The sequence below is a fragment of the Engystomops pustulosus genome, chromosome 3, assembly GCF_040894005.1.
Source record: "Engystomops pustulosus chromosome 3, aEngPut4.maternal, whole genome shotgun sequence".
Lineage (NCBI taxonomy): Eukaryota > Metazoa > Chordata > Amphibia > Anura > Leptodactylidae > Engystomops > Engystomops pustulosus.
Genome location: NC_092413.1, coordinates 153,342,596 through 153,486,774, shown reverse-complemented (window position 1 = coordinate 153,486,774; position 144,179 = coordinate 153,342,596). Strand labels below are relative to the sequence as shown.

The 144,179-nt window shown below is 39.4% G+C and overlaps 2 protein-coding genes and 1 long non-coding RNA gene across 4 annotated transcripts; 2 read left to right on the top strand and 1 right to left on the bottom strand.

Moving 5' to 3' along the window:
- Nucleotides 1-27,311: 27,311 nt before the first annotated feature.
- On the bottom strand, nucleotides 27,312-43,121 carry LOC140122128 (uncharacterized). Its single transcript, XR_011854254.1, has 5 exons — nucleotides 43,020-43,121; nucleotides 38,661-38,781; nucleotides 35,491-35,674; nucleotides 28,394-28,555; nucleotides 27,312-27,442 (listed from the first exon to the last, which is right to left on the bottom strand). It is a non-coding gene; the product is annotated as an uncharacterized lncRNA (long non-coding RNA).
- LOC140122126 (probable cation-transporting ATPase 13A4) lies at nucleotides 37,888-76,233 on the top strand. Its single transcript, XM_072142620.1, has 30 exons — nucleotides 37,888-38,016; nucleotides 40,188-40,361; nucleotides 40,548-40,694; nucleotides 40,944-41,014; nucleotides 41,108-41,188; nucleotides 41,574-41,643; nucleotides 44,951-45,085; nucleotides 45,466-45,538; nucleotides 46,209-46,340; nucleotides 46,629-46,799; nucleotides 47,414-47,571; nucleotides 48,701-48,889; nucleotides 49,301-49,362; nucleotides 50,630-50,780; nucleotides 52,835-52,915; nucleotides 56,300-56,456; nucleotides 57,297-57,411; nucleotides 57,639-57,763; nucleotides 58,411-58,574; nucleotides 58,687-58,812; nucleotides 59,158-59,237; nucleotides 60,357-60,399; nucleotides 60,886-60,995; nucleotides 61,634-61,730; nucleotides 65,864-65,936; nucleotides 69,118-69,289; nucleotides 70,626-70,828; nucleotides 70,953-71,041; nucleotides 71,898-71,978; nucleotides 74,816-76,233. The coding sequence occupies exons 1-30, from the start codon at nucleotides 37,954-37,956 to the stop codon at nucleotides 75,017-75,019; spliced, it is 3,597 nt and encodes a 1,198-aa protein (XP_071998721.1). The 5' UTR covers nucleotides 37,888-37,953; the 3' UTR covers nucleotides 75,020-76,233.
- Nucleotides 76,234-78,347: 2,114 nt separating this feature from the next.
- On the top strand, nucleotides 78,348-142,582 carry LOC140122127 (probable cation-transporting ATPase 13A4). 2 transcript variants are annotated; one of them, XM_072142621.1, is made up of 30 exons: nucleotides 78,348-78,500; nucleotides 81,171-81,344; nucleotides 82,266-82,394; nucleotides 85,686-85,756; nucleotides 92,282-92,362; nucleotides 94,790-94,859; nucleotides 97,791-97,925; nucleotides 101,977-102,049; nucleotides 102,647-102,778; nucleotides 109,118-109,288; nucleotides 110,736-110,893; nucleotides 112,578-112,766; nucleotides 114,026-114,087; nucleotides 115,966-116,116; nucleotides 117,648-117,737; nucleotides 118,559-118,715; nucleotides 121,099-121,216; nucleotides 121,387-121,511; nucleotides 122,132-122,289; nucleotides 123,409-123,522; nucleotides 125,017-125,096; nucleotides 128,235-128,277; nucleotides 130,790-130,899; nucleotides 132,401-132,497; nucleotides 132,904-132,976; nucleotides 134,027-134,198; nucleotides 136,157-136,341; nucleotides 137,475-137,563; nucleotides 139,730-139,810; nucleotides 141,824-142,582. In XM_072142621.1, exons 1-30 carry the CDS (start codon nucleotides 78,438-78,440, stop codon nucleotides 142,043-142,045), a joined length of 3,573 nt encoding a protein of 1,190 aa, XP_071998722.1. In that variant the 5' UTR covers nucleotides 78,348-78,437; the 3' UTR covers nucleotides 142,046-142,582. The 2 variants fall into 2 exon arrangements, with proteins under 2 accessions (XP_071998722.1, XP_071998723.1); XM_072142622.1 differs by lacking the exons at nucleotides 78,348-78,500; nucleotides 81,171-81,344; nucleotides 82,266-82,394; ... (1 more) ...; nucleotides 92,282-92,362; nucleotides 94,790-94,859 and adding an exon at nucleotides 96,784-96,939.
- Nucleotides 142,583-144,179: the final 1,597 nt, after the last annotated feature.

The following is a 144,179-nucleotide window of genomic DNA, read 5'->3' as shown; positions in this document are numbered from 1 at the left end:
CAGGAGGAGAGATCCCGCCAGCAGCAGGAGGAGGCCAGAGCTAATCGGCAACAGCAGCAGGAAGAGTCCCTGGCTAATCAGCAGCTGCAGCAAGCCATGATCCAGCAGCAGGAGGAGAGGCACCGCCAGCAGCAAGCCATGTTTCAGCTGCAGGAGGAGAGGTCCCGCCAGCAGCAGGAAGAATCCCGAGCCATGTTCCAGCTGTTGATGGAGAAGTTTTCTGGCATGATGGCAGCACCGCAGGCGACGACTGCTGAGGGGTCCCGTACTGGTCTGCAGGGGTACCCGGTGGTCCAGCATTCCGCACGGGCTGCGGTACAGAAGGCTTTGCAAAAAATGGCAACGACCGACGACGTGGAGGCTTATCTCACGGTGTTCGAACGAATAGCTGAGCGGGAGGAGTTACCGGCTGAGCAGTGGGCAGATGTCCTGGCACCGTTCCTGACCGGCGAGTCGCAGAAGGCTTACTACGACCTAAGTGAGACGGAGGCCCGTAAGTACCCCCAGCTAAAGGCGGAGATTCTGGCTCGTCTTGGGGTCACCGTTCAAGTCCGCTCCAGCCGGGTCCACCAGTGGGCTTACTCAGAAAAGTTACCCCCACGCTCCCAAATGCATGACCTGATCCATCTGGTCCGGAAGTGGCTGCAACCAGAGGACTGCACCCCCGCACAGATGGTAGAGAGAGTGGTCCTCGACAAATTCACCCGTTCTCTGCCCTCTCGGCTCCAGCGGTGGGTTGGGCAGGCCGGCCCCACAAAAGCTGAGGATCTTGTGTCCCTTGTAGAGAGGTATCGGGCTACGGAGGACCTTCTACTTACCTCTCCCTCACGAAGCAGTGCCAGTGACAGGGTCACCAAACCAGCCGGTAAGACTGCTACTGCGGAAAAGGGGAGACATGTCAGGTTGGGAGGGGGTTCATTGGGGGGCGTGGATACCCAGAAACCCAGTGAGGCTTGTGACAGAGGTCATGGCCGTATCCAGTGCTGGCGGTGTCATGAAATGGGCCATATTGCTGCCAACTGTCCACTGTCAGTGGAGCCAATGGACTGCAGCCAGGCCCGGCGAGTGTCGCTGTTTGCCCGACCGGTTCTGTCGGCGGAGTCAGTCACGGATGCAGAACCCCAAAAGTGCATGGTCACAATCGGTGGTCACACAGTGGAAGCCTTGCTAGACTCCGGGAGTCTGGTCACCCTGGTGCGGGGAACTTTGGTTGACCCTGGACTGTACAGCGGGCGGAAAGTGGGAGTGTTATGTATACATGGGGACACTCGCGAATATCCCACTGCCGTCATCAACCTACATACCCCTTGCGGTTCTGTTACCCATGAAGTGGGGGTGGTGGGGACCCTTTTCCATGAGGCTATTATCGGCAGAGACTTACCCGTGTTTTGGGACCTCTGGAGCCGAAGACCCACCTCAGGAACTGTTGCAGACAATGGACATCAGGTGTGTCCGGCCTTGGCCCCCGAACCCTTTGAGGCCGATGTACACACACCAGCAGTGGGGGTGACCCCATGTGATGAATTTTCTCCCCTAGAGGTCCTTGCTGGTGAGGTCGAGGGCCACGAGGAGGTGGCCGACGTGCTGGACCTTGAGATTTCCCGGGACAATTTTGGGGCTGCACAGCTACAGGACCCTACCCTGGTTAAAGCACGAGAGAATGTCAAGGTGATGAATGGGGTACTCCAAATACCAGGGGCTGATAAAATATACCCCCGAATGGTGATTATTGGGGAACTGTTGTACAGGGTCGACCAGATACGGGGTGAGGAGGTTGAGCAACTTGTAGTACCCCAATCTCACCGTAGGTTGGTGCTAGAGTTGGCACACAAACATGTGCTGGGAGGGCACTTAGGTGCTGAGAAGACCCGAGAGAGGATCCTGCAGCGGTTTTTCTGGCCCGGGGTTTGGGAGGAGGTAACCCGGTATTGTAGCTCCTGCCCTGAGTGTCAACTTACTGCCCCGGTGTCCCACTTCAGGAGTCCTTTGGTTCCGCTTCCGATCATAGAAGTGCCCTTTGAACGGATTGCAATGGATCTGGTGGGCCCCATAGTCAAATCCTCCAGGGGGCACCAATACATCCTAGTTATCCTGGACTACGCTACGCGGTATCCCGAGGCGATTCCACTAAGGAACACCTCCTCCAAAACTATTGCTAGGGAGCTGTTCCAGGTGTTCTCACGCACAGGCCTCCCCAAGGAAATCTTGACTGACCAAGGTACCCCATTCATGTCTAGGGTAATGAAGGAGATGTGCAAGTTACTACGGGTAAAACAGCTCCGCACCTCTGTGTATCATCCTCAGACAGATGGTCTGGTCGAGAGGTTTAATAAGACCTTGAAGGGGATGCTTAAGAGGGTGGTCAGCAAAGATGGGAAGGACTGGGACTGTTTGTTGCCCTATTTGATGTTTGCCATACGTGAAGTTCCCCAGTCCTCCACGGGTTTCTCACCCTTTGAGCTGTTATATGGCCGTTCCCCACGTGGGCTTTTGGATGTAGCCAAGGAGACCTGGGAACAGGAGAGGACCCCCCACCGTAGTGTGATAGAACACGTCTCCCTTATGCAGGACCGCATAGCGGCGGTAATGCCCCTTGTAAGGGAACACATGACAAGGGCACAAGAGGCCCAGTCTAGGGTCTACAATAGGACAGCCAGACTCAGGACCTTTAACCCAGGTGACAGAGTGCTAGTTCTAGTGCCCACCGTGGAGAGCAAATTCTTGGCCAAATGGCAAGGGCCATATGAGGTCATGGAGAGAGTGGGGAAGGTAACCTACAGGGTATCTCAGCCGGGGAGGAGGAAACCCGAACAGGTATACCACGTGAACCTCCTAAAGCCATGGAGGGAAAGAGAGTCCCTGATGGCCATGGGAGTAGAGAAGGCGTCTGTCTCCAAGAAGGGGACACCGGAGGTAGGTGTACCCGTTGCCAAGGTGCCTGAAGTACGGATCTCGGAGTCCCTCTCCAGGGCCCAGATTCAGGAAGCGAAGGAGTTTGTGCTCCGAAATATGGATGTGTTCTCTAAGTTACCGGGACGTACTTCAGTCATCAAGCATGACATCATAACCGAACCCCACATCCGGGTACACCAAAAACCTTATCGGGTCCCTGAAGCGCGCCGGCTTGCCATAGCCGAAGAAGTCAGGCAGATGTTAGACCTGGGGGTTATCGAGGAGTCTAAAAGTGACTGGTCGAGTCCTATTGTGTTGATTCCTAAACCGGATGGTTCCCTACGGTTCTGCAATGATTTTAGGAAGTTGAACGAGGTGTCCAAGTTTGATTCCTATCCCATGCCCAGGGTGGACGAGTTGATAGAACGACTTGGACAGGCTAGGTTCTTCTCCACCCTTGACCTGACGAAAGGGTATTGGCAGGTACCCCTGACTGACAGGGCTAAAGAGAAGACCGCTTTTGTTACCCCTGATGGGCTTTTTCAGTACGTGGTACTCCCCTTTGGGCTACATGGGGCTCCCGCCACCTTCCAGAGGTTAATGGATCTCGTGCTAAAACCTCACCGGAGTTATGCCTCGGCCTACTTGGATGACATTATAGTCTATAGTAACGACTGGGAGAGTCATCTGGCCAAAGTACAAACAGTGGTAGACTCCCTGAGGGCGGCAGGGCTGACAGCGAACCCCCAAAAGTGTGCACTGGGACTGGAAGAGGCCCGTTACCTGGGGTACCGTATTGGGCGAGGGGTCATCAAACCCCAAGTAAACAAAGTAGAGGCGATCCAGCAGTGGCCACGACCTTTGACCAAGAAGCAAGTGAGGGCTTTTTTGGGCATAGTGGGCTATTATCGCCGATTTATCCCCGACTTTGCGACAATAGCGGCACCTCTGACTGACCTGACTAAGGGTAGCAGGGCGGTGATGGTAAAGTGGAGTGAAGAGGCTGAGGGGGCGTTTCAGCGACTTAAGACGGTTTTGTGTGAGGGACCGGTACTGATCACCCCTAACTTCACCAAGACCTTTATTGTGCAGACTGACGCTTCTGACGTGGGCTTGGGGGCTGTCCTGTCCCAAGTAGTGGAGGGTGAGGAGCATCCTGTAACGTTCCTGAGCCGCAAGCTCACACCTCCTGAAAAGAACTATAGTATAGTTGAGAGGGAGTGCTTGGCGATCAAATGGGCTCTGGAATCCCTGAGGTATTATTTGGTAGGGCGGCAGTTTACACTGGTGACCGATCACTCTCCCCTAACCTGGATGAGTCAGGCCAAGGAGAGGAACGCCAGGGTCACAAGGTGGTTCCTAATGCTCCAGAATTTTAAATTCACGGTGGAACATCGAGCAGGGAAATTGCATGGGAATGCCGATGCCCTGTCTCGTACCCACTGTCTAATGGCCAAAAGTGTTCGCCCCCACAGGGTCAAACAGAGGGGGAGGGTATGTGAGACACTGAAGGGGTTAACTGTGGATGGGCGGTATGTTTCCCCTAGGTTTTGCTTCTATGCAAGGCCTTAGTGCTGAGGTGGGTTTGTCCAGCACCTTGGACACAGGTGATGGGAGCAGCCTAATTAGCCTGGATAAAAGGACTCAGCAGAGCTGAGTGGGTTGTCTCTCTGTGGAAGGAGGCTGAGAGGACACAGCTCTGACCTGTGTGTCTGGAGCAGCCACGTGATTTTTTTGTTTAGCGTGAGTTAGTGGACTCATTGTATAGTTAGCACCCGGACGGGTAGGTTTTCTTTTGTTTATTTAAATACCTGTATGTAAAGGCTGGTTTTATTTTGCTGCAATAAACGCAGGCGAGACCTGTTTGGACTGTATCCTGGTGTCCCTGTCTTGAAACTGCATCCTAGCACCCCGCTCCCACGGTCTCTACTGGGCCAAATCCCCACAAGGTATAGAATATGTGAGTATATATGATTGCAATATGTATATTTATGAGGGAAGGGGGACCCCATTCAGAAGTGTGCTATGGGTCCCTGCCTCTCCTAGTTGCGGCCCGTGCCGTAAAAACTAAGCCCACAAGAAGATGGCACAAATGTTTTTTTTTTTTTGTAGATTTCACAGCATTTAGAAATTGTTTCCAGCTCCCCAGTGCACGGCATGGAATATAAAATACTGACACTAGGAAGTACAATTTGTTACATAGAAATAAGCTCTCATACAGCCCTATGCAATGAAAAAATAAAGAAGTTCAGAAATTTTGTAGGTGGGTAGTGAAAAACAGAAATGAAAAATAGCAAAGTCCATCGACGGCAAGGGGTTAATGAATTAAGCACATAATTTCTCTATGGAGAAGAGATCAAGACTATCATAGAAAATTAGTCTTGAAAATTGACTTATATTTTCTTTGAAACGTAAACATACGATGAGGAGCATATTCATATCTTACTGTAGCCTGGTTGGAACACCATGAATCTGCCGAGTCTCAAGGAAGATTTTTTTTTCTCTTTGTCATGACCAGGTTCTTTAATTTAAAAATCTTATTTGCATAAAAGAAGTGACTTTACAAATTACACAATCTTTGTACTTCAATTTCTGACGCACAGACTCGCCAGGGTATGACAGTATGACATGTTCCTTAAAAGTTGTGGTACACCTGGCAGCAGTTACACTCAAATGCAAATCATTTTCTATTGACTGGATGCCCTGTTGTGCAAGAGCTGTCAGCAGCAGTTTACTTCTAGTATGTGTGTATCCACAGCCTGATTTGACCTTCAGTCTCCGTCTATTGAGCCATTCTTTTCAATGTTGTCAATGTTATATTACACCCGCCAGAGGGCAGTGTTCTCATGTGTCTCTATTTTCTAATTTATGTTTCATTCTTTTGTTTTAAAAATTATATATTTTTTTTATAAATACTGTGGGGCACATTTACTAAGGGCTGTGCGCCAGTTTTCTGTTGGACTTTGCAGGTTCTTTTAGGTGCAAACTGCTTGCTGAGGTATTTAAAGAAAACCTACCACTGCTCACCACCCTGTAGGCCAGTGGTGGTGAACCTATGGCACGGGTGCCAGAGGTGGCACACAGAGCCCTATCTGTGGGCACCCAGACCATCACCAGAGGACTCCAGGTATCTTCCTGCAGTCCCAGACAGCCCAGGACTTGATGTGCACAGAGATATTTTAAAGTGACAGTGCTACCTGGGACTACTGGAGGAGTGGAAAGGTGTGGACAGATCTGGATTATCATTGTAGCTGTGACAGAGCAGGGAGTGTAAATCACTAATTACATTTCTGTGTTGGCACTTTGCGATAAACAAGTGGGTCTTGGTTGTAGTTTGGGCACTTGGTCTCTAAAAGGTTTGCCATCACTGCTGTAGGCTCTTTAATCTGCAGGCAGATACTTTATTAGGCACATCAATCTTTTGTTTAACTAAAGAAACAGTTTACTCACATATGCAAATTAGCCCTGCGGTGCTACCCCTACATCATCAGCTGCCTTTCGATGCCTTCTGAATGTTATTTATTCACGCCTCTGCCTTGCTACCCACCCTCCTTCAGGTGCGGAGAGCCGTGAGATCACTGAGCTCTCGGCACTTATCGTGGATGCACAGAGCCTAGCTGCAAAGTCAGAAAGCATTGTGTTGCACGCCTTATGTTAAAGATGCACCTAAAAAAAAAGTTGGTACACTGTCGGGGCAGTGCAGGGAGCGCACACCCTGCATTATAGACAGCCAAACATTTTGCATTACTCTCAGTTAATGTGTCCCATTATTTTATGATTACACTGTTTATAGATATAGTATTTTTGAGTACCTACAGATTAATATATATGTTTAATTAATATAACTTTGATGAGGTAGCAAAATACAAATTTTTATAAAAAATTATAATTATGTCTATACTTTTATTCTTCATTCAAGAACTTTGCATCTCTGGTAGGTTCATGGTGCAGGAGGAGCTAATCAATTTATATGGCAGGAAGAGGGACACAGCCTCCTTCCTTCTAAAATCAACTCCATGCTAATAAGACAGGGGGCTTCAGGTGTGTTAACAGAGTCCTTCCATGCTGCTTGGACAGTCTTAATCTGACCCTCTGCTCCAGCTCAGCACTCAACCTCCCACTGCATGGTATAATCTCACAGTTTTTACACACCGTGGGAGAGGGGAAGTGCTCCTTGCACAGTCTAAAGCCTGTGAATCTGCAGCGTGGAGGATCTCTGCGAACCTCCCCAGTAAACTTTCAGGCTCATTACCATAAATTTAAAAGTTGATATTAGAAGGAAGAGGGCCATGGATAACAAATATAAGAAGATTGCCGCAGTCACAGTGCCTGGGTCCATGAGTGTCCTAGGTTTATCATGCTTTTTGGGTGATAAAATTCAGGTCCTCATTAACTTTAACGGGGTATGTGTTGAGGTCAACGTATGACTAAAATATGGGTCCTCAAACGCATTTTGTAGCAAAATTTGGATAAACCTGCCAAATGCAAATTTTATTTGCAACATCAAAAAAGGCATGCAAAAATGAGGACCACACATCAAAATACGCATGCAAAAATAGAACAACAGTACGATGTGCAATGGTCCCAATCGGGCCCGGCCCCAGCACCCGGCTAACCTGGGCCAGTGCCAAGGCCCCAGGGTAATGGAGGGGCCCACTCGGGCTCCGGGCCAATTGTACCATTTGGCCAGTGGCTCGGATCTCCCCGGGTCAGCAGGACATCAGCCCCACTGCCCAGGAGATTCCTTCCCTCTCTCATCACGATCTGTATCCTCGGGACAAAGATCGTGATGAGAACATTTGCACTCACTGCTTTCCACGGAGTCTGAAGGAGCTTTGATGATGTCATGGTCACATGACCTGCTGTGGAAAGCAGTGAACACACGGAGAGAGCTGCAACTGGGAGGTGAGGGGGGAGACATGACAGGGGCCAGGGAAGGGGGAGAACATGGGGGGCTGTGTGAGGGCATTACTTACTGGGGGGCTGTGTGGGCACATTACTTACTGTGCAGCTGTGTTGGCACATAACTTACTGGGTGGGCTGTGTGAGGACATTACTTACTGGGGGGCTGTGTGGGCACATTACTTACTGGGGGGCTGTGTGAGGACATTACTTACTGGGGGGCTGTTTGGGCACATTACTTACTGGGGGGGCTGTGTGGGCACATTACTTACTGGGGGGCGGTGTGGGGACATTACTTACTGGGTGGGGGGTGTGGGCACATTACTTACAGGGGATGTGTGAGGACATTACTTACTGGGGGGCTGTGTGGGCACATTACTTACTGGGGGCTGTGAGGAGGAAATTACTTACTGGGGGCTGTGTGGGAACATTACTTACTGGGGGGCTGTGTGGGCACATAATTACTGGGGGGCTGTGTGGGCACATAATTACTGGGGGTTGTGTGGGCACATTACTTACTGGGGGCTGTGTAGGGCACATTACTTACTGGAGGGGCAGTGTGTATACAAGGGGCGGGGGGGCAGTGTGTATACAGGAGGAGTGGGGCAGTGTTCATACATGGGAGGGGGGAGGGGTGGCAGTGTGTATACAGGGGGAGGGGTGGCAGTGTGTATACAGGGGGAGGGGGTGGCAGTGTGTATACAGGAGGAGGGGGGCAGTGTGTATACAGGAGGAGGAGGGCAGTGTGTATACAGGAGGAGGAGGGCAGTGTGTATACAGGAGGATGGGGGCAGTGTGTATACAGGAGGGGGGGCAGTGTGTATACAGGGGCAGGGGGCAGTGTGTATACAGGGGGAGGGGGGGCAGTGTGTCCACGTGGGGGAAGGGGGGACAGTGTGACTACTGGCAGGCGGCCCATAAGGGGGCCCACTAAAACCTGGAGGCGGCCCTGATCCCAATCAAGAAAAAAATACCACAATAAATATTATGTTATTTTTTCTTGATTGGGACCATTGCACATCACACTGTTGTTCTACTTTTGCTAAATCATCTATATATCAGACAGAACCAGATCTATTCACGAATAAACCCTATGGGAGGCACTAAAACAAGTATAACCCATTCAAACTCCGCAGTCAGCTTAGCTAAAGGAGAGCCTTGCTTAACTTTAGTGACCTGTGCTTCACGACACCTATCATTTCCTTCATCTAAAAAACTGTTGAAGTTCCCAAAATCATAAGTGAAAAATCCTTTTATTCCAGGATAAACCTATATATAAATAGATATACATAAATATATAGAAAGAATGAGGACTATACATGAATCCCAATATACAACATACAACTTCCAGGTCACCCACCATAATAATATATCTACCCTCTGTGTCCGGTTTAATTATCTTTTTCTTACATAAAATATGTAGGAAACTACTAATACCTTGCAAGTAATTTGAGTAGGTAGAGTAAACCAGAAACGTGCATTACTTCCTACTCAAAAACCCAATATTCTATCTACACAAATGGGTTGCAACCAAGCAAACAATCGCAAGCAATCTCTTACATACAGTACATATGTCAAAATAGCATATGGTTTCAGTTTTTCATTAAGTTCTCTAATGTTGCATGGAATTATCTTAGTCATACATCAAAAGAAAAAATATAGATAAAGTTACTACAAATCTTAGGTTATTTGCACCCTTGCTGCCCCCCTCTACCCCTCTCCTATGGCATGACAACAATAACTGGTTAGCATACCACCCTACCTCAGCTTCCACATCTCTAAATTGTGAAGTTTTTCCTCTCCCAAAACCCAGCCATGACTAGATGTCTTAAAAAACCCCAAATACTAATTTACTAACTCCCATTTCAATGTGACATAAAATAAGTCAAATTTTTAAAAACCACTCATAGCTTTGCAGAATTAATTATAATGGCAAACTGAATATTTGCATTTTTAAGTCTTCTTTTGACAAAAAAGTTTTCTCTTTCCTTTTGGGTAGCAATTGAATAATCTGGTTATACCAAGACTCTAAAGACATTTTTTTCAACCTTCTGTTCTGCTTTAAAATGTTTTATAACACCTTCCCTATTTTTGTAACACATTACTTTCAAAATCACTGTCCATGGTGATCTACCAGCTCATGAAATCTAGCTAGCAATTTGATTGGCTCACACTACACAAAAAATATTAGACAATTTCTTTTTAACAGACAGTAACCAATTTTACATGTAAGATACACAGTCACTGTCTTCTTCACCTTCAGGTATATCAATAAATCTAAGGTTTGAATGGGAATCTCTTTCTTTAATATGTTAGTTTTTGCCTTTATTGATCTTTGTCAGATACTACCATTTTCATCCCTTTTTGGGCTTTATTCAAGCTGTCGTCCGAAGTACTAATGCGTTTTCAGGAATCCTCATCTCTATCTCTTACTTTGGTCAAATCATCTCTTATAAAGGTGATAATCGGCTTTTATGCGACACAAATGGGGGGCGGGTCGTCGGACGATCTGACGGATTTGGACAAACCGCGGGATTTAACTTAAAAATTGTGCCGCAAGCCAAGCACTTACATAAGCCAAGAAGAAGAAGGTGAACTCTGCCGGACCTGAGTGGGGAAGCGACAAATGCAGGGTATCGGGCACGCGATCTTCATGATCGGGATCGCACAGGGACCGGGTAAGTAAATGTGCCCCACTATCTCCAAATGTCACTATGAATAAGAGAGTAATAATTCACTCAATATAAGATAACCATCAATCTCCAGAAGTCAAGTAATACTGCGTTCACCAAAAATTTAGATACCATAATTAACAACACTATCTTGGTAAAGTAAATAATTGCAAAGTAAAGTAAATTAAATAATCTCGAGGAATAAGATAGTTTACAGTTTCTTAAAAGAAAAAAATAACCATGATAACTTTACAGAATAATTGGCAACAATTCAGCTATAAATTAGATAACACTATTAACTTTAAAGATGAAACCAGCGGCACTTTATCCTAAAATTCAATCATGGCAGTCTTTTCCATATATTAAACATCAGTGCTTTCTCCGGTAATATAAGCATTTTTTTCCAGAGATCCAAAACATTAATAGACCACTTAATTGAAAACAGTTTATGAACATCAATTTCACACAAAAAGGTTGAATATCAATACTTTCATCAAACACTAATGATCAGGTTTCCACCGGGAATTAACAATGGTTCCCCCAGCATTACAACAAAGTTTAAATAACAACACTTTCACCAAAGATGAATCAGCATCACTTTCTGCAAGGTTTATACAGCAACACCTTTGTCAAGGGTTAAATAATGAAATTAATGAGACACTTCTGGAGAATGCCAACCCTTTATAGGGAAGATAGCAACCCAAGAGATAAAATAGCAGCACACCACCAGAGGTTCAGTAGCAGCACATCACCAGAGGTTAGCAGTTCTTCACCAAAAGTTAAATAGCAGCACTTCGCCCGAAGTTGGATTTCAGCACTTTGCCAGAGGTTAGATAGCAGAACTTTGCCAGAGGTTAAATAGCAGCACTTTGTAAGAGGTTAGTTAACAAGACTTAGTCAGAGGTTAGATAGCAGCACTTCACCAAAGGTTAAAAAGGCAGCACTTCTCCAAGAATTAAATAATAACACTACGCCAGAGGTTGAAAGTGGGTGTTTTGCCGAAACGAAAATAACAGCACTTCATCAGCAGTTAAAAAGGAGAATTTTGTTAAAGATTGAATAGAAGCACTTCACCCCAGGTTAAATAATAGTGCTTCATCAACAATTAGTTTGCAACACTTCAGCAAGGTCAAATACCATCAATCCATCAGTGGTTTAATATAAGCACTGCAACTAGGGTTAAATAGCTACTCTTCACCAGGGATGAAATTATAGCTCTTCAACAAGAGTTATATAGCAGCACTTCATTAATTTGATCAACATTACCTAGCAGGGTTTAAATAGCAGCACTATAGTTAGAAATATCAGCATTCTCATCATGTATAGTAACCAGGGATCCAACAAAATATTAATACACGTCACTCCAAATTCGAGATTGTGGGAATGGCAGGTGCACAAGTAGGGTACCAGCCCTTCTTCAACAATCAATAATATTAACTTAGTGCTCCAATTTTAGATACAAAGCAATTATTTTTTATTGAAACATTGATAAGCAATCCACATGTCTTCCATTTTGACGTTTGGGTCATAAGGCCTTCATCAGAAACAGATTGCTGGAGGGTAGAGAGAGAAAAGGAAATAGGCCCGTGGCCATGGATAACAGCATTGGGTAGCCGTGGTACAAAATAATCGTTTAAGAGATCAGCGCTGAAAATTGAATACATGTGCATTGCTTATCAATGTTTAAATAAAAAATAATTGCTTTTTATCTAAAATTGGAGCACAAAGTTAATAATATTGATTGTTGAAGAAGGGCTGGTACCCTACTTGTGCACCTGCCATTCCCATAATCTCGAATTTGGAGTGACGTGTATTAATATTTTGTTGGATCCCTGGTTTACGATATCATCATGGCCCGTGGCCATGGATAACAGCATTGTGTAGCCGTGGTACAAAATAATCGCTAAAGAGATCAGTACTGAAAATGAAATACATGTGGATTGCTTATCAATGTTTAAATAAAGAATAATTGCTTTGAATCTGAAATTGGAGTGGCGAGTTAATATTATTGATTTTAAACCATTTATATATTTCTTCTAAGGAGTGGGGTGCTGATTTTTTAAATATTTTTGTAACATTTTTACATTTTCTTTCCCTGCTCCCATAGGACTTGAACATGTATTCAGCTGATCACTTGTACTGCAGATTGTGTATAACATTTTCCACATTATACATCAGGAGTTAATAAATATAGATGATGAGGAAAACTGGGCATAACTGGAGGAATACATAAAAAGAGGAATGGGCCCTGATCTATGTTTTTGGTTCTAGTCTCCCACCAGAACTGTGCCCAAAGTAGGTTGTAGAAAACTGAAGAGTTCCAGGGAGAGGAAGATTTTTATGGTTTCTGCACCAGAGAACTGGCAGAGAAGCCATAATATATCTGGGCCAGTGTATCTATATCTGACACTAGTCATACATATTTGCTTGGACAATTGAGGGTATGGGGATTACAGCTCTTTATATTTTGCAGTAACTCTGCTTTTTGAAAAACCCAACATCCCTGAAAATTTCCATTATATCGGTCTTTGGTAACATGTTGGGTGAGAATTTCCTGGTAGTTGGATAACCACGGAACACAATACAATAGGAATATTCTTTCTGTATAACTGTTGACAAAGAAGGCCCATAAAAAAATTCTTTAATAGATTGTCTTAATATCCTGTATGAAAGCCATTTCTTGGAGTGTGTAGATTTTGGCTGCTGACAACTTTTGGTGAAAATTCAAGCACACAGCAATTAATTTGAAAGACAATAATTTGATTTAGTCTGTTTCAATATGCATGTTGCATAATATCCGCAAAACAAGTATGTCTTACAAAAATATATATATACTAGCTGTAGCCCCCCGGCGGTGCCTGGGATAGTAAATACCTGCTCTTCGCTATAACAAAATAGAACTGGTTAAAAAAAAATATTTTGAACATACATTTTATCTTAATCTATCTATCTATCTTTATATATTTATTTATCTATCCATAAAAAAGAAAAACAGGTGTCACTCAAAATTGAATAAGTAAAATAACCAAAACTTCATATGGTACACATAATTAATCTTTAGTCATAACATCAGTCATCAGTATTTAAAAACACCCCATTAAAAGAGATACACATAAAAAACCAACAGACAGTGTGATAATATCTGGACTGGGAGTTATCATAAATGAAATCTGTAACAAGGTCCTGGTAACACATCATATATATCACAGCAGCAATTAATCATTTTAGGGGAACAAAAGGTTAAATACACATAGACTAGTCTAATACTCTAAATCACCCCAAGTTATTTTGAGCCAGCTATGACACAACCACAATACCAACCAGAGGCCATACTCCACAAGTCCAGTACCACACTGTCTGAACACACCCAGAGTGGGGTGACCATTGGTAGACCAAAATGTAGTGGTTTTTATTCCAAGGTGCTAAGTTTTAGCTTCATCCGAAGGCTTTCTCAAGCAAATAGTGAGGTGCACAAGGAACATACTTATAGGAAGTGACCAATACAGATAAATTCATCAATGAGTAGAGATAAGTGTTACATAGTCAGAATTTGCAGTTGAAAATATTTATACAAATTCATAATAGTGAAGATAACAGTAACGTGAATTAATTGATCCTTATATATAACGATCCGTTGCCATGACGGCTTCGGGTCTCACGAAGGCCCGAAGCTGTCTCGTTTCAACCCATTCAGAAGTAAAATCCCCATATACTGCCATATTGCATATATGGTAGGATCGATCAGACAACCTAGAGTTAAAGTACCCTAGGGAGTCTGAAAAATAGTAAAAGTAAAAATAAAAAAAAGTTTAAAAAAAAAATTATAATAAAAAAACCCTAAAAATTAAAATCAACCCCCTTTCCCTAGAACTGATATAAATATTAATAAACAGTAAAAATCATAAACACATTAGGTATCGCCGCCTCTGAAAATGCCCGATCTATCAAAATATAATAGCGGTTTTTCACTGTGTTTAACCCTGTAACGGAAAATAGCCATTTTAAAAAATATAAAAAAATTTATAAAAAGTGATCAAAAGGTCGTGCAGTCCTAAAAATTATAGCAATGAAAACGCCATCAAAAGTCGCAAAAAATGACACCACCCACAGCTCCATACACGAAAGTATGAAAAAGTTATTGGCGCCAGAAGATCCCCCAAAAAATTTTTGTACATGAGGTTTTAATTTTTTTAAATGTATGAAACCATTATAAAACCTATACAAATTTGGTATCCACGTAATTGTAGCGACCCAAAGAATAAAGTTTGGGTGCGCACAGTGAAAGCTGTAAAATCCAAGCCCACAAGAAACCTGCACCATGCAGAGGTACCACAAGTGCCAGCAGTTCATAACAGAACTCCTAGAAGATATATTTACTGTTAGTTCTTTTTATTTAATCTCGGAAGAACTTGTCTGGATTTTAATTGTTTGGTGATATCTGTATCTCCGGTGTCTTTTACCTCCTCTCCTTCTCCTTTTGAGTTGGAACTTGCTGATCGAAAAAATAACCCCGGGTTGATACTTGATCCTCAGAGAGTAAAAATCACTCTTGTTCCATTGCCAATTGTAAACCTTGCCTAAACAATAATCTTTCATGTCTCTAATGCACTTTTCCTTTTTACTTCTTGCAACTCAAGGTGCAGTTTATCCATTTGTGTTTTCATCAGAGAGAAACATTTATCAAAGTCTACTGAAACTGTTCATTCATAAAGGACATCTGTTTTTAATTATAAAAAGCTTTGAAAAATCTTGCAAATAAGTCTGAGGCAGCGGCAGCAGCGGCAGGCTAGAGAGTGTCATGGCGACATACCCTAAATGGACTCCCTAAATGATTTTCTATGTGAATAAAAGGTTGACGGTATATTTAGTCGATAACACAGCATGGTGGCGACGTTTGATAAGGGGACGACATGTGGAGGCAGCCATGGAGACGACTTCTATGATTAAGAGTGACAGTATGGGGAATCCATATTGCACTTCTATGAATGAAACTTCCGGTCTCCAGCATGGTGGCGACAGATGCGCCGAGTTCCATTATGTATCTGGTGAATCACCCGAAAATTCTGCCTGACACAGCTCGTTTGATAAGGGGATGATGTGCTGTATATCATCTCGCTCTCCAGCGTCTGGGGTATAGAGAGTTGAAAGTTGCGCATGGAGACATTGGTGGACGCTGTGGAGGATCGTGGAGGTGAAATGGACAGGAAACAGCAGAGGCAGCATGCATGGATGCCTCTGAGGCTGCCTAATCTTGGGATGGAGCTGGCGGTCCGCTGCCAGGCGAGCTTTCGCCTGTCCAAGCCCCTGTCTCTCTGCTCCTCCCCACCCAAAATGGGCCTGGGGGCCAGAAGCGTTTACTTTGAAAAAATTATAATTTTCAAAGCAGGCGGGGTCGTTTGAATATTTCATCTAGGAATAATGGAATAGCATAGCGGTTCTATTTTTAATTGTTTTTTCGGAAATGGTTCCATGATTAAGAGCGACAGTATGGGGCATCCATATTGCGCTGCTATGATTGCAACTTCATGTCTCCAGCATGGCGGCGACAGATGCGCCGAGTTCCATTATGTATCTGGTGAAACACCCGAAAATTCTGCCTGACACAGCTCGTTTGATAAGGGGACGATGTATGGAGGCAGTGAACTAGTAGTAGATTAAAGTTGCTGCAGTTAAAACTATGTTAGTTGGATCTTGGGATGGAGCTGGCGCTCCGCTGCCAGGCGAGCTTTCGCCTATCCAAGCCCCTGTCTCTCGGCTACTCCCCAAACAGCACTTCTAAGAACCTTTTGTATAAGATCAAGTGTAGTAGTGTTCTTATAAGTTTGGGATATGGCGGGTGAGGGGAATGTAAACAGATGCGCAATAAGCGCTGAAATAATAACGGTAAATGATAAAAGTTTGCCAGTATATTTTGTGGATTACACAGCAGGGTGGCGACAAAGTTAACAAGTTTGATGTGGAAGCCAGGAAAACAACCCAAAATTCTGCCTGACACAGCTCGTTTGCTAAGGGGACGATGTATGGAGGCAGCTATATGGACGACTCTGGGAGGCAGCTATGGAGATGATGTGTGGAGGTAGCAATAGAGACAACGTGTGGAGGCAGCTATAAAGACGACGTGTGGAGGCTGCTATGAAGACAATTAAATTTGGATAGTGCCTGTATGTGGCAGTCCAAAAAAGTTTTCAAACCAGAGGAGCAGGTAGGTGGTCCTCCAGAAAAATTAAATAGATTGAGTGCCTGTATGTGGCACTCCCAAAAATTGTTTAAAACAGAGGACTGGTGGCCCTGCAGAAAAATTAAATACATAGAGTACTATAGCTAGAGCCAGTTGGCCCTGGCAAAAAATAGCCAGTTTCCTCTGCTTTAGTGTACAAAGAGGAGGAGAAGGAGGAAAATGAGGAGGAGGAGTGCATACATCAATCATTCAGGTTGAGCTTCTTTCACCTGGTGGAGAATGGAAATCCTGAGAAATCCAGGCTTTATTCATCTTGATAAGCGTCAGGCTGTCAATCGACAGGCATGTACGCTTATCGGTGATGATGCCACCAGCTGCACTGAAAACCCGCTCAGACAACACGCTAGCGGCAGGGCAGGCAAGAACCTCCAAGGCGTACATCGGCAGTTCGTGCCACATGTCCAGCTTTGAAACCCAGTAGTTGTAGGGAGCTGTGTGATCATTTAGGACGATGGTATGGTCAGCTACGTACTCCCTCACCATCTTTCTGTAAAGATCAGCCCTACTCTGCCGAGACTGGGGACAGGTGACAGTGTCTTGCTGGGGTGACATAAAACTGGCAAAGGCCTTGTAAAGCGTACCCCTGCCAGTGCTGGACAAGCTGCCTGCTTGCCTACTCTCCCTCGCTAGCGCTGTCAGAAGGGAAATACTGTTTCAGCTTGTGCACCAGGGCCTGCTGGTATTCATGCATTCTTCCATTCCTTTCCTCTCCAGGGATGAGAGTGTAAAGATTTTGCTTGTACCGTGGGTCCAGGAGAGTGAATACCCAGTAATCGGTGCTGGAATAAATTCTTTGAACGTGAGGGTCGCGGCATGAAGTCTGCCATATGCGCCAGAGTTCCAACGCGCAACAATTCACTCCCCTCACTGTCCTGACTGTCCATTTCCTCCTCCTCCAACTCCTCTTCTTCTGCCCATACACACTGAACAGTGAAGGACTGAGCAATGCTCCCCTCTTCTGTCTCGCCAACATTCTCCTCCTCTTCCTCCTCATCCTCCTCCACCTCCTCCGATATGCGCTGAGAAACAGACCTGAGGATGCTTTGGCTATCAACAAGGAAATCTTCTTCCCCCATCTTAGTGACGAGCGCAAAGCTTCTGACTTCATGCTGACCAGAGAGTTTTACAACAGGCCAAGCAGCGGGATGGTGAGGCTGATGATGGCGGCATCGCCACTGACCATCTGTGTTGACTCCTCAAAGTTACTCAGCACCTGACAGATGTCAGACATCCACTGCAAATTCCTCACAATATGGTACTAGCTGCACTACTAGTGCCAGCAAGGCCAGCCACAAGCAAATCAACAAAAAAAAAATATATATAACACTATTGTAGGCCTAAGAAAGTCGGTTGGGTTCTTGTATGCCTAGTTTCTAACCTACACTGACAGCACACAACAACTGGATTTTAAGTCACTTTAAGTTTTGAAAAGAAAAAAAAAATCGTCAGACTGTGCCTAATTCAATCAAACACCTAATAAATTGTCCCACTTAGGTGTTTGAGATGGATATGTGTGTCACTAAGAGCTAAATATAACGTTCGCAACTCTCCATGCAAATTCCTCACAATATGGTACTAGCTGCACTACTAGTGCCAGCAAGCCCAGCCACAAGCAAACAACAACAAAAAAAATATATATAACGCTATTCTAGCCCTAACAAGGGCTGTTGGGTTCTTGTAGACTTACTCCTGCCTTACAGTAAGCTAATATAACACCCTAACGCTATCCCTGCAGCAGCAGCAACTCTCTCCCTAACGGTATCCAGACAGAGAATGATCCGAGCAGCTCGGGCAGGGGCTAGTCTATTCCAGGGTCACCTGATCAGGCCAGCCAACCACTGCTATCGACATGTAAGGGTACCACGTCATGCTGGGTGGAGTGCAGAGTCTCCTGGCTTGTGATTGGCTCTATTTCTGGCCGCCAAAAATCAAATCGGCGGGAGATGCCATTTTCTCGAGCTAGCAAAGTATTCGTCCGAGCAACGAGCAGTTGCTCGTATTTTTTTTATTTAAAAAAACTTAAGGAGTTAAGTAGTACCACTGTGGAATTTTCTTATTTATATATATTGGCACCTTTAGTAAACACACTGTGAAAACAGAGTCAACTTTGGTTGTTTGGCATGGATAATAATTAGAGATGAGCGAACACACTCGTCCGAGCTTGATGAATCAAGCTCGGACGAGTGTGTTCGCTCATCTCTAATTATCTCTAAAGTTGACTCTTTTTTTTTTTTTAAAGATTCGTGTTTTCATAGTGTGTTTACTAAAGGTGCCAATATATATAAATAAGAAAATTCCACAGTGGTACTACTTAACTCCTTAAGTTTTTTTAAATAAAAAAAATTATTCAGAGGTGGCATTAGGGAACTCATATTTGGACTAGGAGGATAGGACCCCAGTACCTCTGGATTAGATGTCCCCATGTCTTTTGTTAGGGCAACATTTTCCCTGTGAATTCCACAAGTCTGCTTCTAAAAGAAGGACTCAAAAAATATTCTGTTCCAAAAGGAGGGTTAGAACACTATAATACTATTACGAGACCTGCGAGTACTCCAGAGTGACAACATTTTAGTTGTTCCCTAGTATATTCTACCAGCTTATATGCAACACATCCATAACAACCCTGGAAATATCAGCCAGTATCGGAAGCAGCACCTCAGCGGGGTCCATGGCTGGATCTTACTGCCAGGGTTCAGGGTCAGTGGACTCTCTGGACCACTGTGGGAGATGCTACTAGCAGACACCTGGGACCGGAATCCAATGGCACCTGGTCTTCACCAGAGCCTGCACAAAGCTGGATGGACTTGCTGCGGCAGGGTGCCACCAGGTCATTCCACAGGTGTGACTAGCCCACGATGGCAGCCAAGGTCATGGTAGAGATACAGCAGGCAGTCTCGTAATAGGATACAGGCATGTAGTCAGGGCATGCAGCAGAGATGCAAAGGTCAAGGTTCAAGTCCGAGGCCAGCAACAGGAGATCAGCAGAAACGGGATGAAGGAATGGGATAAGAACAAACGGAGGGCAAAAGAAGCTTTCTCTTCTCACTATAGTTCAAAGATCCGTCAGGGAATCTTGGGAACAGCCGGCCTCTAAGGAAAGCTGAAAGTGCCAGCAGCAATAAGCGGTGAGCTGGCCTTATAAATCCTAGAAAGCCGGTGCGCACGCACCCTAGGGAGCCGGGACGCACACATGGGTCAGGCCGGATGGGAGCAGGAGCGTGGAGAGGTGTAGTTTGGAGCTAGGGCTGGGGCCGCACCACGGAGAGCGGCACAGGTGTGCCCGCAATCCGTGACATGGATCGTGGGGGATCCTGTGACATTAGGTCAAATTGATCACTATACATCTTGATTATTTCCTTGAGGGGTGTAGTTTGCAAACTAGGGTCATCTGTTGGTATTATTTTTTTTTAGGTTTTCTATTTCCCCTCCAAGCCTCTGGATTTATTAGCTCATTTATTAGCACATATAGTACCTTCCGGTACTATATCTGATGCTTTATCATTCCAGAGCCCTGTTGTATTTTCTAGCTAGTGTTTAGTATTACTTGTCTTTCTCATGCTAGGAAACATGGCTTCCTAATCAGAGACCTTGCATCTCATAGTGGCACAAACTAGGTGTCACATAACAGGCACCAAACTTTCCAGAAATAATTGGAATTTCCATATAGGGCATCCATTGCACACAATATTTGGAAACCACCTGTATGTTCAAATTGCTCACTATACCACTTTTATTACACTACGCCACATATTACACCTTGCTAAATACGCCAAGGGGTGTGTGTTCAAAAATTTGGGTAACTTTTCGGGTTCTCCTCCATTTTATACCACTAGGGTTTTCCAATTACTTCCTGACACAGGTAAAGGATTTCTGTCAAATTTGGCTTCTTAAAGGCAAACATCCCTCTTTCCGTCTACTAAGCTCCCATACAACATTTTATATGCACATGTGGGGTACTTCTACACATATTTTACAATAACTTTACACATTTTTGGGAGTTATATTTTTCTTCTTTTAGGGCAAATTGGATCATACACCTGTAGGGGCTAATACACATATTACATCTTGCTAAATTCTCTAAGGGGTTTACCTTCCAAATTGGTGTCAATTGTTGGGGTTCTTGTTGTTGGGGTAATTTAACTTTCATTTATTTTTCACCCTCATGAAACGCTTAAAGGGTTAACAAACTTCTCAAAGGTTGTTTGAATATTTTCAGGGGTGCCGTTTCTATCATATAGGCATTATAAAGTCTCATTTAAGTAAATTGGTCCCTTCAAAAATGATGATTTGATGATTTTTGTGAAAATTTGAAAATTCACACCTAAAGTTATAAGCCTCCTAACATCCTAAAAAAAGGAAAGGCTGTTTGACATGATGGCAACTTAAAATATACATATGTACAATGTTAGTTATCAAGTTATTTTGGGGATATGACCAATTTTACAAAAAGTAGAAAATTTGGAATTTGGAAAACATTATTTTTTTAATCTTCATCAAATTTAATTTTTTTTCATAAACTTATACTAAACATATTGCTTAAATTTCTCAACCAAAATGAAGTACAATGAGTCACAAAAAAACTATCTCAAAATCACCTGAGTATATTAAAGCGTTCCAAAGTTATGTCCAGTTATAGTGATTCATGTCAGATTTTTTAAAAAGGGCCGTGTCAGGAAGGTGCAAAATGGCCAAGTCGTTAAGGGGTTAAATATTGAATGTAGGAGCCATCATACAAAGAACAAAGAATGCTCTGCAAAAGCCTATAAATACATTCTGTAACAGATTGTCCTAATATCCTGTATGAAAGCCATTTGTGGGAGTGTGTAGATTTTGGCTGCTGACAAGACAACTTTTGTTGAAGATTCAAGCACACAGCAATTAATTTGAAATACAATAAATTGATTTAATATGTTTAATATGTTTCAATATTCATGTTGCATAATATCCACAAAACAAGTACTTCTTACTATATATATATATATATATATATATATATATATATATATATATATATATATATATATTAATATTACTAGCTGTAGCCCCCGGCGGTGCCTGGGATAATAATTTACTGCTCTTAACTATAACAAAATAGAATGGGTAAAAAATATATATTTGTCTATAAAGATCAACTATCTCTATATAGTATTTATACATCTTTATCTATCTATGTCTCTTGTAGATGGTAGTTAATAAGTGTATTTTGTGAAGTGCAGAGTGAAAACTCTCATAACCTGGTCTATGACATTCCCTGAGTTCTGCTGTAGAGATGAGCGAGCACTAAAATGCTCGGGTACTCGTTATTCGAGACGAACTTTTCCCGATGCTCGAGTGCTCGTCTCGAATAACGAGCCCCATTGAAGGTAGCTGGTCCTCAAGAAAAATTACATAGATTGAGTGCCTGTATGTGGCAGTCCAAAAAAGTTTTCAAACCAGAGGAGCAGGTAGCTGGTCCTCCAGAAAAATTACATAGATTGAGTGCCTGTATGTGGCAGTCCAAAAAAGTTTTCAAACCAGAGGAGCAGGTAGCTGGTCCTCCAAAAAGATTAAATAAATTGAGTGCCTGTATGTGGCAGTCCAAAAAAGTTTTCAAACCAGAGGAGCAGGTAGCTGGTCCTCCAGAAAAATTACATAGATTGAGTGCCTGTATGTGGCACTCCCAAAAATTGTTTAAAACAGAGGACAGGGTAGTTGGCCCTCCAGAAAAATTAAATACATAGAGTACTATAGCCAGAGCCAGTTGGCCCTGGCAAAAAAGGCCCCAGGGTCAGACTCGGTCCCAGCCTCCACCAAGTTAACCCAATGTGCCGTCAGCGATATATAGTGGCCCTGCCCGGCAGCACTCGTCCACGTATCCGTGGTCAGGTGGACCTTGTCAGAAACGGCGTTGGTCAGGGCACGGAGGATGTTCTCTGACACGTGCTTGTGCAGGGCTGGGACGGCACATCGGGAAAAGTAGTGGCGGCTGGGGACCGAATACCGAGGGGCGGCCGCCGCCATGAGGTTTCGAAAGGCCTCAGTCTCTTCCAGCCTATAGGGCAGCATCTCCAGGCTAAGCAACTTGGAGATGTGGACGTTGAGGGCTTGGGCGTGTGGGTGGGTGGGTTGCGCTATACCTCCTTTTGCGCTCCAGCGTCTGGGGTATGGAGAGCTGAACGCTGGTGGATGCTGTGGAGGATCGTGGAGGCGAAGATGGATTTTTTCGCACAGGAGGTGTTTGGGCCGGGGTCCTGGGCAGGGGGCTGACTAGCAGATGACACAGGGGAAGGAGCAGTGGTGTGCCCGGCCGGAGGTGAACGGGCTTGGTGCCATTGAGTGGGGTGTTTAGCATTCAGATGCCTGCGCATACTGGTGGTAGTTAAGCTAGTAGTGGTGGAACCCCTGCTGATCCTGGTTTGGCAAAGGTTGCACACCACAGTCCGTCGGTCATCCGGTGTTTCTTTAAAGAACCTCCAGACTTCTGAAAATCTAGCTTGACTACGGGCAACATTTGGCGCTGATGCACCAGCTCTGGCCCTGCCTCTCCGTCTGGCCCCACCACTGCCTCTTCCAACCTGTTCTGCTATAGGACTCGCCTCCGTCTCAGAAGCACTGTGTTCACCCGGCTTGGGTCTGTCACCTCATCATCCTCCGATCCCTCAGTCTGCTCCCCCCTCGGACTTCCTGCCCTGACAACAACTTCACCACTGTCTGACAACCGTGTCTCCTCATCGTCCGACACCTCTTTACACACTTCTTCCACTACGTGAATAATGTCATCATCACCCACAGACTGCGACTGGTGGAAAACCTGGGCATCGGAAAATAGCTCAGCAGCAGCAGGACAAGTGGTTTGTGACTGTGGGAAGGGTCCAGAAAACAGTTCCTCAGAGTATGCCGGTTCAAATGCCAAATTTTGGTGGGAGGGGGCATACTGGGGGGAAGGAGGCTGAGGTGGAGGAGCTGGAGGAGTGCCGATTTCGGTGACATGGGTGGACTGCGTGGAAGACTGACTGGTGGACAAATGGCTAGAAGCATTGTCCGCAATCCACGACATCACCTCTTCGCACTGTTCTGGCCTCAACAGTGCTCTACCACGAGTCCCAGTAACTTGAGACATGATGAACCTAGGGAGTGTACCTCTGCGGCGTTCCCCTGCTCCCCCATCAGCAGGTGGTGTCTCACCCCACCCAGGACCACGGCCTCTGACCCCTGCAGTAGTTGGACGCCCACGTCCACGCCCTCGTCCTCTCTAAACATTTTCCAAATTAAAGTGTAAACTTGAAAAAAAAACAAATTTTGTGTTTATTTTTTTTTAGTTTTTTATTTTTTTTAACAAAACGATGCTATACTATTGCTATGGCTAGTTTCTAAACTACACTGACAGCACACAACTGGATTTTGTGCTTTGCAAGATGGGTTTGAGCTATAAAATGAAATAAAGGTAAAAAAAATAAAAAATCAGCAGACTCTGCCTAATTCTACTCAAACCCCTAATAAATTGTCCCACTTCAGTGTTTGAGGTGGATATGCGTGTCACTAAGAGCTAAACACAACGGTCGCAGGTCTCCCAGCAAATTCCTCACAGTATGGTACTAGCTGCACTACTAGTGCCAGCAAGCCCAGCCACAAGCAAACAAAAAAAAAGGAAAATATAACGCTATTGTAGGCCTAAGTAAGCCGTTGGGGTTCTCCTATGGCTATTTTGTAGCCTACAATGAGAGCACACTGCTTTGCAAGAGGAGTTTGAGCTATAAAATGAAATACAGCTAAAAAAAAAAAAAAATCAGCAGACTCTGCCTAATTCTACTCAAACCCCTAATAAATTGTCCCACTTCGGTGTTTGAGGTGGATATGCGTGTCACTAAGAGCTAAACACAACGGTCGCAGGTCTCCCAGCAAATTCCTCACAGTATGGTACTAGCTGCACTACTAATGCCAGCAAGCCCAGCCACAAGCAAACCAAAAAAAGGAAAATATAACGCTATTGTAGGCCTAAGTAAACCGTTGGGGTTCTCCTATGGCTATTTTGTAGCCTACAATGAGAGCACACTGCTTTGCAAGATGAGTTTGAGCTATAAAATGAATACAGCTAAAAAAAAAAAAAATCAGCAGACTGCCTAATTCTACTCAAACCCCTAATAAATTGTCCCACTTTGGTGTTTGAGGTGGATATGCGTGTCACTAAGAGCTAAACACAACGGTAGCAAGTCCCCCTGCAAATTCCTCACAATATGGTACTAGCTGCACTACTAGTGCCAGCAAGCCCAGCCACAAGCAAATAAAAAAAAAAAAATGTATAACGTTATTGTAGCCCTAAGAAGGGCTGTTGGGTTCTTGTAGAATCACTCCTGCCTAACACTATTCTAATAGAACACCCTAACACTTTCCCAGCTCTCTCCCTAGCGGCATCCAGACACAGAATGATCCGAGCAGCGCAGGCAGGGGCTAGTCTATTCCAGGGTCACCTGATCTGGCCAGCCAACCACTGCTATCGACGTGTAAGGGTACCACGTCATGCTGGGTGGAGTGCAGAGTCTCTTGGCTTGTGATTGGCTCTGTTTCTGGCCGCCAAAAAGCAAAACGGCGGGAGATGCCATTTTCTCGAGCGGGCAAAGTATTCGTCCGAGCAACGAGCAGTTTCGAGTATGCTAATGCTCGAACGAGCATCAAGCTCGGACGAGTATGTTCGCTCATCTCTATTCTGCTGTGCAAAATTTGGTCATTGTAAACGTGATGGTGGAGATTCTTTTAGCGGACATACCTTTGTGACAAAGTGTGTGGAGAAGTGGTAGATGGGGTATATAGTTAATCAAAGACACTAGGTGTCTTTAAAGAAACCAGGATTTGTATTGCCTATCTTTGACGATGTCTCTGCATTATACTACTATGGGTATTATGTTTCTCGTGGAGATAAGTGAGCTGTGGGATAGGTTTTTTTTAAATTTAAGGGATAGGAAGGCTACTTCCAGGCCCGAAAGTACATAGCAGGGTATACGTTTGGATTTTTACTGCAACCTGGATGTTTAAATATGCACCAATAAAGAAATTCAAAGTTTTCCACGAGCTGGACTTGGAATTTGTTTATTCAGCCCTTGCAGTGGGGTGGACCGTGTTTGAGTGGAAGCAATTCAGGAAGATGGTGAGCTGGAAGACATTTTTATTCATTATAATTAGAGATCATCGCCTCCGGCAAAGCTGGGATCGTCGCTCCCCGTGAAGTCATTGGGGAATGGTGATCCGTCGCCATGACAGCCTCGGGTCTTCCTCTGTTTAACCCCTACATTACAATGTGCAATCAGCACATTGGGGCAAATTTACTTTCCTGGTCCTGTCGCGATCCCCCATTCGGACGGTCCAACGAAGATGAAGTCCGGCATGATTCACATAGCTCGTGCGCCCGAGTTCCTGCATCCGTTACTTCCTCGCCGAAGTTCACCGGAGTTCACAGTTCACCCTCTTCTTCCCGGTACTTGTAAGTGCGTGTCTTGCGACGCAATTCGAAATGTTAAATCTCACTCGTAGTCCGAATCCGTCGGGTTGTCTAACGGCCTGCCCCCTGATTTGTGTCATGTACAAGCCGGCGCCGATGTGGCAAAACTGCAGTATGGCAGTATATGATAGAATTGATCAGACAACCAAGGGTTAAAGTACCCTGGGGAGTCTGAAAAATAGTAAAAATAAAAATTAAAAAAAGTAAAAAAAATGATAATAAAAAACCCTAAAAATTCAAATCACCTTCCTTTCCCTAGAACTGAATATAAATAAACTGTAAAAATCATAAACACATTAGCTATCACCACGTCTGAAAATGTCTGATTTATCAAAATATAATAACGGTTTTTCAACTCCGTAACAGAAAATAGCGCCCAAAGACGAAAATACCACTTTTTTGCCTTTTTGTAAAACATAACAAATTTAATAGAAAGTGATCAAAAGGTCATACAGTCTTTAAAATGATAGCAATGAAACGCCACAATGGTGACTGCTCTATAAGTAATGGCACATTGTGTATTTGTGCTTTATGGTATTCCTTTGGATAATTCTACGACAGATCCTGCCATGGAACAGGACAGCCTACTCCATGCCCCTCCACCTGCACTAAGGATGGACGGGGTGTAAGGTGAAAAATAGTCACACAAAGTTTTTTTGTCTGTCAGTATACTTCTGACATACAAAGCCTCAGGCTATCAAAATAATCATCAGCCCACATTTACATTATTTACTAAGTAATAGCAACACCATTATTTTATGTTCACTTACATCCCCTTTATAGATGAATTGAGTAAGGCTACACATCGGTGTCCGGGAGAGGAGGAATGGGTGAGTGGTGCCCCTCTCCTTAGCAATTTATGGCGCACCGCGCCATATTATGGGGAGGGATAGGACGTGTCCTATCTTTTCCACGGCTACGGCACCATACCGGTCCCATACAGCAACATGTGACCTTTGCCGTGTATGGGGGACGTATATAAGGCGTATATACGTTGGTCATATATGTCCCCCTTAAGAATCATATATAAATTATATTTTCTTTTTACAAACATAACTAGAGTCTCAAAAGGATACAAAAAAAGGAATCTTTTATTCTTTCATTCATTTTGATTGGAACACATGAATAGTCTTCCCTGGAACAGTTGTTGTCATATACCAAATATGCCTCAGGCAGTTCCTGTGCAATTAACATCAGAAACAGTAATTATTTTTCACAGGATAGAATTTATTGTTATGAAAGTAGTGTTTAGCTCCTCTTCTTTTTCTACAACGAGAAAAACAAATTACAATGGCTATGGTTTTTCTTCTGTTAAAGGAAACCTACCATTTGCTTTTATGCATTATGAACTAAAAATACCTTGAGAATGCTGCAGCTACGCTGGTGCAGAAACATATCTTGTTTAATCCCTGAATTTAGTGGTTTTGGTGAAAAACAATTATAAAAATTATAATAATGAGGCTATGACGCTCCTTTGGCTGACTTGACACTTCTCCTCTTACCATATTTGTGCACTGCTTCAGAGAATGATGTGTTGTCCCTGACAGGCAGAAGTAATCAATCTCTGCACCATCTCTCAGCTGCTGTTTATGAGTCATCCTGCTCAGTTTGATTAGTCCTGTCTGGACGGTTCAGAAAGTTTGGTGTGTCATGTATTTATGTAGGCATCGGCTTTCCCAAGGTCCTGAATTTTATCATTGTTTTTTTAGCAAAACCACTTGGATCTGGGATTAAACAAGATATTTTTCTGCATCAGTGTAGCTACAGCCTTCTCAAGGTATGTTTGGTTAATAATGCATGAAATCAAATGGTACATTTCTAATAAATTTGTGCAGGTATAAAAATGTGGTAAATTGCCATGTGTGGGAATATTGGAAATTGCCCAGCACAGCCCAGCTAAATAACTTGCAAACTAGGTACAAGTCCTTCCATTATGTCCACGCGACACAGTTGTGTTGCGGTTGCTTTTTGTCCAACCCTTTTTAATACTGTGCACTGGTAGTGTGTGTTCGTAGTTTGCAACATATTTATAACTGATAACAGACTTAATTCTGTGGCAACAGCATGAAGCCAAGTGCACAAAACAATTGGTGCAACAGTTTGAGACATCCTGGAAACAGATTTGATTACCTTTGAGTTTGCATCACTATTAAAGGGGTTGACCAACTTCCCAAGAAAATATTCATTTTTTTTTCCCCTTAAACTAAAGCCACTTACCTGGTGATTCCAACAGTTCACTAGAATGAGTGAGCGGGCGCTATCTTAGATGCCTCCCTACACATTCCATGCACATCTCACAGTTATAGAGTTGCCATGACCAATCTCTGTGCATGCGCAGCGCTTCAGAGCTGTCCCTCTTCTAACATAGTGGAGAGGCAGCTGTGAACACACAGCAGAGGATGGGCTTCATAACGGGAGCACCAACAGGATGGGAGGAAGTCATGTGCTCCTTCTGTCTATTGACTCGGCAGGACAGACACGAGGCAGAAGTCAAAAGAAGATGTAGAAGTGGAGGTCTGGAAAGCACAGCAGAAGAAGGACAACGCTAAATAATTCATAATAAAGGAAAGTTAGAAAAATGTTGATAATCCTTCCCCCCAGCAATGACTAATTTTTATATTAAAACCCCTTTTAATAATGTGGTGCAACTTGCACAAAGCAAGTGCATAGAAAATTAATGCTAAGTGCCCCAGGTTTAATATATTTCACTTGCTGTTAGATTGTTTTAAGATTTATTATCTTGCCACAGAATACATTGCAAAATACTGGATGAGTAATAAAGGTCCTTGAGTAAATCAATGGACACATTATCCGATTCTCTTTATTGAAAACGGAAGTATTCTCAACCTGTTTAAACTATTTGCATTATTTGATTTTCTTTTAGATTTTTGATTGGAAGGAACGGATGTGTGGGTTGATATTTGATTATGAGACAATAAAGTTGTCTTTATTAATGTCAGATGAACCCTTTGTCATTTCCTATTGGGGAAAATCTATATACAAAGAGAGCTTTTGCCAGATTTAAACCATCCATGAACTGTAGGTAGGTTATTAATGTGTTATATAATGTATGGTCGCCAAATCATGTTAAATGTTTCAGGTAAATACTGTACTGGTATGTGGATGACCTTCTGCAGTTTGTCCTGTATGTGTTAGAAGTAAATTGTTTTCATATACAACAAAACTCTTAGTTTTTCTAGAAAACAAAGAAAATGGTCAGCGGACATTGCAAATTTTCTTTAAAATATTATTTTCTTTATTTAGTCCACATTAGTAACAGCAAAATAGAGCAGAATTTCCATGTAGACTCACTTTCTACATGGGAAGTCTACATGGAAGTTTATGGACAGTTATAGCAACATTCAGCTTGTATAAGGAGAGTGTATTGTACTGTGGAGTAGACAGCTGGAGTTGAGCGATTGAGCATTTGATCAGACAATACATCTAATGTAAAATCTACAAAAAGGAAACACAAAGGGTCCATGGATCGCATTTCCATTGAACTTCCAACGTTTTCGGGAATTGCACAGCTAGGACAGGTATTTAGCAGGGGATTTTGGTGGAGAGATCGTATTTTGGCACAGCGGCACTGGCTTTCTTGCGACAGAAAAAAATCTGGTGGAGGCCCCCACTGAATATAGCATACATACACATCTTCCTGCTCACTATCTACTATTCCCCAAGTAATACATATACATACAGCCACCAACCCCCCAGTAATACATATACATACATCCACCAACCCCCCAGTAGTACCTATACATACAGGTGACAACCCCCCCCAGTAATACATATACATACAGCCGCCAACTCCCCAGTAAAACATATACATACAGTCGCCAATTCCCCAGTAATACATCTATATTCAGCCGCCAACCACTGAGTAATACATCTATATATCTACCTCAACCCCTACCAGACATGAAGTCCCATGTACCATACACCTCAGCCCGCATCAGGCAAACAGTCCCATGTAACATATATCTTATACCACTGCAACCCTTACCAGACATATAGTTCCCTGTAACATACACCTCATGCCATCTCAACCCCTACCAGACATACAGCCCCATGTAAGATGCCCCTTCAACCCCTAACAGGTATTCAGTCCCATGTTACATACTCTTCAACCCACACCAGACACACAGTCCAATGTAACATGCAGTACCATGTAACATACACTTCATGCCACCTTAACCCCTACCAGATCTGCAGTCCCATGTAACATTTACATCATTCTACCTCAACCCCTACCAAACATGCAGTCCCATGTAACATACACCTCATGCCAACTCACCCCTACCAGACATGCAGTCCCATGTAACATACAACTCATGCCATGTCACCCCTACCAGACATGCTGTCCCATGTTACATACACCTTATGCCACCTCAACCCCTACCAGACATGCATTCAAATGTAACATACACCTCATGTCATGTCACCCCTACCAAGCAAGTAATCCCATGAAACATACACCTCATGCCATGTCATCCCTACTAGGCATGCAATCTCATGTAACATATTTTTCCTGTGCACAGTTGTCCATTAGTCAGTACATATTTGTAATCTTGTAACTACATTTTTCTATAATAAAACTTATTAATTTTTGATTATCTTTGTTGTGGAACCCCTTTTCTTTTGGTTTGAGTATATACATACAGTAGTGCATTATAATACAGGTGGTTTGGGAAGTAGCCCGTACCCCAAGCCTTCGAGGCGGCCCATGGCTACCCAAAGCATCCTCACAATTTTATACTGAGAAGGACCTTCAGTCATGAAATCCTTGTAAATCTGTTCCTGCTCTCAATACACATGTACACAAGAGCCATTTCAGGAACTTTGAAGGTCCTCCAAAGGTCCTAAAACAGCAGATTAAGAGCAGGCAGAAGAGACACATCCTCCATTCCCCAAGAAGCCTGATTTTAGTACCATATGTAGGAAGTGAACTGTGGTATAGTAGCTTAATGTTATTAATTGTGCATTAAACTATTACATATGCCATAACCTTAAAGTTCACCTGATGTTTCTAGCTCTTTTTGCTTGACTTTGTTTTACTGATTTGCCTTTTGCCTCACTATGATAAGTACTTTGGGGGACATTTATCAGGAGGCACACTCCATGCGACTATTTTTATACTGTCTTCAGGATCACTATTGCCTTTCAGATTTAATAAAGTGTTGTTGTCTCTCTGTTGCCTTACACGACTTTGCACCAACTTACAGCTGATAATTCTGACAATTACTGTTTCTATTTGTAAAGAAATGACCTGCGCAACTTTTTGATGGTAAAAAGCCGCCGGTTTAGCAATGATAAATGTCCACCTTTGTGTCAATTCAACTTCATTATCAGACTCACATGCCAACTGTTTATCAATGCTCCTTTGTTCAGGTAAATCTTAACAGGTTAAACTTCTTATAGGGAAGAGAAGTAGTTTCCGGTCTTGTAGTTTGTATTATGGGGATGTTTTATAGGTGAAACAAATAATCTTGGTTTTTAGTTTTGCTTCTGCTGATTTAAAACAATTTTGTAAGGTAACTATTGTAGGATTTCTATGTTATCTTAACTCTTTAGTGTCATTTGTGCCTCAATGACCAAGACCTATTTTTAAAAAAATGTCATATGTCATTTGATCTAAAAATTGCTGATTTTAATTTTCGCCAACAACAAAGAGTTAATAAAATTGTATCAATTAGTTATAGATGCCTCAAAATTAGGTACCAGACAAGTGCATCTCATGTGGCAAAAAATAAGCCCCTATATATCCACATTAAAAAAAGAAATAAATTATAGCCTGTGCATTGTGACAATGCCAATCTGTTCTGAACAGTGTTACTTCCATTCTATGCCCGGCCGTGTGCCCCTACAGCAGGTTACCACCACATATGAGGTATCGGCATACTCAATTGGGTATCAATTTGCAGAGGCCTTGAGATACCAGGATAGTGGAAACTACCAACAAATGACCCCATCTGGAAACTTAAACCCTCAAAAATTTTATCAAGGGTTATAAGGCATCTTTATATCTACAGAGGTTTCAATAGTTTATTTTCCAGGTGAAGAGATCATATCAAATCTGAGAAGCACACAATGTACCATATCTTGCATTATTTGCAACCTATAGGTTGGGGAGGGTCTTTCTTTGGTAATTTTTTTTCTCTGAGTGCTTGGTTACTTTAGGTTTACAGGTTGCATGTTACAAACTGTAAAACCTATTATTTTCCATCAGTACAGTCTAATGGGGCTATATTTGGAGATACCGTACATGTTTTATCAACAACATTTCATGGTGTCTTTGGATTTTAGATTACATTTTGTTAAGTTTCTCATGGGGGATCCAAAAGTATTATGTTAGTTTTATTCTATGGGTAAATGTGATTGAAACCATGTGATGCCCCATTTACATACTGTTTATGTTTGTTTAATTTGGAAAAACTTAATTTTTTGCACCACCATTTTTATTTTTGTGTCTAAGAAGCTGTGTGGTGGCTTGTTTTTTGGCGGGATGAATTGTACTTTTTATTGTTCTTATTTTTAGCACATCACTTTTTAATCTGGTTTTAGAGTTATAAGATAGACAAAGTTTAGATTTTTTTTACCTTTTTCACTAAATGGGATCAATAATGGCTCATTTCATTACATGGGTTGTTATGGACGTGGAAATAGCTAATAAGGATTTGTACTGATTTTAACTCTTGTTTTACATTGTATGTTGTTTTATATGTATACGGAACATTTAGCATATTTTAATTAATGTTACCTTTCATTGTTTTTTTAATCTTTAGTTTTAACAACTTTTTTAATTGTCTTATGGGACTTGAACAAGTGATCTTCGAATGTATTGGAGCGCATTAGTAATGTCCAAACTGTTAGATCCTCCAGGAGTGAATGGGGTGAATACTGCACTTCCTATGCAATTCCTAATAGAAACTGTGCCAGGTAATTAGGACATGAAAAGGCAACACATTGGCTGCAATGACTGAAAGAGAACCTGTCAGGTTGATTTGGAACACTAATCCACTAATCCTACAGGTTTTTTGACAATTTGTAGATCACAGTATGCCCTGTTGAGATCTGAAGAAATCGGCATTGTATACAGTTACCATTCTAATACTTTGAACGCTGCTTCAATTACAAGAAGGTATAACTTCCATATTGTTTTTACTTCTATGCTAGCCAGAATTGTGAATGCATCAGACCTTTGAATGGTGAAATGGGATATTGATATTTTAAGGCTTGTGTAGACTAAAGGATAATGAGGACTGGTCTCTGGTACTGTAGATGGCTGTAAATATTGTTGTTACACTACAAGTCTTTTTAATGTATGTCAATCTATATGGATATAAACTAGTATAAATGCATACGATTTTTAAAAAGCTATGATAGAAATATAATAATAATTGTTAGGCTGTTAATAATCTATAGGTGTAATTAGAGAAATTACCAAACAGTACAATGAATTTTTGTTATAATATATTGACCGTTTTAAATAGGTGAGTTTTGTCAATATAATGTATATAATGTATATATTCATATATATTCATGGGGACTTTTGCAACTGCATAAGGACGAAAAGTTTGTAATGTACTGTACAATCATTTTATGAACCAGTTTATAGAAGACTGACTGGAACTGGTACACTGAAATTCTAACACTGCCTCCTTCTTTGTAAAAGACCTTGGTAACATTGACTACAACATTACTTTTCGTTGTCTAAACTTTTTAAAACAAACACAAGCCGAAAATACAATTTATGATCAGCTCTCCGGAATATACAGTACGCAGAAAAATATACCACAGTGAGAAAGATTGACATTGGGTAATAATACTCCAGAATTTACCAACAGTATAAGAAAACAACTGGACTTCACATCCACATGCTATAATCTATTGGTATGAGGCTACAATGAGATCAATAAATTGGATATTATTAGTCTATATTTTTAATCAAATTGCATGACATCACAAACCACCTCATTGCAACATAAGGCTAATGTTTGTGCACCATTTTTAAAAACCCTTCACAACAAGATGGATTAACTAAGAGGTTCCGCCATCTCAGCATTTCTAGTTAATCTACTCCAGGTCGGGCATGGTATAGGTTTCACCTATATCTCACTTATATCTGTGCCAGCATTCTTGTGCAAGCTATAGTAAATTTAGTGGGAAAGTGGAACCCCGCCCAGTTTCCCACCATGCCTACTTTGCACAAAACTGTCATGCAGGCTGCAAAACAAGAACAAAGTCACCATTTTTTGGCTGTGCATCAGGAATTGGGACTTTTTAAAATCCTTGTCCACCAGTTTTCATGATAAATTTAGTAGAAAATTTAGTAGAAATTTAGTAGAAAATGTCTTCAATTAATCTTTGAAAATTTTTATGATGATGTTGCATATTAAGACTCTATATTATCAGGGACAAAGCTGCAAATGTCACATAAAAATGCTATCTGCCTAATGCTAAATAAAATCAGTTGCAAAATAAGGAAATAAAGAAAAATACTGAGCACGCAAAGTACCTAAGATGGGAACAACAGATTATATACATACTTGGAATAGAAGATACACTTACACAATGATTTCTGTTAATTCAGCTCACAAGTTACTGTGTTCTGTTTTTTTAGTTACGCTAAATTGTGTAAATGCTGTGGAATTTCTAGTTTGCTGACAATAGTGTTTTTCTTTTAAAGTAAAATAACACGCAACAATTGACATTTTCGACCGAAATGTCTAAAAATTACATTTGTGTAAATATCGCATTGTGGTTTCGGAGCCCAGCACTAGCACAAGTTGTGCACAAATAGATGCTATGTAAAAGTTCTTGTTCAAAAATTACAAATTCTATCATTTTAATGGAAATATATATATATTATATCAGACACCCACACTGATGGAGGGATAAGCCTTTACCCACACTGTGCAGAAATAGTACAGCATCTGTTAGTAAAGCGTCAAATAATTTCGAACCACAGACCATACCAATACAAATGTACTACAATTGATTGATAACATGTACATGTGGGACCTACTGATTAGTAGTCAACAAACTGTGTTTCAATTTATCCAATAATACATTTTTTTATACAAACAAAAGTTTAATGTGTAATGTTATTAGGTTTATGCTAAAATTCAATAAATAACAGATATAAATCTATTCCTAATAAAATAAACAATGTCTCATTGTTCATACTAAATTTAGTTATATCAAATAACAAATATAAGTTATAACAAATATAGTATGAATAATGATATGTCTTTTATATAATTATAACTATAAAGAGATAGAAATAAAAATATATAGATTTTTTATCTGACCGGAGCTCCAGATGTTCACAGAGGTTTTCACTCCAAACGTTCACAATAATTGTTCTCGTTTGTCCTCCGTTCTGCTCACAGCACAAATCCACAGATTTCCAGATAAGAGTAGCCCACTGTTCAGACCCACGCGGATGCAGCTTTCGTTCCTCCTATTGTTACCACCGTTCACCACAGCGGACCACTAGAAGAAACACGCACTCCAATCGTGTAGAATGTCTCCATAAAATGTTTTAATAAAATTAAATACTACTGACAAACGTTTAGTAAAAATGCGCATATCTATAGAAAGGATACCAGCCTCACACGACCACCCGACCCTGGGTTTCGTTAAAGCTAAGAGTGCAGCACTACACCAAATAATTACTGTATAACTTGTTTTAAATAATTTCCTACTTGTTGATTTATATCATTAAAATTTTATCATTAATATTGTAGATCAATCAGACTTATTTTGAATTCCTTGTAACATGCTTTGCAATACATAAGAGTGGAACTCATAAACCTTTTGGCACTGTTCCATGATAATTTTTTGCAGGAAGAAGTTGTCAGAAATAATGGAATACGTCCACATTCACAGATTGCACTGTAAATAAAGAAAAGATCATTAAGCTGTCAAGACACATAAAGTGTTGCACGCCCTTAGCTTATCAATGACCTCCACCTTCTTTCCTAAGCTAACCCACTGGTGGAAACTGGTTGACATTCCCTATGTGTTCAGGGTATGTGTTCTGAACAGATGACAACAAACAGAGAAACAGACAGACATAAGTGAAGTCAGGATAACTGGGCCAAAACAAAGACAGTGGCAAGGTACAGAATTGTTTTAGAGAATAGTCAGGAATGTAGCAAGGGTCTAAATACACAGCAATATAGCAATAGAAGAAGTAGAAAAACAAGTGTCTAAAAGCCAGTATAACCATTGAGGTTATGCAATGAGGGGTAGGTATATATGAAGTTTCCAGACTCTGCCCTGGCCACTGTTCCACCTGGCCGCTCACCCACCGAGACACACACAAACACAACTTCAAAAGGATTCTATAAAGCTGAAGCAATGAAGGTAAAACTGAAGTAACCACAGATGACTGAATGTAAGTAAGTGCAATTTAAATTAAAATAACTCATAACATTCTCTAAAATATAAGAAAAAAGTAAAAAAATTTAAAATAATTAAACTGTCCTGTCAAGTTATTTTAGGGAAAATACTAACACTACAGGGTCCTCATGATCTATTTGTAATAACACCTCACCCAAAATTACCATTCGTAATTCAGGCCTCTTAATTAATGTAAAAAATCCATTTTATTATGTCCCTAAACAACCTTTTAGCTTTCCTTACTCGTCTCTATGGAATCAATCTGATTTATATTGCAGGAAGTATGACTTGTGTTTGATAGTATATTTATATTACAATTTGTAGGATTGGTGGATACTTAAACTACTTGTCCCTTATTCCAAATATCACACAGATTAAATAGTGCAATTTTTTCCAGGATGGAGTAAGGAAAACTACCTCAAATCTACCTTAAAGGTAGCTCCCTTAACTTAAAGCATGACCAAAAGCCAAACCAGTATATCTACTCCAAATTGAACAGACTTCTAAATGTAGGATTGGCTATATGAGAGGTTATGGACACAAGGTCAGATTCCCAAAATCCCTAGTGGAGCATGCATGGCCTTTAATTTTACGACTCCCCATACGGTTAACTCTTTCTTCCCTGACCTGCGGCCATGACCTCTCATGCAGCCAAACCAGTTCCCTACACTGTCCTGAAGAGATGCAAACACATCAAAACAATGCTATCTACAGTTGGATATCAGTTCCTTTCTGAAAAAATATGCTGGTTAGGTAATTATATCACCGGGCTTCTGACGTTAAGAGGTCTTCAATGTAGCTTTAAGGAATAGTTCTCCTAACTCCAAACTAGAAAACAATTTGCATATTTAATTCCCTGGATTCCCATACATGGAATTTAAGTCTCCATAAATGACTTAATGGCAAACTTTCAGACTAAGCAGTAATTAGAGTGCCCTCATGCATTTTTTTATGGGTCAGGGACTGGGCAATGGGGAAATGTTTATTCAGTCATTTTGATTGCTGGGTATGGGATAGATACAAAAATTGATGTTTTTTCTTATAATAAGAAATGTGTAATAAAAGGAGATATTATTTTTTATTTTCTTTCATATGTTTATTTTAAAAAACACTAAATTTCAAGTGACGTCAAGTTGATTTAGACAAATAAGGAAATGCCTGTGAAGCGTGCAACAATTTATTACTCCACATATGAAGCAATTTGTAAATCGTAAGCACCGGTAACATAATGACAGGGGCGTGTTCTTAGGATGGAGAATACATAAGGCACATTGTCAATGAATGGTTGGTACAGGGAAAGCCTGAAAACTGGTGTAGAATAGTCACCTGCAGAGACTGTGCAGCACATCTACTATACTAACAATTTAATGGAGAACAATGGTAGTAAAAAACATCAATCAATTCTTAATCAAGGAGAAGAAAATGAGATGGTGAGATTTCTTGATTGTCTTGTAATCTAATATAAGGTTATTCTATTTGTTATCAGTTTATTATGTGCCAATATAGTCCTATAAGGTGTAAATGTATGTGTAACACTTTTCACAGTTATTATGGTAAAAGTATAAAGTAAGTTTAGTATGATTTATACTGATGCTAAGAAAAGTATTGGAATTATATGAAGCATAAACACTGCAACCATAATCATGCTATAACATATTCATGGAAATGTGTGAACTGGTCTCAATATACTTTTCCATTAAGTTGATTGTTTTATATAATCTCCAAAAACAGTTTTTTTTTATTAAAGATGACAAGCTACATAATTCACACAAAACTGTGTTCTCCAATCTGAAAATTACCCCCAATCATTTGTTAAATTAAAGTTTAAGAATATTTGCACCTTTTTCACTCATGCAGAATTCAGTAATAGAAGACCTATGGTTGAATCAGAATTGGCATCTCAATTTGTTTAATTACCACCACATCATGTTTATCTCATATCATAGACATTACTGACAGGTATAACACTTCACTTTCAGCATTGGTATATTCACAATTCTCTGTATTACAAAAACTCTAGAACTAAATAATCAAATAATCACTTTATGAATGAATAAACCATAATGCTATTTACCACTTGTTGCATCAATCATCATTCATTGCTTGACTCTAGTGGTTATAAATCCTTTCTTAGTCATGTGATGGATATGCAGGCGTTATAGTCACAAACCATGAAACTGTGAGAAAAATAAATTCTGTAAAAAAATTAGAGACTGAGAGAAATATTGCCAAGCAAAATAAAAGTAATAAATTATTTATTAAGTATATAAATGACAACAATATTACCCTTATCAAGCCCCCAGTAAGTCACATGCCACCTTTTCTTGGTCCTCCATTATCTCTTTAACCTAAAAATTATTTCAATGAAACCCCTAAGGGTAATGGCTGGTTACATGTATGAATTAAAATTGTTTTGCTGGAGGCTAGAAAACAGAGACAGCAACAAAGAAGCTGAAGAGGTTGGTACATTAGTGTATTCATGAAGGTATATACTCGTGTATAATTCAACCCAAGTATAAGCCGAGGCCCCTTATTCTGCTACAAATAACTGGGAAAACTTTTTGAATTGAGTATAAGTCTGTATAGGTCACTGCCTCTCCAGTAATGAAATGCCCTATGCAGCCAGTCCCTCTTCCCAGTAATGAAATGCCCCATACAGCCAACCTCCCCTACTGATGACATGCCCCATGCAGCCAGCCCCCCAGTTATGAACCACCCCATGCATCCAGACCCCTCACACTGATGATGAAATGCCCCATACATGCCCCATGCAGCTAGCCCCACAGTTATGAAGCACCCCATGCATCCAGACCCCTCACACTGATGATGAAATGCTACATGCAGCCAGCCCCCCAGTTATGAAGCACCCCATGCAGCCAGACCCCCCCACACTGATGAGGAAATCCCCCATGCAGCCACTAACTAATTGGAGTGCTAGTGAACTACTTCTTTGTTTGAATGCCTGTAACCTCTATATATTTCTATATACATTATTAGCAATCAATGTCATGCACTTATACTTAGGGATTCCTTGTTTTAAAAAGAGGGCTCAATTGGTGTAATTTGTTTAGCCATGATTTCCACTCTAATGAACTGGTATTCTGCCATTGCTGCTGGGAGTATACAGCCTTAGGCTACATGCACACAAACGTATGCTCCTCCCGGGCTAACCATACTGGCCATATTTGCAATTGTCCATGCAGTCTGCTGTCTTTGGGCATTCAATAAACTGGTAATATTAAACTGATTCTTTATGCATTGATTTACTAGTTACACGTAAATGATGCTATGTAAACAAGCTACATTTTCTGGTTTCTTATCTGGAGTGTCTCCATTCCCCCCACCTGCCTTTATGATTTGGTCCTGTAGTGTTTTGTTATGACCCATTATGGGATTTGTAAAGGGAATCCCTTGTGTATGCAAAAAATCTCCTATAGAAAATATGTTTGAAATTGAGTAGTCATCTCAATAGGAGTTATATCTAAGACCGCATTTTGAACATCTATAAGTCTAAGTATAAAGTAACCAAACATGTCAGGAGTGCAGTCATGTCTTTTTCAATGAATTACAGTTAATATGTGGCACAATTTTTTTTTTAAAGGAAGTATTTGGTTACAAAGAACAACCATACAGAAGATTTCTCTGTGTTCTTGGATACATTGTTACCCTTGGCCTTCTGTGGTTAATTTTCTTTTGGAAGCCTGAATGGCATGTATGGGCACATTGTATTCCATTCAGTTTGGACGACGCTGACACTATATTGCTGAAAACAACAGTGAGTATAAGCATGAACTGTTCAAATAAGAAGTGGGATTTATATCAATTTACAACATTTTATGTTGAATATATTACACAAATAAAAAGGGCATTTAAAATAAATACTAAAAATTGATCAATAGAAATATATAGCTAGAAGAATATCATTGTGAATTTTCAATATAATTTTTTTTATATAATCAAGGATGAATTTGGGCAATATTTTAGAAAGAAAGTGACATGGATTCAACTTCAGAACCTCAATGTTTCACTCAATACAACATCAGCACAGCCACTGATTGCTGACGGCAAGTCTATCATTAACAAGGCAATACGAAAGACAGATCTGAAGGTGATTTCAATTCAATTAGTGTATGAAATAATGTAACCATCAATTTATAATGTAGATGTAGAGTAATATTGTACCTGTTATATTGTATATGGCCAATTTCTTACTTGGAGTTGCATTGAGAAAATAAATTAACCATAATGTGTTTTATATATGTAAACAATAAGTATGATGAAACAATTAAAATATTATAGAAGAAATAATACATTTCCCCAAATTAGTTCTTAAAAGATTCCTTTTTGACATTCACAGGTGAAACTGATCAAAGTTCAAAAAATCTGCTATGTTTGGGATGAAGAGGAGCAACAGTTCCGCAGAGCAGGGTAAGTATAGAGACTCTTTCTACTAAACAAAATTGCACACTGAACAATCTTACAACTCATCTCAATGTGTTCCATCTTGTATTTGTGCTGTAGGGTTCTTGAGGACAACTTTACATGTTATGACATTCATAGCAAATTTGCTTCTGGGTTAACAAGTGGAGAGCAGAGCATCAGGTAACTTCAGGTGTTACCATCAGTCATGTGCAAAAATCTACTCTTAAAGAAAATGGCTGGTTTGGAGAGTTATGGGGAACTAAAAATGTGTGTAAGGATATCTATATTGGCTAAGAGTTGTATAACACAGTGTGTTGTACATTTTGGGATAAGTAGTATGTGTCGAACATTAACAGAGTATAATAACATATTAATTATTGATAAGTAACTGAAGACCCAATGTAGGTGCATAGTCCTTTATTTTTCTGTTAAAATAAATATTTTAGAGTAAATATTTCCGTGGCTCTAGAATTGTGCTTTGTGTTCTACCAAATGATATTAATTAATTAACCAATCTTTTCAATATCGACATTGCATTATAAATTATATTGTTCTTTCTCTTTAGACGCTCTATTTGTGGACCCAATGCCATTGAAGTTGATATCGAACCAATTTGGAAACTGCTGTTCAAAGAGGTATTATGTTTAAAATTTGTTTTGATCAACATTTTCAGAAAAAAAACACCATTGTGAACAGTGAAAGTAACAAAAATCTGTATTTTCTTAGTAAATAACAAGAAGTAAAATACATAGAAAAATCTTAAAATGAAAAGAAAAAATGTGAATAAGAAAAGCAAAATATAAAATTTTATTCTAAAGGGAAAGAAGTTCTATTCTAGAGCAGTTTACTGTATACGATTACCACACAGAATCATGGCTGTAAAAGGGTCTGCCAACAGTATCTCACATATACCTCTGTTCTATCTTGGCTCTAAATTGTAACAACCCATTATTTGTTTGGCAAAGTATGATAAAATATAAATTGTAACAATGAAACCATTTACAAAACAAAAGGGTGATTCAGCTCATGGGACAGTGATGGCAAACCTTTTAGAGACCGAGTGCCCAAACTACGAAAAAGACCCGCTTATTTATCGCAAAGTGCCAACAGAGAAATTTCATTTTTGATTTATACTCCCTTTTCTGTCACAGTTTTCATTAATACCAGCATTCTGAGGACACCAATAAAGCAGAAAATAGTCCCAGATAGCTTTGTCACTTTATAATAGCTCTGTGCACAGCAAGTCCTGGGCTGTCTGGGACTGCAGGAAGATACCTGGAGTCATCTCTGGTGATGGCCTGAGTGCCCACAGAAAGGGCTCCGAGTGCCACCTCTGGCACCAGTGCCATAGGTTAGCCATCACTGTCATACAGGGACATTTACTATTTTATCAAATTTACACCTGTTTAAAAATGTGTATTTACAGTTATTTCCCTTACAAAATTAGGATTCCGATCTTTCTGTAGGTTCACTAAAGTGTATCAGCACCATGGACAAGAGTCGTGCTCAGTGTGTTAATAGTATACAGAACAAATGGTTTATCATTCCTGTCACATTGGCCCACATTTATCAAAACTAGTGTAGTCTGTACTATGTGCAGTTTGCCTGTGGAGTGTGCAGAGCGCAACAAATTCAACCAAACTGGAGCTCATGGTGTTCATTAATCTGGCGCCTCCTGCACTGCTCTGAAAGTGTGTACAATTTTTTTTTGCTGCACTTTGTGGCGCAAACTCTGACTAAGCACTAACTTGCCCCTTTAGGTGCACATTTTCTTGTCTTGTCGGACACAGAGCAGCAGCAACACAAAAGTGGTGCAGAGACATTATAAATACACATGCAAGCAGTTTGCACATTCTTTCTAGTCCGAAGTCAGACAGAAAACAGGCACAAACACTTTATAAATGTGGGTAATAGTGTAAAATATTGGATCTATTGATACATTTTATAGAGATTTTTTACAAAACGTAATCAAACCATGGCATATAAATCAAAAGAAAGAAGCGACACTCACCGATGTGTAGATCCTTTTATTTCACAAAGGTGCAGTACAGGGATAGAGTGGGGCCTGGCCATGGCAGCGCTGAAACATGTGAATACAACCAAACTTCAGCCTACATATAGAAATAACAAAAAAAAAATAAACTATTTGTGACATGACTTAGGGTATTTCATAATCCTAAGGTAAACAATAGGGGAAATCTCAACACATATTTCACAACAGTTACAACATTTGCGTCCCTTGTGCTTTCTGAAAATGGGGCTTGTTAGCAAATTATAGGAAGGAATATGGCCTGATCGATTTATTATAATGTATACCATAAAGTGACATACAATATAGCTAAAATGTACTCCAGATTCTTTAGGCAAAGGATATGTGTCTTTTTCATTATGAGGCTTTATGATAATGCATCTTCTCTCTAATGAAAAAAATATCAAGATTGACATAAAAACTGATAGCCTTCATAAATTTCCTGTGTTAAACTAAAACATTTATATTATTTTATTTTAACTTTGTAATGGCCAATTGCGGGTGTTAACAAGCAGACCTGTATAAAAAGCCCAGCAAGTTTGCTGGTAGCATTAAAGGGATAACACTAGCAATTGGTGACAACACCGTTAGTGAGTGTTCAGATTCAGGCCTGGGTACCCAAACCCAGACTTTTGGTCCAGGTTTCGCTGAACCCGTCAGACTCAAATTCCCTTGAGTCCGCTCATGACTACTTATGCCCCATTTACATATGAAAAATAACTTTAGAACTTCACTTTGCCACATCTATCAGAAAAATGAAAGGTTTGATATTAAATGTGATAGTAAGATACATCTCCAGAAAGAGCCAACAGAAATGGCCTCAAAAGGTTCTCTTTAAAGGATATGGATAATAATCTGACTAATAGATGGAGTGACAGGTTGTGCATGCATCCTGCTACTTCACTCATTTTTGGAAATTGCAGAGCACTGCATTTTGATGTATGCCACTCTCATTCAGTCTCTATGAGAGTCAAGGAAATAACCAGGCACTTTGCTTGCCAACTTCCTGCATTTTAATAGACAATAGATGGAGCAGCAGGATGGTACAGTTGGATCCTTACTAGTCCATATTGTTCTTCTCATACTATTGTGAAGAACACCATTCTGCACTCATGTCTTCTGATAAGTTAGCAGATGTCCGTCACATCTGCAATGTGTTCTTCAGTGAAGAACACATTGCAGATGTTTCCATACATCTGCTAACTTATCAGAAGACATTAGAGCAGAAAGGTGTTCTTCACAATAGTATGTGAAGAGCAATATGTGTGAAGAACACATTGCAGATGTTTAACATGGGTCATTCTCCTTTTTGAAGTTCCACAAATATTCAATTGAATAAAAAAAAAATGAAGAAACAGGACTGACTTCCTTATTTCTCAATTTCTCAATGACACATTTTATTGGTCCCCTTGAAAAATGCTCGAGTCTCCCATTGACTTCAATGGGGTTCGTTATTCGAAACGAGCACTGGAGCATCGGGAAAAAGGTCGACTCGAGTAGCGAGCACTCGAGCATTTTAGTGCTCACTCATCTCTAATCCTTATCAATCAGATTGTTATCCACTATCTACAGGATTGGGGACAAGAATAAACTTGGCTTAACTCCTTTAATGAATAAAGTTTCAGAGCAATTCATAAAAGCTATCTTTAAGTGTACAGAACATGATAGCTAAAACAATCATAGCACATAAGAATAGAAATATATAATGAAAATATTAAAATTTAACATCACCATGAATGAGCCGTGTGTACAATTCTCACTGTACTGTACACCCAATGCTTCATGAATCATGACAGTATTAAAATGATGTGATTCCACTATTTCTTTGATTGAAATTACATATAATTTTTTCAAATAATAGGCACAGCTAATGGATAATTCACTAATTGTTTCATTGTCTTCATTTTTTTCAGGTCTTAAATCCTTTCTATGCCTTTGAAATGTGTAGTCTGGCCCTTTGGTTGGCTGTAGGCTTTATAGAATATTCTATAGCTGTTATCATTATGACTCTCATATCAATCATTTTTACAGTGCATGATCTTAGAAAGGTAAATATGAATTATAAATCCTGTTCAAATATTCTAGACCTTCTGAATACACTGATCTAGGAAATTATACTGTATATGCATGACTTGCATGTGATGTATCAATGCTCTGGTTAGCAAAATTTACTATTACCTGCACCTCCATCTACTATTACTTTGCAGTTTACAGTTGAAACATACACCAGATCAGACTTGGTATAGTTTTTAATTCCAGCTAAATAAGTTATATACAGTACTGGAATTACTAAGAGGTCAGAAACTTAAGTAATTCTGGCAGGTCAAGCACCTGGTTTTAATAAATCGGCCCCAATGTTGTTTGATGTACTCTTATAATTGTAAAACAAGACTTCTGTATAACTGATATACATGTATTTTCTACAAAGGAGTCTGTAAAACTTCACAATCTGGTGGAGTCCAACAACAGTATCAAGGTGACCATACGTCAGAAAAATGGAGGTATGCTAATTTATAAACATGGTAGAATTTTATAGTTAATCTATATAGTCAATCTGTAGATCATACATACATGAAAAACAATACATTCAAGCACATTCATAAAGATGATCAGCAAACATGTTCTTTTTTACTTTTCCACTGGGCAGGACATGTGTATGAAAAGAGAACAGCTTTTTAATAGAAAATGAAATTGTACCTAATAGTTGTTATGTGACTTGCATCCTGTCAAGCATTTTGCTACTAGGTTACAATATTGTTTACAATTGGTTTAAAATAAATTGGAGTCCTTAAAGCGGTTGTTCACTTTAACTAATGTGTAATGATCCAATTGGAGTAATGTGCATTGAAAGCCCTCAAAGTGTTTCTTCTCAGCTAATTTCTAGATTATTAAATTTTATTGGTGAACGGGCAAGTTTGAACATAGAAGAAGCAATGTTAAAAAGGATATTTCATATTGGGATGCTGTTAGTTTATCAGTACTCAAAAGGATACTCCATATTGTTTTTAGTGGTGCAAATGTTGGTGACAGGTTCCCTTTAAATATTTAGCAAATCATACCATGTCTGAGAAATTTAATGCACATAACATTAACACAGGCTCCAAAGCATTTAAATTGCCCTCATGATAAATTTCCTTCATTATTATTAATCATAATGTAACTTTTTTGCAGAGTGTAAAGAAGTAGAATCCCGTTGCCTAGTACCAGGTGATGCAATTGTCCTGACGGGGAAGAAGCTTTTTCTACCATGTGATGCCATACTCATCAGTGGAGGATGTATTGTGAATGAAAGCATGCTTACAGGTACCATACATATCGAGCAAGCCCAATTATGAAGGATACATTTACTAACTAATAAATTAAAAACTGTAGAACTGGATTGATTTTCCTAAATCAATGATAATGTTTTGCATTGAGGATCATTGTTGACTTGGAATTGTTTTTTTTATTTCTATTTCACATGGGTAGTTTATATTATTTCAAAATATGTATTACTTCTATTCACAATTTATTACGGGTAGATAAAAGAAAAACAACATGAATTACAAATTTCATGTTTACATTCTTTTTCTGAATATTTTTATATAACAGGTGAAAGCATCCCTGTTTCTAAGACCCCCCTGCCACACAATGATCATACTATGCCATGGAAAGTGCACAGTGGAGAAGATTTTAAAAGGCATCTGCTATTTTGTGGGACAGAAGTGATTCAGACCAAGTCCACAGGCCAGGGGCTAGTAAAGGCAGTTGTACTTCGAACTGGTGAGTAAAGCGTTATTATGCACTATAGATATTTCCAAATTACGAGTAATATCTAGTACCAAACGATAGACGGTCCCCTACTTAAGTACCCCCAACTTACAGACAACCCCTAGTTATAAATGGACCTCTGGTAATTGGTAATTTACTGTACTTTAGCCCCAGGCTACAATAAACAGCTATAACAGTTATCAATGGTGTCTGTAATTAAACTTTATTGTTAATCCTGGTTTTTATGACAACCAAACAATTTTAAAATCCAATTGTCACAGAGGCCAAACAACATATGTCTGGAGTTACAATTATAAAATGTACAGTTCCGACTTACATACAAATTCAACTTAAGAACAAACCTACAGAACCAATCATGTACGTAACCCGGGGACTGCCTGTACTGTTACCAACCATCAGCTCAGTTTATGTTTGAAGTATTCAAACAAATTGTCATACTTGAATTTACAATGTTACACTTTGCATTTACTGAACATCACTTCATTTTAAAATAAAAAAGTATATTATAAATAAATTATATATACAGTTACATTTAACCAACTTTATCTTTTGTACATTGCTGGTGTAAGAACTACAGTATTTTTATGACATTTTCTCATTCACAGGATTTAACACTGCTAAAGGTGATCTGGTTAGATCCATCCTGTATCCAAAGCCCATGAATTTTAAACTATACAGAGATGCTTTCAGGTTTCTTCTGGTTCTAGGAACTGTAGCCATCATTGGAACAATCTACACAGTGGCAGTTTTTGTTCTTCAAGGGGTAACATAAACAGTTTTCACCAAATTCCATTATTGATTGTAAAGTATAGATTTATTGGAACATATATTTAATCTAACAATTTGTTGTACTGACAGAAAATGACATAAGAATGAATATTTTATTAAAAATTTATTGAGACTGGAGTATTAATTCCCCGCACCAGAATGATTACTAAATCCGGAGGTGTGTGCAGCCGCCGATTAAATCTGTCACCAGGTCACACCTAGCAGAGAGCTGTGGTCTGTGCCGGTTTTATGGTGGAGAATATAGTGATACGCTAGGCCAGAGTATCCATAGCCGTATCCATATAACGAGCATTCCAACAATCAAATTTATAAATTATTTTCTGAAACCAGACAATTTATGGACACCTTTGCATAATATTGCTTTAATTATTTAAATGAATGTGCATTTATGTGTAAACTTTCGAATACACACTAAAGATCAAAATTAGAGAAGAATGTATGATTACATCATCATTTTTTCAGAAATACCTGTAATTTATTCTACATGAAACAATATTTGAAGGATTTTTTTAGAAAGGGTACACAATAGCGGTAGAACAGTATATTACAAACTAACCAATATAAATCAACATAAAATAAAACCTTTATTTTGCAAAGATCTAGAAAACTGCAAAGAACTTTGCATTATACAAACAACAACATTTATTTGATGAAGCAGGACAACCTACTTTGGACATTTGGGTAAAGTTTCAATGGGGCACATTCACTAAAAACAGTGCAACCTGCGCTAAATGTAGGTTGACTGTGTGGTAGGCAGAGTGAACCAAATTCAATTTTTTTTGGTGCACCTTTCACATAGGGCTTGCAACACACTTCTGTTGGACTTTGGATGTTAAATATGGTTCATAGTCCAACCAAGCATCAGAACGCCCCCTGATTTGTGTTGCATGTAGCACAGCGCAGCTGCGTCACAAAAGGGTCATCTGTGACACAAATGTGATGCAGACACTTATTAAATACTTGTTCAAGCAGTTTACACCTACAAAGTCCGACAGAAAACCTGCACAGGGGCCTTAGTAAATTTTACATAATAACATTTTTATTGTATCTTCTACGCCTTTCATATGTCTTCTTATAAATTTTTGGATTTTCTTTTACTGTAGGAATCACCCACTGAAGTTTTGATTAAAGCCTTGATCATTATCACTACGGCTGTTCCTCCAGCCTTGTCAGCAGCCCTATCTACAGGGATCATGTATGCACAGCGCAGGCTTAAAAGCAAAGGAATTTTCTGTATTAGTCCTCAAAGAATAAATGTGTGTGGCAGGTTGAACATTGTCTGCTTCGATAAGGTGAGAAAATATTTATAACTTATTAATAATTTTTTTTACCAAGTTCCATAGGTAATTTTAGTTATACAATTTTCCAATATACTTTCTGCATGAACTTGTCATCATTTTCTAGATCTCTGCTTGCTGTCATTCAGTGGGAATTTTTATTGTTTACTTCCAGTGGAAAGAATGGGATGTCACACAGCTCTAATTATTCTCTGTGACACTTACAAGCTGGATGTGGACAGGCCTTTATTCACATGAAGTAAACAATGAAGCTTCCCACTAAATAACAGCAAGCAGAGATCTATGAAAGCACAGATAATTGCAGAAAGTCTATGAGAAAAATGTATCATATTATTTGACAAATCTGCACAACTCCTTTAAGCGAATACAACTTTTAGGTTAACATTTGTATATTCTTTATCACAGACTGGGACGTTGACTGAAGATGGATTAGATCTATGGGGTGTACTTCCTTCTCACGGAAACTGGTATGCTTCATCACCAAAATGCAATGTTGATAACCAGTTTTGTATAATAGCACGCCTAAAATATACAGTTACAAAACAAGCAGCCCCGTGCTCTGCATTCTCGTGGAATTGTCTTGTGGCATTGGGTTTTTTGATGTGCCTTCTAATTAAATATTTGTCATTTCTATAGGAAAAAAATAAGAGTCTGCCTGCTCAAATGCAATAAAATACTATGTTTTAGTGTCACCTTTTGTTAAAAAGTGCTTCATTTTTATGATACAGTAAAAATATTATAGAAAAGGAAATACATATATATTCAGAGATTTTCTAATTAGTTTCGCCGATTGTATATTCCTGCTGAAAAGGCTTATGGCAAACATTACAAGGTGCACCAATTTGTAATTTTGAACATAGTGCTTTTGACACTATTAAACCACTACCCCAGCAACAGATATCCTTAGCTTTGTCCAAGCCATGGCAGCTGGTTATCGGTATGACTTTATAGACATCATAGATTGACCCGCTGCTTTAAAAATGGATAAATAAATGTTTGTATCTAGATGCAATGATTCTTATTATATTCTCAAAGTCACTTTGGACATATGTTACCATAAAAGGAAACTCCCCACAAATTTAGGAGTTTGACATATTTTCCAGGTGTAGCCTCTCTTTGTTATTAATTGTGTAAGTAGTTAAAAGAAATAGAGAATTTAGGTCTCATATTAAGTAAACAGATTTACATCTTCCTCTTGGATCCAGCTTAGGCCGACTGCAGAAGAATCCTACAGACCAAACATAGTTCAGCGGATGGGAATGCTTGTAGCAAAGAGAAATGTGATACAAGAGTTCCCTGCCTGCCAGCCAAAAATCTGCTCCAGCACTGTATCAGTTGGGGGGGATGTGTTACAGTTGTTACCCCGATTCTGGATACTGCACTTGTATATGGCATCATACGGTGCACAACCATATGCAGCGCGCATGCAACATGTATTTTAAACGTTCCATAAACTTCTTTGGGGCATATGGAATGGAAATGAAAATAGGGGATATTTTTATATGGCTCGACTACAGTACGGTGGACAATACGGCCATGTAAATGGATGGCCATATTGCCCATTGAAATGAATGGGACCGCATGTTACCCATATATATAGCCGTTTTCATATGTTCAAGTAAATGCAGCCTGTAGAAAAATGTGTAGCTTGTTACCATTAAAATTGAAATAGTTTTTGTATATACAGTACATATTATGTGATTTTCAGAAAAATTAACTAAAAATATTTTTTAGTTTCCAGGAGGTGCACAGCTTCACATCTGATAACATTTTGCCCTGGGGGCCACTACTCGGGTCTTTGACCAGTTGCCACTCATTAGTGGCTATTGATGGTACAATCCAAGGAGATCCATTGGATTTGAAGATGTTTGAAGCTACACACTGGGTAAGGTTCATAATATTATTAAAATTTTAAATATGATCTATTTGCCCACTTTAAAGGACACCTGTCATCAGGTCTATGTCACTTGTCCTGTCACCTCTACCTGTTGGAGCAGCTCACAAGGATCCCATCCCAGCCTTTATCTAGTTATTTCATACATTATTCATTGTAAAATCATCTATTTTTTATCATGTAAATGAGGCTGGTCACATGGTCAGAGGCAGTGATGTCACCCCTGTTCCCCCTCCCCTCTCCTCCCCCTGCTCATGTCTGTGTGTAATGTATAGTAAAGCATTGCTAGTGTGTGTATGTCATCTGCTGACATGCTGCATCCTCCTAATATACAGGTGAGAGACACAGACATCAGCTACACATGAATCTGACATGTTCTGCTGTAACATGGCTGCCTGGAGCTGCTGTATCTCTCCTATACACACAGACATGCACACACAGGCTGCAGGGGGCGTGGCCACCAGCACCAGGAAACACATCATTATACAGCCTCACATCCTTATACAGGCTGTCAGTTATGCACTGGGGGTGTGGCTGTGCCTCCCACTCATGAATAGAGTGGACAGCTTGAATATGCTAATGCTTCATTGGACATTTCACAGGTCAGCTTTAGGACCTCATTGCTTAAAGGGGTATTCCGGGAATATGAATGTCTGACACAAAAACCCATGATGCTATAAATAAATAAATACAACAATACTCAATGTCATTAGTAACAAAACGGAGCTTAAATAATTTGATTTTATGATTTACAAAATTTATGGCCTCTCAAAGTAGGTGGAGTTATCACTAAGATGGCCGCCACTGGAAACTACAAGTTCCATGATCCTTTAGTTCTCAGTAACTCCTCCTCTCTCTTATGCTCTGCTCCCAGTGATGATATAACAAACTTTCTTGCTCTGTTACCATAGTAATGATGTGTAACTGCCATCACCACAACACTGGCCATACTGAATGCACTGCAACCAACCGACTACAGCCAAACGTAGTGGTGATCACATGACCTGCCCAGGCAGGTACACGACATGTGATGTGGACATGTGACCAGCAGCCATCTTCTGTCCTACAACGGACCGCGCGGAGGAAATTAACGGACTGATTAAAGGGCCAGTAGCATTTTAATTCTTCATTACAGTCTATGTCACCAGCATTTTCTGCTAAGGGGAGCAAAATTTAAAATAACAACTAATTACACATTAGCTTATATTTTGAGTGCCCACTTGTATATGAATTATGCTGATTCCTGGAATACCCCTTTAAGTTTACAGGCATGTAGAGGGACAATAAAGGGATAGAGACAATGCTCTCTAATGGTAGTTTATGAAAATATATTTTGCATGACGGGTTCTCTTTAATGCATCGTTGTGATCTTTGCATTAAAGGTGAAAGGGTAAGGTCGACAAAACGTGAGAATATAAATGAGTTTACATTCAGTACATCAGGATTAGATAATCATATTTTGCATCAAAATATAATATGCATGTAACATCTGTGTCAGCATTATTCTGTGGTTTACAACTGAGGAGACCCTAATTGTTGTTTGCCTGTGTGAACACACACTTCGCTTGCTGGCTGAATTTGAGTTGATTGTCCTGCAAAGATTAATTGTTGTGATTGACAGAGCTCTGTTCCAATCATCTGGAGCAGTCTCTTATAAGTGTTTGGTTCACATTCAGTCCAATGTTGGTTTTAGTTTATACAACCCGTTCCCTTGTTTGTGAGAGAGATGCTGTTTGGTTTATTCTGTTATTTTGATCTAGGCTATTATTCAGACTACACTACTTCTTCTTCTGCTATTTGCTAATTGTCAGTAATCTTTACTGTCAGACGGTTTGTTGACAATTATTCCATGTTTGGGTTGACTGTGTTGTTTCATGTTGCACTTTGGAGTAGGGAGGGAGCGTCCTCTAGTTGTCTCCCCCTTACTTAGGGGTTCTGGACAATAGGAAGGGACAGCTGGGAATTGGGTTTCCAGGCCCTGTGTTGCAATGCTATTCTGTTTTTTGTATGTTTTATATGTCACATTATATTTCATCTCCTCCCAGGAAATGGCACAGCTTGTTACAGAAAATCATGAAATTTCATCTTCCAGCCTGATTGTTAAGCCAAAAATAGAAAGAAGTGTGGTGAGATTCGAATTCCTAGCTATTTGTGATAGTTCAATATGAAATATTTTGAGCAATGACAACACCTCTGTCATGTAATAACAGTTGAAATACAATATACACTGAGATGCGTAAATTTAGGATAGACACCATTAAAACATTGATAGTTGATAGTAGGTACATTGATAAAACATTGATAGTTGATAGTAGGTATTTTGAGTCAGTTCAATTTACATTGCAGCTTTATTAATGATCACCCCTTACAATATGTTTGGTCATGGGACCAACTTTTGTGGGCACTGCATCCTTACTTCATTAGACATTAGTCCGTCTTTAAAGGACAAGACAATACAAAGTCTCACCATCCAGGTTTACCATTGTAATAAAATAGCCACATACAGTAAATGCTAGCCGCTTTTTGCATCTGTAAACCTTTAGGGTTTAAACGCCAACAAAGTATGTTTAGAGAAGTGTGGAAGTACAGTGTTAGCCAAATATAATGATTGTCTAATGTTGAATACTTGTATATAATACAACAGAATTTAAAGGGGTTGTCAACATTCAGCAAATATTTGATATGTTTTGTGTAGGGAAAAGTTATACATATATATAACTTACCGTATATACTCGAGTATAAGCCGACCCGAGTATAAGCCGAGACCCCTAATTTTACCACCAAAAACTGGGAAAAACTACTGACACGAGTATAAGCCGAGGGTGGGAAATGCATTGGTCAAACCCCCCCAGTAGTATACAGCCTGCCAGCCCCCAGTAGTATACAGCCTGCCAGCCCCCAGTAGTATACAGCCTGCCAGCCCCCATGTAGTATACAGCAGCCCCTAGTAGTATACAGCAGCCCTAGTAGTATACAGCAGCCCCTAGTAGTATACAGCAGCCCACAGTAGTATACAGCAGCCCCTAGTAGTATACAGCAGCCCACAGTAGTATACAGCAGCCCACAGTAGTATACAGCAGCCCACAGTAGTATACAGAAGCCCACAGTAGTATACAGAAGCCCACAGTAGTATACAGAAGCCCCTAGTAGTATACAGCCAGGCTTCCCCCACGGCCCTTAAAAAAATAAACTTATATACTCACCCTCCGATGTCAGCGCGGCTCCCCCCGATGTCGGTGTGACTTACCGATGTCCCCGATGTCAGTGCATCCCGTCTTCTTTCTTCTCCGCGGCTCCTCTTCTCTCTTCCGGCATGGACGCGGCCATCTCTTCTTCTAGCAGGCGCATACTATGAGGCGGCCGCTGCTGACGTCATAGTATGCGCGGCCACTAAGAAGACATGGCCGCGTCCATGACGGAAGATAGAAGAAAGAAGAAGAGCCGCGGAGAAGAAAGAAGACGGGACGCGCTGACATCGGGGACATCGGTAAGTCGCGCTGACATCGGGGAGCCGCGCTGACATCGGAGGGTGAGTATTTAAGTTTATTTTTTTTAAGTGGGTAATTTTTTTTTTATAGACTCGTGTATAAGCCGAGGGGACGTTTTTCAGCACATTTTTTGTGCTGAAAAACTCGGCTTATACACGAGTATATACGGTACATATATATACATATATATATATATATATATATATATATATATATATATATATAGTCATACATTTTCCGATATACTTTCTGTATCAATTCCTCACTGTTTTCTATATTCTATATCTCTGCTTGCTGTCCTGCTGTAAAAGCTTCTACTTTTACTTTCAGTGGATAGAAATCTGTCCATGTGATGTGATGGACATGCAGGTACATGAGCTGTTATTATCACACAGTTCCTATTACTCTCTCTGATAATAATGGTTCATGCACATGCACCTCCATCACAACACATTGACTGATTTCTATCCACTGGAAGTAAAAAAAGAGCGTCCTATAGCAGGACAACAAGCAGAGATCTAGAAAACTGTGAGGAAGTTATACAGAAAGTATATTGGAAAATTGTGTAACTTTTCCCTACACAAACCATATCAAATAAGTTCTGAAAGTGGACAACCCCTTTAAGTAATGATACCTTTATATATTATTTTACTTATTGGGAGCTACATCTATAATCCTGCCTGTACTCCCTGAAAGATTCTAAATATAATTTTTCTGGTAGGCCAATAAAAGTATTCAACATCAGTTCCCTCAACAAACAAAGCTTTACAAAGACTCTAGGATTCCATGTTTGTCAGTACTGATTTCTACTGCTCTAACACACCATAATCAGCTGTTGAGATCAAACAGAACTTTATCTTGCCAGATGATTGTAATCATATGGATTATGTTTATGAAACAAACTTTCAAATCCCATATACAGGCGGTTCCCTTACTTAAGGACACCCGACTTACAGATGACCCCTAGTTAAAGACAGACCCCACTGGGGCAAAAAAAAAAAATGTCTGGATCTACAATTATAAAATATACAGTTTCGACATACAAATTCAACTTAAGAACAAACATATGGACTGCCTGTATGTTGCCTTAGTTGATAAGGTGAAACATTGCCTGTATTTGAAATGCACTTTTCATCAAGGTCTGCTGGTTCACCCTGTATATATTTTGAATGTTAATTTGTTTGGTTGAAACCCCTAAAGACCCACCATTATTTATTTAAGTGCTGCTCAGAATGCTGCTTTATATTCTACCTGGGTGGTGGGCAACTTTAAAATCTTAGATGGGAACCCCCATTTTTTACTGCAGATTTGGAATCCCCAGGAAAAATTACATTGATTCAATCTATGATTCAAGTCATTTTCATTGATAGATGGCACAATGATGTGGATGTAGTTTTTTTTGTTCTCTTCAGGGTGGTGGTTTAATCCCTTAGTGACACGGCCTGAAAAGGCTCCAGTGAACAGGCATTTTTATAGAATTTTCGTACTTGGTGGTTTAAGGGCCATAACTTCTTTTTTTGTATGCGAAATTAAAAATCTTTGAGGCGTTTTCTTTGTGACACATAGAGCTAGTTAAAATGTAATAAAAGGTTAAACATTCTTTTGCATTTTTAGTTTAATTTGGGGTTAAAGGTGGAAAAAAGCCTTTTTTTGTAATTTATTGTACCCATTTTTAAAATTTTTCATTATCTCATAAAATTATTATGTTTAAGTCATTTTGATATACAATATTTATAGTCTCAGGGCAGACTAGGGCGATGGCATTTAAGATTTTAAAGTTGCCCCCACCGCCATTGGGTTGGGCGTAGGAGGCCGAATTTGGTTTTATTGGATAGCTTTTTGAAAAATATGTGACAGTTATATCTCATACTTTTTGAAAGTTTCACTGTAATGTGTATATATAATTGGCATTGAAACAGGACTGAAGAAATATTTTCCAAATATATAATCACAATATCTATAAATGGATGTATATTACGTAAGATATAAAAAAATGTAACACCTTTTATCATCACCCTTTAGGGCCCAGCGGAGGGAATCGCCATTGTCCATCAGTTTCCATTTTCTTCCAGTCTACAAAGAATGTCTGTAGTCACTCAAGAAGTTGGTCAGGATAAATGTGTTGCATTTATGAAAGGAGCTCCTGAGATGGTTATAAAGTTTTGCAAAGAGGACAGCAGTAAGATCCTTACTATTCAATCTATTTATAAATCTGTATCAAACTATATGTTCACTATATGCTATAATATATGTAAGCAGTGTTTGGAACAGTAGTACAGGCGTTTCTTTTGGTGGCACACGGAATCTTATATTTCCTTCCTGATAAAGCAAGAGAGCATCCAGCATCTGCCATAGTAAAAATGTGAGAAATTTATCAAATTATTATCAAATCCATTACCTGCAATATGGATGGTACCTACAGATTTGATATGGATTTAGCTCTAGCATATAGTTATTCTATGTTCAGGTTTTCTTTTCCTCTAATGGGAAATGGACACTAATAGTGTTTGATTCTGTCCTGTGGCATCTTCCCTCAATTATAGTGTTATTGGAAACTCGTATTAATGTAGATGGCTCAATAAAAAGGAGATGGATATCAGTTAAATTTAAAGCATTTCCCTTTTCCATTATATATAGTGGGGTTTTATTCCATCGGAGGCTGATCTTTAAGCTGCTAGATAGACTGAAGTTATAGGAAGATCTGTCTTTTTACATGATTCTATTGAGGGCCATAAGTAAGGGTTGCTCTAAATTAGTATTTTTCCTCCATATTCTATATCTCATTAAGTTATATGTTAATCATTGCTGGAAAATTGCAGGACAGTCAGTTATTAATAGTAGGTGATTTTAACCCATATCTAAATATGGTCTCAAGTATTATAAAGACAAACTCACAGGGTTCCTCTCCATTGTTTTTTGCAAGAATTTTTTTCCATAAAATGGCTGCAGGAATATGTAGAGAGGTGTATATATGTATGTATTTGTTAAACTAAAAACTCTATTTCTTTTTTTTATATAGTCCCAAAAGGCTTTTCCCAAGAACTTCAGTTTTATACGATGAAAGGCTTTCGTGTTATTGCACTTGCCTACAAAACCTTAGATGAGAATATTGCAGCAAGTGGCAATTTCATAAGGTATAGTATACCAAAGTGTCATTTACTGTGAACATGCTAAGAAATGCCATATTACCATTCATGATAGTGATGTATATTGAGATGTGTAACTATTTTCCTGAATTATCATAACTTAATTTGTACATAAATATGCTAAGCTGTTAAATATTGGGTATCTTTACGTAACAAAGAAATTACTAAAATTGTGTTGACTTACTAAAGGATAATTAAGTGATTAAAATTTGCAGGGAGGATATTGAATCCAATCTGGAATTCCTTGGCTTGCTCATCTTAGAAAACCGACTAAAACCTGAAACAAAACCTGTTTTGCAAGAGCTAAGCGCTGCCAACATCAGGACAGTCATGATCACAGGTAATTCACAAGCCTTTTCTGAGTGTCAGGATCCTGGGAACATTCTTTGCAAATGTTATGTAGAAAACATACAAGAAAATGTGCAAAATTATCAAAAATCGAAGTTTGTAGGAACTATAGATATATGATGCAAATAAATATATTGTATAATACATATAAATAAATTATACATATATGATGTGTTCCTGAGTATTTTAACTCAATTAAATATCAATATTATTCACCATGCACATATGATGGGTGCACTTGATGCGCATGATTAAGCTCCTCGGAGCGAAACGCGTAGGTTTTTTGCCCTGGTGATCCCATGTACATCTGTACACCTTGCCGTGAAATGTATTTTTAGAAGATTGGAATAAAGAAATAAAGAAATTTTATTGGATACCTCCTGAAGCGCTGGTCCAATTGTTCTGCACTGTGCTCAACTATTTCGCCATTCCCATATTGTATTGGCGTACCCCCATTCTCCAAATTGCTAGGGGCTCTGTTCTCATTATCAGTGGATGTCCCAGATGTCGGACACTCACTAATGAATTTGTTATCCCCTTCCCTGTGTTGAAACAACCTAATTAATTGAAAATTATTCTAAATTAGCAAATAATTCATATTCTCTTGACATGGGTCACAGTCTAGTTTTACTTTAAAAGGGGACAACTTGCAAACAGCCATAACAGTTTCAAGAACATCCGGATTAATTCCATTGAACAGCAACGTTATTCTTGTTGAAGCTGAAGAGCCACTTGGTCAGAGCTCTGCAAAGATTACCTGGCATCCAGTCGATGGACTTGATCAAAGTTTCGAGGATACAACAGTAAGATGTTTGTCTTAGTCAGTGCATTTTCTTTCTTATTTAAGTTTATTTCACACAGTTTGATATTTAAAAATTTGGAGTGTGTCAATGATATCATGTCCGCATGTTACAGGAGTCAGTCAAAATTGAAATGGATGGGAGAACAATTCTAGAGGAAGCCCAGGGCAACTATCACTTTGCCATGAGTGGAAAAACCTACCAAGTTGTACTGCATCATTTTCAGAGCTTACTACCAAAGGTATGGTTGCTTCAGATAAAAGCTAGCTTTTGTTTAAATTCTGTACAAAGACTGTCTTCATGTGTTGAAGAAATCCTGATCCCTAAATAGCACATATAGCATTATATAGAAAAAAATCAAGGAGCTGTAATAATTCATGTAATATAAAGAAGCATTGCAAAGCAATGGACAGGGTGAGAGAGCACAAATAAGTTGATGCATATCATTATAAGGGGTCATTGCAATGATCCTTTTTAGTAATATTTATTACAATGCTTATCTTTGCATTTGCAATTTGCTTGTCTTATTGAGTTATTCAAATTTTGTTGAAAGTACAGTAACTTTTGTACATTTTTTTTGCTGCAGCTTTTAGTAAATGGAGCCATTTTTGCTAGAATGTCACCAGGACAGAAATCCAGCTTGATCGAAGAATTCCAAAAACTGGAGTATGTTTCCTTTAGTTTCAAATAAAACTGTATTGTACATGTAAAGCTTAGACTTCTAATTGTAACACATAATGTATTAACTCTAGAAGATATATAGTGAGCCATGGTAGAGTGTTACATTTTGCTTACTACCGTATTTTCCGGAATATAAGGCGCATATAAAAACCTAAGATTTCCTTAGAAATCCAAAGTGCGCCTTATAGTCCGGTGCGCCTTATGTATGGAGGAGGGCAGCGGACCCTACTTACATAGGTCCCCGCTACCAGAGACAGCAGATCTCCAGCGGGAACTGCAGTGGGGTCTGCAGTTCCCACTGGAGATCTGCTGTCTCCGGTAGCGGGGATGTATGTAAGTAGGGTCCACTGCCTTTCTCCACCTGAAAGGACCCCCTTCCCCATCTCTCGGGGAGACCGCTCACCTGTTGCTGGGTCTGTGGAAAGTCGCTGGTTGCGACCTCTCGCTCGGTTTTCAAACCACGTCCCTGGACCTCCTCCACGCCCCCGGACCCTGCGCCTTATAGTCCGATGCGCCTTATATATGGAATTATTCCATATATAAGGCCTTTATTAGTAATGCGCCTTATAGTCCTGTATGCCTTATCACCAGGAATATACGGTAATTATGTTTATGAATGTGATATAGTGACATGAATGTTTTATTATAGCTATTATATTATAGGTTTATTATTATTATTATTCGTGAAATATCAGCCTACTTTGCCCTGTAGATAATTTACACCTTAACCTATTTGATAAAATATAAATGCAGGGCAATTAAACCCTCTTTGTAAAATGCAATTTAGTCAATTTAGCAATTCTCTCCTTTGTGTGAGAAAGAAAAGTAGATCATATATTCTATCTGACTATATGGAATTTGATCACTAAGACTATTATAAGAGGGTAGTCACCCTGTCTTGCTAATGAACCAGAAAGAGCAGAAATTCAAAGCACCTACCAGAGCTCCTAATGAGGGAATTTTGACTCCTGTTTGAAAATGTTTCTGAAAGTATTAAACACAGATGTTCCCTAATGTAACAGAACACGAAAGGCGATCATCCAAACTTTGAACATAAAGATATGTTGTGTTGGTATCCACTAATTAAATTTTTCACTTCATTAGTTACTATGTCTGCATGTGTGGAGATGGCGCCAATGACTGCGGGGTGAGTAAAAAGCACTTTTATATTTTGTTCTTTATTGTTAGTATTGTTAGTAGGACAATCAACAGCGAGAAAAAACAAAAATGACACATTAAGGCCCACAAATGTTTTTGGCGGCCGTATGCTAGCCATACAGATGGCAGCTATCAGTGCATTGTGCACTGCATGGTACGGCGTGCCACAGCCAGAAAAAACATAGAGCATGCTCTATCTTTTGCTGTATGTATGGCATGACGGCACTGCTCCCTATGGAAGGAAAGAGGTGAGGATTTCTCCCTCCTTCCATTCTAGAGCCAGCCATATGCTACTCCCTGGTTCCGGCCCAGGGGAGCATACATTTTTGTGAACGGGGCCTAAGTTTATGTGAAGTGCATTTCTTGTTTAGCTTATGAAAGAATGTAGAAAAAAAATCTATATTGAGCAGGTAACAAAATGGGCAAACATTTTCAAAAAGTCTTAAATCAGAATTTTGGTATACTTTCTTTCCAGGCACTTAAAGTGGCCCATGCTGGAATATCACTTTCTGAGCAAGAAGCATCTGTTGCCTCTCCATTTACATCACATACTCCTAACATAGGATGCATCCCGCAGCTGATAAAGTAGGTCAAGTATGTTGCATGTTTTTAAAACGTGGCAGCTGAATAAGAAACAGAACTGTAGGTTACTATCCTAACTTTGAGAACTATACTTAGGTTCATAGTTAAATGACTGCCAACAAAAAATTGTTCTCTATTGATTTCTATGGCTTTTGGAAAACAAGGAAGCATGTTTTCATATACAAGGTTACAATGCCTACATCTGTATATGTACATGTTTGTGTATTGCTGGTATACCAATGCTATTGTAGAGGTGTCTGTCTATTATACAAGGAGCTGAGTCCTGAAGCTGCCATTATATAGCCCTCCACCATAAATACAGCTTTTAGTTGGGGGTGTGAAGGGAAAACACATTACTGTGCCCTAATTTTTTAAGACCCTGGCTAGGAATGGGTCATGCTGAAAGGTACTTATTTGAGAAAAAATTCCTTAATTTCATTGTTTTATGGGAAGCACATGGATGGAATATATATATTGATATAGTTATACTAGTTATACTAGTCAATTCTCTTCAACCGACACTGAATCAATGAATCAACAGAGCTTATATATTTCATGATAGACTACCTTTTTTTTACTCACAATGACTAATGATATATATTAGTAATGATTTACTGACCCATCCATTTTTTTTTGTTTAGGGAAGGAAGGGCGGCACTGGTCACATCTTTCTGTGTTTTCAAATACATGACACTTTATGCCATGATCCAGTTTGTTTGCCTTCTACTCCTATATTGGGTAAATTCACTTATCAATTAAAAATAGCCAATTTTAAAGTATAAAAACTGCTGTCAAACTCTGCACTAAGCAATTCTCTAATTTACTCTAAGTAGCTATCTGCAGGTATTTGGCTGCTAGCAGAGGTTTAACCTTGCCCCCCAGACTGCTCTTCTTTTCTCATGTTTCCTGGTAACCATAGGAATTTGTACTGGATGACTGCAGAGGAGAGGAGGGTGGGTGGAGCTTGTTGGGATGCTATATGCAAGAAAATAACTGTCCCCACTGTTGTCTTCAGCAAGAAAAGATGACCTTGAATGATGTCACAATCATGTGACTTATCACATGCTTCAATTACAAACATGCTTCAATTACAAAGCCCTTACTGCTCGTGCCCTTAGCTGATGTCACAGCCAAGAACTACCCACCCACTTCAGAAATAGCTGAATATGATTTTATAAGAAGGGATGTTAAATATACCAGGCTGTATCTAAGGCTAGACAGAAGCCAGCAGCATGATACGGGTATTGTTTTAACTGTTGTCAAAGTCTCTCTCCAGCTGTGCTAAAACTTTTTTTTGTAAAGTAACTTTATAGTTACACTTTAACTTTTAATTTATAGTGTATGGTGAATTACACATTAAAAACTTTTTGCAATTTAAAAATTGCAAACATAAATATGGGCAAATGAGAATTAAGCTTTAGTACAACATAAAGTTCTGGAAACTGTCATGATAGAGGAAATGGTGGAGGCCCTAAAATCACCCACAAACCCTGCAACCTACCTAACAGTCCTTGCAAACCCTATTGGTTTGGTACTTCTGGACAACAATCCCTGCACTGACAGAGTGCACAGGAAATCTGACACAGGGACAAACAAAAAAGATGGTGGTAGAGCACAGAATCAAATAACAAAAGAATGGTCAGATAACATAGCAGAGGTCAGAAACACATTATAGCAAGGCAATAACAAGCAGATATTGGACAAAAGGATATAAAGGAGTTGCTGGACACCCCCTCCCCCAGCAGCTGACAGGTTCAGCCGTCCATCACACAAGTCACAGGTGAAACACAGCTGAGCTCTAAAATTGCAGCTTCCAGCTTCCCCAGGCAAAAGACTCTGCAAGGCAGTTTTCATTTAAGGCTTCCCGCAAAGTGCCCTGGGTGTGGCTGAAACTCAGAAAACTGCAGCAAGCATTTGGGAGTTCTGACAGTAACAGTTCTGACAGCTTTTCCCCAAATAATGCATAGTTTGTATATGGCCTCTTCCTGTGGGTAACTGGACAGATCAGAAAAAATACAAGAAAAATGGGATCAAAACCATAATTGCCTGAAAATGGGGACATGGTACTGAATGGAAAAATGTGAAATATACACAAACTCTGCAATAATTAAAATAAGCAAAAAATATCTCAGGAAAATATACCAAAATGTAGTATTTGTATAATCATCAATGTTTTTGTTCTAAATACCAAAAGCTACACCGAGGCTAGTATAGGCTATCAATATTGATTAAAACTGGAAAAGCAGGATGATTTCTAATTTAAAACAAAACTTTTACTATAAATCAATAAAATGTTATGGTGTACAATAGATAAAATCACATATATAAAAATACACAAAGGTGTATGTTTAAAATATTTAAAGCTATGCAGTAGCTAAATGTCTCCCTCATTCATCCTGGCAGTCAAACAGGCCCTGCCAGTTGAGTTGCTCAGAATCCCACTAGCCTCATGGTGACAGGATGGAGAAACTGCCGATAGTATCCCCAACTTCTTACAAAACTCATTCCAGAAACTTACAGATACAATTTATACCCCTTTATCACAAGTAACAGATCCAGGTATACCATGGAATTTAAGCGTATAGTCAACCAGCAATGTGGCAAATTCCTTGGCATTCATAAAACTCCACAACTTATCTGCGTAGGTATGAAGAACTAGATGTTACATATGTAACACCCCTTCAGGCCTACCTCTGCAGGAAGGGTGTATGGTGACTTCAAACTCAATATGGCGCAGTGCCTCCACCCGAATCTTGCTTGAAGCTCTGTAGGTAAGCAGGAGGGCTTTCCTCTTCTGCCAGGGGTTGACTCGGGAAACCCCTGCCTAAGCTTAACACACACTCACAATAGGTAAGGGTAAAACAACTTGGCAGGTTTATTGTGAGGGAAGGAATTAGGGATAAGCCAAGTGCAATGAATGCAAACAGGGAAAAACATAAACAGGAATAAAATATTTACAGAGGCAGATTTTCTACTAAAATGTACTGCTAGTGGCAATAAAGGGTAACTGCACTCCCTAGGCCTGGGAGGGATAATGGTGCAGAGGGGTCCCTTTAACTAATGGGCTCTGTGAGCAACAGAGGGGATAAATCAGAATACAACAGAAATGACACCTGTCACTATCACACACTCTGCAGGTGACAACACACTCTCTCTACCTGCACAGATTACACTATTATGCTGCAGCTATGCATATTACACAGTCCAATCGTTGGGGCCCAGTTGCCGCGGACGTTGGCGCGCTTTCTGCAACGTTGGTGCACTTAATACTTTCAGCACTCCTGCAAACTCCTTACTAACAATAAAGTCTACTCACAACTCTGAGTAACTGCACCCAGGCTTCTGCTTGTAGCTGGGACCAGGCACCTGGATGGTAATGGAGGGGCAGGCAGGAACCTCCTGGGTGGTGGATGTGGAGACCTCCTGGGGATCAGGCTGTGGTGCAGAGATGGAGCTCCTCCAGCAGGTCCTCTTCTCCTCTGGGGCTGAGCTGCTGGGCTGTCTCTAGTCCTCTGCTGTGTCACTCTCAGTGCAGGACTCTCTACACTCTGCCATGTGCTGTCAGTCCTCTCTGCTGCACATGAGGTCTCTCTCCCTTCTCCTCCCCACAATCCCTTGTTTTTCCCATCAGCCCTTTCTCCAGCAACTCCTCCTATCAGTGTCAGTGGCACAGAGCAGCAGTGATTGCTGGGAGATGTAGTCCAGTCTGCTCCTGAGGAGTAGGTGCTGCTAGCTGCTGGTCTTAACCCCTGATGCCCAGCAATTACATTGTCCTGTTCACATGTTGTGCTCTTAGCAGGGGTTACACATATAACATTAAACAGATCTGGTTCACTAGCAGATGTTATATCAACTTTAGGAGGCAGAATAGTCTCTCAAACCACAACAGCACAGAGAAAATTGATGTCTTTGGCCTGTGAGTCAACAATGGCTTTGTCAGACACCTTATTTTCAGTCAAAGAATAGACATCTGGTGACCAAGTGTTTTCACTTGCATTCCCTGAATGTCCAGTTGCATAGGCTCTCTCTAGATAATAATAAGAAGGAGGGAGTGATTCTTTAAGAGACAAAGAGGGTAACACAGAAGTCAAATCAGGGACTGCTCTTTCCTTGTATCTATCCCTTAGTCTATGGTCAGTACGTACTACTAGTGCCATAGTTAGCTCTAAGGATCTGCGATCAAGGTAACCAACTAGGCATTTCTAATGCATCCAAAAAGTCCCCACTTAAAGATAACCTTTAAAGAAGGTTCAAACCAGTTTAAGGTTTCATAGTGCTCCATACAATATTTCTCCGAGTTGAGATTGCATTAGCACAACCTGATCTGGCTCAGCATAAACGGATCCAAAGGATAGAAAAAATTGATCCATTCCATTCCTCTGTTCCAGAAGGAAGTTTCAGGGTCCAAGACTCTGGATTTCCCTGCAATAGAGAGACAACCAGTGCTACCATCTGGGTTAAGGAGGCAAGCGGATTAACTTTAAAGTGTAGTAAACATGATTCCAAGAAGGTTGGAAATTTCTCATAATCACAAGAGAAAAGATCTGGGAGCACTATCTACACCTTTTGCTGTTACACAACAAGGGGTGCTGCAATAGCTTCAACCTGACATTGGGAGAGAACATAGACTTGGTTAGCTAAATCATATATCTGTGTGAGATCTCTGTGCGAGATAGTAAACTGAATGAAGATCAAAAACAAGTGGCAATACTTTTTTTCTGCGAAAAAAAATAAATGTATTATATTTTACAAATGCTAAAAAACTGTCTACATTACACCAAAGAGCTTCACTAATGAGTTTTATGTTAAATCTGTTTTAGTCTAATAACATTATTTAAATTATCATTATTATTTTTTTTTACTTTCTGCAGCAAATAAATATCCTTTCAAACTATCAGCTCCTCATTCAGGATGTGGCCGTGACTATAGTTGTCTGTTTAACAAGTAAGAAACAAATCAGTTTCTTTATTTATATCACCATGTTTATTTAGCAAATGCAGTGTTGGGGGAATGAATGGATTACTCTGTGCAATAAGGAAAGTGTGGCGCTTGGCTACCTCTGTGAGCACCATAAAGATGAACAGAGCAGCAGGCGCATACTCAACTTCCCCATTCTTGTACTCCATGAGGGTTCCATCACTGAGACCCCAACCAACAAGCAAGTTAAGCCCCACCCTGTGGATCGGGTCTAACTTGCTACGACTAGAGAACATCTTTAATAAAAGTAAACTTACATCATTAAGTAAATCAGCACCACTCTTCTCTTACCTAGAGAATATTTGCCTTGATTATTCAGTTCTTTAAGGAGATAAGACTACCCAGTGACTACCTGTAATGAGCTAAGTCTTAGACACTTTATCAGGTTCCTCAGCTGTCAGTGGAGTACATGACAGAAAACTGATTTACACAGAATATTAAAATAATGAAAAAATGAACAATAAAAAGAAGGACACAGCAACATACCATATATAACAAAGTTTACTGGTATATCTAGATTAATGATTTATGAAATTTTGTTAAATATTAAGTTACACTTTATAGGGAAACCCTTCCCATCAGGAACACATATTTAACCTAATGACTAGTTCCCAAAGCATTTTGAATACAAATTTCCAATCTGCTTTTATAATTAACATTACAGCTTTCACCCACTTTTAAGTATATAAAAGTATACCTGGCTCCCAGCCAGTAAACTCCAGTGAGTTGTGGGGGAATCTGTTACTAGGCTGCAAGAGCTAGCAGTTCACAGAGAAGATAATAATGATGACACAGGGACATAGATTCCCCCACGACTCAATGCAGTTTACTGACAGAGAGTCAGTTAAACTTTTGTATACTTTTAAAAGTGAATGGAATCACTCATTTGGTCTTGACAGGTTCTCTTTAAGCCAAAGGTGCAAAGGTTTGACAAACAGTACCACTTCATTACACAGATCTTAACCGGTTAAGGACCGGTCCCCTTCCTGTTTTTTCATGTCCATTTTTCACTCCCCACATTCAAAAATCTATAACTTTTTTATTTTTACACGTAAAGAGCTGTGTGACGGCTTGTTTTCTGCGTAACAAATTGCACTTCATAATGATGGTATTAAATATTCCATGCCATGTACTTGGAAGCGGGAAAAAAATTCCAAATGCAATGAAAATGGTGAAAAAACGCATTTGCGCCATTTTCTTGTGGGCTTCGATATTACGTCTTTCACTGAGCGCCCCAAATGACATGTCTACTTTATTCTTTGGGTCGGTACGATTAAGGGGATACCAAATTTGTATAGGTTTTATAATGTTTTCATACATTTACAAAAATTAAAACCTCCTGTACAAAAATAATTTTTTGATTTTGCCAACTTCAGGCGCTAATAACTTTTTTATACTATGGTGTACGGAGCTGTGGGTGGTGTCATTTTTTGCGAAATTTGATAGTATGTTCAATGGTATCATTTTTAGGACTGTACGACCTTTTGATCACTTTTTATAGATTTTTTTAGATTTTTCAAAATGGCAAAAAAGTGCCATTTTCGACTTTGGGCGCTATTTTCCGTTACAGGGTTAAACGCATTGAAAAAACGTTAATATATTTTGATAAGTCGGGCATTTTTGGACGCGTCGATACCTGATGTGTTTATGATTTTTACTGTTTATTTATATTTATGTCAGTTCTAGGGAAAGGGGGGTGATTTGAAATTTTAGGTTTTTTTATTATAATTTTTTTTTAAAACTTTTTTTTATTTTTATTTATACTATTTTTCAGACTCCCTAGGGTACTTTAACCCTAGGCTGTCTGATCGATCCTATCATATACTGCCATACTACAGTATGGCAGTATATGGGGATTTTCTTCCTCATTCATTACAATGTGCTATCATTGTAATGAAGGGGTTAAAACGAAATAGCCTCGGGTCTTCGGAAGACCCGAGGCTACCATGGAGACGGATCGCCGCCCCCCAATGACGTCATGGGGAGCGGCGATCCCAGGTAAGATGGCGGCGCCCATGTGCCGCTATCTGTTTGAGGCTGCCGGCAGCTTTGCCGGCAGCCCATGCTGTGAAAACACCCGCGATCGGTGCTAGCACCGATCGCGGATGTTACCGGTAAGCCTTTGCTGCAATATGCAGCAAAGACTTACCGGCTATGGAGAGGGCTCAGCCCGTGAGCCCTCTCCATGCAGTGCGACGCGACCGCCGCCGTGAATACACGGCGGGCGGTCGCGAACCGGTTAACATGTATAATAGATGCCTTACTGCCTCCTAGATATGTATGAACAAACAATGGGGAGTTACAAATTGAAGTCACGTCTTTAAGAACTCTGCCGTTTTCCTAATAATAATGGTATAAAAAACAACATTTTAACTAAGAAAACTTTGAAACCCAGTTTCAGAAGGAACAGCAGAAGAGCAGCATATCCCAAATTCAACAGTATTATTATGAGAGGATTAAATAAAGTGTTGCATAATTAAAAAGTAACAATGTATTTTGACCTACATAGTTCAAAAGAATAGAAAAACACTCATGCTCTTTGTTGTATTCTTGTCTGATATCTTTATTCATTATTTAAGTGCACATTATGGGGGGAGGTGCTTTTTGTGCTTACTGTAAACAATCGTAGACCATTTTGCGCATTTCTGCGCTATTTAGCAAGCAGGGAAAAGCACAGAGAAGCATGTGACAGCCATTGATTGTTTATAGCATGAAATGCACCTTTCCTCTCCCCTGTAATATGTACTTAAAGAATGAATAAAGAAATCGGATAAGTATACAACAAAGATCATGAGTGCTTCTCTATCCTTTTGTAATTTGCTACTACCTGAAATTGGGCGCCACAATTGAGTTTGACCCACAACTACTTACTGATACCTCAGAATGAAATGTAGTAATAATAAGTCTTTATGTGGCCGTCATATACTGCAGCACTTTATAGATTTATAGATTATTGGGCACATATGAATCGTTAGGACATATAAATAACGGTCCTGCTCACAAGAGCTAACTATAGCCCAGCCATTCTTTATCAGGGATATAATAAATAAATTAATGATTTAGCAGATATTAGTGTCACAATGTAATAATTAGATTTTTCCAAAAATTTTAAGAAGTTATTTTTTCTATTTCTTCTTTTGCTTTTCAGTGAGTTTAAACCATGCATACCCTAAACTAGCTCCATACAGACCTCCAGCCCAGCTCATGTCACCCCCTCTGTTATTGTCAGTTGTATTGCACACACTTTTTACTATAGCAATGCAAGTGTTTGGGTTCATTGTGGTCCAGCAGCAACCTTGGTACACTGAAAACCCAGAGACGTAAGTATCTATATTTATTATACTTTAGCCTTCATTTTGCAATAATAGTATGAAATATCCAGGGTTTCATACTGGAAATTCTATTAAACAAGGAATTTGTTGCATTTCTGTAGCATAGTGTTGCATATCTGTAGCACATTCAGACATTCCAGCATCCATACTATACTATTTAAAGTAGTTGTATCAATTATGTAATTACAGATCAGTAACTGTGCCACTTCATATTTTCTTTATGATTCTAGCATTGCATTGATCCTTTTTTGTAATCTGAGACAACGGGGGTTATTTATCATTAGTTTTCCTTGGTTTTTTGGTATAAAAAATATACATACCAAAACATAGTGGTAAGGTTGATTAGATTGTGAGACCCATTTGGAACAGGGACCGTGTTGGTGAGTTCTGTGTAGTGCTGCGTAATCTGTGTGTGGTATATACATTTTATTTATTTTATATTATTATAGACAAAAACCCCAAAGGATTAATACAAATACACAGTAAGACCACCTAAGGCCACCTAAACTCTAACAGGAGATGCCTTGTATATGCATCCTATTTCCATAGGTTCACTTGAGTTCACTTGAGTAGCTTCCTCAGGGGTCGTAACTTAAAATCAATTGCTGGCCATTTATTTACAAAAATAGATCAAAATGAATAATTAAATAATTACCTGCTTAATGCCCACCACATGAAGCTACTGCAGCACATGTGTGACTCTATGTTTCTTGGGTTATTTTGTGGCATAGTTACAACTATGCTTGTATACACCATACTAAAATGTGTGCATCCAGGCTTTGTGCCCATTATTCTGAAGTGTAACAATACGTAATGTAGCATGCTTACAGTATTTCCATAGCAAAGAAGCGATTGTATACGGGGTAAAACAGTAGGTATGCTAATCCACCTTTAAGCTTTGTACGGCTACACCTGTATTTTTATTGGGGACAAGCAATTATTATTCTTCACTTCCTTAGTAAGCATTGCCCATCATCATACATCAAATTTAAAAATCACCTGTGACCTACAAAAGGTCAGCGACCTATGATTAGAAAGAAGGTATTTTTTTATATGAGAAAGGAGGGGGACAACGACTCTACCTGCAAAAGTGAAAGAAAATAAACAGGGAGAAACTAGTAAATATTCAGGAATATATGACTGATATTTTTAAGAAGCAGGAAGGCGAACAATAATTAATAATCTTTGGGGGACTATGTAGAATATTTCTAAACTGAAAAAAATCTGAACGTATGCTACTATAAGTCGCAAAATTTAAGCCACAACTCAACTTGAAAAGAATACTAAATGAATAAGGAAACAATAACCTTTTATTTCTTTTCAGCACTTGCATCTATGGGAATGTTAGTTTTATGAACGTCAGTGAACACAACGTGACTACAAATACACAATTGAGCTTTCAGCTGAATATGAGCCATAAAAGCTATGAGACAACAACCCTATGGCCTCTAACAACTATCCATTGTATTATAGTGGCTTTTGTTTTCTCTAAAGGCAAGCCATTTCGACAGCCAATATATACCAACTGTAAGTATCATATCCCATGTTGTAAGTATCATATCCCATGTTGACCTTAAAATACATTTAAATGACAATTAGATGCTACAAAAAAATATATTAAAATATACAACTTCAAACATTATTTTTTTAGATGCATTTTCTGCTGTATTGTTGGCCCAGATGGGAGTTTGCATTTTCTTGTTATTTGCTGACATTCAAAGTATTTACAGTGTAATGGAGGTAAGTGAACAGCAACTTCTGTATGTACAGAGTACAGTTACAATTTAGATACTATTCATACAATAAAATATTGCTTTAATTATTGCCTTAGCAATAATGTATGCAGCATGTTGTAGAGCAAAAATAGCTGAGCTCTCTGACTCCTTCTATTCTGGTCCCCAATAGTCTTGCTATCCATGTACATCATTATGCTGGTAGATATGTCACAAAACTGCTGCTTAAAAGCCATTGGCTGCTGAAGGAACATGACACACAGTACTGCTGCACAGACTAGTAAGGACCTGCAAAATGGAGGCCATTGAGTTTGGTAACCTTAAACATATGTATTAAAGCAAAAAAAACAAAGATATAGCTACATTCACATTAACGTGTGCTCACTGTGCTATCTTGTCCTATCGTTCTTATGGCTACGGAACGGTACGGTGCTGCACTGTACCGTTCCCATAGGGCACCGTGCACCCATTGCCGTTACCCTTTGTGTATGGGGGGCGTACATGTATATACGCTGTATATACATCGCCCATATATACGTCCTGCATACGTTCGAATGTAGCCAAAGAGCTAGAAGAGGCACAAGTGACACCTAAAAAGGTTAAACTTCATGCAGGAATATTTCATAGAGTTGAAGCCGTTATTGTTATAATGATGCTTATCGTCTAGCACCAGCTATCTGTTTGGTTACACCTGGTCACGAATTTAAAATTCCAATGGGAAAAATAGGTCAGAGCTCAAGTGTTTCTGTAGTCTAAAGAGCTGTGCTAAACTTTTTTAAAAAGTTTTTTAAAAACACAAAGGTTCTTCAAAATGATTTCCCAAACGATCAAATCAAAGTAAAGGCTGTGTTTTATGTTTTCAGATTGTGTGTACACCAACATCTTGGAGAATCACCATTTTTATCACCCTGGTTATCACCATTGTTGTCTCAGTCATAGCAGAAGTAAGTTCTTCATCTAAAATGACAAAGGCTATTGAGCAACTTTTTGACTGATGAGTCAATCATTAAGCTATTGCCAAGTGTAGCTCTAAAATATTATAGTTATTGCTAATAAATATGCATATCAATCCTTTAAAATCAATTGCTTCATTTTTTTTCAATGAAAATGCATGAAAATGCGTGTTGAGCATAGTATTGGGTTGTGCTTCATTTTAAAATTGGCAGGGGGGGCAGACATGTAAAAGAAAAAAGAACACAAACAATTCTTCTGTAGGTCCCTTCATTTCAGTGCTACAGACTCAATCCTGGGGGCTTCTTAATCTCCACAGACCAAAAGTGACAATGCTGTGATCCTCATACACTTGCTTTCTGTCCTCAATGGTTAAGTGCGTGTGATCAACACATGCCACTAAAGGTCAGTAAATGGCATGTACATGATAGACATGACATTATAAATTGTGGTGTAACAGAAACCAAACCTGCAGCACTGGAACTGAGGGCGTGAGTCCATCTTTTTTTAAACACATGTCTGCTCCCTGTTGCTTAAAGGGGTATTCTCATCTGGGCACTCACATTCAGATTCATTAACCGCTTAAGGACGCAGGGTTTTTCGGCTCATTTCTCGCTCTCCAACTTAAAAAATCCATAACTTTTTTATTTTTACGTGTACAGACCTGTGTGAGGGCTTATTTTGTGCGTAACAAATTTTACTTTCCCGTGATGTTATTTATTTTAACATGCCTTGTACTGCAAAACTGAAAAAAAATTCCAAATGTGGAAAAATTGAAAAAAAAACAGCACGTGGGCTCAGTTTTTACGACTTTCACTCTTCGCTCCAAATATCATGCCTACTTTATTCTTTGGTTCGGTGCAATCACGGTGATACCAAATTTATACAGGTTTTATTGTGTTTTAATACATTTTCAAAAATTAAACGAATGTGTACAAAAAAGAAAAAAAAAATTAGCCATCTTCTGACACTAATAACTTTTTTATACTTTGGCGCACGGAGATGTGTGAGGGGTCATTTTTTGCAAAATGAGGCAACGTTTTCATTGCTACCATTTTGAGGTCTGTGCGACATTTTGATCATTTTTTATTTAATTTTTTATGTTATATAAAAAGGTGTAAAAGTCGCATTTCGGACATTTGGGCGCCATTTCCCGCTTCGGAGGTCACCACCGTCTGTAACCATTTTTATATTTTGATAGATCGGGCATTTTGGGAAGCGGCGATACCTAATATGTTTGTGATTTTTACTGTTTATTATGTTTTATATCCGTTCTAGGGAAAGGGGGGTGAACTTTTAATATTTTATTAATTTTTTTTATTTTTTAACCTTTTTTTATTTTTTCACTATTTTTTAGACCATCTAGGGTATATTAACCCTAGATAGTCAGATCGCTCCTACCATATACTGCAATACTTCTGTATTGCAATATATGGCATTTTTGCAGCACATTCATTACAATGAGCCACTGGCTCATTGTAACGAATCTGCAGATGCCAGATAGTCTCGGGGCAAACGAAGACCCGAGGCTACCATGGCAACCGATCGCCGCCCACCGATGACGTTCGGGGGCGCAGCGATCGCATTAAAGATGGCGGCGCCCGCGCGCTGCCGTCTTTTAAACGCCGCCGGCGTTGAAAGGGTTAATAGCCGCGGTCGGTGCTTGCACCGACCACGGTTATTAGCGGTGGGGGTTTGCTGCATAATCCAACAACCCCCATCTCTGTATGAAGAGGACTCAGTCCGTGAGCCCTCTTCATACATCCCTTATACCTCTGCGCCGTAGAGCTACGGCGCAGAGCGTTAAGGGGTTAATCTGCCATACATAAACATTTCTTCAATCAGATGTCATTAAATTTTTTTTACCTGTATGAAGATAATTTCTCATAAGTGTAGTCATACGGTCCCTTAGAAACAAGACTGTGTCCATGGATACGACCACCTCTATTGGTCAGGGATTGCACAAAGAAACAGTTGTGTCTGGGAGTTACTGCAGATCCTCAAACTGTCCGGTGGTACTAATTGCTGAATCCATGTGGTCAGGCAGGACTCAATAGCCCATATCTGGCCACTGCTGCCAAAATGTGAGGTGGTCATATCTGAGGAAGCTATCTTGTTTCTAAGGGACGACATGGCTACGTTTATGAGAAATTATCTTCACACAGGAACATTTTTTTAATAACATCCAATTGAATAAATGTTTACATAAGGCAAATGAATTAAATTAAATGTAAATGGCCAGATGGGAATACCCCTTTAAGTTTCAGTCCCTCCCTTCCTCCAAGTTCAAAATCTAAAATAATTTACAAAAATGATATAATGCATAATTATAATTTTCTTACTATATGTACAAACAAAGTCAAAATCCTGAACGCTGTAAGATTGTTTATTTACTACTGATTTATAGGATTGTAAGATATTAATTTTGGTTGGAATTTGGAAGTGAAAGGGGTTGTTCTCAGCATGTTCTAGCAAATATCTGTTATTGTTTGTGTAATGAAAAGTTATAAAAATTTCCAATATACTTTCTGTATCAATTCTTAATGGTTTCCAAGATCTTTGGAACAGGAAGCTTCATTGTTTAATTCCTGTAGATAAATAATGGTCCATGGCCAGGTGAGCTCACGCAGGTGCACATTGCATGAAAGCAAGCAGAGATATAGGTAAATGTGAGGAATTGATACAGAAAGTATATTGGAAAATTGAATAACTTTTCATTACACAAACAATATCAATTATTTGCTGTAATGTGCTTAAAGTAGACAACCCCTTTAAAGCCACTGTTATGCACTTTCTAATATTGTAATATTTCTTTATTTGTTAATATTAGGAGTTGATCATTGAGAATAGAAAGCTTTGGCTCCTCATTAAGAGATGTTTCAACTATAAATCAAAAAGTAAATACCGAAAAATTATAAGAGATGTTGAAATGGATCAAAACTGGCCACCTATCAACCGAAAATATTGTACCAAACCAGTCATCAGACATGAAGCAAGTGTGGCCTACAACAATCCAGCTTTTGAATACAATTAAATACTTAAGTAGCTTGATTTATGGGAGATTTAAGGAATATGTCTTTAAATTACAAATACCTGGAGCAGAACAATATATATTCAGTATGGGTGATTATTACAGCATACATTTACAATATGTGATCTATTATGTTGTCTTTTCAATCATCAGCTGTTGACAATAAGTAATAATATATTGTTACCTTGTGTATAATATATTATATACTTATATATACTTAATATATAATATAATGCGTCCTTATTTCATTTTTTTGTACAGTATGTTATCTTTAAACAAATTTAAAAGTTTCAAATATGTTGTTGGCACCAATGACAGTGATATGTATTTTGAGATTATTTAATAAAATAGACCCTTTTGCTACCTCTGTATCTTTATGTTACACTTTCCCAGGATCGGGCTATGATGGGGCAATCAGTGAAATCAATTGAATTAGAGTCTAACGTTTGTCACCCCTGTCAGCTTTGAAATGGGGATGCAATACCTGAGTAAATTCCCCCCCCCCCCCCTTCACCTTGTTCAAACCAAACAAAATTGGTGTCAAACGTTTGTGCTACGTTTGTGTTCCTTTGTGGCGCTATCGTCAATGCCTTTTCATTGGTTACATTGGCCAACATACATGAATTTTGTATACATAGTAGAAAAAGTATAGATTATTGAAGCTTTATTCATTAAAGTAAATTACCAGACAAAAAATCTTGAAATTTCACTGAAATATACTGTCAAACTTCACTGCATAGGAATTATTAGTGCTGGCAATGAAGTCCCTGGTAGCTTTAAATATTTCTTTTAAGTGAGCTTCCTCTAGTGGCAGATACCTGAAAATACAGAAATTAATGACTGAAAGCAAAATTTTAAGGTACCAACCTTTCAAAACATATGCCTTGTTTGCCTTCCTTTTATATATAACTACAATATCAACAAGTATCCCTGATCTAGGCACATGGGAAACTAGTTTATTTAAGTTGCCTCCAGGCCAGTCCAGTTTGATTATCACAGCTTGTTGCTCAATCGAATGCTACATGAATAGGTTCACTTTATAGCTTGTACATGGTTAGTCGTGTGGTTATACGTGATTATCAATGTTATTTATTCTCCTTTTGTGCTGGTTCATGGTACTGTACATGAATGGTTTGCTCTTATTATTTGCTTACAAATAATAATTTGTAATTTATTATGTTGTGTTAATAAAATGGCTGCTGGCCAGTAAAACCAAATTGCAGGTGGTGAGTGTTTCATTTATCACAGCTAGGGATTGATGCTTCCTGTAGATTATGTGGAGGTGCTACAGATTAGAATAAATAATCCCTGTTCCTATTGCTGTCTGATTTGATATATGTCTTGATCCAATAAAGCAGTACCGGACCATATACTGCGCCATACACACTTAAGATCTATTTCTCATAAAATAGTAAGGGGTTGTATATATAAACTATACACAACCACCACTAAAAATTTCCAGCCCCTGATTTACATATATTGTGGCCCCCCTTCCCCTGCCACACATTACTTTCCCATCTTATACTACTACAACACATCTTAAATGCATACACTCAGGATTATCAGGGGTATGGGCTATAAAGAGATTGTGGCCTCCCCAATGGACTAGAGTTTTTAGAACATAAAAACAGCAAAATAAAAGTTTTATACAGAAAATAACTCCATAACTACATAGATACAGAACCAAAATACAAACAAATACATAGCTACGGTAACAGCACCAAGTTTACTACGTAGATAAACCAAGATTACTACATACGTATGGTTTCAGAACTAAGATTACTACATAGATAAAATTTTGAGAACCAAGATTACTACATAGAAACTGCACAGATAAGTTATCAGAACCAGTTACTACATACAATAATACTATTCTCTTGCTACCCAAGAAATCACTGTTATGCCACCATAGTAGCCAATATAGTAACTGTGAATCCACAATAGCTAATATATCAACATAACTTCACAGTAACTATATAGTATCCAATATAGTTACAGGATAATATTATATTAACTGTAGACACTTCACAAGGAATCAGGAAGGGATCCATGTCTGGATGACTTCTCAGTGCTAGAACCCATCCTCCTCTCTCTAGGTGCCAACTTCAGACACAAACTCAGGTCCTTGCAGAAAACAAACAGGTGAGTAGGGAGGAAATAAGTGGTTAATAAGGGGTGTATTTTATGGGAGCAGGACTGATTACTTCTCTCTGCAGCAGATTAAAACTTTAGGCTAAGGCACCTGTGAGGAGCACAACATGCTCCTACTTAGGTCATAGAGAGGGTGGGGGTTTCTCTTCCTGTCCTTCTGTCTGAAGGTGCTCACTCAATTAATGGAGGGGGGGGGCTGCCACTGCTTTCCTGGTCAGGCCTGTGACAGAAGCCCCTGTATTACCCCCCTGACAATACATCTTACATCAAATGGATACTACAACTTGGACAATTAATACAACCGGGAAACAATTTATTTAGAACAAATACTAGAAAATTAGATTAGAAACACTATTCCAGTGTATGATATTGCATACCTGTACTATTGTAATATTTATATCCTCTATCTAAAAATAACAGCAGGAGTTACAGTCACACCCCTTTAGTGGTGCGGGGAGGGGGTCCTGTATCCTCATGAGTGATACAGGACTCATAAGTGATCTTTTGATTTGTTTTTGTGTTTTATCTCATGTTATTTTAGCTTGACTATTGGATCCATTTTTTTAAAAGAGTAACACATCACTTATTAATAGCAGAACTTTCTGTTTCTATAGTATTTGTTTAACATGGGTGATTTTTTAGTGGAACTATACTTGATGAATACTTAATACATAAAATTTTTAAAACTACATAGTGTAAAAGGTGGTGTATTGCGGAATTATTTTCTTCTTTTCATAATATTTTATGTAAAGTATCTGTTTGCCAGCAGATCTAAATCTAAGGCCCCAAATTAATAGTAAAGTAGTATATTCATAGTACCCTACATTTTTGTTCATCATTGCTCTGGGTCACATAATTTAATCCAATAAAATATAATTATAAATTACCAGTAGCTGTCCACAGTAGTAGAAGACATCCCACTATATTACTACAGTATCATGTAGTATTTTCTACAGTTGTACAGTTTATACCTCTGCAGGCAATATAAATTCATATAGTTAGCTTGAGGTGTGATATGAGAACTATGCTGAACATCATTGTCAGCAAGTACACAATGAATGACTAATGCACTGTGGACAAGTCTTCTACCTGGCACAATACTGTGAAGCATGTCTTACTGTTCTTATTCAAATGAAGATTATGCAAGTATTAACGTCGAGAAACACCCCAGTATTCTGAATCATTCCCTGAAAAGGAGTGTAAGCAGAGTGTCTATATTTCTCTACTGTGATCGAGAAGAGAAGGATACAACAAAACGTGTGACAGGACCATGGGGATTCTGACACAGGATGACTCCAGAACTCTTCTCAATAAAGGACAGGACAATGAGATGGTAATAGTTCTAAGAACTACTTTTCCCTTTTTGGAGTTTTCATTCAATGTTTTCTTAGATCTAGTTAGGATACTTGCATAGTGATATTAACAATAGACAATTGATTAGGCATTTGTGGGAGGATATTGTACAAGCAAATAGCTTGAATGAAATCCATTAATGGGAATGTTTCATATTGAAAATGTAGTCTTATCTGCCGAATAAGTTTTTCATGAAAATTTTCAGCAAAAATTATTTGCATATAGGAGGGTGTGTGTCCAGTGGGTGTTCCTACTCAACAAAAAACATATGTTGATAAGGAAGGATTTCTATCACTGGGGAGGAGCAGCCACTATATTACTTAACCTAGAATGGAATTTTTATGGAGTTTAAAATAAGAAGTTAATTTGGTCTTTGTTTTTTTTTTATTTTGAGAAATAGAGATAATTCACTACTAATGTAACTTCCTATTAGTTAATGTAGCCTTAAAAAATGATTTTCCCTAATGATGTCCTAATGAAATTAAAATTAACTCAACTTAGCAAACAAAAGCAGTTTAATGATTAAGCAGTCTTCACTTCTGAGTACCTTTACTTTCTGAAATGAACAGGTGTAAACGTTTTGATTCATTTGGCCAATTAATAAAAATGAATAAAAAACGTTATGCTCCAGGCACCAAACGGTAACTGCGACCAGATCATGGCCACAATAGAGGTCTATGGCACCAGGTCTCGATGTGTTGAGCACACCATGTCACCCTGCCCCGTAAACACTTTCTATGCAGAGAAGAAGGGTGAGGAGCATTTACCCCCTCCCTTATCTCCACCCTTCTGTGTGCTAACCCAAAGTTACAACCGCGGTGAACATGCAGTTGTGTGCATGAAGTTCAAAACAGTTACAACACTGAACCGCCATGGGATTGATAGATATGGGACATCCATAGAGGATTATTTTCAGCTGTGCATATTCTGATATTTGCACATTGTGTCCAGTTCATGGATGAAGCTTCATCACTATACTCTAGAAGACAACTGTGGTGGGAAACACAATTGAAGGATATGTATTAGGTTTCATTTTATACTTCAAATTATAGACCCAATTAAAAATACTTCCATAAAGCAGTCATTGCAGGTGCTGCATTCCCATCATGTGAGGCGGAAGCAAATTGAGTTCTGTGGTTTCTTGATTTCTTAATCTGAAGCCGTAACTAATTAATTCTTAATACTTCTTTGGTTTAAGCAACCTACACAAATAGAAAAACAATGGTCCATTGTGTAATCTTTCTCAGTAAATATGCAGTATGGTTCATACCTGGTAAATGATTATGATATAATTATTGTTGGGACATTACACCACTTCTATCCTACATTGTGACAAGCAGGAGCAATAGATTTACACCCCTGGAGTGTTATCAATGCTTAGAAAAGCTACTTAATATTTATAGTGAACTATAGTAAGATACTTTATCATATAAATATACTCCTGTGTCCTTCTTATTCCTCTGCCATCTTCCCTTTCTCAGGTAAGTAATGTAAATCATTTTCTGTCCTGTATCTACTGACAGAGATATACAAGTCTGATAAAGGATCTAACGACTTAACTCTTTACAGACAGTCCCCGTATAGTGAAATCTCCTTAGATATCTGAATGATCAAGGCACTACAGCTACATTCACACAGAAGAGATCCTCATTTGGAGATACTTAGTATAAAGCACAAGTGTTTATTAGAGGAAAACTCCTAAACCTTAGGCTACATTCACAAGACCGTATGAATTCTCCAGTCCCGTATTTACGGGCCGTATGAGCCCGTATATACGTGACGTTTTTCATCCGTATGCAGCACGTATTTAACCCGTATTTTATACGTGCCCATAGACTTCTAGGGCATACAGAACTGAAATACAGGAGAAAATAGGACATGCTTCATATTTTTATGCGGCTAGTATACGGTACGGTGCGCTCCAGTGTCAAAAACGGCAATATAAATGGTTGGACGTATTGTCCATTGAAATGAATGTGGCCGTATGTAACCCGTAAAAAACGGTACGTATAGGGCCTTTTTCATACGTCCATGTGAATATACCCTTAGGGTGTGAATATACTGCACATTCATGACACGGCTGAGATATAGCTCTGATGCAGCCTGCTACATTCAGTTAATGTATTTTACAGAAAATTCATAACAAAATTGTTATTTAGTGACGACCACATCATGATGGCAATGTATATCCTCTCCCTTAAATTGGTTGTGTGTGGTGATTTTGAGCTTCTAAAACAAGAATTAAATGGGTTTCCCAGTAAAATCATATTGATAACCTGTCTATAGGATAAGTCATCAATATAAGAACAGTGAGGGTCTGACATTCAGAACTTTCATCTACATTCTATTTAATAGTAGCTGGAGTGCAGTTCTTAGAGTTAGACACTATACAGAGAATGGAGTCGATAGGCTGGTAGGCGATCACCATCAATCAGATTTTGATTCCTTTACCTTATTGAATCAGTCATCAATATCATTCTCCTACTGTATTTGCAGTGGTCATTAATTTTACCATTATGAATTTCTTTATTGATGATATTCAATATTCTTTTTAAATATGTAAATATTCATTCCTCCTCAAGAAGATTAAATATAATCCAAATCTAAAAACTTTTAATCAAGAATGTAATTGTTTTTCTGCATTATACAGGAAATTTTTGGATACAGGACAGTTCAATGGCAGAACACCCTTTGCATTGCAGGATACATATTTTCATTTGGATTGCTTTGGCTTTTATTTTACTGGAAACCGGAATGGGAAATCTGGGCTTGCTGTTCCCCATGTACACTTCAAGAGGCAAATGTTGTACTGCTTAGGGAAACGGTAAGCACATCATTGTTAGCAATGTTTCTTGTAGAATACCGTTTTTAATTTAATTCTTTTGGGACTTGCATTTACTAGCCACTGTTTGTTATTATTAGTGTAGATTGCAATATGTGAACTTACCTGGACAATGCATTATGTATTTAGAAATTATATTCCCCTTCTAAAAAAACACTGTGAAGCATCTTATCCAAGAACTGTATGTTGTGTTAGCTCTAGTTATTCCTTCCTAAAAATGTATAAGCAAATGGACAACTGAATTTTCTTTATCAAATAGGCATGTCCCTTCACAGTCTGACAACGTCAAAGTAGTACCTGCTTGTCATAGTCATTTTTGTATTCATGCTTATTAAAGCAAACCTGTCACCACACTAACCCCCCTTCCCCAAGTCTACTAACCTTACCTTCTTCTATAATATGTACATCCCCTGGAGGTATTTTTAGCATATTTCTAGGTTGTAATATTAATGAAAAATCCTCTTTTATGCTTTGTAGGAAGCAGTCAGGTAACCCTACCTCCAGCAGTCAGGTAACCCCACCTCCAATAGTCAGTATGCTCCGCCCACTCCATGCACCTGGCCTAGCCCTGCCTCCTAGATCTCCAGATAGCAAGAGACGGACATGACAATTAGGAGGCAGGGCTGGGAACTCAGAGCAAACTAACTGCAGGAGGCAGGAGTACCTGACTGCAAGGGGTGGGTTTACCTGACTGCAGGGGGCGGGATTACCTGACTGCAAGGGGCGGGGTTACCTGACTGTCTGAAAGCTTGCTACAAAAGAATAAAAGATAATTTTTCATTCATGCTGAAACCTAGAAATGGGCTAAAGTCCATTTTATTTTTACACAAATTACCCTGGAGTTTCAATTTATGCAAAATAATAATATTTCTTTTTTTTTTTTACTATAATATGTCTTGACAGGATGAGTACAAGCAATGCTGTACAAAAAAGGTTCAGTGGACCCAGCTCTCTGAGCTGATCTCAAATGAGCTCATAAGTGTGGATGGCAATTGTTTTATCAACAAATCCATCATAAAGCCAGGACTGAAGGTATGTTGAATCCTTTTGCACAATTTAAACATTTTGGGGTCTCAGGAGCAGAACCAGGCCTCCAGCTGTCAGAAAAAATAGGAACATCTAAAAGATAATCTTTAATTAAGTCATTTTAAAATCATGTTATAGTTAACCACTGCTAACATATAAAATATACATAATCTCTCTATCAGCTACACTATTCTCCAACAACAGCGTTACTTACAATCACCGTATTGTGTGGGGCCAGAAACATTGCATTTGCATTCACATCTTACAAACTTTTCCATGGTGTGTACATCCCACTTATATCTATATTTTCTTACATTGTGTTTATGCATGTGCATTGCACACCCAATGTTCACTGAATTTCCGCAGAATGTTAATGCAATGTGTGAACACAGATGAACATAATGAGATCACAATCTGTGCTCCACAATAGCTTATCTTATATTGTCTGCTGCTGATTGGACAGTATTAGAGAATATTAGCATAAAGCACACCTCCACATTCTGCTTTAGCTCCTCCTCTCTGACAGAAGAAATGGATTACAATCGTCAGATACTGAGATTGATATCTCTGCAACCGTGGGGGCCAGAAAGAAAATTCTAAGTGCCCCTACATAATGGTATGTTAATCTCCATGTGTATAAGAGGCTGAGAGGTCCTATTCTACTACCATTCCTTATTGCATTTGTTACTTGGTAACTTTCAGTTGCTACTGGTGCAATGGTCCTAGCTCTAAACAGTGAGTGCTAATGCAATCAAATTTTATATGTAGTGAAATAACAGCTTGCCACGTGAGAGATATACCAGTGTATCTTACTGTTCCAGCTTGGCAGCCAGAACTTTGTCTAAGCCTCAATATAAATATTTAATTAACCATGAATATACAGAGACATCTCTAACTTGGCAGATACCAGTCATTGTTTGTCGGGATAATGCCTCAGTTATTTATTTCCAAGAAGTTACAAAGAAACCAAACAGTAACAGATATTTTTAGAAATCTGCAGGTACAGGAGGATTTAAAACCTTTGGTTACCAAATACCATTCAGTGACTGGCAAAGAATTGGTTGGAGCAGCCAACTATTCTCTCCAAGTCCCTGGCTACAGCATTGGTTGGGAGTTAGCCATATGACATAACCACTGACCACTTATCCTCTGATGACCTTTGTCAGAGTTACACACCCAACTATTGTAGAGTGACACGAGATCAAATGTTATTACAAGCATTGAAATTACTTAATCGATAGAGATTAACATTGACCTTTTAAGTGTTCAGCTAAGGCCAGTAATAGGTTGCTGAATTGACTGAGTAACAGTTCTGTCTATAGTACATATACAGGCGGTCCCCTTCTTAAGAACACTCAATTTACAGACTTATGACCCCTAGTTACAAACGGATCTCTTGATGTTGGTAATGTACTATACTTTAGCCTTAGGTCACAATAAACAGCTATAACAGTTACCAAAGGTAATTCACTGGTAATCCTGGTTCTTATAACAACCAGACATTTTTAAAATCCAATTGTCACAGAGATCAAAAAAAAATTTGGCTGGGGTTACACTGATAAAATATACAGTTGCGACTTACATACAAATTCAACTTAAGAAAAAACCTACAGAACCTATCTTGTATGTAACCGGGAGACTGCCTGTACTGGTCTTGATCCTACATCATGTCTTTAACCCCTTAACGCTCTGCGCCGTAGCTCTACGGCGCAGAGGTATAGGGAATGTATGAAGAGGGCTCTCGGGTCCTCTTCATACAAAGGTGGGGGTTGTTGCATATTGCAGCAACCCCCCACCGCTAATAACCGCGGTCGGTGCTTGCACCGTTCGTGGCTATTAACCCTTTGATTGCCGCCGGCAAAGTCGCCGGCGGCATTTAAATGATGGGGGCGCGGACGCCGCCATCTTTATTACGATCGCCGCGCCCCCGAACATCACCTGGGGGCGGCGATCAGTTGCCATGGTAGCCTCGGGTCTTTGTTTGAGCTAGTGGCTCACTGTAATGAATGAGCTGCAAAAATGCCATATATTGCAATACTGTAGTATTGCAGTATATGGTAGGAACGATCTGACCATCTAGGGTTAATGTACCCTAGATGGTCTAAGAATTAGTGGAAAAAAAAAGTTTAAAAAATAAAAAAAATTAATAAAATATTAAAAATTCAAATCACCCCCCTTTCGCTAGAAAGGTGGGGGTTGTTGCATATTGCAGCACCCCCACCGCTAATAACCGTGGTCGTTGCTTGCACCGTTTGCGGCTATTAACCCTTTGACTTTGCCGGCGGCATTTAAAAGACTCTGCCAAATCACCCCCCTTTCGCTATAACTGATATAAAACATACTAAACAGTAAAAATCACAGACACATTAGGTATCACCGCGTCCCAAAATGCCCGATCTATCAAAATATAAAACCGGTTATGGCCGGCGGTGACCTCCGAGACGGGAAATGGCGCCCAAATGTCCGAAATGCGACTTTTACACCTTTTTACATCACATAAAAAATGGAATTAAAAATGATCAAAATGTCGCACAGACCTCAAAATGGCAGCAATGCAAACGTTGGATCATTTCACAAAAAATGACACCTCACAGAGCTCCGTGCACCAAAGTATGAAAAAGTTATTAGCTTCAGAAGATGGCAATATATTTTTTTTACTTTTTTGTACACATTCGTTTAATTTTTGAAAATGTATTAAAACACAATAAAACCTATATAAATTTGGTATCAGCGCGATCGCACTGAACCAAAGAATAAAGCTGAGGTGTTATTTTGAGGGCACGGTCAAAGTCGTAAAAACTGAGCCCACAAGAACGTGCAGTTTTTTTTCAATTTTTCCACATTTGGAATTTTTTTTCAGCTTCGCAGTACATGGCATGTTAAAATAAATAATGTTACAGGAAAGTAAAATTTGTTACACACAAAATAAGCCCTCACACAGGTCTGTACACGTAAAAATGAAAAAGTTATGGATTTTTGAAGTTGGAGAGCGAGAAATGAGCGGAAAAGCCCTGCGTCCTTAAGGGGTTAAGCCTCATGAAGGTCATGCTTGATGTCAAGGGGGATGCCTTGCAAAGTAGCTAAAAGAGGAGTGGTCTTCCTTATCCCATCCTGGAAAACCTAACTGCATATTTTCCTAGTATAGATGTACATCAGAGAAAACATTATTTTCCTTATGGTGTTTGGTACAAATGTTTTGTTTTATTACAATAATATATACATTCAGATAACATATCACTATGTAAGCAGCTTGTCTTTCAGGTCAATTGTAAAAATTCTGTTTCTTTGTCATTACAGGTTAGAAGCATTTTGGTGCAGAAAATCAAGTATGTCTGGTTACATTCAGAGGAACGCTTCCAAAAAGCAGGGTATGTGGAAACATTAAAGGACACCTGTCATCAGGTCTGTGTCACTAGTCCTGTCTCCTCTACCTGTTGGAGCAGCTCACAAGAATCCCATCCCAGCCTTTATCTAGCTATTTCATACATTATTCATTGTAAAATCATCTATTCTTTATCATGTAAATGAGGCTGGTCACATGGTCAGAGGCAGTGATGTCACCCCTGTTACCCCTCCCCTCTCCTCCCCCTGCTCATGTCTGTGTGTAATGTATAGTAAAGCATGGCTAGTGTGTGTGCTGCATCCTCCTAATATACAGGTGAGAGACACAGACATCAGCTACACATGAATCTGACATGTTCTGCTGTAACATGGCTGCCTGGAGCTGCTGTATCTCTCCTAGACACACACACATGCTGCAGGGGGCGTGGCCACCAGCACCAGGAAGCACATCATTATACAGCCTCACATCATTATACAGGCTGTCAGTCATGCACTGGGGGTGTGGCTGTGCCTCCCACTCATGAATAGAGTGGGAAGCTTGAATATGCTAATGCTTCATTGGACATTTCACAGGTCATTTGCATATAGCTTTAGGACCTTATTGCTCAGGTTTACAGGCATGTAGAGGGACAATGAAGGGATAGAGGCAATGCTCTCTAATGGCAGTTTATGAAAATATATTTATTTTAGGGGGGTTATTTTGCATGACAGGTTCTCTTTAAGGAATTATCACGGGATAAACTTACCATTTTAAAATGTTTTTCACTTTCCTAGTCAAATTGTAAAACTACTGCCATAATTTTAGATAAGGCCCCCAAATATATGCCATAAATATTTATTTTACACTTACAATGTTAGATTGTGCCTCCTACTTACAGCAGAGCTGGTATGTGGGGGCGACACACTGGGCAAACAGGGCATAGAATGTATTGCCCTTTTAATACCCCAGGTGACGATGCTTATCATCTATCTCCCATCTATTTATCTATCTATCATCTATCTGTCTAGTTATCTATCTCCCATAATGTGTCTATTTCCTGTCTATATATCTGTCTGTATAACCATTTATCTATTTAGCTTTTTGTCTATTTATTTTTCTATTATTTTTTTTAATTACCTATCTGTCTCCTATCTATTATCTCTCATATATATCTATTTCCTATCTATGTATCTATCTATGTATCTATCTATATATCTATCTATGTATCTCTCTATCTATGTATCTCTCTATCTATCTATCTATCTATCTATCTATCTATGTATCTCTCTATCTATGTATCTCTCTATCTATCTATCTATCTATCTATCTATCTATCTATCTATGTATCTCTCTATCTATGTATCTATGTATCTATCTATCTATCTATCTATCTATCTATCTATCTATCTATCTATCTATCTATCTATCTATCTATCTATCACCTATTAACCTAGCAATCAATCTTTTATGTCTCTTCTATTGTACCTTGCATATTTATCTCTAATATCTATCTATCTTTTATCATCTATCTAGCTATCTATATATAATCCACTTTATATTTCTGCATCTATTAATCTACCTATAAATCTATCAGCTTTCATCTTTATCTTATATCATCAATCTACCTATCATCTCCTATAAAATTGTCAAATTATATTTCACACCAATTAAAATTGGTTGTCACACACAAACAGCTTTTTTTCATTTATTTTTTGCTCCCCACCTTCAAAAATGTATAACTTTTAATTTTGCAGTGTACAGAGCTGTATGAGGGCTTATTTCTGTGTAACAAATTGCACTTCGCAGTAATCATTTTTATTATTCCATGCCTTGTACTGGGAAGCAGGAAAAAAATTCCAAATGCTTTGAAATCGGTAAAAAACCACACTTTTGTGCCATTTTCTTGTGGGCTCGGTTTTTATGACTTTTACTGTGTATACCCAATAACACCTCTACTTTGTTCTTTGGTTCAATGGGATCATGGTGACAGTAAATTTACAGGTTTTATTGTGTTTTAAAGCATTTTTAATAATCAAAACCTTGTTCTGATGATGATGACTTCTTCATACTTCGGTGTACAGAGCTGTGTAAGGTGTCATTTTATGTGAGACATGATGGCATTCTCATTGCTACCATAGACACTGAGACACTACTCTCATGGAGACTGGGTGACATGCTTTATCAGTGCTTCACCAGATCTCCATTTCAGCTGTCAGCAGGCCCGGTTCTAGACAAAGTGGGGCCCTGGGCAAAACTAAAAGTGGGGCCCTAAAATAAAAACTATTTTATAAACAGTCACAGTCAGCAAGAGGCTCCCTTTAATATGGTAAAATAAACTGTAATTTTGGAGAATTTTATAGGAGCTAGACAGATGATAGGGATATTGATGGGCAGCACGGTAGCTCAGTGGTTAGCACTACAGCCTTGCAGCGCTGGTTAACATCTGCAAAGAGTTTGTATGTTCTCTCTGTGTCTGCATGGGTTTCCTTTGGTTCCCCTGGTTTCCTCTCACACTCCAAAAAATTACTGGTAGGTGGATTATACTGTGGGGCCCATTGGGGACAGGGACCGATATTTTCTGAAAGCAGACACTTGCCCCGTTTTCAAAATTGCATCAAAGAGTTTACAGAAATAAAACCTATATCATTTTGAAAGCAGACAACCAGGCGATGCATTTGGCAATTAACATTTACAATTTCCTCTAAAATATGTACAAATCCAGATACTTATATAAATAAAATATACTTTCCTAAAACAGTAAGATGTGAGGCGATTATACATATCCCACACGTGTATATTCACCAAAATATGCAGCAGAGGGAACTGCAGAAAATTGCACTGAGCCTCACTCAGATCTATCATTGTGCGCTCCCTTACACAATGGTCACCCAAATAAATAACTATATATCCATAACCCAAGCTAATGAGATAATAATAGTCACGTTTAGATGTCGCCATAGTATTATCCGCACAATAACAGAGCCCTCCGCGCTTCATAAGAATTTGAGTGAGAACGTCATAAAATAGGTATAAATAATGGAGGATGGTGGGAAATAAAAACTTTATTCCAGAACATGTGGGTGGTTTTGGTGTTACATATAACTTTATAGACATGTTCTGGGTCGTGGTGTTAATATGTAGTCACATTAGGCGAAGAGGATCGAATGTTCATCGTATCAGTCAATTTTACAAATAAAATAAACTATCACAAAATAAAAGGCAATAAGAGAGAAACTGTGTTCTTAGATAGTTCTGCATAGAGAAGGGTTAAAAACCTTATCAGAATGTAGTAACATATAAAGTGAATATTTTCATTATCTGTGAGGTTTCCAAGAGTCAGGAAAACGGAGCTAAAACGGAGCCGTTGGGTTTGATTTTTTTATATATAAAAATGGCACCTGATATTCTCACTTTAAACCTGAATATCTCTGGATCCATGGCACTTAGAAACAAAATTCAAGATTCATTTGAAAGGAGAGATTCTCCATTTTCAGGGGGCCCTGGGCAATTGCCACCTTTGCCTACCCATAGCGCCGGCCCTGGCTGTCAGGAGGGTCTGGCAGTGCTGGATCCTCCTGATTTTCGAACTACAAAATGCAAGCACTTTTTAGCAAGATTTTTTTTTTTTCTGAAAAGTGTGTCTTCCAGTCCAAAAAATGTGCTCACAAGTTTCATTTAAGTGCTCTAAAAAGGGTTTTTTTTCTATTACAACCTACAATAGTAAATCCCTGAATGTTCATGAAGTGATTCATCATTCCATTTACTTACTTTAGTGCTGTCTGCAAATGTTCTGTAGATCTTTGTTTACATGTCTGAAGACTGATGAATAGGAAGGGTTGCATAGGTATAACTCATCCTACTCTGCCTCCTCCCCTTTTCCTGTGTCTTTCAGTGAGAAGGCCTGTAAGAGACACAGTGGGTAATGCTATCAGGACAGGGAGAGTCAGGAACAGGAGGTTGTTATCTCCCCCTCTCCTCCCTCAGCACTTCCCCCTATGTGCATCTGTTGTAATCTTACTGCACCAGAGGAAATTTCAGCACACAGCGCGAGGGGGAAGAGTATACTTTGCACAGTATAACAGCCTGTGCACCTGCAGCATGGAAGGCTCCTGGTAGCACCCCCAGAATCCCTCCAGGGTCATTAGCATAATAAAACTTATTTTAGAAGGAAGGAGGCCATGGATAACAAGATTGTTTATCATGCTGGATTTTGATTATAGATTTCCTTTAGGTATAAAATCAATATCTATGGAATTGGATCCTTATCTAATATAATGGCAGTAGATTTAAATTCGACTAGAAAGGTGGCCAACCAATTTAACCATTTCATTACCAGCCAACATAAAAATATGTACCAATCCACCAAAACCTTGTCATTTGAGGCTTTTTCTCTGGGATGTCACTCCAATTACTCTTTCCTTAATAGGTGTTTCAAGAAATGTTGTTGTACTATTGGCAAGGTCAATTTTTACAATTTTTTTTATATGATATGCAAATAAAACGGAAGTTACAACATAAAGAATTATACCAACACCCTAAAACATATATTTCTGAAAGCAGACACTTGCAAGACCCATTTTCAAAATTGCATTTATGGACATCATGCAATTTTTATTCAAAGTGTACATTTTAAAGAAGTGCATAAAAATTGATGTAAAAAAATGTGCCCCCCAAAAAAGAAGAATTTGTTAAGCATCTCATAAATAGAAGAGAAGAGATAAAAATTTAATAGATACCTTATAGTCATATGTTTACATAAAGAAATCATCATTAAAATTGGTAAACTGGTATTCAGCTACACATATTAAGATGGTCACATTCTGCAAAATATAATAATTAAACAAATTTAAAAGGAAAAGCAAAAGTGTGTACAAAGACATTGCAGCGGTATCACGGAGAGCCGGCAGTGATTACGCAATATACATGCGATGCTGCCAGCTTTTCCAATAGGTCGTAGCTGACAGGGGCGTGCTGGGGGAGTGTCGGCCGGCCCCTTCATGAATAAGGTCTACTTCAACTGTAGAGGATACGCGGATCCAACCTCTTATTTGGTAAGAGGTCGGATCGGTTAAAACCACCTTCCCAAACATAAATTTAAAAAAAAATTGGTAGATATAGTAAGGGCTGGATTATAAGGAGCATATTTGGTGGGGGTCTTTTTGGGGACTGACAGGTCCTCTTTAAGGACACCCAACTTACAGATGACCCTAGTTAAAGACGGATCCCTCTGACCACTGTGACCTCAGGTGAAGCTCTCTCGATGCTTTACTTTAGTTCCAGGCTGCAAAGATCAGCTGTAAAAAGTGCTTATCCAATCAAAATCATCTTTTTTCATACAGTACAGCCAACCATGTATAAAAATATAACTTTATAAATAATACCAGGGCACAAAATCTGGTGGGGTCCCAACTGAATGTAACTTAGACAGTGGTGTACATTAATATTCTAAATGATCATTTATATTCCAAATTTTCTCCTACTTTCATGTTAGCCTAACTGGTGGCATAGCTGGCACAGAGGCAGTAGTACTGACTACTAATCCTAGTCGACACCACAGCCCCACGTGCCACTGCTTCTCTGAGAGTTCTCTCTCCTCTTCTCTCACAGATCGGGCCAAGTGGTCTTTAAAGAAGGAAAACTAATACTGATCAGCCAGGACTTGGCTGGAAACCAGTTCCGCCTACCAGTGTTAGGTACTAAGGTGGGGCATTAGGGGTCACTCTGCTTGCAGCGCAGCTCCCGAAAAGCACACTGCATGCAGAATGCAATTGTGTACGGCTGGGCAGGCACGCCCTCACTGTCAGAGCCAGTGGGTCACTGTCACAGAGGCAGGCAGACATGCAGTACAATGGCACCAGCGCTGTGCATTACTCCCAGCTTATAGCTGCGTGCACCCCTGGAGCCCTTCCTATAATTCGGCCCTGGTAAATAATCACAACCACCTCCATACAACTTTGCAACAAATTGTGATAAATTCAAAAATGATGTAAAAAATAAGATTTTACGCTAAAAAATGTACAAATTTAAACTACTTAATAAAAATATATTGTCATTTATTAAAAACAGTAAGATGTGAGGAGTTCATACATACACTGCTTTAATATATTCACCAGGATATAGGGAAGGATAAATCTCTAGTGTACACTAAACTATGTGTGCACAAAATTGCACTTGGAATCAAAGATATTATTTTACACTCCCTTTTTAGATTCTGGCTGCTGAATTCTGAGCTTGCTGATTCCACCCAGAACAACTCTGCTGAGCTGTATTTTTTAGCCAACTTGCAGAGTTGATTTTCTTGGCTCAGCTGAGTGTCTGTTCTTAGGCTCTGTGTTGGTTCAGTTGTTTATTGAGTAATGAAGGGACTGAGTCAGTTGCTGGGGGTGACATCTGGGGGCTGGATACATTTCTAAAGCTCAGTTCACTCAGGACTGGTTATTGTTTCTTGAACTGTGTGAACTGTTGTACTCCTTTCTGTTTTCCTGTACCCCCAGCCTGAGCCAGAACCCTGTCAAACTTGGAAAATCTAACTTTTTTAAGGTTAACCCTACAAGAACTCTTTTTTTTTCAGGATGCTGGAAGATACTTACTCTTGTTCACAGATACACTCAAGATTTGGATTAGGTTTAAGTAGAGCAGAACAAAATTTAAGGTATCATCTATTGCTCATTTCTACTACTATTTATAGTGTTGAGCAGATCTGTTGAAGTTCAGGTTGGATGACTTTGACAAAACTCTGAGAAAATGGTTGGTAAGATACCTGGACTTGACCCTGGACCCCATTAACATAAATGGTGACCTTCACTTAACACCCAGAAATGGCTGTTACATGTTACAATTTAATAAGGGGTAGAAGATGAGATGGTTTGACATTAGACAGTCAGTGACAGTGGTATGAGACTATTTGACATTAGACATGCAGTGACTGTGATATGAGACTGCTTGATATCAGAAATGCAGTGACTTTGTTATGGGACAATTGGGGTTTAGACAGCCAGTGACTGTGGTATGAGACCATTTGAGATTAGACAGGCAGTGACTGCAGTATGTGACCGTTTGAGATTACACAGACAGTGACTGCAGTGTGAGACCATTTGACATAAGAGAGGCAGTGACCATTGTATGAGACCATTTGAGATTAGACATTGACTGGGGTAAAAGACTGTTTGACATTAGACAGTCATGGACTGAAGAATTAGACCTAAATTAGACCTAATTAGAGTCTAAAAGCTAGCTGAACGCAGGTCTGCTAAAGAAATGTGTTATAATTTTTCCCTCCAGTTATGTAATGTTGCACAATTATCATGGCCCCAGAATACATGTAGAAGGTCCTTAGTTATTGTGTTTATATACCATAATAGGCCAAAGATTCCATGATGTTATTGAGGTGCAAGATGTCTCCTATTTAGGTCCAACTTTAGACAACTGAACTTTTACAGAACTGCAAGATATTGCCAATAATAATATTGACAGATATTGTCTAATCTGACACATATAATTTTATATGTTGTACCAGCAACACGCACAGCTCCTCCTTGTGTCAACCCAGTTCCAACTTATTTTTTTGAACCTATAAAATAAAGAGTCTTTAAGATTTCCTTAGATCCAGCAAACAATGGGGGTCATTTACTAAGGGCCCGATTCGCGTTTTCCCGATGTGTTACCCGAATATTTCCGATTTGCGCCGATTTCCCCTAATCGCACGCGATCGAATTGTGGTGCATCGGCGCTGGCATGCATGCGACGGAAATCGGGGTGTGTGGATGAACGAAAACCCGACGGATTCGGAAAAACAGCCGCATTAAAAAAAAAATGTGTAGCGAAAATTGCACTTACCTTCACTCAGCCCGGCTCGGTGTATTCCAGTGCGTTCCGATGCTCTTCAGCGCAGCAGCACCACCTGGTGGACGGCTGAGGAACTACCTTAATGAATCCCGGCCGGATCCGAATCCAGCGCAGAGAACGTGCCGCTGGATCGCGAATGGACCGGGTAAGTAAATCTGCCCGAATGTCTGTGTTTTTATCAGCATGTTGAGCAATTCTCTAAAATTGCCAGTGTGAAGAAATGTACAGGGAGAGCCAAAAGTCCAAGAACACTCTTTTATCTAAATTGAAAATGATGAATCTGATACATCATTGAGGAAGGCTACATTTTAGACTCTGGGGCCTAGACCTTTTTAAACTCTGGAAAATAGCCTCCATCTTGAAGATACTATTTTAGATAATGAGGATACCTGCGCTGGCTATAAAATTAGGACTATTAGGTTCGGATAAACGCTATACCACTAACGGATCTACAATGATTTAAACATCAGTGTGCACGATGCACTAACCTGTAAGTGGCACCCCTCCTGTGTGGGAAGTTCGATTCCTTCCGTTTAGTGAGGTTTTGTCCCGTAGGTCTCGTAAATCTCATGTAGAGCAATAATCTTTTCGTGAGGTGTATTTCACTTCGGATAGCGTTTCCAAGCCAAGTAGTAATCCACAAAATGCAGATCGGCACGCGAGCCCCGGCCGGTGGCTTCACTGGATCTGACTAACAAGGTACCGGTGACGTCACCCTAGGTACGGTCCATCTGGTGAGACAAAAGGGTTTTCCACCGACGCATTGTCGAGAGCTCCAGCTCTCTTCCTCAGGGACCCTGAGGAAGGAGGGGTGCCAGGAGGGGTGCCACTTACAGGTTAGTGCATCGTGCACACTGATGTTTAAATCATTGTAGATCCGTTAGTGGTATAGCGTTTATCCGAACCTAATAGTCCTAATTTTATAGCCAGTGCAGGTATCCTTGTTTTTTACTTAAGTAGTGTTTGTAGCAGTGGAGAGGCACACTGTCCTTACCAGCGAAGGTTTTTTCCTTTCTCTTTTTTTGCTTATTTAAGCACTTTGTCCAACCCATCTACATCTTTGCGCCAGTGTATATCAAAAATACCCCCCTATTTTAGATAATGGACAAAGGAATAAGATGAAAAAAAATTACATTGATATGTATCTTAGTATTAAACTTGAATTCTTCAAGCACTAAACTTTTCATTTAACTAGTTGAATTTACTTTAAATATTTCCAAACTATCTCTTTTAGGAGAATTGTTTGTGGACCTAATGCCATTGAAGTTGAAGTTACTCCAGTGTGGAAACTGCTCTTCAAAGAGGTTAACTAACAAAATCTCTCGTGACCTTCTTCCAAACCAGTGTCCTAGCTATTACATGTACTGATGTTAATATGTGTTATATGTAGTACGTTAATATTCAAGCTTTGCATAATGAAGCAGAAGGTGGAAAATGTTACTAGTTATTTGTAGCGTTGTAGAGTGTGCAAGTGTTGTAAAGATGATCACTATCACCGAGCATGGTATAATCTTTAGTAAAGTATGCAAGTCTCCTTTCCACCTATTATTTTAGATGATCTATAGATTAAATGAATCTCTTACATTTGCAGAAGTTTTCAAAAAAATTGGATTCAAAGTAATGTGCCACAAAGAGCTTGAAAAACAGTATTTTAACCTATTCTTAACCTCTTCTTAATCAGCAGAAATTGACCTAATAAACCACAACTAGCATGTTGTCAAGAAGCTGAACACCTTCCAGATCATGTTTTGTTCATGACCTAGTGCGGTGGCATCATCCAGAAAATAAGCTCTGAAGTGAGATATAAACTGGTTGTATAAAGATAAGGAGGCAGAGATTTTAACACTGAAGTCAAGCTCTCTCTTCCTCAGAAGGCCCCCTTCACTGTAACTGATGGTCTTACATCCATAACCAGATCTCTTGAAGTCCGATGCATGGTGTCAATCACAGAGGAGAAGGCTTTCAGAGCTCCCCACCTTGACTTCATTGTTAAACTCTCCGCCTCCTTGATTTCTACAACCAATTTACATCTCACTTCAAAGTTGATTGTCTAGATGATGCCATTATACTGGACCATGAAAGAAACAAAAACTAGAAGGTATTATGCAGTTTGACAATTCAGTATACTAATAGTGGCTTATTAGGCCAATTGCTGATGACAGATTCCCTTTAACAACCAGAGCATTTTTTATACTTATTGGTTTAAGGGTCATAACTTTCTTTTTTTGTATAATACAGTCAAAAAAAATTGCTGCATTTTTGTGACACATAGGGATATTTAAAAATATAAAAAAAATGAAAGGACATTTTTAAAATTTTTAGGTTTTTTTGGGAGTTAAAGTTCCAAAAACTGGCGAAAAATATTTTTTCAGCTTTCAAATTAGCTCAAGATGGCCACTGTAAATTAATACCCTAGTATGTGATGGTCGCTTTTATATATAGATTGGGGCAAAGGAGCAACTATGGCGATGTTTTTTTATAGTGTAGTGGTGGCGTTATTTTATTTTATTGGGGAATATTAATGTTTTTTTTTTAAATATTTATTAATATGCAACTTGTATGTGTGTCTTTATATGTCTCCCATGAGGTCATTAAAGACCCCTGGGGAACCTTTCATCTATAAGAGCCCCAGTTACAGGGGTAAACCACCTCCCTGTGGGGGCAGGTGTCTGATCAGACCCAGCAGGTCTGATTAACCCCTACAGACCCGGCGATCATGTGATCTATAGAACCGGCGGCTCCTTACTGCGACTATGCTGTGAGGATTGTGGAAGCTGTAATGAACTTCATATTTCTTCTCTCTAGAAGGGAGATGTAAAAAAAACTAGAGACCCGCGTCTGCTGATGTCTAAAGTCAGTGGACGACTGGGATCAAGTAAAGGCATTGGGAGAGAGTATGTGCATGTCCATCATGGTTCATTACTGTCTGTCAGTAGCAGGAGAGGCAGGTCCCAGATAGTAATGGTATGTATAATATTATAGATTTGTCTGTGTGTATGGACTTAAAAAGAACCTGTCTAGCCCCCCAAACCGAAGGTCTTACCACATTTACTGTAGTTGCTCTGCACAATGCTACCGAAATGAGTCAGCGGTTCCTGTGAATTATAAAATGAACCACCAGTCTGCATTGTAATCCTGGAAATAGAGTCATCTGAGTGTTCCTGAGCTGTCCTCAGTCAGGCTGCAGGACCCCCTTCCTCCTCTTGTAAGCACCCTCTCCACATATCATTAACACCCCTTTGTGTGCTGCAGCTTAGCAGGAGGTGTGTGCAGGAGGACTGAACAGGGTGTCTTTACCAGAGGAAGGAGGAGGAAAGAGGTGCTGCAGCCTGACTCATGTCAACTCAGGAACACCTGGCTGATTTGATTCACAGGATTACAATGGTGAGTGGGGAATCAATTTATAATTCACAGGAGCCACTAACTCATTTCAGCATCATCATGAAGATTAACTCACTACAGTAAATGAGGTAGGACCTTCGGTTTGGGGGGCAAGTTGTGCCTGACAGGTTCCCTTTAAGCTTTGCATCGCTGAACATGGACAAGAGCAGGCTGCCATTAATCTGGCATTGGGGAGTCAATATAGTGTTCATTGCCGCTGTAGTTGAAATACACTTCTTGCCTGTAATATTGTAATAAAATTTAGAACCTTACTGTTGAGGTTTTGGGGTTTATATGCCATTTTTTTGTTCTAATGAGTTCATTGCATGCTTGCAATATGGAAAGAAAATTTAGAACCTTGAGGTTTTTGGGGTCAATGAATTGGAGAGGGGGGTCAAAAATCAATGACGAAAATGATAAGCCACAGCAATGTGCAGGGTGTTACGTGTTACAACCCCTAAAACAACAAGCAAATGGCAGAGATCACACGCGGTGAGGCAATCGTGATCAATAGCAGTTACTAGTTCATAGCGACTAAGTAACTGTTTACTTGGCTTGGAATCTGCATATTCCTGGGTTTTTTACATTCACTTTCAAATACACGTGGTCACCATTTTAGGAACAACAGGGAGGTGCTTCAGCTTCATGACAAATCAAAACGAACTCTACTTCGATTTGTTCATTTCTATTTATGACAAGTTACACTTTAAACTAAATATACTATTGTACCAGTCTTCCACATTATAATTCTTTTCTAGTTATTGCTTGCCAACTTTAGCACTTGCAATTGTGATATAAAGCATTGAAAAATGAATAGAATGCAATAAACTATACTTTTATTTCTGTTTTGTTAGGTATGTAATGCATACTATCTCTTTCAAGCCGCCAGCCTCAGTTTATGGTTGGCAGAAGGATACATTGAATATTCTATAATTATTATAGTGATTACTGTGCTGTCTATCATTCTGACTGTGTATGACCTTAGACAGGTAAGGCACCCATTAAACTTACTGTTGAAACACAAAAAACAATAGCTCTAACAACAAAAGATATGTACTTAAAGGGGTTGGCCACTTTTCAATAAATTTTCCAATAGACATGTCTCTGCATGTAGATGTGCCTGTACCTTTGCCTCCTTTGAGAGCTTCAGCCTTCGCTTGTTTTTCCCATATTTCCCTCTGCATATGTATATACAACTTCCTGTTTCTCACTCCGCCAGTCTGTCCTAATTTGCGAGCTCCACTGACCCTTTTTTTTTATCACAGTTCATCTCACTGAGTATTAGCGTACTCGAAACGGCTCATTTCTCGGACGAGTATTTCGCCTGCACAATAGCTTTCTCTTAAGGAAACACAGCGAGGAAAAGTGAAGAACACACTGAAAACAGTGAACACAGTGAACATAGGATCATTTAAGTGAAGAACACAGTGAAGAACGTACATCTGCTAACTTATCAGAAGACATTAGTGCTGAACAGTGTTCTTCACAATAGTGTGTGAAGAACACATTGCAGATGTATGGAAACATCTGCAATGTGTTCTTCACACATATTGTTCTTCACATACTATTGTGGAGAACACTGTTCGGCACTCATGTCTTCGGATAATTTAGCAGATGTACGGAAACATCTGCAATGTGTTCTTCTTTAGTGTTCTTTCAATGTGTTCTTTCAGTGAAAAATGCTCAAGTCTCCCATTGACTTTAATGGGGTTTGTTATTCAATACGAGCACTCGAGCATTGGGAAAAGTTCGACTCGAGTAACGAGCATAAATAGAAAAACAGCGGCACTCACCGATTCGGTGCGAAGATATCTTTATTCGAGGTGTGTACATAGGCAGAGCATTTTAGTGCTCGCTCATCTCTACTAAAGATCCACAGAAAGTTTACACTAAAGTAAGTATCAGGGATGATGAATCACTTGATGAACATTCAGGAATTATTATTAAGGCAGTAAAGCCACTTGGGTAATTTATGTAAATGAGTGGCCAACCCCGTTAAAGCACAATAATGTATTTTTATGTTATTTTTTATTTAGAGTGTTGGTAAGGGAGACTTTACAGACTGTTTTAATATAACTATGCAAAATGTATTGATGAAGTAGAAAAAAAAATGTCTAACACAGGTCCCAACACAAATAAGAAATTCAGAAATAAAGCATAATATGTGCATTTGCATGGGCATCACTATAAAAGTATATTATTCAGAACTTTATCAGTGTGTAGGATGCTCCTCTCAGCGGCTGAGATACCATACATAGAATTTGTGTAGCTTAAAGCTCTGATACAGAAAATCTACCATCAAAATGAAGCATGGATAAAGCAGGGACATTAGCTCAAATATCAAAGTAACATGAGTCTGGTAATCTTCTTATATTCTTTCTAAAATCACCTTGTAAAATAATGTTAATGAGCCTGAAGGGCTCCTGTGGTTGTTGTCAGTACTCTTCCATGCTGCAGTTTCACAGGCTGTTACACTGTCTCAACCCTCTACCCTTTCCTGCTCTCTCAGTATCTCGATGCCTGCTGTAATCTCATAGCAGCAGAGGAAGTTTTAACATACAATAGAAGGGGGAAATTCTCTGTCACAGTGTAACAGGCTTTGCAGCTCTAGCACAGAGAGGCTATGGTATAGCTGTTCTGGCTCATTGGCATAATTTTAAAAGTTGATTTTAGAAGGAAGGAGTCCATGGATAACACATATAATAAGAATATCAAAGTCACATTGTCTTCATCTAGAAGTAAGTATTTCTGGTTTATCCATGTTTGATTTTGCTGGTAGATTTTCTGTATCAGAGGCCTAAAAGTTAAGGTTATTGGTTGCCTACGTATAGCAGCTACATTATTAGATTGCAATTATTCAGCCTAATTTCTAACATAGCATTAGGGAAGCAAAACAGGGACAATGGTATGCTTTATTATGAACTTTTGGAAAACAAATATCTCATGTACTAATAAGGAACTTACATTTTTGCACATGTTGGCCCACATTTATCAAATATAGGGCAAATGGCAATAGCTGCAGTTTGCATGTGTAGTATGCAGAGGGCACCAGATTCAGGATTTGTGGCACACATTTTTCATGAATCTGGCGCTCCCTGCACTGCTCCGACAGAATACACCAACTTTTTTTTGGTGCACTCTTAATATAGGGCGTGCAACACAATTCTTTCGGACACCGCATGATAAATGTGGAGCATGGTCCGATTGTGCAAGCCCCTCTATGTACAGAATTTTGTGTTGTGTCGGGTATAGTGCAGACGCGAAAAAAAATGTCTATTAGTTTGCACTGAAAAGAATGTGCAGAATCAGACAAAAAACTTGGTCAGGCTTTAATAAATGTGGGCCGTCCTCTTAATTCTGTATCTGGTGTTTTCTCTAATACAAAAACATCAGCCTTTGGCTATATACACATGATGTACACGTCGGCGCCAGGGAGAGAAGGAAGGGGTAAGCACTATGTCCTATCTTTCACCTGGCTACGGAATGGTATGGTGCTGCCGCGTGCCCATTTCTGTGTATGGGGGACATACACTCACCGGCCACTTTATTAGGTATACCTGTCCAACTGCTTGTTAACACTTAATTTCTAATCAGCCAATCACATGGCGGCAAATCAGTGCATTTAGGCATGTAGACATGGTCAAGACAATTTCCTGCAGTTCAAACCGAGCATCAGTATGGGGAAGAAAGGTGATTTGAGTGCCTTTGAACGTGGCATGGTTGTTGGTGCCAGAAGGGCTGGTCTGAGTATTTCAGAAACTGCTGATCTACTGGGATTTTCACGCACAACCATCTCTAGGGTTTACAGAGAATGGTCTGAAAAAGAAAAAACATCCAGTGAGCGGCAGTTCTGTGGGCGGAAATGCCTTGTTGATGCCAGAGGTCAGAGGAGAATGGGCAGACTGGTTCGAGCTGATAGAAAGGCAACAGTGACTCAAATCGCCACCCGTTACAACCAAGGTAGGCCGAAGAGCATCTCTGAACGCACAGTACGTCGAACTTTGAGGCAGATGGGCTACAGCAGCAGAAGACCACACCGGGTGCCACTCCTTTCAGCTAAGAACAGGAAACTGAGGCTACGATTTGCACAAGCTCGTCGAAATTGGACAGTAGAAGATTGGAAAAACGTTGCCTGGTCTGATGAGTCTCAATTTCTGCTGCGACATTCGGATGGTAGGGTCAGAATTTGGTGTCAACAACATGAAAGCATGCATCCATCCTGCCTTGTATCAACGGTTCAGGCTGGTGGTGGTGTCATGGTGTGGGGAAAATTTTCTTGGCACTCTTTGGGCCCCTTGGTACCAATTGAGCATAGTTGCAATGCCACAGCCTACCTGAGTATTGTTGCTGACCATGTCCATCCCTTTATGACCACAATGTACCCTGTAACATCTGATGGCTACTTTCAGCAGGATAATGCGCCATGTCATAAAGCTGGAATCATCTCAGACTGGTTTCTTGAACATGACAATAAGTTCACTGTACTCAAATGGCCTCCACAGTCACCATATCTCAATCCAATAGAGCATCTTTGGGATGTGGTGGAACGGGAGATTCGCATCATGGATGTGCAGCCGACAAATCTGCGGCAACTGTGTGATGCCATCATGTCAATATGAACCAAAATCTCTGAGGAATGCTTCCAGCACCTTGTTGAATCTATGCCACGAAGAATTGAGGCAGTTCTGAAGGCAAAAGGGGGTCCAACCCGTTACTAGCATGGTGTACCTAATAAAGTGGCCGGTGAGTGTATATACGCTGTATATACGTACATCATACATTCGTGTGAATATAGCCTTACATAGGTGTGCCAGATCTTAGTGTCACCCCTGGTTCTTTGTTAATACCAGCTGGAAGACCATAAGGAGGGAAATAGCACAGCCAGAAATTGTGATTTCATTAGGGCCTTGATAAAAACCCACATTGACCACCATGTAGGAGTAAAGTGCAAATTATCTGGCAAATTTTTAGTCCATTTATTATATTGAATACATTCTTGAGACATGTTCTTTACAGTATCTATGTATTTATCCTCTCCAGCAATCTGTAAAACTGAACAGACTGGTGGAATCCAATAACAGCGCTGTCATCACTGTTCACACCAGTGATGGAGGTAAGTTTCTTCACAAACCATTTAAACATATGCTTATCAAATAATGTTTCAATTTTTGTAGTCAAAGGCTTTACTATTTTTCTAAAGGAGCCCAATGATCTTAATGGCAGCTTTTTTTTGCATTAACAGCACAGATCTGCCTTCTAAGGACCAATATAAATTTTTATCCTATATAGACTTTTTCAGACATCACTACTTTGGTCTTGCCGGTCAAGAAGGGCCTGTCATAAGTCTTAATTGACCCGTGTTGCTGTGTCTTTTTTGTTTGAATTTATATATTCATGTTTTAAACAAATCCCATACAAGTTTACATGGAGAAATGAACAAAACTTTAGTCCACAAATTCACCCAACAAAGGTGATATTTCATGACTGGTCTTTGAGGCTCACTAACTCCTTAGAGTTAAAAGCATTAACCTAATGTACCATTCGGATGCAGAAGTAAGGGATGGGTGTTTAGGCAATACTGTAGACTGTGCTTTTGGGGTTAATTTTCTAGGACATCAAATTCTTGGAATATAGTCAACTGTCTTGAAAGTTTTCAGTTTTGTATATTTTTTTCAGTGGTTTGGAATCGTGTTATTCTGTGATTTTATAGGTGATGAGGAGATGGAGTCTAGACACTTGGTCCCTGGAGATCAAATAGTTCTCACTGGAAAAAGGTTTTTTCTTCCTTGTGACTGCATTTTACTGAAGGGAAGTTGCATAGTTAATGAAGGCATGCTGACAGGTACGCTACCTTATATGAATATACTATCATGCAGTTCTGTACAGATATTTTTTTTACATAACAAATCCACAGAATATTGACTTTAGTTCTACACTACTGTGTGGATTCCATTTAGACACCTCTGTATAGGAATGTCTTGCTTCCATATTGAATATGGTAGACTTATCAAGCTGTCTGAAAGTGAGAATATTCTTACTTGCCCATGGCAACCAAATACAGCCCAGCTTTCTTTTTACCGGTGCTCATGAATATTTTAGGGGGAGCTGTGATTGGTTGCCATGGGCAACTGAGAATATTCTGACCTCCAGACAGCTTGATAAATCTGCCCCGATCGGGCACATTTAATAAGGGTCCGCAGACCACATTTTTGTCGAGTTTCCCGACTTTTTCCATTTTGCGCCACATTTAACTGGGGTTTTCGGCGCACATAATCAGATTTTGGCACTATCGCGCCAACTTTGATTTGACACAAATCGGGGGCATGGCCAACTGATTCGGTCTAAGCTCGGGATTTAACATTCAAAATTGTGTCACAAGCCATGCACTTACATAAAACGGGAAGAAGATGGGGAACTCCGGCAGACCTCAGCAGGGGAAGCAACACAGGCAGGAAATTGGACGCACGAATCCTTGTCGGACAATGCAACTCAAGGATCGAGATGGGACAGGTAAATAAATGTGCCCCATTATCTCCTCTAGATAAAATACCAGTGCACACAGCCTACAAGAGGACAAATAAATAAAGACAACTGGCAAGGGCAGGCAACTGGCAGGGCTAATTACCTGTTATTTATGGCACATGCATATGGTGTCATACAAATGATAAGAATCTCATATTTCCAATCGCATGCAGCCTTGTGAGCTGAAAAATTGGAGATTCCGGCAGTTAACTACATAGTTAAATGCAAGATAAAGATCCCTTCTCAACTATTTCTTCAATGACTTGTACAGGTTTTTTGATTCTGTAGCTCACAGAACCACAAACCTGATGAGATAATGCAACACCCTCGCCGATGCAATGGCGAGGTAGGGTTTGCGAATACGTCCCACCTGCATGTAATCCCATTACACAACATGGTTCTAATAGGACATAGGGATATTGCAGTGGTGAATCCTGCCTGGCAAGGCAGAGGTTAAGTATTTTGTATAATGCCAGATGCTGTTATCCAATGATATGTGTTACATCCTGTGCTCTGTAAGCTGAGATGTGATTGGAGGAGCAGCCACCACCTGACCAAAGGGAGGTAATAAAACCTCTGGCCAGGAATGTTCTAGAGAACTCTGGAGAAGTCTCTCTCAGGAGAGAGAAGAGAACTTTTGAGGTCTTTCCAGAGATCTTTTCAGAGAGATTCTGTTGTAGGAGAATCAGTGAGTGAGTGAGTAATCTCTGTCTAGCCCATACCAGAGCAGGAAGAGCCTAGCCCCTGCCTCTGAAGAGTGGAGCATTAGACTAGAGTTAGTGTAGTGAGGAAAAGGGGTATCATCTTACCTTTGAAGGTGATACCTGAAGCCCTACAGGACAAGCTGAAGCTTCCTACCAGGACACAGCTGCCTCCCAGCCTGCCCTCTACATCCAGGCTGGTGAACTATCTCCTGAGGCTCCCTCCAACTCACATCTCAGCACCCTACCTACCTGTTAAAGGCACGTTTGCTGCGGTTCCTGCAGTTCAAATAAAGAACTGTAAGTTGTTTTCTTCAACTTCTGTCTCCGTCTGGTCCCTGCTAATACGGCTGCCTTCATCACCGGCACCCTGTCCATCACCCAGAGACTCACACTCGGGACACTAAGGGGTTGCCCCAGGGAGATCCGCTATAGCAGCCTCTCCCTCATCATTTCTTGCCAACACCACCCTGCTGGAGACCTGCCAGGCTGTAGGACAGCCCTCCGGTTCCCCCGTACCAAGCACCGTGACAATAGCGTGCTTAGGCCGCAACCGCCAGCCACTCCGGTACAGCGGGCCCCGGCTGTCTCCAGGCCTCCCCTTTAAGGCTAGGCCCCGGTGGGGGATGTTGCAAGTGGCGTCACGAACAGGATTTTACTTCTGTGCCTTATTACGGCATTAAAGACTTTCCTTTACTGGAAAAAGACTGTGCTGCCTAATCCTGCTGCCATCCGGGTTTAGGCCCAAGGACTTGTGTGTTTCTGGATTGAACTGTGTTATACTGCTGCCACGTGCTGTCGAGCGCCGCTCCAGCACTCAAGAGGTTAATCCTTGCAAGAACTGTACCAGCTCTGCTACATCCGGCGCTGCCGCGCCTAAAGATTTTTACCTCAGAAACTGTGGCGCAGCAAATAATTCAAGCCCGCCAAAACCTTCACTGGCGGGAAACCCAGATGACGCATCAAGCTCCACCCACGCGCGAAGGCCGCGAACCCCGCCTCCTGTGGCGCAGGAAAAATTAGAGCCCGCCACAGCTCTTGGTGGGAAGGACTTGGACTCCTCCCACTGGCTCGAGGCGGACTTCCTGCCCTGCCTCAGAGAAGCGCCAGAACTTGAGTGGACTTTGGACAGTGAGGACAACACTATGTGGGGTCCTCCGCCCTTCCCTCCTGTGGAGCGTCCGGAATTTTACGAGGTCCTAGAGACTATGGTGGTGGTCTCTGCGCAGCCCGTCCGAAGACCCTCCGCTGGACATCGGCTGCACCGAGGATTGACTCGGGCCTTCGTCACCAGGACATGTTACCAAACGGTGACGCAGTACCAAATCCCACCCGGGCGGTTCCTCGTCCCTATCCCGGCTACCATCCCGGTACCGCGGGCCCACGTGGAGGCGCCACGTGGGGAGGCCCCGACTCCGGTCGAGCCAACGCCTGGGCCTAGTGTTGCCACCCCACCTGCTCCGAGGCCTACTACTCCTGCTGCGCGGCCTGCTAGCCCCGCGGTGGTGGTTCCTGATCCTCCGGTGGTTCCTGCTCCTGTTCCGGCACCTACCTGTCGCCCAAGGAGATCCGAGCCTGAACCGGAGCCACGAGCCCCAGCACCGAAACCTCCGCAGCCTCAAGGCCGAGGTGAGGCCGCCCGCCGGCGACTCCGAGACGCTGTCTCAGACCAGCGACGCCGAGAAAAGGAGGCCCAGCGGTATATGGCCGGCAGATCCACAGCGGGAGCTTGGGTCGAGAAGAACCGCACCACCGGCATGGTCCGGTTCTTCGACAAGCGGAAGGGCTATGGCTTCGCCACCCAGGACTACACCGGACGGGAAGTATTTATACCCCGCTGGTCCGTCAAGAGGCCTGATCTGCCGGAGAGCCAGCACAACCTCAAGCCAGGCGAGTGCATCGAGTTCTCCCTGCAGGAAGGACCTCGAGGACCCTGGGCGGCTGGCGTGATCCGGATCCCCGACTCCGATGAGGACCGTTACTTCCCGCAGGACGACTGGTATGAGGACGACGAGTGGCCGGAGTCCCCGAACACCTCTTCTTCCTCGGCTGCAAGTCCCCGGGCGGTGACCCACGTGAATGCCCCATCCACAGTAATTGTGAGTACGGGTCCCATTGCCATCCATGGGCCGGGCATGATACAGGGCGCCACCCCCACCGGCTCCCCTGCCGGGAGCATTGCCAGGTCCCACGGCTCTTCGGTGGGAGAAGACATCCCGGCTAGCGAACCTTGTCCGGAGGTTCCATCTAGGCCCCCATCTCCCCTGGCTGGTTACCAATGGGGTGATGACCCGGCCCCGGAAGAACCAGAGCTGGAAGGAGCCGCGGCGCGGCCGCTGGGCTCTGTCTATTTCTTCATGGACCCCTCCGTGGTCCCTGGCTCAGTTGAGCCCCCGGCTGGAACAGCCGACACCCCGGGCGACAGCGCTCCTCCCCCTGAAGGTCCGGAGGATGTTGCTGCACCTGCAGTACCCACTGCTGCCACCGGGTGTCCCCAGCCGGCACCTATTCCCGCTGAGGATGCACAGGATTCCCTGCAGGAGCTGGACCCTGTCTTTGCTGAACCCAGCGATACTGACTAATCCCTGAAGGGCTGTAGCCCTCTCCAGGTACTTTGTACATATTGTGTATATTTATCTCCATTTGCCCCAAAGAGCCAGAGACTTTCCTGAGACTCTTACCCTTATTTATCTCAGTCAAAAGATTATACACTGTCTTGTGCTATTATAGCACCCTTCCTCTGCCACAGCAGAGATTTCTTCAAAGGACTCTGTCCCTCTCCAAATAGAGGAGACCCTTTGCTTCTTCATTGCACTTTTCCCCCACATCAAGGGCTGTACCCAGAAGATGGACTTTGTCACTAGAGACCTTCTGAGAGACTTTCGCCAGATACTCCAGGGAAAAGTTGCTATTGCCTACTATATTGCACTTAATGCCTTCCTTTTTAGGAACGGACATTCTGCTTGCACTTCCATGCCTTTTCTTTGCAGGAAAAGAGACATTTGCTATTCTGCTACCCTGAGTAGCCTATCTATCTGTAACGTTATGTTATAAGATGTGTACCCATTGGGCTCCTAAGCCAATGTGATTTTGCCAAATGTTTGCACACTGTCATATCTGCCAGTAGTCTGCATTAACCCTTTCATAGGCTTTTCAGGTTGTAGTGTGGCTGTGTCGGACCGTCTTTTATGTGAAACACTGACCGCTACCTGATCCCTCAAACTGAGGTTTGCACATGGGGGTAGTCCGTAAACTGCGGGTCCTTAGGGGACCGGGGGTGTTACACAGTTAGCACCTGGATGCCACCCATACATGGGTAAGGATGCCAGTCAGGAGGTACTCGTGTCGCATATGCTAACGCAATGCAGATAGACACACTATATAATTGCCGCCAGAGAAGAAGCGTTGATCAAACAAATATACAGGCCTTGGTGCAAGGAGTGGATTACAGGACATGACACCACACCTTTCCTACTGTACAGTTCGGTTTAATGGCGTCAGCGACCAACTGTCATACAGCTATATTTTTGTCTTAGTCCGACACCAACCCAGGTGCCTGTCTCCAGGACCATGGGCGGTTTGTCCCTACACTTCACATAGCCTGCACTTCCTAGAAGTGCCCTTAGCCCCCTCTGTGCCCCAAAACATCTGTAGTCGAGCCGAGGGCGGCTCTTTCAATTGCCCCCGGGGTATGCAACACCCTCGCCGATGCAATGGCGAGGTAGGGTTTGCGAATACGTCCCACCTGCATGTAATCCCATTACACAACATGGTTCTAATAGGACATAGGGATATTGCAGTGGTGAATCCTGCCTGGCAAGGCAGAGGTTAAGTATTTTGTATAATGCCAGATGCTGTTATCCAAGGATGTGTTACATCCTGTGCTCTGTAAGCTGAGATGTGATTGGAGGAGCAGCCACCACCTGACCAAAGGGAGGTAATAAAACCTCTGGCCAGGAATGTTCTAGAGAACTCTGGAGAAGTCTCTCTCAGGAGAGAGAAGAGAACTTTTGAGGTCTTTCCAGAGATCTTTTCAGAGAGATTCTGTTGTAGGAGAATCAGTGAGTGAGTGAGTAATCTCTGTCTAGCCCATACCAGAGCAGGAAGAGCCTAGCCCCTGCCTCTGAAGAGTAGAGCATTAGACTAGAGTTAGTGTAGTGAGGAAAAGGGGTATCATCTTACCTTTGAAGGTGATACCTGAAGCCCTACAGGACAAGCTGAAGCTTCCTACCAGGACACAGCTGCCTCCCAGCCTGCCCTCTACATCCAGGCTGGTGAACTATCTCCTGAGGCTCCCTCCAACTCACATCTCAGCACCCTACCTACCTGTTAAAGGCACGTTTGCTGCGGTTCCTGCGGTTCAAATAAAGAACTGTAAGTTGTTTTCTTCAACTTCTGTCTCCGTCTGGTCCCTGCTAATACGGCTGCCTTCATCACCGGCACCCTGTCCATCACCCAGAGACTCACACTCGGGACACTAAGGGGTTGCCCCAGGGAGATCCGCTATAGCAGCCTCTCCCTCATCATTTCTTGCCAACACCACCCTGCTGGAGACCTGCCAGGCTGTAGGACAGCCCTCCGGTTCCCCCGTACCAAGCACCGTGACAATAGCGTGCTTAGGCCGCAACCGCCAGCCACTCCGGTACAGCGGGCCCCGGCTGTCTCCAGGCCTCCCCTTTAAGGCTAGGCCCCGGTGGGGGATGTTGCAATAATATAAAAGATGAGATTGGTATTTTAATCTGACGCCTGGTACTACGTACAATTTGAAGCAATGCATGATTCTTCTCTGCTCGTGACGTTAAAAAGGATTTTATTAGGTAATTGGGTGAGATTTTACATAAAAGAGACAATACTAGAAAGCATAAAGGTTGCATGTAATTTATTGGGATAAAATCTGGTGACACAGTCCGTTTAACACAAGACATTCCCAGGCTTACATATGCATTGTCTTCCCTTAGGAGAAAGTATTCCAGTCACAAAGACACCCCTTGATCAAGTGACAGACTGTACCCCTTGGAAAATACATAGTGGGGAAGACTACAAAAGACATGTGCTTTTTTGTGGAACTGAAGTGATCCAGACTACATCTTCTGGCTCTGCTCCTGTAACTGCAGTTGTGATGCAAACTGGTTGGTATATTTTGGAAGAAATTTATTGCGTAGAATCCTGGCTGCCTGAGTTTTGGCCCACAAGATCCCCCCACTTGTGCAGAAGCTGGCGCTGCAAAAGGCAAAAGTCTCAGATCATGTCATGGCAAGTGCACCCCTAGTCGTTCAATCCAAACATTAGGAGTCCTTAGGAACGGCCATAAATACAAAATCATTTTGAAACAAAGCCTGTCCAATTATTAATACCTGGGCACAATGGAGATATTCAATGTATCAAAGTGATGTAAATCCGATACAACTCTCTTAAGCTGTTATTTAGATTTCAGCACATGAATACAAACTCATCTAGTTTCAACATGTTTGTATTTTACCACGTACCTGACAATAGTAAAGTAGGTTTTATTTTTATACATGTTTTAGGCTAAGTTACATTTTTAATGTCTTGTACTACATATTTTTTATTTGTAAGCATGGGTTGTGGTCACCACAAACCATGTGACCTATCCACACCCCCTGAGCATGGCGTTGCATTACTGTTTTAATCGTAACGTATGCCTGATAAAGGAATAATTTCCACGTTATAATGTTTAGCAACTATAATATAAAGCCAGTTAACCCTTGGCATTGTCAACCCAACTGTTCTTTTATCATCTGAGTGCCAGATGCTATCATATCCCTATATTGGGCCCACTGTCTATTGGCTAAAATAATGGGGCAGAGTTATAATAAGTGTCCCAAGGTTAGACAGTGCAGAATTAGACTAGACAGTGTCTGCTGTTGGTTGATAAATTTGTCCTAGTACAAGAATGTCTAGTCGTAATCTGCACCTCCTATTAGTTGGTTTATTTTACGGCAGAAAGTTAGGACAAAATTCTGTCGGGTCAGGAGTATTTTTGGCGCAGGGACCTTTCTGTTTTGAGGCCCCCTTTCACAGACCATGCCTCTTTTCTCAAGCAAGTTGGAGGAGAACCAGAAAACTGTGAAAACCCTTTATAAATGAAGTGCAGAAAGTTTTTATAATTGCAAACTACGACATAATTCTTTCATAGATTAACAAAACGCCCCATTGTATCTAATTGTGTATATTATATGTATGTGCTCCATCTCCACTGAAATGTATATTATTAAAGAGGACACATCACTAACTACAAAATCAATGCCGCACCTTATTCATTATCTACTTTGCCCTTGATTATTTTTTTTTAAATCTGCCAACAATTATTAATATGGATATTTGCAATTGGCTTAGATTGCTTCAAATTACAAATTTAGAATAACTTATTCTCTTTTTCCTGCTGTTTTGTGACATAGTACTTTGACATAATGTTTGTCACATTGGTTTGGAACTGTTCAATCTACGCATAGAAATTTTCGATGATTCACTCAAAAAAGATTAAAAAAAATGTTTTTCCTAAAAAGATTGGGCTGCTTTTTTAACTTGCATTATTTACTGGTTCGTTCCATACAGGTTTTAACACAGCAAAAGGAGATATGGTGCGATCAATTCTATATCCCAAGCCTATGAATTTCAAGCTCTATCAAGATGCATTTAGATTTTTGATGTGTCTTGTTGTTATAGCAATTATTGGCTTTGTATATTCAGTGGTTCTATTTGCAGTTAAAGGGGTAAGCTTTAAAAATACTCTAGATCAATGTATATATAAATCATTTTAACTTAAGGAATAAATGTACAGTACAGACCAAAGTGTAGACACACGCTTCTCATTCAAAGAGTTTTCTGTATTTTCATGACTATAAAAAATGTAGATTCATACTGAAGTCATCAAAACTATGAATTAAGACATGTGGAAATATATACCTAACACAAAAGTGTGAAACAACTGAAAAAAGGTCTTATATTATGGGTTATTCAAAGTAGCCACCTTTTGCTTTGATTACTGTTTTGCACACTCTTGGCATTGTCTTGGTGAGCTTAACGAAGTAGTCACCAAAAAAGGTTTTCACATCACAAGTGCCCTGTCAGGTTTAATAAGTTGGTTCTTGCCTTTCAATGGGGTTGGGACCATCAGTTGTGTTGTGCAGAAGTCAGGTGGATACACAGATTACTTTAAGAAATGAACATCAGTAGGTCCAAAAAATTGGAAAAACTTTGAAAGAGTCCCCAAGTGCTGTTTCAAAAGGCCTTACTTATTAAACATTGTGCACAGAATTATGTATGGAATTGTGCTTGCTTGAAGTAAGGAGTTGCAATAAAGTTTTATTTTAGTTTATATAGCTATAAACATTTTTGACTTCTTGTTTTATGTAAAAATATGAAATAATATAATAAAAATTTTGCCCAAATTTAAAAAGTCATGTGAAAAAAGTGTTGGATTATTGAACTCACTGAGGTAGGGTTATAGCTTTTCTAAAATATAACTATCATATGAAGTACCTTTTGAGGTAAATAAATACACCTTGGATCAAAGTCTCTTGTATATTTAAGTTCCTGGGTGTCGTTACTCCCAACTAAATTGACACTCTGTATTTGACAATAGTTACAGGAAGTAGCCTTCTTTTTGTATTATTTCAAAGCTTATAACATAAAAATGTTTAATTCAATATTTCAGACAGTTTCCCTCAATATGTCATAATCTGGGTTTGTCCACTCAGGTCATAAGGAAGCTATCTGTGACTTACATGTAACTACATGCTGTTGGGTATTAAACAAACACTCCAGTCATTGGTTCCATTAGTGGTACAATGGAGTTAGCTTGTAGACCCCGTGGCAGCTGGATTGCCAAAAAACAGAAGACTAAAGAATATCAGGGGACAGTGCAATAATGGGAACTTGCGTCATGAGTTCCGGGGAACTTGCGTTATTTAGCCCTCCCACCTCCTTTCTTCTGCTAACTCCATCTAACGGTCAATGCTGACGTCAGATCTGTCCCTCTGTCATTCATACTGAGAGTGGAGACAGTGGATGAGCAGCGTGGATGAAGGGAGGAGACATGAGTAGGGAATACAGCCATTTACATTTAAAAATCCTCCCCCACTGAACACAGGATTATTGCAGGGAGCCATTTATGTTTAAAGCTATGATTATAAATTAAAGTTCAAAGACATTACAAAAGCTTTGATTTTAAAACAGAAACATTTGCTTTATGATGACTATTTCGCTTTAAACATGTTTTTATTTGCTTTGTCTATTTTTGCATTTTTTCTGAGCATAAAGAAATGTTGACAAAATAGGATTTGTTAGTATTTCATGCCTTTTTTAACTGTAATAAAAAATTTAATTGACTATTTTGGTTACATTTATTACTTTGCATGAGTTAATATTGGCCGTCTGGCATCTTATGTTTTCTAGGGATCAGTGCGAGATGTTTTTGTCAAGTCACTACTTGCAGTCACGGTTGCAATACCTCCAGTACTCCCCGCTGCAGTAGCCACAGCCATGCTGTACGCCCAAAAACGTCTGAAGAAGAAAAAGATATTTTGCATCAGTCCGGACAGGATCAATGTTTGCGGTAGAATTAATTTGGTTTGTTTTGATAAGGTAAGTTTTACTTAAAATTCTCCCAGTAGAAAAGTCTTACAATATGAAGCAGTTTCAGACATTTGGAATTCCTACTATAATTTAAAAAAATGAGATAAATCAGCTCTATTCTCTGCATGGAGACCAAACTGTATTATTGCATCTCAGTTCACATGAATTGTAGCTAAGCTGTAGTTTCCTGACCCCTCCACTACACAGATCAGCGCTGTACTTCCAGATCTCCTCCCCATGTTGATTCCTTCTCCATAAAACTTCTAATCTGACATCATTGAACTATCCTATGGTCTAGGTCAGTGGTGGCGAACCTATGACACAGGTGCTAGAGGTGGCCCTCGGACCCCTCTCTGTGGGCACCCAGGCCATTACCCAGCCATTCAGGACTCAAGACCTCCTCCTGTAGTCATCAGGCAGCGCAGCACGTGCCACATTCAGCGCTATTTTAAAGTGGCTTGAACTGCAAGAGATGCAAGTAGGTGTGGACAGAGCCGGATTATCATTGGAGCCCCTTCTCCGGGCCTTTGATTCCTGCTGTCAAGTGGACCTTAAAGGGAAGCTACAATGATAATCCGAATATCTCCTTCTTTCTACTGTATTGGGGTCCTCAAGACCCCAATACCTCTGAAACCTGTGACAGAACACGGAGCAATAAGCCATTTTAAATTGGCATTTTCGCACTTTGTGAAAAATATGTGGCTTTTGGTTGTAGTTTGGACACTCAATCTCTAAAAGGTTCGCCATCACTGGTCTAGGTAATCAATATGAAATGGCCAGTAAGAACCTTTAATAGCATATTTCCCATGTTAAAAACTGTAAATGGTCTATCCATATTATAGGTCCACTGATCAGGAGTTTTTCACTATTAATGACCTGTCCAGGGGTTATCGATACTGTATACATTGATTATTATTTTGATTGACACTGTGTGTTTTCTACCAATTTAGTATTTGATTTTCAGAAAATCATTTATTGAAAAGATATGTCATCTGGAGGCTTACATGTGAATAAGTGTATATTAACCAAGGGGATGTGAATGGTATAACATAGCACATTGAAAAAAATCACGGGAGAAATAAAAGTTACTGCCACTTGGCTAGTATAAGCTCAAATAAGCTCACTTTCCGATGGGTTTGTCCTGCTTAAAATTTTTGGTTTGTTCACAGTGAATGAAAACATTCCTATTTGAAACCTGACTATTACCTTACATTACCCTACATAATTCTGTACAACCCCATGACTAATGTATTGACTCTCTTTTTTAGACAGGTACTTTAACAGAAGATGGTCTTGATTTGTGGGGTATAGTTCCCTCAGTTGATAGCAGGTAATTTATATTTTTACTTATTTTTAAATAAATGATTGTAAGTCAGTTGGTAAAAGTACCATATATACTCGAGTATAAAGTCCTATCATATCTCCATAACCGAAAATAATGAAGACTTTGTGAATGAAAACAAGTCTTTATTGCACAATCTATTCATAAATTACATCACAAGATATTATTATCTGACTAAAAATACCCCATTAAAAAGGACATAAAAACACAAGGCAAAACAACACGGACAGTGTGAACATACATGGAGAGGCAACACATAAAACAAGAAATTACATCATAGGCGCTGGTAAAAAGATTTTCCAAGTACTAAGGTTCCACACAACAGATAAGCGATGCGGTAACGCATATCAAAATCACTCAGTGAATAATATAAAAAATCCAATCATGTACCTGAGCATCATCACAATATTGCAAACCTAATAAACAATATGGGACCAAATTATATACCCACCAGTCGCCATGTGGCCTAACCTAGTCACACCGCCCGACACCCCGATGCGTGTTTCGCACCCAGCTGCGTCGTGATTTAATTTCTTGTAATTTCTTGTGATGTAATTTATGAATAGATTGTGCAAGAAAGACTTATTTTCATTCACAAAGTCTTCATTATTTTCGGTTATGAAGATATGATAGGACTTAGTTCCGTTTGGTAGGATCTCCTGACAGTAGTATTGATACAGCATTGACACTTATGTGTATCCTTGTGGTTCACGATTGTATGGTTTTCTAATACTCGAGAATATGCCTAGTTTTTCAGCAGAAAAAAATGTGCTGAAACCACAAACTCGGCTTATACTCGAGTAAAAAAATATATCAAAACTCACCTTTCCGGCTTCCCCCGCTGCTGGCTATATACTGGGGCAGGGGGCTGGCTACATACTAGGGATATGGGCTGGCAGGCTGTATACAGGGGGGCAGGTGCTGGCTATATAATATGGGGCAGGGTCTGGCAGGGTATATAATGGGGAGGCTGTGAACAATGCATTTCCCACCCTCGGCTTATACTCAAGTCAATAGGTTTTCCCAGGTTTGTGTGGTAAAATTAGGGGCCTCGGCTTATACTTGAGTCGGCTTATACTCGAGTATCTACGGTACATTTTTCGGACTGTATAATAGGCACAGTATATGTCAGAGTACTTTTACAGAGATTCCTTTGACTAAAATATACAATTTACGTTGAATGGCGTTTTAAAAAAAATATTACCTACATTAGCTAAATGTGAAGGGTGTTTTTAGACAGCTATCTCTGTATCTCTGTAGATGTGAAGCCCAGAAATTCAATGCACATTATGATTCTCAAAACTATGTAAGTCATACTCACTACTGGGACCCTGTCACTAGATTTTCCTCCATTAAACTAGCACCCCCCTCAGGAAGACTATGACATGTCCTTTATAGAATTCCCTCTTTTATGTAAATTCTCAGCTGTTTACCTATAAAAAATCACTTCCAAAGTCATGTGAAAATGAGTTTGTGTGAGATGATTCAAGTATGGAGGCAGCTGGGGGAGTGTCGCTTCAGATGCCTCTATCTTTGGTTCTATAGTACATAGATCCATACTTTTGGTGTCCTATTAAAGATTAGAATCACATGTTTCAGTTCTTTTTGGGAACTACAGAACTGGATAAAGACATATAGTTAAAAATGTAGATGAAGATCAAGTCACCAACTATTTCTTAAATTGTCTATATCTCTGGTTCTAGTGCCACTAAAGCGGAACAAGGTCAGGATATTTTTATGCACGCTCTCTAGTGCAACTTACAAATCAAGAACCGCTTTTATTGTTTATACTACTGCATCCTAATATTACTAAAATATATTTATTAATATTATATTAATATTATATTATTTGTCCCTTTGTCTTAGCTTTCAGAAGGTTCACAAGTTTTCAGATGGAAATAATTTGTCCTGGTGCCCACATCTAGCAGCAATGACATGCTGCCACTCCTTGATCATTTTGGATGGAAAAATACAGGGAGATCCAATGGACCTCAAGATGTTTGAAGGCACAAACTGGGTAATGCTGCCATCTAATGGGAAAAGTACAACATACATGCAGCTATCTAGCTATCTGTTTGCTGCCAGCAAGCATTAAAATGAAATACAAACACAATATAATCTTTTGAATTCACAAGTAAAAAAATTAATAAAGTGTGAATATAGTTGGCAAATAGTGTAAAATATGCTTTTATTTTATTATCCTACAGATATTACATGTTTTAGGAGATAGCACAAGCCTAATTTATGGCATCTGATTTCAGGGATCCCATATGATGTTAAGAATTAAGAATTCACAATGCTGATGTTGTGATGTGCCTTTTTTTCCCCCAACACAGTGGTACTATATACCCATCAGCAAGCCACATTCATCTGAAGAGAAAGCAAGAAGGCAGCTGCTGATATTTCCCAACATTATAGTTGTGACTTGAAGCTCTTGGGTCTCAATGCAAAAGCTATAATAGACCTTTGGGCATTGGCATTTCATTTTATTCCTCATTTAATGCCATGTATCAGTGATCTCAAACCTTTTAGAGAGCAAGTGCCCAAACTACGACAAAAACTCACCTTATTTTAAAGTTCCAACATGGCAGTTTTAGCAATAATTTATTGCTTACTGCTTTGTCATAGTCTTCAATCGCATTGGCAACCTGAGGACATCAATACAGCAGAAAGAGGACAAATTCAGATTATTATTGTAAATACCCTCAAGGTTCCCCTGTACAGGAAGAATTGCAGGGCCAATGGCAGGAGCTCAAATTATAACCCAGCTCTGTCCACATCTTCTCACTCCTGTAGTCCCAGACAGCCAAGGATGTGTTGCTTTAAAATAGTGCACAATATCTTGTGTGGCCTTGGACTGCAGGGGGAGGTCATGGGTCCTGTCTTATGTTCCTTTCTTATGAACTCTATGCTGTGGACCTGAGTGCCCACATCAATTGGATGTTATTAAAAATGTACCTGTGTGAAAATAATTTCCTATAAATGTAGCCATGCTGTCTCATAGAAATTTGATATTTGTCCTTGGATAGGACCATCACTGCTGGAATGATTGCACAAAAAAAGAAATTTTTTTAATATGAAATGTCTGGGAGTTACTGCCTATCCCACAGCCATTCTGTGGTAAGGACTGCTTAATCCATGTGGTCAGGCAAGGCTCAATAGAGCATATATGATCACCACTACCAGGGTACGGAGGGTGGTTGTATCCAATGTTCTAAGGGATAACATGACTATATTAATGGGGAATAACCTGCACACAGACAAAAAAATGTTTAATTTATTTAATTGAAGAAAGGTATTTATAAATTAAATGGGAATACCCATTTAATTTGCTTCCACATTGTAGAAAAGTATCTTTATGGATTCCCAAAGACAATAGGGCCTGATTGCAACTGCATCCTCTTTACCCTCTTTAGTTATTACCCAGAAGACTACAGCCAAAAACTGTTAAAATGTCTCATTTCAATTACATAATAAACATGTATAAATCTATTTTTAAATTTTATTATCACCAATATAATATTACTTTTACTATTATGCTTCTAAAGGAAATTGACCAATCCTGTCAAATGGACAGTAATGAAAATCTGACAAGAAAGCATCATCTCATTGTAAAACCTGGAATTAATTCTAATGAAGTAAGTCAAATTAAAAAAAAAAAAAAAAACCTAATAAAAAGTCAATATTTCATGGTAGGTTTTTTCTTTTTAATGAACTAATTTTTACCAATTAAATTGTATAGGGAAATCTATTCAAAGTTTTTTTTAGCCTTTTTAATTTATATTTCTAATACAGGAAATCACAATTAAACTCTGCTGAATATCACAAGCTGGGGCACTTGTATAGTATCTCAAGCTTGCACATTCTATATTACATTTTATAACACTCTCCTCAAAAATTAACTTCATTGGATTGGATTTCTCAATACTTGTACTGGTGTGCAAACCTTGATAAAGTTGCAATTTCTGACGCAAGGCGAGGAATTGCAACAGTCCTCCTCCTTATGCCACCTCCACGCCAAGTGTAGCCTTGTTGCAGTCACAAGTTAAGGCTCTGAGATGTCACTTGTCACATTAGTAATGCAAACCATTAAACCTGCAAAAGATTTGTAAATCTTATTTTGGACAAGCTTGGCAATAGCCATTGTTATGTGCACATACACACTTCTTTTTGTGATGTTTATTCTGTTTTAGAACAACATTAACATATGTCATATACTCAAAGTGTAGTTTACTGTTATTTTCCTAGATAAAACTGTGGATATAGCACAGGGCATTGTAAACAATTCATCCCTGTAAGAAAGACGATTTAATACATATTCTATACTAATATATAAACTAATATTCTTAACTAAACAGATGTAGTAGAAAATGTACAGTGATGAAGAAATGCATTTATTAGCATGCTATATTTGTCTCTGAGCTACATTAATGAACATTTTTGTTAAATACTTTGGTAGACTACCGTGGATGGCCTTGTCATTCTACAACAATTTCCATTTTCCTCAAGCCTCCAGCGTATGTCAGTTGTTTCCCAAGTTATAGGAAGTGAAGAACACTTAGTTTTTATGAAGGGAGCACCAGAAATGGTAATAAGCTTTTGCACCCCTGAATCAGGTAATTGTTAATAAATATAATTAAAAGATAGATGATAGTCGTCATAGTGCTGATCAAATGTTTTGGAATTACTTGCCTTAGTTACTTGCCTTACAAGCATGTAAAAATGCTATGCAGTAATAACTAAAATATCTGTAGACCGAGAACATAATGTAACTGATAATCTGTATCGTCATCTCAATTTAATAGAGAGAAATGTATTAATGGTACTGATGTAGCACTCTAACGTGACTTCTGCAGAATGATAACTTTCTGCACCAGGATGTCTTATATCAGAAGGCAATAAAAATCATTGAAATGCCTTAGTTCAAGAGTTATGTTAGCTAGTTGTGAAACTAGTTAAAGAGTTGTCCACTTTTAGCAAATAATTGATATTGTTTGTATCAATAAAGTTATACCATTCAATATGCTTTCTGTTTCAATTCCACACAATATTCTAGATCACAGTATTCTAGATCTCTGCTTGCTGACATTCAACAGGAAGCTTCATTGTTTCCTGTGGATAAAGACAGGTCCATGGTCATGTGATGTCACACAGGTGCACAGCTCATTAGTATCACAGAGAGTAATCAGAGCTGTGTGATATATAACAAGTCCTGGGCTTAGGGCTCTGGAATAGAATATTGAATACAATTTGTCACAAATGAAACAAGCCCACACACAGCTCTGTACATGGAAAAAGAGTTATGGATTTTTGAAGGTGGGGAGTGAAAAATGGAAACACAAATACAAAAAAATACCAAGTTGTTAGGGGGTTAAGCTTTTGCTACATCTGTGTATTAAGTTATCTTCTTTATCTTAAAGGGGTATTGCCATTTTGGCAAATAAATGTTCTTTGTATAATGTAAAAGTTATACAATTTTCAAATATAATTTCTGTATCAATTTCTCACAGTCTTCTAGATCTCTGCTTGCTGTAATTCCATGGAAAGCTTCTATATTTACTTCCAGTGGATAAAAAACAGACCACGGTCACACAGGTGCATGACTCGTTATAACACACAGCTCTGATTACTCTCTGTGATATAACTATCTGTGCACCTTTGTGACCATGGTCAGATTTCTGTCCATTAGAAGTAGAAATAGAAACTTTTTTAAGCAGCGGGCTAGAAAACCACGAGGAATGGGTACAAAAAATATATTGGAAAATTATAAAACTTTTCATCACACAAACATCTATTTGCTGAAATGGGAATACCCCTTTAAGCTTCTAAATAGTATACATAGTATAAATAGCATTACAGTGTTATTCTGAACACCTTATATATGTATACAAATTGTACATATTGTTCAGGGCCAAACAGTTGATAACAGAGCAAGGAGTGCCCTGTTTAGTGAACCTACGGTAATCATTGTATTTTCTATCTAAAAACAATAATATGAAAAATGTAACACACTGTACATAGGTCATTTTAAGCCAAGAATTTCAACACAATTTCTGTGCTGAAAAAGTCCCACTCAGCTTATATTCGGGTATATAAAAAGAATTAAGTTAGTAACCACCCTCCCTTGCCGACCTCCAGCACCATGTCCTCCCCACAGCACCAGTTCCCGTTCCAAGCCCGGCTGGCAGATGCACGTCTATGTGATCTGCCAGCACAGAAACTATGACTCGGCAGTGTCACTGCCTGCTAATAGTTCATAGTTCTGTGCCAGGAGATCATATAGACGTACATCTGCTGGCCCTGTCAGGAACCTGAAGATCTGCTGCAGGAAGAAGAGGATGCTGTAAGTCAGCACCGAAGGGTGAGTACTAACTTTATTTTTTAAAGGATCTCTCTGCTGGACAATTTATTAATGCGGGCACTCTGCTGGATATTACAATAATGGGGGCTTCCAGCTAGACATTACATTTATGGGGTACTCTGCTGGACATTATATTAATGGGGGAATTCTACTGGACATTATATTAAGGGGGCACTCTGCTGGACATTATATTAAGGGGCCACTCTGCTGGACATTATATTAATGGGGACACTCTGCTGGACATTTTATTAATGGGGATACTGTTGGAGATTTTATTAATTGAATGGGCTGCTGTGGACATTTCATTCTTGAGGGGAGACTAATAGACATTATATTGATGAGGGGAGACTACTGGACATTTCATTTATGTGGTGAGACTACTGGACATTTTGTTGATGAGGAAGACTACTGGACATTTTATTGATGAGGGGGACTACTGGACATTTTATTAGAGTAAGGGCTGCATTTCCCACCCTAGGCTTACAGTCCAGTCAATAAGGTTTCCCAGTTTTTTGTGGTAAAATTAGGTTCCTTGGCTAATACTCGGGTTGGCTTATGCTCATGTATATACAGTATTTAGAAAAATACCAATGGCTGTAAGTAAAGGTACTTGAAATATATTTTGTTTCGCTTCACAGTTCCTGAAAATTTTTCCAGTGAGCTCCAGCTATACACACTCCAGGGTTTCAGAGTAATAGGCCTGGCATACAAAACAGTACAATGCACAAAAAATATGAACATGGATATTTACTCAAGGTAAATAAATGATATGGATAAAATATTTGAAACCAAGTAAACTCTGCTTAGTAATCTTAGAGTTTACATTTATACTCAAACCATAAAAATTTCAAGGATTTATGTTGCAGAAAGGTTTAACATTCTTTGTATTCATATGTATTCACATAATCATCTCCATTGTATTATAGGGAGGAGGTGGAATCAGATCTGATATTTCTTGGTCTTCTGATACTTGAAAATCGGTTGAAACCAGAAACCATCCCAGTTTTAAGAGAAATAAACAATGCGTTAATCCGGACAGTTATGATTACAGGTACACACCATACATTGCTTCCTATTAAGTTAAATATTATCAAACTCTTGCACTTATTAATGAGTTTATGAGGGGCTAATGCTGTTAGTGCTTGTGCAGGCAGTGCAGTTTCTTCATTTTTAAGCAGTCACACATGTATAATTTTTTGTGCATATTAAGGCATTGTGGCACTGCATCTTACGGTAACTCTGTGCTATATAAGTAATTACAATACTAAGTGAAACAGTTTACACAAAATGTACATTGCCGGTCACAGCCTAAAACTAGTGATCAGTGCTATGCCTGACCTTGTATCATAAGATCAGGCCAACAATATTGAATTTTTTGGAAAACCCTAAAGGTTTTTTGAAATTCAAAGCTTCAATGTTTCAATTTACCCAAGGCTTATATTGCAATCGAAAGGGTATTAATGTTTACAACTTTATACTGTCAGGCTCCTCATCTCACCATCCATCCATCTCAGACATAAATGAAAATTAAAAATACATATTAAGAATCATCATAAAAAAAATATATTTTTCACCACATAGTAGGTGAAAAGTAGGGGAGCAAGTTACCGTGGTGGTAACAGAAATCCAAAAATCCAGCATATTTATGTTTTTTGTTTCTTTTACCTTCAGGTGATAATCTTCAGACAGCAATAACTGTTGGAAGAAATTCTGGCATCATTCAAAATTATATCAAAGTGATTCTAATTGAAGCCACTGAGGCAACTGTCAGCTGCCCTGCCTCCATAACATGGAAGCTAATGGAAAATGCAGATACTGGCGAAATGGCAGTAAGGCATTGATAAACATCAATTTTATATTTTTAATGTTTTTACGTTTATTAGATTTTATATTTTTTGCTTTGTTTTATTTTTTTTGTAACCAGTGATTTATATTTTTCATTGTTTTCCAACAGAACTTGACCATGTAACTGTTTAATCATTTATGTGATATACTACACTACTAATATAGTACAGTGTATTAAATCTACAAGTACTTACTGATTTCTATAAGAACCTGCCTTTGGTCAGGCATATGCTAAGTACAGATCTGGGGGTCCTTAAATGACCACTAAATTACGATCATGGGGTTTATCCTGCCCTGTTCTAACATGAGAATTAATGTGGAAAGGAAGTGCAGTGGGGGGATGTGGTTATGGAAAGTTATGCAAAGTGGGATATTTTGTAAATACACATTAATTCTAAAATTTAAATTAAAAAATAAAGCAATGTATGCAATTTCAAAGAAGACCTGGTCATCAGTTCCAGGCTAACTCAGGCACGTATTCAAAAAAATGCCAACGTTGTGTGGTTTTCTCATAAAATAATGTTTAAAGTTGATGTAGTAGTTAAGGATACATTCACACATTCAGCTTTTCAGATATTCAGGTTTAAACATTCAGGTTTAGACATCAAAAACTACATCTGAAAATCTGAATGTGTGAACGCACCCTGAAAGCTGACAATGAAGTTAAAATAATATGACTAAATCCTCTAGAGAAAGGGATTTCTTGTAGACAAATGAATCAGAGAATGTCAAGAATCACTTTTATGAATAAAAGGCGCACAATCAAATTGCAGTGTTTCTCAGCATGTATCTTGTGCACAGGAGCGCCTAAGATTTTTGTTTCCACCCCAACTACCACATCACAAAAACCATAGCAAAAGTATGAGATTATGCAAATATGTTATAGAATTTACTAATAAAATTTCCATTGTGACAGTTCTTATTGCATATATATTCATAACAACAAATTAGACAAATCGAGAAATAAAAAATGTTTGTTTTACTAATGCTTTTTTTGGAAATGGAAATAGTTTACTACATAGCAATGTTCACTATTTCTGAGATGTATTTATAAATAGATTTTTGTTTTATGGTTTATTTAATACAATTCATTTTGCCACCAGGTAGTTGACATTGAGAAAGCTAATAAATGCCAGGGCATTGCTGGCTATTGCTTTGCTATGACTGGGAAAACTTACCAGGTTATAATACAACACTTCTACAGCTTACTACCAAAGGTACCATATTGCAGGTTGTTATGGTTAAACTTTAAAAATGTTTACATTATTACTTTAATAAGGTACAGATTTTCCTGTAGTTACATTTGAAGGTTTGGAAAGTGGAGGACAGCCTGACACATTTTGGTAGAGAATTCTGGAGTTTGGGAGATGAGTGGGAGAAGTCCAGGATGAGGTTGTGAGAAGAGTGGATAGTAATAGAGTGAAGCTGAAGGTTCTGTGAGGAATGGAGATAACATGTCGCGGTGGGGGGTTATTGGCTGATGAGTTCAGAGATATATGGAGGGGACATGTGGATGGCTTTGTAGGTCATTGAATTCGCTGTGCAATGGGTAACCAGTGGAGAGACTGGGAGAGAAAAGAAGCAGAGTACACACGAGGAGACAGATGGATTAGTCGCGCATCAGAGTTTAGGATAGATTTGGAGGAGTGTTAGGGAGTTTGCTGGGAGACCGCAGAGAAGAGTGTTGCAGTAGTCCAAGTCAGAGATGATGAGGGCAGGGACTAGTAATTTTGTAGACTCTAGATTGAGGAAGGGTCGAATGCGAGAGATGTTCTTGAGATGGAGGTGGCAGGTTGTAGTAAGGGCCTGTATGTGAGGCTTAAAGGATAAGGCAGAGTCAAAGGTGGCTCCAAGGCATCGGACTTTAGGGACCAGGGAGAGTGTGGAGTCATTAATTGTGATGGCTAGGTTAGGTCGGAGGGATGTGTTAGGTGGAGTAAAGATTATGAGTTCTGTATTGTCCATGTTAAGTTTTAGAAAAAGGGGAAAAGAAAAAGAAGATATGGCTGACAGTTTCGCTGGAAATCTGGTTAGAAGGGAGGATATATCTGGACCAGAAATATAGATTTGTTTACCATCTGCATATGAATCATATTAGAAGCCATGGGACTTAATTAGGAGTCCCAGGCCAGAGGTGAAGAGGGTGAACGGCAGGGGTCCCAGAACAGAGCCCTGAGGGATGCCAACAGAGAGGGGGCTAGGCAAAGAGGTGGTGTGAGAGTCTGGTTGGAATTATGTATAAAACAATATGGAAAACCAAAGCAATGGTCTTCTTGTTATTCACTAAAATAATGTATCAAAATAATGTATCAAAATCCAAGTGGCAAATAATACTAAAATGTAACCTTTAATGACTTTACATGATTTATTATAATACACACAGTGCAAGATATATGAAAAGTGTCTTACCCCTCCAGGGTAGTCTTCATAGCAACTGGTTCAAGTCTAGGGTGTGTCACTAATAATTTTTTGGTCTGGCAGGGAATTTCAGCTGAGACAATTAGGGATAGCAAAAAATATGTCCCAGAAGCCAAATGTAAAAGGGGATGTCACTATTTCTAATTCCCATGAGCTTTAGTTGTTGTGTTTTTATTTTTTTTTTCTGCCTATGTTATATGAAGTATTTCAGAAATGTAAATTATGTACAAATTGTTCCGAAGAAGGAAAATATGTCAAAGTTTCAAATATTGTTTTCTTTCTTTTTACAATAGTTGTTAATGAATGGTGCAATTTTTGCCAGAATGTCTCCAGGCCAGAAATCCAATCTAATTGAAGAGTTTCAAAAGATAGAGTAAGTTATACAACATCAATTGATGTTAGGAAACCTATATTGTGCAATGTCTTTGATGTCAAACCATTTCCTGCTATGTAAATAAGCTGTATACTACCTGACTCATCGCAGACATAGGATGTAAATCAGTTTACAGATGAGTAGTAAACAATGACTTATCATTGTGGCTCATATCATTAAAATCATCTTCAAGCATGCAGAAATGTTTTGCAGTAGGAGGCTGAGAAGCTAAAAGAAACACAATATTGAACTGGTTTTGATCAGCCATAAACTTTATATAATGGTCAGATACTTGTAAAACAAAATAGACACAAAACATTTTTTTTTCTTATTGACTGCATAGGTAAAATCATTTTGGGTCATGTCGATAGACAGTTTTACATTTCTACCTTTCTTTTAATCCTAGTGCAAAATATTGTAGTGTGCTGATGTGAAAAAATTCAATGAAATACATATTTGATTGAATTTTTTTTTCTAAGTTTAATTAAGTGAGGACACCCTTACAATAGCACTAAAATACAGTAGGGAAGGGGCTGCAGCAGAGTTATGTTTGACAGCTGCAGAAAAGGTATTGGTTGTATTGGTAGATGGTAAAATTAGTTATTTTTAAATTATTATTTAATTATTAATTATAAAAAATTATAAAAAATAATTATTTAATGATTTAGTACATCCCAATATTGAATTATATTAAGGTACATGTGGATGCTCATGACAAGGACATACCCTCATATAAATCACAAGCAAGAGTGCACATCACAATAGGCCGTATTTCTTACTATAAGAGCAGTGAGACTACGGAATTAGATGCCGGGTATATTTTTTGGGGAGCTCTGCTCTTGTGCTTTTATTTTCAAAAGTTTAAATTTTAATTGAATCTCTAGTGCTCTGTGGGACATCACAGGAGCTCCTCCAGGGTCTGACTCCCAAAGCATCCACCCCGCCTTCCTGCTTCCTTTTATCTGCTGAAATCTTGCATCAGCCCAGTTTTAACTGTGGGCTGCCATCAGATTTTGGCACACAGCCAATGAGGGAGAGTGTAGAGCAGGGAGGTGAGAGAAGCGGGGGAAGGCTAGAACCCCGTCAAAGCACTAGTGCTTCATTTTTAATAAAGTTTAAACTTAAATTTCAAACAAAAGTACAGGGGTGCTGCTCCTTAAAAACATATAATTGTTGTATAATTGTATGAACTGTAGGATCTGTTTCTTTTTAAAATCCTATTTCATATGACTAGTTAAAACTATTCTAAAGCTGAAGGCTGTGAGAGGCATAAGAAATACAAAATGCCATGAAACATCTTTACTAGAGATGAGCGAGCACTAAAATGCTCGGATGCTCGTATCGAATAACGAACCCCATTAAAGTCAATGGGAGACCCGAGCATATTTTTAGTAAAAGAAAACTTTAAAAGAACAGTGCATAATAAAATATTCTTCACTTTGCAGCTGTGCGCGCGTATCTCCGAACCTATCGGGAGACACGCGCACACACCTGCAAAGTGAAGAATAGAATTAAAACATTAAAAGCAGTGAATACAGGACCATTTAAGTGCAGAATACATCAGAAGAATAATATTCTTCACATTCCAGATGTTCGTGCACATCTCCTAACTTAGCGGGAGACACGCGCACACCTGCAAAGTGAAGAATAGAATTAAAACATTAAAAACAGTAAATACAGGACCATTTAAGTGCAGAATACATTGGAAGAATAATATTCTTCACATTCCAGATGTTCGTGCATATCTCCGAACCTATCGGGAGACACGCGCGCACACCTGCAAAGTGAAGAATAGAATTAAAACATTAAAAGCAGTGAACACAGGACCATTTAAGTGCAGAACACATTGAAAGAACACAATTCTTCACATTCCAGATGTTCCGAACATCTCCTAACTTAGCGGGAGACACGCGCGAACACCTGGAAAGTGAAGAATAGTCTTATTTCAATGTGTTCTTACAAGCAAAACATCAGTAAACATCTGGAATATTTTATTATGTAATAAAATACTGTTCTTCAATTAATTTAATGCTCGATCTCGAGCTGGCGAGATACTCTTCCGAGTAACGAGCCGGTCCGAGTATGCTAATACTCGACCGAGAAGTATACTTGGATCAGCTCATCTCTAATCTTTACCCTTTCTAAATACCGTATTTTTCGGCTTATGAGGCGCACCGGACTATAAGGCGCACTTCTAATAAATGCCTGCTAAGACAACTAGGTTCATATACAAGGCGCACTGGAGTATAAGGCGCAGGATCAAATGCAATACCTAAAAATGACCAGCAGGTGGCAGACCTGTGCACAGTTCAAGCCTGCTACACTTCCCTGAAAACTTGTCTTCAGCGTGTCAGAGAGCTCCGATCTCAGAGGTATGGGCTGCTGGGGGTTAATGCAGGGTGATGCAGCAGGGGTTAAGCGGTCTCCCTCTGCCCCTTCTCCTTCCCTCCTCAGGCAGGGTGTTATTCCTGTGGGGTTCCCTGTGACTCCTTCTCTTTCCCCTGTTACAGGGCTGTCAGGTATGGGGGATTTCTTACTGATGATGATGATTGCCTCGTGGTCGGCACTATGGCAGCTCCGGTCTCTCCGTGCTAGGGGAGGGCAGGATGGGCACAATGTTAGTTGTGATGCCAGGGCACTTCAGGAGCCAGGGACCCTGTATCCTGTGTGGGAAGGTGCAGGAAATTTCTGGGGATGGAACTATTAAACACTGGTAAATGTACAGTACATCTTGTCTGTAGTACATTTCTGTATAAGTTCATATATAAGGCGCACCTTTGATTTCTGAGAAAATTAAAGGATTTTTGGTGCGCCTTATAGGCCAAAAAATATGGTAAATCTGGTAGAAGTAAAACAAGTTAAATTGATATCATGATCAACCTGAGTGCCACATGTCACACAGCATCATCTATTGAATGCAGCTGAATGATGCAAAATGGACAAACCAATTATGACACATTTTTTTGTTCTATTATATTAAGGGATCTTATAATATATAGATTAGTTAAATTTGTAAAATCTGTTATCATTTGAGAATAATCATATAATAATTATATAGTAGTGAAATACCCTAAAATAATAATATTTTTAAGGCATGTGAATGAGCATCAACATAGATAATTACTCTTCCTTTTACAGTTACTACGTGGCAATGTGCGGAGATGGAGCCAATGACTGTGGAGTGAGTAACTATAGGACTGTGCAATATAAAAATGATATATGTATTGGTTATCATATTAAACAAATATAAATAATATTTATTTATCAGTAGTAAATGTCATGGGAATAAACTTCTTCCTGTGGCAGTGCTTTATCTGCATTAAGAACACCCCATAAATATTTGTCACATCACCATGTACATCATCTTTTTGGCCGGTCATATCCAAATCAACAGTCATGGCCAGCTTTCCTCCCATTTGTATTGCAATGTTTACACAGAAGAATGTGATCCCAAAGGATAAGCTTTTCCCTCTTTGAGGAAAACCAGAGAGGAGGATTGGGGGGTGTGGATGTAATCAACTATGATACTTAATTAGTAGATCAATTAGACTGGATACAATGCACAATGCACCTTATAAATACAATGGCCCAAATATATTAAAGCCCCTGCACCAGTTTTCGTCTGACTTTACACATTCTTTTCAGTGCAAACTGCTTGCACATATACAAAGTATTTCTGTATATCGGACACGACACAAAATTCTGTACAATACACAGAAAAACAGGTAAAGTGGATTCCAGGTTACTCCACTAGAAATTCATAACAACAGTAAAAATGTGGAGATCTGACTTAAAATAAAACTTTTAATCAATCAAGATAAAGGGGGATCACCCTCATAAAGGATAACACAGTTAGGATAACACAATAGCAGACAAGATATGATAATGTAACGTCATACCTTCTAATACCTGTACGTGATGACCCGGGAGATCTTCTCAGAGGGTATCAGGTGAAATGTTAATATAAACAGGTAGACAGACAGGTAAGTAGGACAAGGAGACACAGAGGCATAGAAATAGATATACCAAATAGCTCAATTTGGAAATAGTATCATTAAATGGTGAGTCCTAATAATATGGCATGTGCCCTATTGTGCCCTAAATGCCTCAACTAGGAGTGGTAATCCTAAATGATTACTCACGACTAGAGCCTGTCCCTAAATGGGCACAATGTCCCTAATCATCTTAATCATCTAAATCCCTGAATACAAGGGTCAGTAAAATTAAAACAGAGGGGCAGATTTACTTACCCGGTCCATTTGCGATCCAGTGGCGCGTTCTCTGCGGTGGATTTGGTAGTTCCTCCGACGTCCACTAGGTGTCGCTGCTGTGCTGTAGAGCATCGGAACGCACTGGAGTTCACCGAGCCATCGTGTGTGAAAGTAAGCGCGAGTCCAGCGACACTAAATGCAGCGGTTTTTCCAAATCCGTCGGGTTTTCGTTCGTCCACGACCCCGATTTCCGTCGCGTGCATGCCGGTGCTGATGCGCCACAATCCGATCGCATGCCCCAAAAACCCGGGGCAATTCAGAGGAAATCGACGCATAACTGAAAAATTTGGGGAAAAAGGTTGGGAAAACGCAAATTGGGCCCTTAGTAAATGACCCCCCGAGTGTCAAATAGATATAGGAAGATGCATAGGCCAAAAGATGCTTGCATCTCAACATGGCATGTTTCATCATGACCCAGACGATACTGCTACCAAAATAATCATAGATGAGGGGGGACCCCAGAGTCGAGTCAGTGGACTGGCACAAAATTCTGCACAGTTGTACCGTGCATCAAATTCAGCATGCAATGTCCAGAATAGTGACAGAATAGTGTTGCACGCTCTTTGTTAAAGGTACACCAAAAAAAATTGGAGCACTCCGTCCGTGCAGTGCAGGGGGCGCCAGATTCACGAAAAACGTGAGCCACAATTTATGAATCTGGCACCTCCTGCTTTTTGCAAAATGTGGGCCAGTGTGTCTAATAAACTGTCAGGACTGCATAATGGAGAATGGTTAAAGACATCATCTAAAGAATGTAAAGCTCTGACTAAAACTTTGGTGTATCAATCACTTTCACGACCAAGTGGCTATCTAATCCAATCTTCTTCTAGAAAATATTGGGGCCCATTTACTTACCCGGTCCTGTCGCGCTCCCCAATCCGGACAGTCCGAAGAAGATGGAGTCCGGCGCGATTCACCAAGATTGTGCGTTTGAAATCCTGCATGTATCGCTTCCCCGCCAAGGTCCGCCGGAGTTCACCTTCTTGTGTGTCATTGTGTCATTTATGGGGTTCAATAGCTCTGTAGTGTGTTGAGCAGACCCAAACCAACTTTTACCCCATGGTCCAAAATTTTTCTGGCACCGGCGGTGCTGGGTGCCACAATTTTGAGAAAGATCATTGGTTCCAAAGACACTGGGGTCTGGGTTAAGGACCCGAACTCAAACAAGATTTAAACATTTGGATTCAGAAAATTCTGACTAATCCTTGCCACATTACATTTACATTGGAATATTTTCTTCCTCTAAATATAATTTACACAATTGGCTAGTGTTTCGAGGCATTTTTTATCTTTATTGAAATTTACTGCTGAAGTCTACATAACTACATAACATCTCTGAAAACTTTAGGTAAATATTCTGAAATTGTAATAGACATCTTTGATGGATATACTGTAACTTGGAAATGCTGTTTGCTCTTGTAGGCTCTAAAAGTGGCACATGCTGGAATATCTTTGTCAGAACAAGAGGCATCTGTGGCTTCACCGTTTACTTCTCAAACAACAAATATCCAATGCGTTCCTGAGCTCATAAAGTAAGAGATTGTCTCAATTGTATATGGTTTTTATAGGTTCTTGTCTTCCTCTTGGTTTACCTTCATTACTGGTTAATTATTGAGCAGATGTTTAGAAGTTTTACAGTGTTAACCACTTAATCCTGAAAAGCCCTTATCCATGAAAAGGCTGACCGGGCCTTTTTATTGTGGTTTTAGGGTAATTATTTCTTTTTTGTGTTCTACCTTAAAAATGTTTCAGGAGTTTGTTTTGTGACACATAAAGCTAGTTAAAAAAGCATACTTTCGTTTACAAGACATGAAAAAAATGCTTTTTTGTAATGTTCTTTAACTCAAAATTAACATTATAAATTAATTCACTATTGTATGAGAGTCATTTTGATATGTAATATGTATTGTCTCTGGAAAAAGGGGCAATTGTTTTTCATAGTGTAGCAGGGGATTTTTCACGATTTTATTTTGAAATATTAATGTGTATTTTTTATATATTTTCTTATTTTATTGCTTGTTTATTTTCTTTAAATGTCCTCCATAAGGTCACATAAGACCCGTGGGGGACATTTTAATGTTTAACTTTTTTTATTTAGATTTTTTCTTACAGGTTTTCCACTGTAACTGGGCATTTGTAAGAACCCTAGTTACAGGGGAAATGACCTCCTGACGGGAAGATTTGGGTCTTATAAGACTTCAGCGCTATGTAGTGAGGGAAGGTAGAAGTGGTAATAAACTGCTTCTACCTTCTCCAGAGAGTCTCTGGCTGTCTCAAAGACTCAGTCCTGCTTCTCTCACAACAATATAATACATGATAGATGAAATTTTACTTTTGTGACTTACAAAATGTACTCAAACAGAGGTCCACTAAGCAAGTTATAGTTTTACTCAACAAGCTCCAAACTGGAGAGGACTGAAAATATAGAATTGTCTTCTTAAAGACATCTACCATTAGTCTACTGATAAGAAGCTCATGAGGAACTATAGTCGCAATTGTGGAAATATAGAGTTATAAAACTTATGTAAATTACCCTGGGGCACTCAGGCTACATAACCCTAACACCTCAAGGAGCCTCATATTTTAATTTATACATTACCCCGTAGCACTAGCAGTCCAGCTCCTCCAAGCTCATAGAGTTGTAAATGCTGGTAGATGTCCTTTAAATCACATAACCTACCATCATCTAGCAACGGTGCCTCTTTAGGCATCAATAGAGATGTCTAGTTTCAAAAATCCATTTTGTGCCAAATTAGGGAATTCTCAGTACATAGGGCCTACTGTTTCACATCCTTATTTTTCGGAGAATGGTTACAACCTGAACCTTTGCTTTGCAGTACCTGTCCTACATTATGTAGACTGATTGAAATGGCCACTAGATTTCTCATTTGAAATGATTACATAGTCTAACAATGGTAGTTTATGTAATCCATGCAAAATGAGATATTATGGCTTAATGAGATGTAATGTATTGAGGTTGTTATTAATAAATCAATTAAATCCATTAATTTATGTGCTTTTGCATTCTTATAGGGAAGGTCGAGCTGCTTTGGTCAGTTCATTTGCTGTCTTTAAATATGTAACGCTATATGCAATGATACAATTTATTTGCCTACTCCTGTTCTATTGGGTAAGTGGCTTTTTGTTTTTATTATCAGCTACCAATATATGCTGTTGTAATAGACTACCAATAATTAATACTTAGATTCCAAATTTAAAATGGCAATGTAATTTGAGTTGTTTGGTTGTAGTAACATTAGTGACTGCCTCCTGAATCTTGCACCCCCTGGCTGTCACAGCCTCTTGTAGCCATGCATGCCTGTTTGTCCCCATATGTCCTTCTCTGACCCTTAGGGCACTTGTACGTTACAACACAAGAAAGTAGGTGTCAGTTAGGTGACAAAAATGGCTGACTACCTACTGTCCATTATAAAAGTACAAGTACATAGTTTATTAGGTTTTTAATAGGATTCATTTAGCTGGTTGCATTTAAATCTAATTCATAAAAACTTCTTAATTCCTTTCAATTCTCGCAGCAACTGAAATCAGTGGGTCTGTACCAATACCTTATCCAGGATGTGGGAGTAACAGTGCTGGTGTGTTTAACAAGTAAGTTGGCTACTTGCAGATATTTTGTGTGTTTTTACATAATTCATTTCTCTATTAGTCATTAACTTTTTCTGGGATTACGTGAAACTGTTTACTTGGAACACACTATTTAATGGAGAAGAGCTGTTGAAAAATGACATGACATTATTCATAAAATTGTATAAGCATAAGGACGAAATTACCAGATGTATCCCAGTGATTGATGCTAGATGATAAATATGGAACTCACTTACACTGTCAAGATGATGTTCACCGGATATTTAGCTGGCTTAGTTATTGACAACAATGTGCCAAAATCTTGATGCATTTTTTGGGACAATGGGGCTCATTTACTAAGGGCTCTGCGGCCTCACTTTCGTCGGGTTTCCTGAATTTTTCAGTTTTTTCTGCGAATTCTGCCGTGATTTTGGCTCATGCAATCGGATTTTGGCGCAATCGCGCCGGCTTTCACGCAACGGAAATCGGGGGCGTGGCCTTTGTACAACCCGACGGATTCAGGAAAACCGTGGAATTTAAAAAACGAAATGTGTCGCAAGATCAAGCACTCACATGCACCGAGAAGAATTGCCATACTGTTGCAATATGTCCCGTATATATACAGAACAGAACAGAAAAGACCATACGGCCGTGTGCATGAGGCCTAATTGTGACCCTGGCTTAATGGGTACATTTTTATTATATTTCTCTGTATCCATAGACCATGTGTCAATCAGAAGAACAAGAATGTTCCAATAACTTCAAACGTTTTAACTTGTAACTTGATAAAGTCTTAAACCCATTAATTACTACTGCTTATCCTATCAACTCTTATACCTTCCCTTAAGATTTGAAGGATTGTCCAGATAAACAGTAATTAAAAAAGCAGTGACAATACAAAAAGCCATTGTCAGCATTTCGATTTCACTATCTATAATGTAACAGATCAGTAATAACATATAAGTGAACAGATTTCTATGGTGGTGTGCTTATAATGGTTCCAGCATGATATTGACATGCAACGATTACATGGTTTCGATGTAATTTTATTTTGCTTTATGTTTCTTACAACAGTGAGTTTAACCCAAGCATATCCAAAACTGGCTCCATACAGACCTCCAGCCCAACTGATATCACCCCCTCTTCTGTTATCTGTGATGTTTAATATTCTTCTCGTTTTGGCCATTCAGATATGTGCCTTTGTACTGGTACAGAAGCAGCCATGGTACAGCACGTCTAATTTTAGGTAAATTTGTATTGAATTACGTTGTTATTTCTCCCCCTCCTTCAGCCTGCCATCTTCATAAAAAACCTGTCTTTTTATTTTCCCCACTATTGCCATTCTCTACTACAGGGGTCTCAAACTCAATTTACCTGGGGGCCGCTGGAGGTAGATTCTGGGTAAGGCTGGGCCGCATCAAGTTTTCCACACAAAATGCGCTTACAAAATATCATTATTCAGATTCAAATGTCATGGCGTCTCCCAGCGCAAGGAAAGCCCCGAGCGGGGAGACGTGTTTTCTCTATGAACGCGTCCTGTGCACCGAGGGGTCCCAAGCTCCTACCGCACTGAGCCCAGTCAGGGACACTCCATCCCCCCCTCCCCCCCGGTACTTGCCTCCCCGTGTCCCTCCCATCGAAGAAGATGAAGTCGCCGCTCTGACTTGCACCAAGTGCGTTCAGAGCGGCGACTTCATCTTTTTCAAGTACCGGAGGGAAGGGGATTAACCGGTTACGGGCCCTTTCCTGTTTTTTCATGTCCATTTTTCACTCCCCACCTTCAAAAATCTATAACTTTTTTATTTTTACACGTAAAGAGCTGTGTGACGGCTTGTTTTCTGCGTAACAAATTGCACTTCATAGTGATGGTATTAAATATTCCATGCCATGTACTCGGAAGCGGGAAAAAAATTCCAAATGCAATGAAAATGCATTTGCGCCATTTTCTTGTGGGCTTGGATATTACGTCTTTCACTGAGCGCCCCAAATGACATGTCTACTTTATTCTTTGGGTCGGTACGATTAAGGGGATACCAAATTTGTATAGGTTTTATAATGTTTTCATACATTTACAAAAATTAAAACCTGTACAAAAATTATTTTTTTGATTTTGCCAACTTCTGGCGCTAATAACTTTTTTATACTTTGGTGTACGGAGCTGTGGGTGGTGTCATTTTTTGCGAAATATGACAATATTTTCAATTATATCATTTTTAGGACTGTACGACCTTTTGATCACTTTTTATAGATTTTTTTATATTTTTCAAAATGGCAAAAAAGTGCCATTTTCGACTTTGGGCGCTATTTTCCGTAACGGGGTTAAACGCATTGTAAAAAACGTTATCATATTTTGATAGATCGGGCATTTTCGGACGCGTCGATACCTGATGTGTTTATGATTTTTACTGTTTATTTATATTTATGTCAGTTCTAGGGAAAGGGGGGTGATTTGAAATTTAATGTTTTTTTATTATAATTTTTTTTTAAAAAACTTTTTTTTAATTTTTATTTATACTATTTTTCAGACTCCCTAGGGTACTTTAACCCTAGGTTGTCTGATCGATCCTATCATATATTGCCATACTACAGTATGGCAGTATATGGGGATTTTCCTCCTCATTCATTACAATGTGCTATCAGCACATTGTAATGAAGGGGTTAAAACGAAATAGCCTCGGGTCTACGGAAGACCCGAGGCTACCATGGAGACGGATCGCTGCCCCGCGGGCCGCGAGTTTGAGACCCCTGCTCTACTATTTGAATATTTAGAGTAATTCCTCCGGGCATACTGTACACTGTAATATCAGAGAAATATCATTGTCTTATTTTGTATGTTAACTATTTTATAGTTTAAGTGGACATAAACATGTCAACTTCAGTCTACATTTCAGTGCTAACCATCATTATAAGTACAGTTTGTGTTAATCTGAAACGAATTCTGAGTCAAGATATATATTATTTCAATAAAGATTTCAGAGCTGAGCATTCTATACTGATTAAATGTACTGGTGCTTTTCTGGTGGTTTCCATTTTGACAAGGGTAAAATTTAAATGTGTTACTGTATGTTTTCTCTTCTTTTCTTTTGGAAGTTCACAATAAATATTGTGAAAGTTTCAATTGAAGCCTCTTACCATAAATTTTATAAATGTTTACGGTAATTTATAATATTCTATGTTTTACTAAATATAATGTTCTCTTTTTAGTGCTTGTGTAACCAATTTTGATAACCTCAACTTTACGAATGGCAGCACTGCAGAATTTCAGGAATTTTCTGAATATGAAAATTTTGAGAGCACAACATTGTGGTCAATAACAACCATTAGCTGTATAATTCTGGCCTTTGTGTTTTCCAAAGGAAAACCTTTCCGAAAACCTATATACACTAACTGTGAGTATATTTTAAATGCAAGAGAATATAATGGTGTGGAGTGCATTTATCAGTGGTTTTCTGATATTTTTTTTTTCCAACTGTTTTGTCACTGTTGAGTTTTTATGTGACATTTGAGCAAAGTGCACTCAAACTTGCAACAACTAATTTGTCTCTAAACTCAGTTGGTTCTGCCCCCAAATGTTGGAATAAAGGCAATTGCTCACTGTTGGGTGTTTTTCTGTCTGAATTGATACATGGTAGGGCTGAATCTGCGGGTTCATTTGTGGCTTTTTCACAAAAGTTTGTTCGTGGAATGTTTGAGGCGCAAAAAAGTGTGCCTCACATTTAAGTACAAAGCCAGGTATACAATAAATGTTATGCAAAAAGAAGATACCAGCCAAGCACAAAAAAGCACTCATCAAACCAAAAAATAATGATAAATGCCCCCCATTGTTTTCATACATTTCAGAGATGGTAGGATTTGAGATTTACTGCAAAAAATTGGGTAATGAAAAGATGATATTGAATATTTGTTGGTATTAGAAAATAATTAGATATTAATACATATCCAGCCACTTATGTTTTTTGTAATAAGCAATTTATAGTATCTATTAAGATAAGGCATATACACTACCACTCCCATGCCGTATCCAGACTATTTTGTGTTTTTCCATGAAAACTCATAGTTTATCCTTTAAATGAGTTGTAAATTGAATAGAAATTATAGTCCAAACATTGACAAGGTCTGAAATATTTTATTTTCATTTGAAATAATAATTTTCTTCTTCAAACTTTGTTTTCATCAAAGAAGCTCCCTTTGCTTCAATTCCAGCACTGCAGACCTTTGGCTTTCTCGCTGTTGTTTTGCTAAGGTAATCTGGAGAAATTTCACCCCATGCTTCCAGAAGCCCCTCCCACAAGTTGGATTGGCTTGATGGGCACTTTCTGCATACCATACAGTCAATCTGCTACCACAAAACTATCTAATATGCACTTCATCTGAACTTCTTAGTGACACTTTAGTTTAGTAGATGTTACACACAAATGTACTGTTCTAATACCCAGTTGGACTATATTGCTATAAGTATTGAAGTAAGGGGCGCAAAAATGGAGAATGTAATAACATTATACTTATTTTTCTTTTTTTACAGATATTTTTGTAGTTCTGCTCCCGATACAATTAGCAGTTTGTCTATTTATTTTATTTGCTGATATTCAGCGGATATACAAGGGTTTGCAAGTAAGTATAACATTTATTAATATTATCTTGTTAACTTAACTAACTAATTAACTAATTAGCATAAATAAATAGTGCTGACAATAATGCCATTGCTTTCCCTCCATATTTTTTACTGCTTTTCCCAGTTTCTGTAAATCAGCTTTCTATCCTCTATGCACTAATGAAATACTTACCATGCTCCTGCTCCATGTTCCTGTGTTGCTATGGTAGTTCTTGTTTGCAAACTGTACCCGACTGGGAATTCATTCAAAGAGTGGCTTCCTTGTACCAAGAAACAACAGAGGAAGTGAAGTCCCTTGGAGAACAGAAAGGACTTCTGAGGAGGCCACTCATCAGATGCAGCATAATTTCCGATTAGACGCAGGCCCAAAACCTGAGTGCCCTGGGGTATTTCCAGGCAGCCATTGGATAGTCTAATCTCCTGAGAGATGAATCAAGTAAATATGCTGTAGGTTAGGATACAGTTAATCTTTAGCTTCCTTGTATTCTCTGTTGTTGGAGATACACAGCTCACCACAGGACAAAGAAGCAGAAGAAAAGGCCTAGGGAAGCAGGTTTACTTTTTTTTAAGTCTCATTATTAAATTGTATCAAAGATTCCATCCAGACATTAAAGGGGTATTCCCATCTGGGCATTTACATTTAATTTAATTATTTTTCCATATGTATGCATTTCTTCAATTAAATATTATAAAAAAAATGTTCCTGTGTGAAGATAATTTCTCATAAATGTAGCCATGCAGTCCCTTAGAAACAAGATGGCTTCCTTGGATACAACCACCTCACATTTTGGCAGCGGTGGCCAGCCATGCGCTATTGAGCCCTGTTTGACCACCTGGCTTCAGCAATCATTACCACTGGACAAAAACATTTTGTTTCTTTATGCAATTACTCCAGCGCAGGTGGGCATATCCAAGGAGTCAGTCTTGTTTCTAAGGGACCATATCACTACATTTATGAGAAATTATCTTCAGACAGGTAATTTTTTTTAATAACATCGAATTGAAGAAATGTTTATATATGGCAGATTAATAAAACAGAATGTGAATGCCCAGATAAGAATACCCCTTTATCTATAATACAGGCCATAAGTATGTCTGTTAACATTTAATGTGATGTTATAGGCCTATAACATCACTTTATAATAACATGCCTTTATCATATAATATGTCAAAAAGGAAACAAAAGGATTCCTAGTATATGGCTAAAGGAAAACAATAGAAAAATTCACAGAATTCTATCGTATAAACATATAATAGGTTAGAGATCTCCCACACCCTCTTTTTTATCACATTATTTACCGTATATACTCTAGTATAAGCCAAGTTTTTCATCACAAAAAATGTGCTGAAAAACCTCAGCTATACTCACCCTCCAGCTCCCCGATGTTGGTGCGGCTCCTTTTTTGTCTTGCCCGAGGCTCCTCTTCTTTCTTCCATCTTCTGTTATAGCTGGCAGAGATGTGACCATGTTATCTGATGACCAGCACATCCTATGATATCATAGTATGCGCATGCTGGCAGAGCGCATGGCCACGTCTCTACAGGCTGTTACAGAAGACCAAAGAAAGAAGAGGGGCTATGGGGAAGACATAAGAGGAGCCGTGCTGACATTGGGGAGCTGCGCTGAGCATCGGGGCTGCTGGAGGGTGAGTATATAAGTTTATTTTTTTTAAGTGCTGAGTGGGCTGGCTGTATACTACTGGGGGCTAGCAAGCTGTATATTATAGGGAGCTAGCTGTATACTACAGGGAGAAGGCTGGCTGTATGCTACAGGGGGCTGGCAGGCTGTATACTATAGAAATCTGGCTGCATACTACAGGGGGCTGGCTAGCTGTATACTACATGGGGCTGACTGGCTGTGACCGATGCATTTCCCACCCTCGGCTTATACTCGAGTCAATAGGTCTTCCCAGTTTTTGGTGGTAAAATTAGGGGCCTCAGCTTATACTTGGATCGGCTTATACTCGAGCATATAGGGTATATTAACCATTCATATATTCCCTGATTTCCTAATTAAGTATATTGCAATGTTTATTATTATCTCTGACCAATCCCTGCCTGGTACTTGCTGCCAAGACAAATTGTTGCACAGTTACAGATTGAACAGGGAAGCTATATATGTATGAATACAGTTAATTTTTGTCTTCTTTTTGTTCACATTTTAGCTTGTCTGTACACCCACGATCTGGAGGGTTGCGGTTCTTGTAATGTTGATCATTTTCTTTCTTATTTCTTTCATTGTTGAGGTAAGCTGAACTGTTTTATATAGTTACATAGTTAGCTGGAAAAAAATACCTTTATTGACCTTTATTTGAAGTGTTAAACCCCAAAAAGAGACAGAAATGATCCTTTGTGGAAAAATCCCTTCCCCACTCCAAATGTATCAGACAGAAAAATCCTTGGAGCAACATTTCCCTCAAAGTCATCTCTGATAGCTCCTGTAAAAGGACTTCAACAAATCTGTTATTATCAACATTCATTCTTTGATTAATAATAACCAAGTTTACTCTTAATAATGAAGCTAACCCATTTTTGTAGCTTGTTGGGCATAAAAAGGTAACTGTATGTTGTGGTGGAGAGACACAACTACAACCAAATGTATGGTCTGCAGCTTGGTAGAAAATATGAATTCTCTCTAGCTCTGGTAACTTGGTCCCTTCACTTCTAAAGATAATCAATATTATAATATTAATCAATGCACCTTATTGAAGTTCTGATTTTGAATGCTATCTTATTGCCACTATACACCATTAGTAACAAATTTTATAATGACTCCATATTTTGACCTTAATACAGTTATAGTACCACAAATAAGTTAAAACTTAAAAATAATATATATTGTGACTTTAAAACCAACGGTAGTCTAATTTTTCCATTCATGAAGGACATCAAGGACAGCTGCAGCACAGTATAAAATGGGATGCAAACTATTTATAGAGGTCTCTCAAATTTTAGAGATAACTTTAAAACCCTGTGATTCTTCAAAGTGAGTATAGGAATAGATTGTGTTATGACACTCTAGGACAGGTTTATGGGCATCATAATGGCAGGTAAATGGGAGTTAACCAAAGAAGACAGACAAAATTATAAACTTTGAAATGGTCTATAGGGAAATTACTAAGAACTTAAGTCAGTACAATTTCCAACAAAAGATATTTGGGAACTGAGGGAAACTCTGATAGGAAGAGATCTGTCAGACCAAAGGTCACTACAAAATCAGATAACAGGTTTTGAGGTACCAACTACAATAAATGAAAAAGTGTCCAACCATCTGTCTAAACAAGAGCACATTTTAATGAAAAAAAAAAAATTCATAGCGATTTGCACAAGTCAATCATTGATGGATATAAATAAAGTATATAAACAACTTTTTAAGGAGTAAAAACGTATGTCACAGTCATAAAACTTTAGACAAACATTGGTTTAATTCTTCTTTTATTAGTAGGTAGACAGGTTAGCCATCAATTAACACATTTCCATTTTAAATGTATAGAGAAGACTATCTGCATCAGGTTAATTATTAGCAAGAAAGTCACTGCTGAGACTGTGAAATTAGGAAAAAAAAACCTTCCCTGGGTCAAGCAGTGCCTCCTATGGACTATTGAAGAGGGGAAGAAGATCTTATCATTGAGTAGGTATAGGGATGGTTCATCAATGTATAACATAACTCTCAAGCATAGAGATGGAAGTATGACTATCTAGGGCTCTTTTGTTGACTCCAGACCTGGAGACCTACATATGATTATTGAAATAACAGACACAAAGGCTACCACTGTATTTTCATGTGCCCTACAATACCCTCTGATGTAGTCCTAGTTGGTCAAGGGGTCATATTAAATCAAGGAAATGACCAATCCATACCTCTAAGTCAGAGCTAGAGGAGAAGAACACATCCACATTGAGCTTGTTTGGCATGAATTGTGCAGAAGGGTGAATGCAAGGTAACCTACAAGTGCAGCACATTTGTGGGAACTTCTGCAACAATGTTGGGAAGAAACATATAAACAACACCTGAAAACAACTGTAGAATAAATGCCTTCATTGTGTAACTCTACTCTGTGTATTTCTTCTATGCTTTCATTTCAAACTACATGCAAAACAATAATCTACAGTAATCTATGTACATATCAGTACTGGAAAGGCTGGAAATATTGAGTTGTTCTAAAATTTTGACCAGTGTTGTAAATGGTTAGCCTAAGGTTATATTTCTATTACAGAGTGCTATATTTACAGTTTTTTTTAACTTTCCCTCTTTTAAGGAATCTATTATTGAAAATAGAAGACTTTGGCTATTTCTAAAAAGAAACTTTAATTACCAGTCTCATAGCAAGTACAGAGAATTGTACAGAGCTATTCAGAATGACCCAAACTGGCCTCCTGCCAATAAAACACAATATGCCAACCTACTGGATGAAGAACACAAGGAAACTTTCTACAATAACCCGTGTTACAAGTCTGATGAAGATGGAATTAATGGATAATACATCAAAATTTAAATTATTGAACAATAAATTATCTATATTTTAATTATGTAGAGTACAACAACAAAAAAACAGCTCGAAATGAACCTCTGGAACTGCACATTGAAACAAGAGGATGATTTGGGCTTTGGACACAGATTGGGATACAGGTTTTGCTTATTGTTTCTGACTACAGTTTTACATACATTTGCTAGCTGAGGAAGTTCAGAAAAATACTTCAGAGTAAGTTCCTGTAACATACTGTTCTGTAATAAGATAAATTTGGATCAGTAATAATGTACAGTTTCAGGCACATTGTAGTCCTACAGATTAAAGAATAAAAATATGACTTTTAACCCCTTAACGCTCTGCGCCGTAGCTCTACGGTATAGAGGTATAAGGGATGTATGAAGAGGGCTCACGGGCTGAGTCCTCTTCATACAGAGGTGGGGGTTTTTGCATTTTGCACAAAACCCCCACCGCTAATAACCGCGGTCGGTGCTTGCACCGATCGCGGCTATTAACCCTCTAAACGCCGCCCGCAAAGTCGCGGGCGGCGTTTAAAAGACGGCGGCGCGTGGGCGCCGCCATCTTTTTTTCGATCGCCACGCCCCCGAACGTCATCGGGGGGCGGCGATCGGTTACCATGGTAGCCTCGGGTCTTCTCTTGACACGAGGCTACATGGTTTATGCAGGTTCGTTACAATGAGCCAGTGGCTCATTGTAATGTAAGACCTGCAAAAACGCCATATATTGCAATACTGTAGTATTGCAGTATATGGTAGGAGCGATCTGATCATCTAGGGTTAATGTACCCTAGATGGTCTAAAAAATAGTGAAAAAAAAAAGAAAAAAAAAAGTTTAAAAAATAAAAAAAATTAATAAAATATTAAAAGTTCAAATCACCCCCCTTTCCCTAGAACGGATATAAAACATAACAAACAGTAAAAATCACAGACATATTAGGTATCGCCGCGTCCCAAAATGCCCGATCTATCAAAATATAAAAACGGTTACGGCCGGCGGTGACCTCCGAGGCGGGAAATGGCGCCCAAATGTCCGAAATGCGACTTTTACACCTTTTTACATAACATAAAAAATGAAATAAAAAATGATCAAAATGTCGCACAGACCTCAAAATGGTAGCAATGAAAACGTCGCCTCATTTCGCAAAAAATGACCCCTCACACATTTCCGTGCGCCAAAGTATGAAAAAGTTATTAGCGTCAGAAGATGGCAAAAATTTTTTTTTCTTTTTTGTACACATTCGTTTAATTTTTGAAAATGTATTAAAACACAATAAAACCTATATAAATTTGGTATCACCGCGATCGCACCGAACCAAAGAATAAAGTAGGTGTGTTATTTGGAGCGAAGAGTGAAAGTCGTAAAAACTGAGCCCACAAGAACGTGACGCACGTGCGGTTTTTTTTAAATTTTTCCACATTTGGAATTTTTTTTCAGCTTCGCAGTACACGGCATGTTAAAATAAATAACATCACGGGAAAGTAAAATTTGTTACGCACAAAATAAGCCCTCACACAGGTCTGTACACGTAAAAATGAAAAAGTTATGGATTTTTGAAGTTGGAGAGCGAGAAATGAGCCGGAAAACCCTCCGTCCTTAAGGGGTTAAAAGGCATAGTGATCAGATTTGTTAGTAAATCTGTCCTATTGTTTCATAGGACACTTTGATTTCTCTGTGATGACTTGTTTTGTACATGAACACCATTATCTGTAAAGTATGTGGAATATGATGCGCTATATAAATAAAGATATATTATTGATAGCATCTGTAAAAATGCATTTTTCTGCTTTAGATTCACCTTTGTCATTGGTGCTATTTGTTCTGGCCACTGCCATATCTACTGAATCCATCGCAGATAACTGCAGGGGGACAAATGCTGTTGTGTCACTGAGACCAGAAGCAGCAGTTACTATGACTGGAAGCCAAGCTATTGCATTAGCAGTCAGGATAGTACAAAAATGTGTGATAATAGAGGAGGTTTCATTTGTCTTGTCCCTGTTAGCAGAATGTGAAGCTGTGACAGCCCTTGTCTAATATAGTGCTCAAAAGTCAATATAGTTATAGTTTAAATATGCCCTAACTAACACCAGTGCCTGATGCTACAAAATTATCCTTGGGGTAGGATTTC

Coding starts and splice junctions, on each gene's coding strand:
- LOC140122127 (XM_072142621.1), top strand. CDS start 78,438: ATGGGGATTCTGACACAGGATGACTCCAGAACTCTTCTCAATAAAGGA. Junction 130,900..132,400: donor TGCGTTCCTGAGCTCATAAA/GTAAGAGATTGT, acceptor GCATTCTTATAG/GGAAGGTCGAGCTGCTTTGG. Junction 134,199..136,156: donor TACAGCACGTCTAATTTTAG/GTAAATTTGTAT, acceptor TTCTCTTTTTAG/TGCTTGTGTAACCAATTTTG.
- LOC140122126 (XM_072142620.1), top strand. CDS start 37,954: ATGGAGAACAATGGTAGTAAAAAACATCAATCAATTCTTAATCAAGGA. Junction 57,764..58,410: donor CAGGACAGTCATGATCACAG/GTAATTCACAAG, acceptor TTACTTTAAAAG/GGGACAACTTGCAAACAGCC. Junction 70,829..70,952: donor ACAGCCAATATATACCAACT/GTAAGTATCATA, acceptor TTATTTTTTTAG/ATGCATTTTCTGCTGTATTG.